This window comes from Cibotium barometz, chromosome 20, assembly GCF_041138505.1.
Source record: "Cibotium barometz isolate CiBa-2024 chromosome 20, ASM4113850v1, whole genome shotgun sequence".
Lineage (NCBI taxonomy): Eukaryota > Viridiplantae > Streptophyta > Polypodiopsida > Cyatheales > Cibotiaceae > Cibotium > Cibotium barometz.
Genome location: NC_141065.1, coordinates 54955751 through 55077746, shown reverse-complemented (window position 1 = coordinate 55077746; position 121996 = coordinate 54955751). Strand labels below are relative to the sequence as shown.

General features: G+C 41.7%; 1 protein-coding gene across 5 annotated transcripts; it reads left to right on the top strand.

Annotated features, from left to right (window-relative positions):
- Positions 1-49976: 49976 nt before the first annotated feature.
- LOC147628049 (ubinuclein-1-like) lies at positions 49977-111005 on the top strand. 5 transcript variants are annotated; one of them, XM_086815020.1, is made up of 15 exons: positions 49983-50425; positions 92527-92607; positions 92860-92955; positions 93040-93116; positions 107351-107984; positions 108137-108242; positions 108356-108456; positions 108562-108645; positions 108878-109003; positions 109102-109242; positions 109343-109390; positions 109502-109603; positions 109695-110043; positions 110388-110457; positions 110877-111005. In XM_086815020.1, the coding sequence occupies exons 1-15, from the start codon at positions 50192-50194 to the stop codon at positions 110911-110913; spliced, it is 2286 nt and encodes a 761-aa protein (XP_086671146.1). In that variant the 5' UTR covers positions 49983-50191; the 3' UTR covers positions 110914-111005. The 5 variants fall into 5 exon arrangements, with proteins under 5 accessions (XP_086671144.1, XP_086671145.1, XP_086671146.1 ...); XM_086815018.1 differs by lacking the exon at positions 110877-111005 and having other exon boundaries at positions 49977-50425; positions 108143-108242; positions 110388-110529; XM_086815016.1 differs by lacking the exon at positions 110877-111005 and having other exon boundaries at positions 110388-110529.
- Positions 111006-121996: the final 10991 nt, after the last annotated feature.

The window sequence follows — 121996 nt, the reverse complement described above, 5'->3', positions numbered from 1 at the left end:
CAGTGAGAGCATTGCAGCAGGCAGCTAACATCTTTAATTACATTTCCAGCTACAGTTGCAAACATCCATTGCAAGGTTCAGCTCAGCCTTGCCTTGAGGCATCCCAGCCGAAGTGTATGATGCTCCTATAAGTTCGTGTACTTTTTGTTCAGTTCGTTTAGCCATTATCTTCAGAAAATGTTTTGCAATGATACCAAACTCTTACCACATGGTTCTTATAATTGTCAAAGATAGTACTCAGAATTATTTTACACAACTACATGCATAATCTTTCAAATACCCACAACGTCGAGTACATGGCGCAGGCTTCACACTAGCATAAAGCCAGAGGAAGCAACTTCAAGCACATTCGCAGCACGCAGCTTCAAAGCACACATTAACAGGTAGCATCATCGGCCATGGCCATCAAGCTTCATCGCCCTCACTCTGAGGCTCAGTAGTTCACAATAGTTTTTTTTAAATGGCCGTCAAGCTCACGCTTTTCACTTAAAAAAAGAAGCAGAGAGTTTTGCTACAAAGCATGAGAGCTTTCATGATGAAAAAGCTCAAGGTGAAAAGAAGCCTGATATGAAGTGAATTATTGAGGAACTTTAGGGTTCTTATCATTTTCGCACCTTCTTTAATTAGTCCATCCACACTTTGTCTAATGATTTCACACTCCCTTGTCCCTTAGACCCTTACCCATTCTTTTAACCTTTGCCACACTTTCTTGGATTCCCCTCTTATAAATAATTCCCTTTCACATTACTTTGCTACCTTGTTTCATTTTTCATTTACACTCATGTTGCATACATACACTCCTTGAGAGATATGGGCATGTGTGGAGATTGATGGGGTTTTTTCTCACATGTGAGTTCACTTGCGGGGTTTGTTAGGGTTTGTTCACATGCTTTTGAGCATTATAAGCCTTGTTCACACATGATGACATTTGTGTGAGGTGTTCGCATGCATTAAACTTTCATTGTTTTCACCTTTGTGCACATGCTTTGAGCTTCGTGGAAGTGGTTCATGTGGTTGATTTAGTGTATTTTGGGCATTCACACGCACATCTTGGCCTTTGTTTAGTGTAGTTTGGGCTTTTTTTCACACCTCACCTCTAATCATTGGGCGTTCACGCGCACACTATTGGCCATTCAGTTCATTTTTTGGGCATTCGCAGTAACATTTTTGGTCATTTGCGCATATTGGTACTTTTTCCACACGCATTGTAGCATTCTTGAGCACATTTGGGGTGTTTCCACACTTTCGAGCATTGATGGATGACATAGGGATCCATTACTACCTCTACTACGATCGCCGTGCTACCCACCATCATCATTGTCTACATCACTACGACTCCATCCCAGACGCTGATCGTGCGGCATCCACTCATACCCTATCACTCTGGCGCTTTATGCCCATCATCTTGATTTACCATTTTAGGTGAGGAGATGCTTATCATTTGCCGAGTTCATACATACATTTGGCACATCACAGCGTCGACCTCTAGATCCTTCTTCACCAACATCATGCTATGATGACATCATATTCATGTCACTTTTTGTGGATATTTGAGCTTGAGATGTTGTTGCCTTGCCTAGCGAGTTTAGACACTTATTTGATGAGGGGGATATCCGAAAGGTCCAGACGTTCTACATATGGTGAATTTGTTGAGGATCTATGTGGTTATCTTTACAGGGATGGTTCAGCATTGCTTACTTGGGATGATGTATGTGGGGACTTGATTGAGTGCTTAATATTTGTGAGCAGAGATGACTATATACCTGAGGATAGGTATCATTATATGACATACATTTAGTGGGTGATGATGATGTTCATGCTATGACTACAGATGATTATATGGGTGATGATGATCGTAGTGATCATTCATGGGATACATTTTTGAGTTATGACAGGTTTGGATCCTTCTAGGACATGGACCGAGCTCACCACCACTTACGTCACTATCACAATGGTGTTCGCATGGGCCTTGAGAACTTCTACGACTCACCCACGACATCGACTAGCCATCATCTCATTGATTCTCATTTACTTAGACTGACTCATTCATTGTATTATGATGGGGATGATGAGGATGATGATGTATCGCCACACATACACATGATGATAGTGATACACGTGCACATGATGCCACTGACACATATGCACATGATGATGATGTATGTAATAGTGATAGCAAGGGTGACGTGTGTGAGCTAGATCATGTGGGTATGATCTTGAGGGAAGAGATGGCAATGAGCACATCGAGCATTACGAGCATCATAGAGCTACCTACTATCTCTATTCCTAGTGATCATAGGGATACATTAGATGACTATAGTGATGCATTCCATGATCTTGATGGGCATTTGACTAGTCATGATCATTCGGCTAGTCATACATCCCTAGTTACACATGGGGATGACACCTCACATGTTGTTGAGCACATCATAGACCATGAGGAGCATAGACCCAAGGTTCTAGAATTAGATATGTTGGGCTACTCCTCTAGAGTTGTCATGTGGAGAGATTTTGGATGTGATCACTAATTGTCTAATTCTAGTTTTCATAGCATTCCTGGCAGCATTCGTGTGGATCGAGTTGTTGTTGTGACTGAGCAGTAAGCGATAGTGCATGAGAGTAGTGATGAGTTCGTAGTGGTGAGACATCGTAGGAGTATGCATATCGATCATATTTTTAGCATATCCTATGACATTGACCTCGAGAGCTTTACATTTGATCTAGGTATTTTCTTAGAGCTAGTGTTATTGGAGATTGATTTATCATGGGATTTAGGTCATGTAGGGGCACCATTGATGGAGATTGTCTATACTTTTGGGGATGACCTTAGTGGCCTTGGAGATTCCATTGATAGTGAGTTGTTTAATACCAGTTATCTCTCTTAGTGTAGACACTTTGCCAGTGCTTAGTGATGATGATCTTTATGATGATCCAATTTTTATTTTAGAGGGACACACACATATAGATTGTCTTGCACATGGAGATATTGTGCATGGGTTGGATCATACTCATATATACATTGATATGGTGGATCATGTCTTCGACTTTTTAAGTGGTGCTACATGTGACGGTGGCATGAGTTCACATCTGACTCTACATGAGGCCGACCTTGAGATATGTTCTTTTGGCTCCTACGGATGTCGACACGAGCCTATGTTCTTTGGAGCCAGGACATTTTCCTTTGGATGCATTCTTTGCCATTTGAGGAGCATAGTTTTTTCCATTCAGATGCCTCTATGACATATTCTAGTCTTGGCCTACATGATGATTCTTTTGTGCTTACCACCATGACCATTTGACATTCTGACCAGGAGTTTCGAGCTTCTTTGGCGAATACCTTTCGTGCCAAATTCACACTGTGGTCATGAGGATGGGTTTACGAGTTTTCCTTTTGACCCTAGAGCTATTATCTTTTTGAAGTCGAGCTTTCCTTCTGACCCAAAAGCTACTATCATTTCATCTTCAATGGTTTGAGATGTATATCATACATATCCCTTTGATCCTGGAGGATACTCGACTAGCTTCGTCATTGACAGTGGTTCCTTATCCTCTCCACTTGCACCGGATTATTGGCTCGGATTTCCTTTTGATCCAGGTGGTTGCATAGATAGCCTCATCATCAAACGGGAGCCCTTTATCCTTTCCATTTGACCCAGGGGGTCATATGATTTATGTATGGGTCTTCCGCTACTTCAACATTCAGTCATCATAGATGTGATTTTTGGCTTTTGTACATAGCCACTTATATATGTCTTTTCTTTGGGCACCACCATCCTTCGATTTCGAGGACGAAATCATTGTAGGAGGGGATGGTCTGTGATGAAGTAGGTTTGGGTACACATGCACATGGGGAATAGGGCCTAGGCACTTGGGCTTAGGGACATTTACATGTGTACTTTTGGGGGCCTTGGGCTATATTAGGCATAGGTGTCATGGACATTGTACCCTTTTTTATCTTATTCACTCTATAGACATTCATGTCTTCTTGGTGCTCTTGCCCAAGCTTTCATGGCCTTTCTTGGCTATTGCCCTAGGATGGTGACCCACACCCATGTTGTCACTCCATGCTTTGAGTGGCCATCCCTAGTCTCTTGCAGTTTAATAAAGTGGTTTAAATACAAACCAACGCTAAACTTTCTTAATTTTCCATTGACAAAAAGTGAAAACTATGTGTGGAGACCGAACAAGTCGCAAGCCCAGTGTCATGGGACAGGACATGGGTGGTCTTATCTTAACGATCTCATAAACCACTATGGGTGTGTAGGGGGTGTGACCCAACTGTAACCATAAATGGTTCTCGTAGACCCTACTGAGTTGAGAACTTTATACCAACAAGTGCAAGATTTGTAGGCTAGGGTTACTCTTGGGTGAGTAATGATGGGCTACTCCTCAGCCAAGGCCACTTGGCTCTATGGCTATCATGGTTCTATGGTTGTCATTCACTTTGGAAGTGTTTTCTAGGGGAGAAGAAGGAGAGGCGCCCTGATTTTCTTAGAGTTAGTTTGAGTAAATGGGATTCACATTTTGCCATGGTGCATTATTTGAAAGAGCATCGAATTTTGGCAGTAGAAATGTTTTTTGAGAGTTCATGCCTTCTATTGGTGTGGCTAAAAAGTAAGCGTACTATGTTGAGAACTTGGGAAGCCTTAAGATATCCTATGATTTCTTGTGATGATAGTCGTGCTTTTCTTGCTTTGGAAACAGTTACAATGCTTCATAATGAAGAATGTGATGTTCTTTATTATATTCTTAAGAATGAAGAGTAATATTATGATAATATTTATGCTTCTTCTATTAAGAAAAAGTATGATTTGAGTAGTTTGATCTATGATAATTATTTTTCACAACCTGATGTTCACAATCCTAAGAGATTATTTATTGGGAACCAACAAGCTAGCTTGATTTCTCATGCCTTGGATTTGGTTAAAAGGTGTTAATCTTCGGAGTGTGGATACTCTTCATGAACAACTCTTTTGAGAGATCATGTCTAAGTAATCAGACGTGTTTCCAAAATAACTACCACTTTATTTACCTTTGAAGAGGAATTTAGACTATAAGATTGAGCTATTACTTGAGGCATAACTAGTGTTTAGGGAGCTTCTTGGGGGGATCTCTTATAAATATGTAAGCATAACACGTGAGTTCAACATAATGGATTTTTAAAATATTTATCTTCCACATTTTTTACATTACAGAAAGGTACCATTTAAAGGGGGTATTCACAGATTGAATAGAAAAAGGGTGTGTTTTATTCATGAAAAATTCATAGATAAGGGGTTTTTATAATACGCCTTGAACGCATATGATATAGAGGGTTTACATATAGTGGACCCCCTTAGGGGAGCCTTCAAGAGTAGATATTATCTTTATGTATTGCCTTGGTATGGTTGCACGTAGGATTTCAATTTTGTGGTTTGTAAATGCTTGTTTTGGTGCTTATCTTGGTTGAGCACATGGAGAGTGCTTCAATGGAAAGCACTCTCCATGTGCTCATCTTGGTTGAGTACTTGGAGGGTGCGTCAATGGGAAGCACTATTGTTACTGCACTTGCTAGAATATGCTCAAGATGGTTGAGCATAAAGTTGGGTGCTTTCATGTGGAAAAGAGCACATTTTGGTGCACAAAATGGGTGCATGTTGGAAGCTTGGATAGTAGCAAGCTTGTGAAAAGAGAGTGGACTCTCTCTAATAAGTTGTGGTGAAGGCCATACTGGCCTTAAGAGCCTTGATGCAAAGCTATTAGAGCTTGACTCTCAACAAAGGAGAAGATCAAGAAGATTGCAACAAGGAAGCCTCGAGAGCTCATGCAGCTCAGATGTAACCAAACACAATGCCTAATAAAAGTTAGTAGAGAGAGTAAGCTCAAACATTGAGCAATGAAGGCATGTATGTCTAGTTGTTGAAGGCAAGGAAGAATGCTCAAGTAGTGAGCAATGAAGATATGTATACTCATAGGAGTGAGCAATATATAGAGAGAGCAGACAAGAATGCCTTGCTCAGTTATGAAAATCCAAAGAACTTGGAAAGCTTGGCAAATGTTAAAAGAAGCTCACTTATGACAAAAGTAACAATGGTGGCGTAAGAAATGGCCCTCCAGAGAAGAGGTTGTAGGGAAAATTAGGAGAGCAGGCATTCTGGGAAAAAAAGGAAAGAAACGATGTGTTTCTAGTAGAATGAAGTAAATCATAAAGCTGCAAAGCGACTTCCATAGTGAGGAGGCACCGTAGCAAAGAGCGTAGGTGCACTTACACGTAATGAGTGCCAGTAGCATCTCATAGCCAGCAAGTGTAGCCCCGTCTCAGCATACAAGCGCATGCCAACACTGGCTAAGGCCAATGCAGTAGCCATAGTTGCCTTATTATTATGTTGTTGTAGCTCAGCATAGGTCACGTGAGCCTTGCTCACAACCGGCAAAGTTGTCTAGCATCGGCAACCTCCTCCTGCACCCAACATTGGTTGCGAGAAACAAAAGAGCAAGGCGCACGAGTCCGATCATGTGGTGGCAACAATCCATAAGCATGCGCTAATCTTAGAGATAAGATAACAAGCGACGAAAATTTGAGAGAGAGAATTTCCCCCCCCCCCCCCCCAAAGCAAAGGATAACCTTACAATAATAAAAGTCCTCCATAAGCGAGTGTTCACATGAGTTATGTAAAGGTGTTTAATTCATTTACATGGATATGTGGGTTGAAGCATACTTGGTGTTTGAAAAGTCCTCCATAAGGGAGTGTTCACATGACTTATGTAAAGTTGTTTAATTCATTTACATGGATGCATGGGATGAAGCATACTTGGTGTTTTTCGTGGTCATGAGAACCACGTTGCTTGGAAAGGCCTCTCAAAAGGCTGCATCGGCATTATCAACATTGGATTTCATAGGTCGAGTGGAGTCCAAGATTTGGTGCTCGTGACGTGGCAAGTAATGGATGAGAGAGCCATAGTTTGGTGTATGTGCCCTAGTTGGGTAACTGCTATATCGTATGAGGGTGTGCTGTATCGGCATTATCAACATTGGATTTGATAGGTCGAGTGGAGTCCAAGATTTGGTGCTTGTGATGTGGCGAGTAATGGATGAGAGAGCCATAGTTTGGTGTGTGTGTCCTAGTTGGGTAATTGCTATATCGTATGAGGGTGTGTTACCTAGGCCATGAAGAGTCTTAAAATGGATATTTACTCTTACCCAAATTTTAAGGGTGCCTTACTCGAGCATGTGGGTGCTCAAAACGGTTCGCAATATGGTGTGTGTTGAATTGTGCAAGCATGGATGATGCACTTTGTGGGTTGGTTCCTTTTCTCGAGCACATGGGTGTCCAAAAATCACTTGGGTGGCTCCGCCTGAGTAAAATGGTGCTCATATAACAAACTTGAGTGCCTAGACTGGTAGACACATGCACACGCACTGAGTAAAACACTCCAATTTATCATTGAGAAGGAGTGTTGAAAGATGACTTTGTCATAATGCAAATTATCATGGGTAAGTTTTTGGTTAATTAGATAGTGGTCAAGTGTAAGTGGAAAGAACATACCCTTCACTTCAGAGGGGGTGTTGAAATATATAAGCTCGGGTTATTTGGTTGTGACACAAGGATCCCCATCTAGGAATTTACAGAAACAATTTCTCAAGCAAAATATTTATTCAATTATTCAACTTAAGCTATTGTAACAAATTCAACACAAATTAAGATTTCAAATTTAACACATGAAAATACTTAGCTTTTATATGACACAAACATTGGGTGCAATCTTCCCTCCTCAAGTGTGTGGCCTATTCCTCACACATTAGTATTTTTAAGTATTTAATTGCCAAAATAGGCCATAGCCTCCAAAAATCCAAAACTTGTGCTTTTTCTTACATGATGCTCTCTCTTTACCCAAAATAGAGAGCTCTCTATATTAGATTACTTGGGGCTAGGATAAATCTTTTAAGCTTTACAAAATAAATATTTATAAGTTTAAGCTTGTAGAAATAAATAAATGGATGTGTATAAGCAAGCACATATATACAAAACTTGTCCAAAATAATGAATGCTTTCCAAAAATAATAATTTATGCACTTTCGTCTCAATCTTTTGAGTCCTCTTCACCTATGAAATATCCAACAATAAATTGGTAAACAATTATTCCATAGGCATACAAACAATCACCACACACATGTTCACTAGGCGTAAGTACTTTAGGAATCACCCTACTATACAAACCAACTACAACAAACATAGGAAGCCGCAAAAGCATACATCAATGTGACTAAATGTATTAATATTTGAAATGGCATCACCCACGATATAACATAATTTAGTATGATGCAAAGATAATCCAAGCATCCTTGAATTATCTAAGAGGATATAATAATATTTTTAAGAGGGCTTAAAATACATTCTCATAACATTCCCTCTTACTTGAGTTTGCAAGTACCCTCAAGTGTGGGTTTGTTGAAAAGAATAGAGGATCTTAGGGAAGGCATAGAAATATTTCTCAAGCACCCATGTCGCATCTTCACTAGGACGATTTTGAAAAGTCAACAAATTTTTGATTACTAATATGGGTCAATGTAATCTACTGTAAATGATAGTATCTGGAATTAATACTTCTTCATCAGTCTCAATAAGAGGTGGATCCTTATACACAGGATAAGTGGGAAGTTATCCTTTGAAAGGTTTAAGTAGACTAGGTTTAAGCAGACTAACATGAAATGAATTATGAATCTGTGAATGAAAAAGTAATTCTAATCTATAAGTAACATCAATAATTTTTTGAATCACATTAAAAGGTCCATAAAATCTTGGGGCAAGCTTGACAATTTTTCAACACTCTTAAGTTGATGTTTCTCAATTATCAAAAGTACATAATCTCCAATTTCAAAAGATATCACTTTACATTTGCAGTTTGCTTTCTTAACATGTTGCTCTTAAGCATGTGTAATAGAGTGTCTTACCTCACTCAAAATGTGACTAAAATCAATAATAAATTGATCAACAGCTTTGATTTGTGGGAAAGTCTTATAGCTAGTATAGGAAATTTTTTTCCATACACGATCTTGAAAGGTACTTGACTAATAGCCGAATGAGAAGTATTATTGTATGTAAACTATAGAAGATGAATGTACTTATCCAATGAGCTAGGTTGTTTGATAACATAGGCTCTAAGTAGATCCAAGATAGTGTTACTGGTAAACCTCAATCCGTGTATTTGTTTTTGGATGGAAAGTAATGGAGAAGTCTAACGTAGTGCCTAAGTTAGAGAAAATAGTGTAGTAGGCAAATCTGTAATGAAGTCCATTGACATCCATTCCCCAGTATCATTAGGGATTGGTAAAGGTGTGAGAAGTCCTTAAGTATTACCTCTATAACTTTTAATTTTCTAACAAATAGAGTATTCAACCACAAATTTTGTTACATGTTTAAGATAAGGCTAAAAGAATTCTCAAACACTAATTATGCAAAGTAGCAAAAATACCTTGATGACCCATGTATGATAGTTAATGCATTTCCTCTGATACAAATTGTCTAAAAGGTTGCATAACACACAATCTCTTTTGAAAGAAGAGGTAATCATCAGGACATGAGCAATCACACCAATAGGATTCTAATTATTATCTTTAAGCTTGATCCAAACTTATGTTCATAGGACTCTCTTATAGGACTCAAGGGTTCACTTTTAATCACGATAATTGATACACATTCGATAAGTCCTTATTTTGGATGCACCTTTTATTTATATCATTTACCAGGATTAATGTGTTTAATCAAGCTGTGTGCGCTGGTATGATATGGTCATGATCAATGTATTTAATCAGCTATGTGCATTGACAATTATTATTTTGGATGTAGGCAACGAAATGGATGTAGGCAACGAATGAGCGGCGGATTATATGTTAATCATGGGTGGAACGTGTGTTGGACCATTATGAGATATTTTGGAAGACATGTGAATACATTTATGGTTTCATATTTAAGCATCTATATTTTTGTAAGACTAAGGCCTTATACCTTTGTATGTAATAAATAGTATTTTATACTTTTGGTAGGCCCAAGACTTTATATTAATGCTTGCTACATTTTTGTTGAGCTTGCATGCTCATAAACTCAAAAGCACTTGTGCTTTGTTTTTGGAATTATCTTTTTGGAAAGCAAGTGATTTTTTCTAATGTATATAAATATGGGAGAGTGGTACAAGGGCCACACTCTACCTAGTGGAGATTCGACGATGACCTCTACTCTATCTCTTTCTTGTCTATTCAATTTGGTTTATTTAAGGTTTATGCTTTTAAATTGTACAAGTATATGTTATGCTCTAATTTTTGTATTGAGAAATTAAAGTTTCCTTCTCCAAGTATCTTAAGGTCTTGACAGTGCTATTAGAGCTTTAGGGACTACTCAAGGAGAAGGATTTTCGAAGAAAAGTCAAAAATCAAGGTTTACGTAATTTACTTGGTGCAAAGAAGGCCAAAGGTTTAATTTTTGGATCTTCTAAAGCTTCAAACAAGTCAAGGAGAAATATCATGGGAAAAAGAAAGGCTTACAAAAAGCTGCAGCAAGGGTACAAGTGCTTGGACAAAGAGAGAAGTTTATAAAAGATCCAAAGGATAAAGCGAAGAAGGCTATAAAAACCTTTAGTTAAAGGTTGGATGGTTTATGGGAATCTTTTAAGCCATTGGATCAAGATCAAGATCAAGGGCTAGAGTTTAATATAAACTTTTAGAGAATAAGGCTATAAAAACCTTCGGTTAAAGGTTGGATGGTTTATGGTAATCTTATAAGCCATTAGATCAAAATCAAGATCAAGGGCTAGAGTTTAATATAAACTTTTTCAAAACCACTACTCCAAAAGCTAAAACCACCCCACTCTTTGCAAAACCACCTTCCTCAATTCTCAATCCCCTATGAATCAAGCCTTATAGATGTGATCAACATGGCAAGAGCTTTAACCTTTTACTCTTGGATTTGCTAAGCTCATCCTACAATTAATGTCCATAATCAAGGGCAATCACTCTTTATTGGTTTTTCAAAAAAAGGAGAAAAATCACAAATTTACTCTCGTACATTGCGCTAGCTTCATTATTCAAAATTTTGCGCTAAAAAAAAACCATTTGCGTTGGTCGCGTGCACCACAGTTTGCCTACTATTCGCTTCTTAGTGCTGAATCTCCATCATCGACTACCAGTTATTCTTTTTACTTCCTCTTTGCACAGCTTGCCGCAGCATTACATTGTCTTACACTATCGCCAATTTCTTTAAGAAGCTATGTCCACTGTGTTTCCATTTAGCTTTAGTATAAAGCTTTAGTTACAAAAGCCTTAATTTTTGGTTGCAAAGATTCTACCTATATTTAACCCGGCTAACGCCCCCCTCCACGTGGTAAATTTTATTGGGGTGTGCCACCTTCTCCTCTGTCACCCATAGGTTGCAAGTCCACCCCTCTCCTCTCTGTCACCCATAGGTTGCAGGACCACCTCCTCCTTTAAGCCACTGTGTTGCAGGTCTAGACTCCACCCCTCCACCCCTCCACCTCTCTATCACGTGCTCTCTGTCACCCACAAGTTACAGGGCGAGCAGTGCATGCAGCCGTCATACCTTCAATGTGGCGCACTAGGAGTTTTCAAACTTCTACCTTTGTTTTGAGTGTTTCTGTGCTGTGTGCAGCTAGTGAGCCATGCTTCTCTCCCCCCTCTCTCTCTCTCTCTCTCTCTCTCTCTCTCTCTCTCTCTCTCTCTCTCTCTCTCTCTCTCTCTCTCTCTCTCTCTCTCTCTCCTTATTTTCTCTAATATGTTTGTTATGCAGGTGTCGTGCTCTCGTTTGGCCATCGCCTCCCCTCCTCGGTCTGCTCTAGTGCGCCTCCCCTCCTCGGTCTGCTCTAGCGTGCCTCCCCTCCTCGGTGTCATCGACGGTGCCTTCTACAGAGGTAAGCCCACTTTTCAGTATTGTTGATGGTGCCCAGCTCTTTGTCGTCGATGGTGTCCTTGCAACCTTGTGTGTGTGTGTGTGTGTGTGTGTGTGTGTGTGTGTGTGTGTGAGAGAGAGAGAGAGAGAGAGAGAGAGAGAGAGAGAGAGGTTGTGTGTATTTTGTGGGTGTGTCTGTGGGTTTTTAAATACGTTGAAAGTTGTTTTTAAAGGTTTATTAATTTTGATTTAGTTGTGAATAGTTGGTGAATAGTTTGTGTGTGTGTGTGTGTGTGTGTGTGTTGTTTGGGGGTTTTTAAGATAGCGTGCACGTGCGTGCGTGCGTGTGTGTGTGTGTGTGAGAGAGAGAGAGAGAGAGAGAGAGAGAGAGAGTGGTTGTGTGTGTGGGTTTTTAAATATGTTGAAAGTTTTTTAAAAAGTTTTATTAATTTTAATAGCAAGTGTGTGTGTGTGTGTGAATGATTTAGTTTTGTGAATGATTTAGTTGTGAATAGTTAGTGTGTGTGTGTGTGTGTGTGTGTATGTGTGTGTTGTTTGACGGTTTTTGAAATTGTGTGTGTGAGAGAGAGAGTGTGTGTGTGTGGTTTTGTGTGTGTGGGTGGGAGTGTGAGATTCTTTTTAAAATGTTGAGTTTTTTTAAAAATGTTTTATTAATACACACACACACTTTGAAATAGCACGCGTGCGTGTGTGTGTGTGTGTGTGTGTGTGTGTGTGTGTGTGAGAGAGAGAGAGAGAGAGAGAGAGAGAGAGAGAGAGAGAGAGAGAGAGCGCAACCCTTTAATATTATTTTTCTTTTGTTTAAGTGTGTGTGTGTGTGTGCGTATGTGTGTTGTGGTTGAGAGTTGGTTGAGAGATTTGAAACAGCATGTGTGTGTGTGTGAGAGAGAGAGAGTGTGTGTGTGGGTTTTTAAATATGTTGAAAGTTTTTTAGATGTTGAGTTTTTTTTTAATGTTGAGTTTTTTAAAAAATGTTTTATTGATGCACACACACATTCACTTTTTGTGTGTGTGTGTGTGTGTGTGTGTTGGTTGAGAGATCATCTACAACGCAATCTAATGTACACATCAGAATGTGGCTATTGCAAGCTGCATGCTTAGAGACATTTTAAAAGGTTGTACTATGTGTGTGTGTGTTTGAGAATAATAATGCCTTGGCATTCGTTTCACTGGGTACTCACTTGGATAGTCAGTTCACTAGGGGGGAAGGAGTATTCAATTTTTGAATCCATGGTACCACCTATCATCGTGTTGGTTCTGTAATACTTGATGAAACACAAGATGCGGCTCCTCGATTTTCTCAGTTTTATGTGTATGATACAGAGCATGAATTAAAGAATAAACTTTATGTGTATGATACAGAGCATGAATTAAAGAATAAACTTCATGAGATACCCTCTTTAAATCATAACATTCTGGCAAACAATGATGTATGGATATAATATGTACGCCCGTGCACTTCGTTCAATGAGAGAAATGTTGCTGTTAAGTCCACATGCAGATTTGAGAATAGTCATCACACTGAAGCGCGATCAACCTCAAGGCAATACTTGGTTCCTATAGGAAGTGAGGTATCAGCTATCATGTCGGGTTAATGAAATGATTTTCATGTGGGACATAGAGACATTCAAATAATGTCGCATGCACGTGCTATAAAAAAATATCTAACTTGCATCGCTCATAAATGCCTTTGTTATATGTTCTTCTATTTCCTTGAGGAGAGGATGGTTGGCATGTTGGAATTCCACTCAATGGTAGGAATAGAGAAGGTTCAAATGAGGAGACAAAGACCATAACTCAATGACCATATTATGCATATAGACTACAGATAATGGAAGATATAAATGCATACCTTCTACACGGTGGTCGTCTTTTGTAACAGTACATTGTTGATGCATATAGTAGCATGGAAGAATCCAAATTAGTATAGATATGCAATAACCAAAAAGCATTGCATGATGAAGTATACCAAGGTCTTGCAGATATGGTAAATTTAAGCTATGGGGTCAATAAAGTCTCCGCAGGCATTGCTAGATGCAGGGTCGTACTGCCATCTACATATACTGGGGGGCTTAGATATATGCATCAATTGCACCAAGATTCAATGGCTATTGTTAGAAAGATGGGTAAACTTGACCTATTTATCACCTTTACTTGCAATCCCAAATGGGATGAAATAACCAATGCTTTATTGTCGGGTTAGGTTGCTCAAGATTGACCCGACTTGACTGTACGGGTCTTTTATGAGAAGCATAAGGACATGATGCACTTATTGGTGAAAAAAAATATTTGGAAGGGTATCAGGATTTGTTTCTGTTATTGAATTTCAAACAGAGGCTTGTCACATGCACATATATTATTGATATTGGAAAGTGGATGTAAACTAATTGAGATCCCTCACTATGATATGTTGGTATGTGTTGAACTTCCGAACAAGGTGATGTTTCCTGAATTGCACAGCATAATTAGTCATTGTAATGTCCATGGACCATGTGCTGAACTAAATATGCGCTCTCCTTGCATGGTTAATGGGAGTTGCAAACATCGGTACCCTCGAAATTTTTGCGAGATTCATACTAGCATTGATGATAGTGGGTATCCAATGTAAGTTACATGCGGTGAGACGATGGTAGTTGTATCCAGGTAAAAGATCATAGGGTTGATAGTTGATGGGTTGTTCCATATAACCCTTTTCTCTCTTTGAGGTACAAAGCCCATATTAACATAGAAGTATGCTCTACCATTATAACTGTAAAGTATTTGTATAAGTATGTATACGAAGCACATGATAGAGCTACTATAGAGTTGCAAGACAGAAATGAGGTTATTGATGAGGTTAGTCAATATCTGGATGTATAGTACGTGTCTGCGTCAGAGGCATGTTGGCGCATATATCAATATGATTTGCACGATGAAAAGCTTGATATACAAAGGTTATATGTTCATCTCCCGATGCACAATAATGTGCTTTTCAATGACCAGGATGACTTGCGTGATGTGATTAGTTGTGACAGAAACCAAAGAACATCTCTCACCGAATGGTTCAAAACTAATCAATTGTATGCGGATGCAAATAGCTTACTGTATGTTGATTTCCCTTGCAATTGGGTGTGGAATTCGGCTCTTCACTCATGGACTAAAAAGAAAAGGGAAAATATGATCGGACGTATGTATAATGTTAGTCTGAGTACAGGTGAGCAATATTACTTACGCATGCTACTCAGAGTGTGCAAAGGATGTAAATCTTTTGAGGATTTGCGAACAGTGAATGGACATTTGTATCCATGTTTTAAGGTTGCATGTGAAGCCAGAGGGATGCCAGAGAGTGATGAGGAGTGGTATCTGTGTCTCCAAGAAGCTGCAATTCAGAATACAAGATTCCAAGAAGCTGCAATTCAGAATACAAGATTCCAACTGCATCAAATGTTTGTCATTATAATGGTTTTTTGGGAGCCTATATACCCTGGAAATCTTTGGGACAAATTCTCCACCGAACTTTCAGAAGATTTTTTCCATTCCTTACAGCAGAGGGTGTGTCAATGTTGGTGTTTGTCATTCTATAGCAAAGAATCAAGCTTTGTTGCACATGTAAGATCTCTTACAATAGTATGGAGAGCGGTTAGCTGATTTTGAAGGGTTGCCTATTCCAGATAGATCAAGTGTTGCCACTGTCAATAATGGTTTGTTGATGGAAGAGATGATGTTTGATTCTATTCACCAGGCTGATTTGTTTATTTCCATGGAAAGGAGTTTTAATAGTTTTTAATCAAGAGCATTTGATACTATCCTTAGAGCTGTTTCTTTGAACCAGGGTGGTATTTTTTTCCTTGATGGACCAAGTGCATCAAGCAAAACCTATCTTTACAATACCTTGCTATCTCGATTGCGTGGAGAGAAACAAGTTGCCTTGGCATGTGCATCATCTGGAATAGCTGCATTGTTACTCTCAAATGGTCGTACAGCTCACTCACGTTTCGAAATCCCATTGGTGCTCAATGCTTCTAGCACATGTGGAATCAAAGCTAATAGCCCATTGGTTGAGGTGTTGAAACTTGCAAGGTTAATCATTTGGGACGAGGCTCCAATGATGCATCGGTACGCATATGAAGCACTGGACAGGACATTGAAAGACATTATGCAAAGTGATACAGTGTTTGGTGGAAAAGTTATGCTCTTTGGTGGTGACTTCAGGAAAATCTTATCGGTTGTGCCAAAGGGATCGCGTGAGGATATTGTTGATGCAACATTATGCCGGTCACATATTTGGAGATATGTGAGTGTTTTAAAGCTCACCCAAAACATGCGGGTTAGACATAGTGCTTATAATTATATAAAACATGGATTTGTCAAATAGACATTACAAATTGGAGATGGCTCTATAGGCCAGCCAAAGAATGCAAACAGATTGGTAATTCCACCACAAATGTTGATCCATGGCATCTTTGTTTTGAGTTTGGTAGAATGGGTATAGAAAGATCTTCAAAGAGTGGAGGATTATGCATGCTTCTTCAAAGACTATGCTATTCTTGCACCATGAAATCTAAAGGTTGATGAGATCAATAAACTAGCCTTGAGTTCGTTGCATGATCTTGAAAGAGAATACCTCAGTGCAGATTCAGTTGTTCCTTGTGAGAATGATGCAATATTGTATCCAATTGAGTACTTGAACAGTTTGAACTTAGGTGATGGTTACCCTCCTCACTACTTAGTTCTAAAGATCAATGCTCTTATCATGCTGCTCCGTAATTTGGACCCTTGACGGGGACTTTGTAATGGTATGAGATTGATATGTAAGCAATTTAAACATCTCTAATTATCGAACTATTAGAGAGCATTGGTGTTTTACGGTATATATAGAAACTTCCTTTTTATGTAGCTTTTGGGTTTTATTTGATAAATTTATATTGATATTATTGATACATTCTTTTTGCAACAGGGAATATCTTTATTTTTTAGAACCCACATTATTGTTAGGTTTGTATAGTCAAGACACTTACAACGAGAGCTTTGGGCTCCTTGGAATTTACAGTCTAAGATTGCGGATCAGCTTCATGTACGTGTAATGTTTATGGACTATGAAAAGCTTGATAAATTAGATTTTTGGTGCATAGGCACTAGACAATACAGAATTTTTCGATTTGCTGTTTACAAACGCCGTTCACCTCAAATATTGATCCACCAAATGAGTTTTGTAAGGTTTTATCCTTATCCTTCTTTTTTTCCTCGAGAATTATATCTTCAATAGCTAATGTTTTTATCTTGAATATATTTTGCCAGATGGAGGTGAGGAGTCTAGGCTTCCAAGGAGAGATAATCCAGTTATCCGAAGATTGTTTTAAAGCCGTGTTTAGGTGTGTTAAGATTGTCATCATTTTATTAGGTTGGAATGCTAGATGTATATTTATGCTTTAGGAGCTTCTATATGGATATATATGGCAAGCATGATGTGTTTATTTATAAGGTTGGCAAGTTGAGGACCATGAAGTCAACTCATAAATATATGTATACATACATGTATGAGTGTGAATAATATCTATGGATATTATGGGTGCTCGCATACATAAATTGTGTATGTGTGTGTGCGTGTGCGCATACACACACATATTTACATGTGTGTATGTGATATGCACACATGCATTCATAGGTGCACACACACATACATATATCTTCCTATTGTAGCATGTATGGTTTCAACGGATTACACGTACACATACACATACGTACATGTACATACATACATACATCTATATGTGTGTTTGTATGTAATTTGATGTGCCTAGCTTCTATTTTTGCTAGGCCCTATTATGCCGAGTTCCTGTATGTCATAGATGAGTAAGCCCACTTTCTATTCAAAAGTGGGAAGGAAGGGTGACTTTACACATATTTCTTTTACCTGTAACTACATGCAAAGATGCTTCCTTGCAAAAGTTATTCTTTTTGATGGTGTGTCTTGCTCCTATCCGTCGGAGACGGGGGTTGCGACACTAGTTTATATTAAAGCTTGTAAAAAATCCCTATATTAAAAGCTTATTAGCTTTCATCAAAAAAGTTTATAAGCCTTCAACAAAAGCATCATTTCAGGTTTTTTTTAAAAGCAAAGTTCAAAGGCTTCCAAACATCAAAAGCTTGAAAAAAAAAATCAAACTTTTGGATTACTACAGAAGAGGGTTTCTCCAAAATTGATTTTTGGGATAAAGGCAATCATCTCAAAAAGCGAAAGCGAAATTGGGCTACTTCAACAATTTGATCTCAAAAGCTTCAAATACCACTTATAGGCTTTGTGACACTTGAAGTTGGGAATTCTTGCTCCAAAAAATTTGGACAACATATGACTTAAACAAATTCGAAGCAAGGCTCGTAAGTATTACTCTTCACATATTATTTATTTGCTTATCTTAATTATTATTAAGCTTTTTATAATTTTATTTTTTCCTCTCTCTATCCCTCATCATGTCAAACCCATAGCTGATGAGATTTGAGGTGGCATGTGAGCTAGAGAGAAGAGTGGAGATTTATCCCACATTGATGTACAAGCCCAAGAGTGTATCTCCTCATATAAAAGGGGACCATTTCAAGCAATGAAATATGAGGCAAGCTCTCAAGCCTCTTTATGAGTACAAGTCTCAATCTTGTAACCTAATTGTGCTTGAGTCTTAAGCTTAGTTTTAGCATAATCTTTTCATCATCATTATGTTGTTAATTAGGTTGCACCCACCATAAGATCAGTGTTCCTTAATCATAATAATTAGGATTAAGCTATCCATGCATAGTAAGGGTTCATCTTTTGTGACATGGTATCAGAGCCACCCCTCTCCATTAGCTTAGCCTTAGCTCAAATAATTACTAATCATATAATTATTCATTAATCCCAATCTTATCTTCATCTCCTTCTTTTTGGCTCACATTTGGAAGGCTTGGTTCTCCTCATTCTTGTAGCCATTGGTGGTTTGCTCTTAACCATATCTTCAATGCAATAGGACGACCACACACACTAGCCATTTTCATCGATTTCTTTGTCTATGGGTTGATTTTTGCACCGCCCCCTGCAATCTAGTTTTTTGGTCCATTCTCATCGCCTACTTTAAATTGAGCTTTTTGCTCTTAGCCATTTCTTGCCCATACTCTAAGCTATCCACCCGTTGAGTTTGGTGGCACTTCATCAGCCAGGTGAAGCATAGGAGCTCAAAGACCAGTCAGCAAAATCTGACAAAAATCCAGTATTTTGGAGTTTTTGAGCTGATTTTTCTACTCTAGACTTTGATTCTCATCAAGGGCAACAAGCTAGTATAAAAATCCCCTTCAATATCCACTTTCATAAGCTCAATTGGAAGCTCCAAGATTCAGCTCTCTTAATCACTATAATTAAGCACTAATCATTATCATTAGTTTTATGTTAGCAGAAATTGGGCTAATTAAAGTCCAAAATTAGAAAATTGGATGTGAGAAATCACCTCTTGTATCAAATTCATTGCACCCTCTTGCATTATTCAATTGAAGAGATTTTTTCATTGCCATTCTTGTACTGGGACTAGACATTGGTTGTGAATCATTATCATGTGCAAATACCTTCTCCACCTTCTGACTACAACTTTGTATGAGATTAGACACTACTAAACAAAGCAAAATAAAAGCTTGTTAGGCCTTCTCAATATGAAACATGTTGAAGTTGTTTCAAGATTTAATGGTGATGGTTTTTTCACATGACAAAGTAAGACTATGTACTTGCTTATGCATAAGGGGCTTTGGCACCTTATTAAGGATGAACAAGTGGAGATTGAACCACTTAAAAATAATAAAGCATTGGGCCTTATCTCTCAAAATCTTGCTAATGATGTGATTAGCTACATTGCTGGATGCCAAGTTGGCATGGCAGGAACTCAACAAGAGTTTCGGCACTGACTCAAAGAGCTCAAAGATCAACCTTCTCATATAGTTTTACAATCTCAACAAGAAGGACACCGAGACCATAGCACAACACATCAGAAAATTCAAAGGTATAGTGCATTAAAGAAAGTCATTGAGGAAGATGAATCTATTACCGTATTATTAAAAAGTGTTGACAAAGAACATTATGAATCGCTTGTTGCTACACTTGAAAACATGCCCAGCATTAAAATTCAAGATGTAGAATCATCTCTACTTAAACATGAATCAAAATTCAAAGATAAAGAACAATTCAAATCACATTCAAATGGGCAAGCACTATATACAAAGGGTGGGAGATTTCAAAGGACGAATCAATCAACATCTCAACTTCCAAGATATAATCACCGTGGCAAGCTTGGTCACATCTTTGCAAATTATCATTTCAAAAATAAACCAAAAAGAATTTGTAGTGCTTGTGGAAGGATTGGGCACTTGGAAGAACATTGCTACTTCAAACAGAATCAAGAAAACAACTATGTGGAAGATGGACACTTTGTGGCAGAAAATGATGCCTCTAGCTCCAAAAATCTTCTCTAAAAACATTATATGTCCTACCCTCTGGGACCGATGATGTAGCCAAGGTAGAAGATATAGCCAAAATTTGTAACCCTACTATTAGAAGAGACCTCTAGACCTCAAAGATAGGTCAAGTCTCTATCAAGGGGGGGACCTCACTCTTAGAGATGACCTCTAGGCCTCAAAAATAGGACAAGTCACCATCAAGGGGGTTTGTTGAGATTTGAGGTGACATGTAAGCTAGAGAGAAGAGTGGAGACTTATCCCACATTGATGTACAAGCCCAAGAGTGTACCTTCTTATTTAAAAGGGGACCATTTCAAGCAATGAAACATGAAGCAAGCTCTCAAGCCTCTTTATAAGTATAAGTCTTAATCTTATAACCTAATTGTGCTTGAGTCTTAAGTTTAGTTAGCATAACCTTTTCATCATCATTATGTTGTTAATTAGGTTGCACCCACCATAAGATCAGTGTTTCTTAACCACACTAATTAGGGTTAAGCTAGCCATGCATGGTGAGGGTTCATGTTTTGTGATAACAACCTCCTACTATTTTTGAGTAACTTCTATCTCTTCAAGCCCAATTAAATGAAGAACAAGCTAAGAGGATAGAATTAGAAGAACTACTTTCTAACACCATCGAAGGAAATTTTCATATACAAGAGTAACAAAAAGGAAAGAAAATTAGTCATAAAGCTTTCACGTTTCAAAATTTTGATGGTAAAAAGGATGCAAAAACGGTGTGCTCATGGATTAGTCACCTTGATGATTATTTTTTTGGGGAAGAATTTTCTAAGAAAGATAAAGTTGAGTATGCTCCAAATCATTTAGTTGAAATGGCATCAATATGGTGGAATGAAATCAAGCAAGAATGTGCAAGACCTAGGACTTAGAAATAATTTCAAAAGCTCATCAAAAAGAATTTCTTGCCACCTCAATATAAAGCAAGAGGATGCCAACAAATGGGATATGCTTCGTCAATTTGACAAAGAAACTCTACAACTTTATGTGGATAAATTTTGGCAAGTTCTTTTTCAACTCCCTAAGCCATTAAATGAGTGAGAAAAAAGGAGCAAAGATGAAAATTTATTGTTGGATTAAAGCCTACTCTTCGAGCGGAGATCAACATGTTCCAACCTCATTCTCTCTCCACGACGATCTCTCTGGCTTATAATTGTGAGCGAAAGAATGGAGTACCAAAGGACAACAAACCACCATAGGATTCTCATACTAACAAATTTAGAAAGTTAGTCCCTTTTCATAAGTTTGACAAGTACACTAATGATACCAAGGGTGTTACTCCAAACAATCATAAAAATCATGGTTCTAACAACAATAACAAGAAGAAGATGGATGATGGAAAGAAGAAATAAGATTTTGTACCTCGAGTGGTAACATGTTACAATTGTCGACAAAAAGGATACATTGCACCCAATTACCCAGAGAAGAAGAAGAAGAAGCCAACAAACTACATATGTCAACATGATTGATGGTGAGTGAAGAAGATGTAGAAGATGATGACTTCTCTCCTGAGCAATAGGGTAATTCCAAAAACAAAGATCTCTCATGTGATCCAAGTATGCCTAAACCTATGGGAAAGCAAGTTTCACCTCGTAAGATTTAAAAAACTAAAAAAAAATTTAAGGGCAAGAAATTAAATATATTACATGATGATGAAAGTATGCATGATTTTATTTTTGAAAATCTTATGCATGCTCTTAAAATGGATGCTACTCCTTTAAAGCATAAAATCAAAACTACTTTTCAAGGAACAAAGTATAATTGCACAAAGGAAATAAAAGATATTGTTTTATCTATTACACCATATTCTCAACCCCGTACTTTTTTAGTTGTACCTTTGCATTCGTATGATGTTATTCTTGGAATGCCATGGAGACATGAGCATGACCCTCACATTGATTATGATTCACATGTCATATCTTTTATATTCAACAGTGAGAATCTATGTCTAAAAGGATTAAGGAAATCTAATGAATGTGCACGCACTCCTTAGATATACCCAAGCTAAGCGAGCCATGAGGAAAAAGAAAAAGACTTATCTAGGCATGGTTAATAAGGTCTCTGCCTCTAAATCAATTTCCAAGGACATCTCGCACACACTGACCATTCATTTCACAATTTTTGGATTGTTTTATGAATTACCTCCTAGATTACCTAATACTAGAACATAAGACCATAGAGAATAGACATTATTCCTGTTAGTATTCCTCCTTGTAGGGCTCCTTATAGGGTAACTTTTCTAGAGCAAAAAGAAATCCAATCTCAAATTGAGAATCTACTTGATAGGAAACTTATTAGGCCTAGTAGTCCATCATATGGAGCGTTCTTCTCATCAAATAGAAGAATGGAACGACTACCGAGCTATAAATAAGAATATTGCTAAGAATAGATATCCTATTCTGCGTGTGGATGATCTCTTAGATAAGTTGAGAGGAGCCAAAGTATTTTCAAAGATTGACCTTAAATCAGGTTATCATCAAGTTAGAATGGCTAAAGAAGATGTTTATAAGACTACTTTTTATACACAATGAGTTTTTAGTAATGCCATTTAGACTTACTAATGCATCAACTACATTTAGTCACATGATCAACTGCATATTCCTAAAGCATCAAATTTTTGTAGTTGTTTTCTTTGATAACATCTTAGTTTTTAGCAAAGACAAAGATGAATAACACAAGAAACATCTAGAAATAGTAGTCAATCTTTTGAAAGAAAATCAACTTTATGCCAATTTAGACAAGAGTGAATTTTTTGAAAACGAATTTGAATACCTTGGACATATTGTGTCTATCGAAGGAATTTGTGTCAACCCCAAAAAGATAGAGACCATTAGATCATGGCCTAGACCAAAGGATATTCATGAGTTGAGATCTTTCCTTGGTTTATGTTCGTACTACTATAGGAGATTTGTGAAAAAAATGGCTTATAAAGCACATCATTTAACTGAATTATTTTATGGTAGTAGCTAATGCTAGTGGACGTGGTATTAGTGTGGTGCTTATGTAAGATAATCACCCAATTGCATTTGAAAGTAGAAAATTGAAACCATATGAACATAGATATAGTACCTATGTTAAAGAATTGATTGCTGTTGTTCATGCATTAAAGATTTGAAAACATCATCTTATGGGTTCTGAGTTTATCATTAAAACTGATCAACAAAGTATTAAACACTTGCTTTCACAAACTTTAATATCAGATGGACATATTAAGTGGGCATCTTTTATTCAAAGTTTCCAACCTACTATCCAATACACACCTAGATGTGAAAATGTTGTGAATAATGCTTTGAGTAGGAGACCTACCATTAATAATATATTTGCTATTGAAAGGTATCTCTTTGGATAACATGAAGGAAACATTTGATAATGATTCTAGTTTTTCTGATGCATACAACAAGTTGAAAGATAATGATTGGTTACCACATTCAAATTATTCTTTTGACGATGGTTTTCTTTTTTTACCTAAAGAGATTATGCATTACTAAACCATTTAGGCAAACTATTATTGAAGAATCTCATCAACCTTCTTGCATTGGTTATAAAGGAGTAGCATCTACTAATTTCCAAAGATTTCTTTTGGCCTACTATGTGCAAAGATGTTGCTAAGTTTGTGACTGTGTTGTTTGCCAAAAGATTAAGAGTCATAAAGGAAAGAAGTTTAGTTTACTTATGCCTTTGCCTATTCGTAAACAAACCATGAGAACAAATAAGTATGGATTTTATAATTGGATTTCCTTTGGCTTCTAACAAATGATATGATTTGGACTATAGTTTATAGATTTAGCAAGCAAGCTTACTTTATGCAAAAAAACATTGACTATATATCAAGCTACACATATGTTCATTAAACAAGTATTTGTACATCATGGTTTACCAAAGATTATTGTTTGAGAAAGAGATAGAAAGTTTTGTAGTGATTTTTGGACTACATTATTTGATAATCTTGGAACAAAACTTGATTTCTCTACTACTTTTCATCTTGAATTTAATGGACAAACTGAAGTAACAAATAGCACAATACTTGATTTGCTTAGATCTTATGTCTCATCTCAGCTTAAGCAGTGGGATAAATATTTGCATATGCTACAATTTACATATAATAATTGTCCTCATACTGCTACTAAGAAAGCACCAATTGAGATAGTTTATGGTAAGGCTATGCCTACACCTATGACTAGACTTTCGCATTCGATAGAGGATGTAGATTCCTTTGTTAGAGACTTTGACTAAATTCATGAAGTAGTAAAATCAAATATTCAAAAAGCTCAAGAGAAATACATGAAGTACGCTAATCATAAATGCAAACATATCATCTTCAATGAAGGCGATTACGTGCTTCTTTGTATTGAGAAAAAGAGACTAAAATCTATAGTTAAGTTAGCTCCTAAATTTTATGGAGCTTTCAAGATAATAATAAAGATCTATGATAATGCATATAAGTTAGAGTTACCTTCTACTTGGCATATTCATAAATCTTTTCATATTAGTGTTTTGAGACTTTTTAGAGGACCTCTACCATCTCATCCTACATTAGAACAACCTCTTGAAGTGGTAGATGAAGAATAACATCTTGTGCTCGAGTCTATTATTCACCCATGAGATCACCATTACACGCACATGTAACACTTATGTTAAGTATTTTATGACTTTTAACAACCATCCTATTGAAGATGCTAAATGGATGCCAAAAAAGTTTATCCGTTCTTACCAAAATCTCATCCACTCTTATTATCAATGCAATTGATGATAAGAGTGGATGATAAGTTTATCCGTTCTTACCAAAATCTCATCCACTCTTATCATCAATGCAGTTGAGGTCAATTGCAACCTGACCAAGAGGAAATGTTAGTCGTAACCTCTTTGGGGATGCCTAATATTTTATTTCGGGTACACCTTTTATTTATATCATTTACTGAGACTAATGTGTTTAATCAAGCTATGTGTGCTGGTATGATATGGTCATGATTAATGTATTTAGTTATCTGTGTGCACTGACAATTATTATTTTGGATGTATGCAAAGAATGAGTGGTGGATTATGTGTAAATCGCAAGTGGAACATATGTTGGACCACTATGAGATATTTTGGAATACAATTGAACACCTTTATGGTTTCGTATTTAGGCATCTATATTTTTGTAAGGCTAAGGCCTCATACCTTTATACATACTAAATAGTATTTTATACTTTTGGTAGGCCCAAGAATTTATATTAATGCTTGCTATATTTTTGTAGAGCTTGCACACTCATAAACTCAAAAGCAATTGTGCTTTGTTTTTGGAATTATATTTTTGGAAAGAAAATGCTTTTTTCGAATACATATAAATATGGGAAAGTGATACAAGGGCCACACTCTACCTAGGGGAGATTCAACCCACTCTTGTGCCGACGATGACCCTTGTTTATTTAATTTAGTTTATTGAAGGTTTATGTTTTCAAATTGTGCAAGTATATGTTATGCTCTTTGAGAAATTAGAGTTTCCTTATCCAAGTATCTTAAGGTCGACAAAAGTTCTTAACCTCTTGAGTGTAATTGTACTTAGTTCCTTGAAATGAAGCTTTCACTTTATAACTAATGTGAGATACATCTAGGTTAAGTGCTTTTAATGCCTTTTCAAAAATCAAAGAGAACTACCATCATCATATAAAATAGAAATTTATGTTCCTTTTGTTTTTTCTTAAATTATCAAAAAAGCATGAATAGGAACCTTATGTTCATCCACTCCTAAGATCGCTCAAAGTCATATTGAAGCTGAACAAAAACTTTTTGTCGAAGATTGAACTCGAGTCTTGCTTCACAGAATAATTCCATTGGAGTCTGTGTGTGGGTATATGAGGTTTGAACGTAGGTCAAAATATAGTTGAAATTATTCTTTGCACTTTTCCCATTTCTTAAAAACTTTGATTCTAGTCACAAAAGTTGAAAGAAATATTTCAAAAAAGGGGGGATTTATTTGGGATTTTCTGGCTATTTTCAAGCCTTTGTGCTCAAAATAGGCCAAAATTGAGTTTTAGGACCTTGAAAATTTACTAAAAAATTTCCAGATCTTCTTTAAAAAATGGTTTAACCTCTAAGTATCCACCATAAGATTTACAAGAACCCATTTGACTACCAACGACTAAAAATTTGAGGATTAGAGCCTTTTTTGGGCTTTTGAGATTATGAGAGCGTAATCCCAATTAATTAAAACCAAATTGAGAATTTGAGTCTTTTTAAGCCCCTTTTTGGGCTTTGAGATTATGGGGACTTAATCCCAATTAATCAAAATCACATAAGCTTATGAGTATTTTAAAGCATTCAATTGCCAAAATAGGCCATAGCCTCCAAAAGTTGTGCTTTTTCTTGCACTGCACTCTCTCTTTAGCTAAAATAGAGAGCTATTAAATATTAGATTACTTGGGGCTAGGAGAAAGCTTTTAAGATTTAAAAAATAAATATTTACAAGTCTAAGCTTGTAGAAATAAATAAATAGATATGAACAAGCTAGCACATATATACAAAGCTTGTCCAAAATATATACAAAGCACATATATATAAAGCTTGTCCAAAATAATGAAGGCCTTCCAAAAATAAGTACTTCAGGGATCACCCTACCATACTAACCAATTGCAACAAACATAGAAAGCTGCAAGCATACATCAATATGCACTAAATGTATTAATATTTAAAATAGCATTACCCATGATATTAACATAATTTGGGATGATGCAAAGACAATCTAGGCATCCTCAAATTATTTAAGAGGGTAGAATAATATTTTTAAGAGGGCTTAAATTACATTTTGATAATAGGTGAAGTGTGTGAACGTACATTAGAGGTACAAGATATTATCTTATATGTTGTGGAAAGATAAGAATGCCACATAAGATATTGTGTGAATTTTAAGCGCCACATGAAAGAATGTGGAAAAGGGATTGCCATGTGGTATGGGGAATGAAAAAGCATGCACTCACTTAAAATTGGGAAATGTACAGTCTGGATAGCAGAGGTCCAATCCCTAGAGACTTTACGTGGAACACCCAGGCTTACCACTATGGCTCGTTTTTTCGAAACCAAGAAGGAGGCCCAGGTAAAGAGAAAGTCCAAGCTAAACCAAAACTTTTAGCGAGACTATGATACATGTTAAGGAGATTGCTACCCATAGTAGAAGTCTCTCATTATATAGTTTACAACACATTACAATAGAGATTGAGTTAAGTGTGCCTATTCTCTTATATCGGTATGTTAATTGTCATTATGGATTTTCCTGATTATTTTTAGCATTCTTAAGTGCATGTTAATCATGTGATTAGACTAGGCTTAGCAAAATTTCTCACTTTCTTAACAAATTGTGTTAGATATTCTCAAAAATGAAGTCCTGTTTTCTAAAGAAAGTGATTTCTTTAAGCAAAGAGCTAAGGAACCTAGGACACATTATTACTGTTAACGATGTCCACATTGATTATGAAAAAATTAAAAAGGTGTGTGAGTGGCCAATTCTTAGGATCATCACCCAAGTCAAATACTTTGTGGGATTTGTGATTTTCTTTAGACCTTTAGTTGGAATTATGAAAAGATTACATTACCTCTTTTAAATCTTTCAAAAGGGGGTGCATATTTATAGTGTCTTGGACATGTTTCTCAGGCATACCGGTCTTGAGCGAACACACATGTATAATTGGACTCTTACTTAGGGTGTTTTAATAATGGTGTGCCAAAACTATGCACCTACGAGGTACAAGGTGTGCCATGTAGGTAAAACCAAAGGACTATCAATAGGTAACTTGATGATGAAGATCTCCTAGAAGGAGCATCCACCAAAGGAATATTATGGTGTGAGATTCCGCATGAAGGTATGTGTATGTAAGCTCCATTAACTACATCGTAGATAAGAAAAATACTATGGTGTAATATTCCACATGAAGGTATGTGTATGTAAAGCAACTACATCATAGAAAAGCAAAATTATATATGTAGGGAAAAATTGCATATCCAATGAACATACATGTCTAATTTATCTTGTAAGATCTATAATACTCAAGAATGCATACAAATAGAACATCCGGATCGAAGTGGAAGAGGGACAATGGTATCAAAGAGTCACCGACCAAGTAGATACTATCTATGTCATGACCATGGAGAGCAAGGGAGTCATCTATATGGAAGCATGATCATCAAAATTAAAGATGATGTCTGATTATGCAGAAAAATAAAAAATATATCCGAACATGGGTCTAGGATATTCAGATTATATAAAAGAGAATGAGTGATAATTCCTAAAACATTCAGAGTATCATCTCTTGGATCAAAATTAGCTGGATCGTGGGATGAACAATCCTCAATTGTGTCATAGATAGAAAATGATGCAAATTTGACTAGAAATATAATGTAGAACTTGAGAAAATAGCATCACAATACTCTTTAAGGTACACTCTTCAAAGTATCATAGGGCTTTAGCATCACATAGGTGTAAATGTTTGGCTCAATTTGGAGGTTCTAGGTCAACATAGGTGTAAATGTTTGGCTCAATTTGGAGGGTCTAGGTCAACATAATCTGGAACAAGATTATCTTCATGTGTAAAAATAGTATGCCATCATTTACCTTGTTCTTTGCCACCTTCACCTTAACAAGTCTCCTCTCCTCTGAAAGCTAAAAAAATCATTCACTTTTCCATGCATACCCTCTAAAAGACCTAATGGACATGTGTGTTCATACTTTGAATCATTATTTAACGACATGCATTAATATGCCTTTAAAGCACTCAATTATGTCATTCAGATCTTCATGATAATCCCCACATCATACACCAAAATCAACACTAATGAGGAAATATGGTATAACCAATGTCCAGCCTTCTTTGGACAATATTTAGAGCAATTGCCCAATTCCTTGAAGAATCATGCCCCCTTTTTCCATAGAATTTGCAGAGGTCTTTCCCATCCTAGGAGGATGTATTTCTCATCCCATTGGAAAGAAGCTGACAGTGCAAGAAGCTAGCATTGAAAAATGTTATGTTGCAATAGATCGATAAGAAGAAATGCATGATGAAAAAAATATGACTGTTGATGCTCGTACCCATTTTTGAATGATTAGAGATATTATAGAATATTACACAATAAACATCAAGATCTTTGGAATTGAATTTGATACCATTCATTTTAGCTTTTTGTCCAACCATAAACATAATTGAATTTGGTACCATTCATTTTAGCTCATTGTCCACCTACAATTATAATAAAGTGCATTACACCATCTTGTATGCTATCCAATTTGAACATTTCATACATTTACTTGCTTTGCATGGTAGAATGCTTGTAGAAATTGTTCATAGGGTCCAAGACTAGTAGTTAAAACCCTATAGGAGTTGGGGAGACAGTATTTAGAGTGCTAGGGTAGTGGATGGAAATTTCTTTTCCAAAATAGTATATAAAATTTGACTTACTTTTGATGTATTTTTATCATAAAAGTACCTAACTTTATCACTCTTGCTTGTTATACAAATAATATTAATAAATTATAACTAGATAAGATTTCTCAAATCTATATTCATATATTTATACATTAGATTTGAATATGGGATCAAAGGTAGGAAGGCTAGATGGGTTAAAATCCTACAAGAGTTTAAGCAAACTTTGATGTCGTGGGCAGATGCTCTAAGTCCAGCACCCATGATAAAATGAGTTAAGTTTTACTCAACTAGAAAATGAGATGTAACTTGCTTACTTAAAAGAAAAATGTGCTGATGACCCTAGCTATTAATAAGTAGTTTGGAATTACTTGATTAAAAAAGATCAATCTCTAATAGAGAGTAAATAAAATGTAGCTACTATAGTGATAAAAGGGTGTCACTTAAAAACGATAGTGGTTCAAAGGAATCACTTAAAGAAGGATCAATAAGTGAAAAAGATAGTTGGAAAAAATTTTCCATTGATAATGGGTACTTATTATATAAAGGTCACATTTATGTACCCAAAGAAGAAAATATTCATGAGAATATTTTACTAGAATGTCATGACAATCCAAGTGCGGCGTACCCAGGAATTTCTAAGACCTATGCATTTGTTAAAAAATAATTTTATTGAGTAGGTTTGAAAAAGGACATCTAGAATTACGCTATAAAATGCCCTAAGTGTTCCAAGTCAATAAAGTTGAGCACCTAGAGGTAGGTGGAATATTACAACCACTACAAATACCTGAGGGTAAGTGGGAAAGTATATCTATGGATTTCATAGTGGGACTTCCCCAAACAAGTAGAGGACATGATTCAATGTGGGTAGTAGCGGATAGATTAGCCAAGTTGGTACAATTTATGTTAAATTTGCAGCAATGTGATGAGCTATGGTGGATCAAATGCTAGAATCAACATCATTAACAAAGAGATTAGATGATAATTAAGATGGATGTGATTAGTGAGTAATTAACTGATAGCTTAATGTAGGCATGGATAATAAAAAACCAGCAAATTCTCATTAGGCCAAGTTGGTACAATTTATGTTAAATTTGCAGCAATGTGATGAGCTATTGTGGTGGATCAAATGCTAGAATCAACATTATTAACAAATAGATTAGACGATAATTAAGATATGATTAGTGAGCAATTAATTGATAGCTTAATTTAGGCATGGATAATTAAGATGTGATTAGTGGATAATTAAGATGTGATTAGTGAGCAATTAACTGATAGCTTAATTTAGGCATGGATAATCAAAAACCAGTAAATTCTCATTAGGCCAATGCCTCAATTTATAGGTTTACATCCAAGCATCCAATCCCACTTATTTCTCCTTGATTCACTCCACCTCTTTTGCTTGATTCTCTCCACCTCTCCCAGAATATCTCCACACCTCCTAAATCTCCTCATGCTACCCTGTATTCTCTCCCAGTAGATACTTCTCACCTTTTCACAGCTTCTCTCACATTTACAGATTCTCTTTTACAGCCTCTTGCCAAGGGCTTGTTCCTGCACACACCCTATTCACTTGTATATTTCAACGCCTCCCCTCAAGTGTACTCCTAGCACACCTAGACCCTATACCAAGTTTCCCTCTTACTTGATAGTCCGTGACCAGTGCCTCAAATCCCTAAACTCATAGTCCTTGACACTCTCTCTCTCTATGTGTCCAAGGCTACTACAAGTGCCCGTGACCCTTGACTAAAGTGCTCACACATACATCTACCACATGGCCTACATCATCGGTGGCTCAGAGGTGGTTTTACTATGTTGGGGCAGGTTACATTAGGTTGTGGGGTTTCACTCTCTCTCTCTCTCTCTCTCAGAAATTATGATCTGACTCTCCTTCCTTATTACGAGCCTCCATGAAGTTTGCTGATGTCGTTCCTTCTCCACTGGGTTTGCTGTAGTAGTCTTTTGCCATGTGTCCTAGCTTTCCACAGTTGTGGCAAGTGAAGGTCCTTCCTCCTACTCTGCCTCTTCCTCGTCCTTCTATCTCGTGTAGCTTCAATTTAGGTACATTCTTTAATGTTGCTACAATGTTTTCATATTCACCTTTGTCCACACTTTTCAGAAGCACTGCTAGTGCCTCATCATCTTCTACCTTTTTGCCAATAGCTGTTGTTGCTTAATGCTTTTATATCTGTTCAAGTGTGTGATTAAAGGTTCACTTTCCTTCACATCCAATTTATAGAATTGCATTAACAGATTTATCTTTGAATTCTTAGCTTGTGTGCCTTATAATTTATTGAGTTCATCCCATGCATCTATTGCCCATTGTATCCATGTGATGTGATGAATGATTTCATCATTTTAACTGAGTGCGATAAGTCCCAATGCTTTTTCATTCCTACTCTTCTACTCATTTTCCCCTCTCACCTCTGGGCATTCATCTTTTCCCTCAACTAGCCCCCATAGATTTTTCCTCATGAGCACATACATGGTTTTTGTCTGCCATGTGTAAAACTGCTCCCCATTAAACTTGGCTATCTCTTGTGTCGCCGTACTCATGATGATGTGAAGGGGGTCTTACCTCTTGATCCAATTTCAAGATTCAAGGGCAGTGTCTACCCTTCTACAACTCAATCTGGTGTTTAGGTGATGATTACAAACAGATTTATCAGCATAAAATCACCAGAAATTATATTAAACCAAGAGTAACAAATCTATACGGAATGGTTGGAGTATCAAACCATCTCCGAATTGCAATCTAGAGTTATAGGGATCTGTATCAGATACCTAATGGTTAATTTAAACCCTTAATTGCACCAAAATATAGTGATTAGTACTGATTAATCATTGATTAGCAAATTAATCCTTTGTTTTGTGTGCAAAAAATAGAGTATGCAGGGAGTCCATATTTGGGGCCTTAGAGTTCAAATGAGCTCAAATCCTTTCAAGGCCATCAATAGCAATTAGTCTAGTAGAGGATTAAGCCAAGAAACATAAGATTTGACCAAACATTGAATGCTTAATCTCTAATTTATCAAAGTCACCTGCAGATTTGATGAAGAATTTGGATCTCACTGTAGACTTGATCAAATCAAAATCTGACTTCACCAGCTTGTAGAGCACCCTTGAAAACCCCTAGGGCCAAGAGGAATTAGACCCATTGCATCTGTGGAAGACAAGATCTCCATTTTCTTCAGAAAAAGAGGCGCTGGAAAAAATGCAAAATTCTGCTGCTTGCGTTGGTGGTTCGCTTGTTTGTCTTGATGGGCTAAAGCACAAGGCTTGTGGCTATGTGTGGCTAAAGTGGTTTGGGCCAATTTTATGTATGAAGGGAGAGAGAGCTCCTCTACCAGCTAGGGGTACAGAGGAAAAAGAGGTAAAAATTTGAATTACCTACTAATCCTAATTAACCAAGTGATTAGCAAGAAAATGGGCTCACAAATTGATCGATTCTAGGCTAGGCTCTGATACCATGTTAAATTTGCAGCAATGTGATGAGCTATGGTGGATCAAATGCTAGAATTAGCAGATACATGGTTTTTGTCTGCCATGTGTAAAATTGCTCCCCATTAAATTTGGCTATTTCTTGTGCTGTACTCATGATGATGTGAAGGGGGTCTTACCTCTTGATCCAATTTCAAGATTCAAGGGCAGTGTCTACCCTTTTACAACTCAATCTGGTGTTTAAGAGATGATTACAACAGATTTATCAATAGATTTATCAGCATAAAATCACCAGAAATTATATTAAATCAAGGGTAACCAATTTGTACGGAATGGTTGGAGTATCAAACCATCTTCGAATTGCAATCTGAAGTTATAAGGATCTGTATCAGATACCTAATGGTTAATTTGAACCCTCAATTTCACCAAAATACAGTGACTAGTACTGATTAATCATTAATTAGCAAATTAATCCTCTGTTTTGTGTGTAGAAAACAGAGTATGCGGGGAGCCCAGATCTGAGGCCTTAGAGTTCAAATGAGCTCAAATCCTTTCAAGGCCATCAATAGCAATTAGTCTCGTAGAGGATTAAGCTAATAAACACAAGATTTGACCAAACATTGAATGCTTAATCTCTGTTTTACCAAAGTCACTTGGTTTGCAGATTTGATGAAGAGCTTGGATCTCACTGTAGACGATCAAATCAAATTCTGACTTCACCTGCTTGTAGAGCATGCTTGAAAACCCCCGGGGCTAAGACGAATTAGACCCATTTGATCTGGAGTAGCAGAGAAATCGAATTCACCTCAGAAAAACGGCGCCTCTTAATTCACGAATTTCTGCAGTTTGCGTTGGCGGTTTGCGCTTTTGATTAGCTTGGCTGGAGCATAGGTGAGTTAGCTATGTTGGACTAGAAGGGTTTGGGCTAATTTGATGTGTGTAAGGAGATAGAGCTCCTCCACTGGCTGGGGGTGCAGAGGTTAGTTGAAAAAGAGGGAAAAATATTAATTAGCTACTAATCCTAATTAGCAAAGTGAAGATAATGGGCTCACAAATTGATGGATTCTAGGCTAGGCTCTGATACCATGTTAAAATTATAGCAATGTGATGAGCTATGGTGGATCAAATGCTAGAATCAATATCATTAACAAAGTGATTAGACGATAATTAAGATGTGATTAGTGAGTAATTAGCTAATAACTTAATGTAGGCATGGATAATTAAAAACCAGCAAATTCTCATTAGGCCAATGCCTTAATTTATAGAGTTTACATCCAAGCATCTAATCCCACTGATTTCTCTTTGATTCACTCCACCTCTTTTGCTTGATTCACTCCACCTCTTTTGCTTGATTCTCTCCACCTCTCCCAGAATATCTCCACACTTCCTAAATCTTCTCATGCTACCCTTTATTCTCTCCTAGTAGATTCTTCTCACCTTTTCACAAGTTCTCTTACATTTATAGATTCTCTTTTACAGCCTCTAGCCAAGGGCTTGTTCCCGCACACACCCTATTCACTTGTATATTTCAAAGACATGAAAGACATGCTAGATGTTGCAAGAAGCAACATTAAAAAAGCATAGGATCGTTCTATTAGTTATGAGAAAAGTAAAAGAAGACCAATTAATTTTGAGAAAGGTGATTTAGTTTATGTAAAGGTTTCTGGAAAGTCAAAAACTTTAAAAAGTGGAAAAGTTCCAAAGTTAAGTCCAAGGTATTCTGGTCCTTATACAATACTTAAAAAAATTGGAAGTGTAGCTTACAAGGTAGCTTTACCTGAAGGATCCATAGTATATCATGTGTTTCATATTAGTAAACTGAAATGCAAGATGGGAAACAATGATAACATCATTGGAAAAGAAGTAATAGTTGATTTTATAGAACCACCTATTCTTCCACATGAGCTTGAAAAGATTCTCGAACATCAACAAAAGAAAACTAGACATTCTGTGTTTAAAGAATGTTTAGCAGAGTGGAAAGATAGACCAGAAGAAGGATCAACTTGGGAAAGAGTGGCTACACTAAAGAAAAGGTTTCCTGAGTTTGTTTTTGAGGATAAAAACTTTTCTTTCAAGGGGGAGGAAATGTTATGAGACTGTCAGGAAACACTAGGAAAGATTATTTATATGTAAAAGGTTGTATATAAATAAGGTTCAGAGGATTTCAAATAGGAAATAGCTAAGTAATGGTTAATAGGCATTAAAGTTAAAGTAAAAAGGGAAGTAGATGGTGCACAATGGAAGCCCAAGAGACACAAAAGTAGGCGCCCCTTCTAGGGATAATTAAATAGGAATTGGACAAGAAAAAGGCAATGTCTAGCCATTGAAAGGTCAAGGGGCTAAAGTTGGATGGTCATGCACCACTTAGGCCTATATATCCATGAGTTTAGGGACTATTTGGGATATGGTTAGGTGGAGAATCATTTGCCCACCCACAATGAAAGCTTGGAATCATGGTCAACTTTGTTAGCATATGTGATTGAGCTTTGTCTTTCTAGTTCTAGCTTCTTATGAGTTGGTGATGTTATGGCATGGCACACCCAGGTGTTGTGGAGTCATGGTGATCATTTTAAGCCATAGGTGCCATGGAAGTATGTGCATAGTTCTCTTTAGAGTTTGGGACCATGGGTGGCTCTTCTTTAATGGGAAAGGGGGTGGGTAGGGCCACTACATATAGGCAAGGTATTAGCTCTTACTACACGGAGTTCACAAACTCTTTCAACGTCTCTAAAGGTGGTGTCGGCACATGAGTCAAGGTGGAAGCCACTACTCCATTCCTTCTTAAGATTTAGGGTTGGCATTAGGAGGCATGGTTTTTGGTCTCCACTCCATCTTTGGTGGCATGGCTGTAGAGGCTTATGGTGTAGGTTTTCTTGACTTTGGAACACAAATATAGGGGCTCCTCCTCTTCAAGTTCAGGTTTAGTTGTGTGAGCCTTTAATTTTCCATTCATCTAGTCAGATAAGTTTAAACAAAGTTAAGAATTTTCTTATAAGAGAGAATTTATCAAGACTACTCATCCTCCTCCTCCTCAGGTTCAAGTTTAGTTGTGTGGGTCTTAAGTTCCCATTCATCTAGTCAGATAAATCTCTCCAAAGTTGAGAATTTTCTTATAACTGAGAAGTTATCAAGACTTGGACTTTCGAGAATAAGATGTTTGTGAGGCTTGCTATGTCCTTTGTAACGACATTCGCACTCACTCAGATGTGGGCTTAAACCTACCAATATGTAGGGGATGTGTGTTAATCCTTCCCTAGGAGGCAATGCCTCTAATGGGTCAAAATGAAATCATCACCTATCACATTGAAGATAATATTGTGGTAACTAATGACCTATGAAAGGCCAACTTTCACCTCGCACTGAGTCCTAATGTAGAATCTAGACAGATTGGTTCTAGAGGTAGAGGCTCCTAAATTGGCTCTTTTTGTAGCCTCTTAAGAAGGGTTATGGTTTTGATCAAAATTCTATGATTGGCTTTAGAATTGGGTCAGGCATCTACTCAAGCAGGGTCAACCGTTTGTGCTCAACCACTTGCTCAATTTATTGGCTCTAATTCAACCTTCCTTATAAGGTCTTAGGCTTGTTTCATTCACTCTTTATCCAACATGGGGCTGGGATGCTCTTTAAGTTTATTTGGAAGGTTTGTATAGTTAATGGGTTTCTTCTCTTTGGGAAGAGATAATTTGAATTGGAGATTATTCATTCTCTCAAAAACTAGGGAGATAGCTTTAGAGCTATCGTATGTTATGGCTTATTCTAAACCTCACAAGAACTCTATCATTCTAGAAATTTATAGAATAAGTAGTAACCATCATGGGAAACTAACCTTGCTTCCAACTGAAGATCCTTGACCTCCAAGCACTACTAGTGGTTTGCTAGTTCTAAGCTCCCAATTCTCTATATTATTTTATCACCACCACCAAGAAGTTACTTCACTTCCCTGTAAGGATTCACCTCTCTACCTCTCACTCAATCTCACATAATAAACAAGAGACACATACACTCTACTCCTCTCTCTCTCTCTCTCTCTCTCTCTCTCTCTCTCACACACACACACACACACACACACACAAATCTCACTAAGGTCAGGTCATTTATGGGTTATGTAAGATTCTATAGGAGATTCATCAAATATTTTGCTAAAATAGTAATTCCTCTATATAAGCTTACAAAGCATGATGTCAAATTTCATAGGGGATTAAGGTAGGATGAATCATTCCAGATCTTGAAGAATCTAGCCATTAATGTTCCTATCCTAGGGCAACCAAGATGGGATGTAGTCTTTTATGTCCATATAGATGCATCGGGTCTAGCCATTGGGGTCATACTTGTACAACCTAAGGGAAGTTTAGATTGCTCAATTTACTTTGTAAAAGCGGCAAGTTCTTGGACAGCAAGAAGCGTACACCACAAGTGAGCAAGAAGCTCTTGGAATGGTGTATAGTGTGCATAATTTATGGCACTACTTGCTAAGAACTTCGTTGTGTTTTACGTTGACCACCACTAAGCCTTATTACACATGATTGATAAGGCAGTAATTCAAAGTAGACTAATGAGGTCGATGTTTCTTTTACAAGAGTTTGATTTCAAAACCATCTAAAACTTGGAAAGATGACACATTTTGGTGTGACTATCTATCAAGGTCAGTGAATTATGAGGAAGATTCTTGATTCGACGGGTCTATATGCTAACATGAGTACTAAATACTATATGTTTACAATATTTGATTTCCCCATCATTATGACAAGATAGAGGCCTAGCTCAACAAGACTACCAAATCATACATACAGATAAAACAATGCTTTCATGGGGTGTATAGGAATCCTCTAGCCATATATTACTGTGTGCACCAAATAAAAAGGCCTTAGTGCAAAAACGAATATGTAAGCACTACACTTAAATGTATCATGCAACAAAAGAAGATACCATTGATTGAATGATTTACACTAGAAAAGACATATAAAATAATATACAATGTTTATTGTGAAAAATAAGATACCATTGCTATACAACAAAAAACAAATATGTAAGCATTACACTTAAGTGTATCATGCAAGAAAAGAAGATACCATTAATTATATGATTTACACAGGAAAACACATATAAAATAATATACAATGTTTATTGTGAAAAATTAATAGTGTATGAAATCGAGAGTCATTGGTTACGTTTTGTAGAACATAAACTATTATACAAAAAAAAAAACCATTAAGCGAAAGTCATTAAATGGATGTTTATGACTATAGCATGTTGGCATCAATATCTAAGCTCATGATGATATCAAGGAATACATTAGTGCTAAACAATAGCACATGCATCCATATAGTGTATGCAAAGGATCCATGTGGTCTATGGATCCTTTGCATACACTAGATGGCATACATTACTATATGCAAGGCATACATTAGTGTTGAACAATAGCACATGCATCCATACAATGTATGCAAAGGATCCATATAGTCTATGGATCCTTTGCATACACTATATGGTGTACATTAATGCTAAACGATAGCACATAGATTATATCAAGGCGTACATTAGTGCTGAATAATATATTGCACATGCATCCATATAGTGTATGTAAAGAATCCATGTAGTCTATGGATCCTTTGCATACACTATATAGCATACATTAGTGCTGAACAATAGCACATGCATCCATATAGTGTATGAAAAGAATAACAAAATTAAATATCATAGGCCATGTAGTATATTGAAGGGAAAAAAAACAGACAATCCACGGAGGTATATGGACAAATGTGCATCACTGTGAATAGCTTGTAGGTATATGGGCTCATGTGCATCACTGTGAATAGCTTGTAGGTATATGGGCTCATGTGCATCACTGTGAATAGCTTATATGTATCATAAAAACAACCAGAAAGTAACAAGAGTAAGCATGTAGGTTTATGTAATTGTGTGGTCATATAAAACATTTTAGGATTAGCCCATGACCAACACATACTACATCAGTGTGCATTATTATCAAAGAAAAAAGCAGACAGCTTAGTAGAATATTAACCCATCTTATATTGTTAATAATATGTAAATCACATAGATTAGTGTTATATTATCATTAGGAAAGCTAGTGTACATGGGAGTTCATGCTTCAGTGAAACACATGAACAAGGTTGAAAGCAAAATTATAGATGGGGCTCTGTAGCAAAGATATTAAAGTATTTATGTCTTTCTTAGTGTATTCTAAGCTAGTGAATGATGAGAGTAGGGACACCTTACTAACTTTCAAACCTCCTTGGTGCCCTTTAATAAAAGTAGTCTTAAACTACATAAAGATGTGTGGAGCTCTAACTTTGAAACCTCCTTGGTGCCCTTTTATAAAATTAGTCTTAAACTACATAAAGATGTGTGGGGCTTTAACTTTTTGAATGCATGTCTTATGAGCATCCAGTGATTTCAAGTGGAAAGTGGCATCATGCAGCACAAATTGACACATCCTAAAGATCATCATCATAGCCCAATGGTAGGGGATGCAAGAGAATTAAGGCACTTATATTCACATCGTACAACCATTATTTTGATAGAGTTGGATGTGATAGAGAATTAAGGCACTTATATTCACATCGTACAACCATTATTTTGATAGAGTTGGATGTGAAATCATAGTATGTCATATGAACAAATCCTTTTTTTAAGTATTTAACTTTGCACTATTACTCTCGATTTATCGCTTGCAAAAAATGTGTGTAGATATCCATTTAGACTATCTACATATTATGGCATGAGAGGTCACAAGTGGGCATTGACATGAACAATGCCAACTTACTTTTCCTCGACCTAGTTGTGCCTCCACACTAGGGTTTAGATATGGGTGATGGAAAATGAGACATTGGTGCCACCTATATTTCTCTAACCAAATCTCTAACTAGACATGGTGTGCTTTAAGGAGCACAAAGAGACTTGCCACTTGTAAATTGATATTTGTTGGTTTTGTGCTTCCTTTTTGGTACTTTGTGAGTGCTTATACATGCTATCATCTTTTATGTGTAGCGCACTATTTGGTCTATGCATAAGCCCTAGAAACATCATGTTGGATTCCTTTGGTGGAGTTGAATATACAGCGTGGACTTGTGCATAGTTCCAATGATAAAACACAAGCATTGATATTAATAAGGAATTTTATTAACTGAGCTTGTGACCTATACCCCTACCCTATGCACCATCCTAGGATGCATTGTAAGTCATAAAGGCCACTCTACACTCCCCTTGACATCCCCATGCATATAGCTAGGGTATAGCCCACACTATTGATCCAACCCTTGTCTAACCCTTGTCTAAAACCTTGCATTTTAGCTAGGGTATAACCAATATTGATGATCCAACATGTGCCCTAAACCATGTGTAGGCTGATTTTTTAATGTCATTACATAGATGTCTTTGCCCCCCCCCCCCCCAAAAAAAAAGAAGAAGAAGCTATGTTTGTCATTGTTAACCCTTGCAGAAGACCTTTATGGCGTCGATGTTGGTTACCATCATATCTTTTTCATCTCCTTTGGGCCATAAGTGCTAGAATGGCTATAATTCACTTGAAAGCCATGTATTGTATATTTTATGTGTGTGCTCGCTACTTATCTTATTAAAGGCGCACCACAGGATCTTAGGTAGAGAGTACCATTTGTGGAATAGGTATTTGCACAAGCTAGAGTGGCCGAATGAGCCCTAGGATCTAATTTTTGACTTTGGCAACCCAAGAGACCCTAGAAGCCACACATAAGAGGCAAAATGTAACTCTCACCACTGTTTCTTTTATGCATAAGCTAATAGAGTGGTCTTCTTCTCTATTCTCCTATACTATTACTTGCTTGCCTTTTGCTTGTTTGAGCTATTATGTGTGCTTGCTTGCATGTGTGTGTGAGAATGAGTGTGTAAGATTGAGCAAGCTTCTATTGGAGTGCGACAATGGAGTTGAGCTTTCGGGTGTGACTGTGTGGCAACATCGTCTCCTATGAGAATCCCAGGTAACCGGCTTTCACCAGGTAAGTGACATACCCCGACTGAGCATTTGTGTACTAGGCCATGATAAACTGGTTTTTCGATTGAGCTGTTTGTGTTTTTGAGGGTGGTTGGGCAAAGCCCCACAACATTGGGTTGTTCCCTACGTTCTTTCAATGGTGTCAGGGCTGCTCATCAATAAGTGGCACCGCTGTCAGGGAATAGCCCCACCGCATATAGCAAAAATGCATTTTGAGAGCTAGTGAATGGTTAAATTGATCAAATTTTTAGTTTTTATAAGAAAAGAGTAGATAGGAAATTTTAAAACAGCTTTGATTTTGTTGCATATTCTTTTTTTCATTGCATTCTTTTGTTATCTTAGAAATTATGTGTTCATTTTTTCATGTCGCCCTAAAACTGTGTGTCCTTTGATTTCTACAATTCAAGATTTTTTGTTCAATTTTTACATTTTTTATTTTATGTTATTTTCAATTTTGCATATAAAAATAATAAATTGGGCTTTAAATTTAAGGAATTAGGTGAAATAGACCTTAAAATTTGTTTTGGAACATAGGGTTTGAGTTAGAAACAACGATTTGGGGTAGGATTTACAAACCAGATTAATTTCTATGTTTGTAGGTTTTTTGTGTTTTTACATTAGTGCTAATTACACAAATTAACCTAGCTTAATCTACCTATAATTTGGGCCCCAAGTTGTAAGTCTTTTGGCTGGCTACCTTTAATACGCGTACGCTTTAGGCCCCAAGTCAAAAAGGGAATCTTGGAAAACTCTAAAAACCCCGACCACCCTTTTTCGAGTAGTTGTGGGGGGTGGTGAAATTGAAAACCATAAACCACAAACTGAAAACTGTAAACCACAAATCAAAAACCGTAAACCGCAAAAGTAAAAAGTAAAAAAATAAAAGGAGGAGGTAAAAAAACAAAAGAGAAAAAAAGAGAGAAAAGGTAGACCAATGGGCTTTTTTTTATAAAAGTGCACGTATAAACTAGGTTTTAGGTTGTTGCGGTCAATTTGGCGCACTCGGTACAAAACCAAAAAAAATTGTAATTTTTCATAAGAGATCCATTATAGGAAACCCTTTGGTTGGCTCAAAAAAAGTGCATGCACAATCCTTCCCAAAGTGTTTAGAACTATCTAAAACTCATTTTGGACAAGTTTCTCTAACATAATATATATATATATATATAATCTGAAATATCCTTGAGCCTTAAAACCACATACAGTGATATACAGTTGTGATATGGGTGCATTTTAGAGATGAATTTTGAGGAAACCTTGTCGACCTAGGTAGACTCTTATCAACCCACCTTTGTCCCTCTTCAAGAATGAGATTCAGTGTGGTACAAGGCCTGAGATTCTCAACAAGCAGCGACACTTCCGTCGATTTGGAATTGATAAAAGGGATACCACTCAACTAATGAAAGCTAGACCTGCCGCCGCCACTAGCTTGATAGGCCGCGTGACTAATTACTTCAGGGGTTCGGCTTTGACTACAACCTCTACACCTGACTAAGCAGCATATCAATTTGGGGATGAAGGAGTTAAGGTTAGCTCAAGGCCAGCTCAAGGCCACACCTAGTGTCGCTTTACACACACGAGCCCTATGCATGTGGAAATCTATGTCCACATGGGATAAATCTTGACCGGCAACTCCATGCCATAGACCAAAACCTTGTCTGAGGACTAAAGAGGAGGTGTAAGAAGTAGAAGTCCTAAGCCAAGCTGCTAAGGCAAAAGAGGAAGAGACGTTATGCCAAGCCTAACAATGATTAGCAGGGCCAAAATTGTACCAATTAGGCAAGCCACCCATTGCCTAGGTGACTGATAGCCTAAAGAGAGCAAGACCACATGAATTTATATCCAAGGTGGATCTAGGTGTAAGATTCTTAGACACATTACTGTAAATTGAGAGCTGGGAATTCGATGCCGCCCATGAAAGCTTAACAGACCTGGCTACAAGCCTTATTTATGTTGTTATCTAGGAGGAATTTAAGCAAGCCGTCTCTACTTCCACAGATGAGGAAGAGTGACTTTGGATGGTCATGGAATGTATTCAGGCTGTGTAGAGCAAGAGAGGCTTAGACAGGGAATTGCCATGCCCATTCAACCTCCTGTGACACATGTTGGGACAAGCAATGCATGAGGCCCTACCTTGAGTAAGATGGAGACAACATTAATAAGCCCTACTGATCCCACATATGTGGTGATGCCTAGCTACACGATGGACCAAGGTCCAAATATTGCTATCATTCCTCAAGATTATGTAGGATTCCAAGAATCTACTAGCACAAGCTTGACATTCCGAGACCAAAGAGAGGTACCCACTCAAGATGCTATTAGCACAATTCTAAACTTTGTGGTACTAGGTACTACACCACTCATGACAGCACCCCCTGTGACCAACCATGCAACTTTGGCCATTAGTTTCATGCCCTTGGCCACAAATATGGCAACCATGATTGTAGCAGTCCCTACAACCATGGCTCCAAGCCTAGTTAACATATCCATATCATCTGCAAGGGCTATAGACGGAGGAACCTTCACCCAACATCCTCGATTCCTTGCATCTTCCTTTACCCTTGTCAATGCGACCTAGAGTAAGGGGGACATCCTCACAAATGAATAGACCAGTGGAACCCTTAGGTCATATGTCATCAATACCTCTGGGGATTCTTGTACGACCCCCACCTATCGGACTTGTGCTACTCCTCTAAGATTCATGCCATTACGCTGCAGAGGCAGCACCCTTTGTACCACATGTTGCCCCTGCTGTACCAATACTTCTAGCAGAGCAACATGCCTCCCAATTGATCCAGTGGCCTTTGTGCAAGCATTGGGGAGAGCAATACTTGAAAGTATAGGACCTGTCTGCGGATAGAGTAGCTCTGGAAAGGCTACACAAATTATGAAGCTCACGCACAAGTTCAATGGAGAGGGCGATTCTAGAAGATATCTCGAGGTCTTTGATCAAGTTTGTGAGGCCTTAGGTGAGAGGAATGAACTTGCAAAGACCAACACCTTTAGCCTTACACTAGATGGCAAGGCTGGTGATTGGTATCAAACCTTGACAATTAAAGAACGTCTAAACTTTACCAGTCTTTAATAGTTATTCCTAAAGCAGTTTGTGTACGAGGGAGCTTTGTGGAGTATGGTTTCATAGTTACACAAAGCTGAGAGAGAAGAAGATGAATCAGTGAGATTTTATTAGTTGTCTCAAGCATTTTAACTCTCATTGTGCTCTACAGGATCACTTCTCCAACAATCAATTGCTTGATCGATTTATCAATGGGCTTAAACATGAAGATATCCATAATGGTTCAGTGGCCTCGATAGCAGTCTAAGAAGAAGAAGGGCCATAGGAGGAAAAAGTCGATCACAAGAATGAGAAAACAAAAGAGACCAAAGAGAAATCTGGGAATGCTTTAAGAGCTAGTCTTCATTAGGGACCTAGATAAGGAGTCAAACTCCTTGGACACAAGGACCAATTCTGAACTTGGCAGGGAGATACCACCCAAAACGAAGAGCATCGGAAAGGATACCCCATGGGAACTTGTAATTCCGGAAAGTAGATCACACATGACAAAACTTGGCTCTTATCTTGACCCTTATAAAGAGATTAAGTAAGTCCAAGAATTTAGTGATTTAGTTATGAAAACACAAGAGGAGCTAGAATCAAAGCCTAAGCAAGTGAGAGTGTCAGATACTATACACCCTGCTGGTACCTTAATGACTACTACTGGGATTCACAAACCCCTAGATGTGCCCAGTGTTATCATGGAAGAGACTGAGGCCTCCACCACTCGTAGTTTGATCCCTGATTGGTTCAAGGGATAATTACCGTATGGAAACCTTGAGCCCCTCTTAGAGATAGATTTTCCTGTCTCACTGACACCTTCTTATGGAAAGGAGGTCATGAGTTTGCCACCACTGAACATCCCCAAATTGTTGGATTTTATGGCCTCACAAACAAGTACAACTATAACCACTCGATTGAGTAGATATCCTGAATTGTTTGAAGCGGTGAGAGCTCTCCTTAATGGAGAACTCAAGTAAGATTACCACCATTTACTAACATGCATAAGGCACGCCCCAATATACAATGGAGACACCTCAAGTTGTGCCCGCCTCAATAGTCCCAGAGTGGAAGAAAAAAATGCCAAATATATGGTTAAAGTTCCACTTAATAAACTAGGAAAACACTTTGAAGATGAAAGGTATCCATGGTAGGAATACCAAGGTTCTTAGGCTTCTACAAAAAGAAACATATTGGGATAACAACAAGCACTTGGTGGGAGACTTCATAGTTATGCTTGCAAGAACATACCCTGAACAGCTAATACTTGGTCGCACATGGATGAAGGCTGTTGGATGTATGATTGATTGGTCCTCAACAGGGCGTGTCTTTGTGGGTAAAGCCACGGCTGGACATTCTACTCATAATACCCTACCACCTCTCACTCTTATCGAGAGTCGCAAAATGAGGAAGAAGCATCAACATCAACAAAATCTAATGAAGCCCCCTCCACTTCATCATCGTTGTTCAAGGAACTCTCGATTCTTTTACCTCCACATGGCAAACACCTCCATGTCAGAAGGATGAACAGATATGACGGGCTAAAAAGTGACAACCTAAATCTACCTTGAAATGGGTTCCCAAGTTTTTTCCATCTGTACTACCTCAATCGACCAAGCAAAGAAGGCCTCAACATAATAATCGATGCAAGAAATCCAAATTACAAGTTACCCCAAAATGGATACCTAAATGCTTATTGAGAGCTCAAGGGTACTATGAGGGCAACCATTGATGGACAAAGGCTTTAATGGCTCAAGTTCAAACAAAGGGAAGATTATTATAGGAGAACCTTCACCACCAACATGCAAACAAGTTTGGATCCCAAAGAGAAACCCTATCACAAAAATTAGGGTGATTGATGTGGAAGCTTTTACATCACAAAATGTTACAAAACCATTGTGTTGTCTATCCAAGCCCCAACCCCATTGATTTCCCTAGAGCGACCCACTATGCAAGTGCAAATTGCCTTGCCCCCGCAAGTTTCAACTCCGTTGCTCATCTATAAGGTAGAATCCACAAACTCCATTCGGTCTTATGAAAGTCCCTTACTACCCTTAAAATCAGAGATTGATATGCCATAGAAAGCAACAAAGGGCGCTCCTAGAGCCAACAAACACTAATGGAGCAAAGTTGGAAGGAACGCTTACAAAAAACCTATAATACCTTCCGCAAAGTTAAGGTATGATAGGAAGCAGGAAGAGAAGACTTACGATAATATCATTACTTTCACTCCCTGACAAAGTTTATGTCCATATCAAGAGGGAGCCTCTTGGAAAAAGCTAACCCATGACAATATAGCTTACACCAACATGTACAGTAATATAGCACCTATACACATACTAAAAATCCAACTAACAATAAAAAATTAAAAAGATGATGAGAAAGAGCACATACCAAAATAAGAGAATGAAAGTACGACTCTATTGTTACTACAGACCTTGAAAATAGACTTTTTTGGGCTGATACGAGTGAACCTATCCTGGACTCGTATTGTTTGGATTGGTACTATCAAAGGCAACTAGGTATTCCTCCTTTCTAAATGCACTCATGATATTTTTATCTACCATTAGGGGAGTAATGTTGTGGAGCCACCTTTGTGGACCTATTATACTTACAATTTCATCTCCTTGCACCATGTCTTAATTGTGAGCGTCGCATGTTGTCCGCAACAACATCCTACTTATGCTGGCACCATAGAACTTATTTCAGGTGCTATGGGATGAGACTCTTGCAGTCCATGGTAGGAGAGACACCACAATGACAATGATGAGGTGAGCGTACTTTACCCAGTGGGAGGATCCTATCAAGTAAGGAATGCACATGAAGAGCTTGTAGAGTAGGGAAGAAGGGCCAAAGTAGGGAAGAAGGGCCAGTAGCTTGTAGAGTAGGGAAGAAGGGCCAGAGCTTACACACTTATGCACTTGGATAAACATTAAGGATTTGGTCCTAGTTCAATCCTTACTTAGATCAATCGTAAAGTATGTTAATAAATATACCAAGTACTCCACCTTCCTTAGTGTGCCTTTTGTAGTTTTTAGAGTAGAGCCTTCTAGGTGAATTGTGAAGTGAAAGTAGTAAAAAAAACAAAAAAACAAAACATGAATAACAAATAACAAATAAATTAAAAAGTAAAGAAAAGAAAATAAAAAAAGGGGCCCAAGAAGATAACCATCACCATGGGAGATCTTGGTAAGACTTTTGGCTCTTAGTGATAGAGCCTTAGGACCATAGCCTTTATCTTCATGGGATGGGACCTTGTGGCTAAAAACGTACCAATAAAAACTAAAAAGAAACCATCACTGTCGAGGTACTTAGCGGTTGTTAGATACTCATGGGGTCTCTGGGCCTTTGCTTAGGTCTTTGTAGGGTGGTGTCCTACTCTTACATTTTTATCTTAGAATTAAAAGTTATAATTTCTTATTCAAAAGCGAAAGCTTGGAATAAATCACTTAGCAGTTTCATTTATGAGGCTAGATAATAGCTAAAGATGGTTTCACAAAAGTGATAGTGTGTAGAGACCAGGGTCATAACCCAAGGCATGTTCTTTGCTCCATCTTGGTTTAGATTGAATTTGGACCAAACTTAATATTACCCTTATCTTAACTAGAAAAGATTGACCAGTCATCATCACACAAAAAATTTCCCCAATGTATGATTAGGTGTTTACATTGTGCTTAAATTTTAATTATTTTCCACAAGAACACCTTACTGGTTATACCATATTGCCCTGCAGACCTTACAAGCCCTACGACATTTCCAATGATTAGGTGTTTACATTGTGCTTAAATTTTAATTATTTTCCACAAGAACACCTTACTGGTTATACCATGTTGCCCTACGACATTTCCAATGCCAACATTCATCCATCATACAACCTCGATGTGTCTTCATCGATGTATTTTGAGGACAAAATCTACATTAGGAAGGGGGTACGATAACCCTTGCTGGAGACCTCTATGGCATTGATGCTTGCCATCATATCATTTATACCTCCTTTGGGCCATAGGCGCCAGAATGGTCGAAATTCACTTGAAAGCCATGTATTGTATATTTTATGTGTGTGCTCACCACTTGTCTATTAAAGGCGTACCAGGGAATCGTAAGTAGAGAGTACTATTTGTGGAACAATGTATTTACACAAGCTAGAGTGACCGAATGAGTCCTAGGACTTAATTTTTGACTTTGGCCACCCAAGAGTGTAAACCCTGGTAGCCACACATAAGAGGCAAAATGTAACTCTCACCACTCATTCTTTTATGCATAAGCTAATAAAGTGCTTTTCTTCTCTACTCTCCTATACTATTATTTGCTTGCCTTTTGTTTGTTTAAGCTCTTATGTGTGCTCGTTTGCATGTGTGTGTGAGAAAGTGAGTGTGTAAGATTGAGCGGTGAGGAGAGTCGAGCTTCCATTGGAGTGGGACGGCGGCAATGGCAGTAGCGGAGTGGAGCTTTCGGGTGCGACTGCATGGCAAAATTGTCTCCTACGAGAATCCCAAGTAATCAACTTTCACGAGGTGAGTGACACACCTTGATTAAGCATTTGTATGCTAGGCTATGATAAACTGGTTTCTCAGTTGAGCTATTTGTGCTCCAGAGTGTGGTTGGGCAAAGCCCTATGACATTGGGTTGTTCGTTGTGTTCTTTCTATGGTGCCCTAGGGCTTCCCAGTCATGCCTTCTTGAAATGGGCCATTTGTGGACACGATGTCAAGGTTTGATGTGAGCTTGACTAGTGTTAGTCCTAAACGAGCATGTGGAGTACCTAGCTAGGTAGTATATGGCTATAACCACAATCATGGTCAAAGCCATATTTGTCGACAACTACTTGCTTTTGACCTTTTTTAGCATTTTGTAGTCTTTCTTCCAAACTTTTGTAAGAAATATAGTAGTTTTTAAAAGGTCCTTCAAGGCAAATGATGTATTATCTTTTTAACAAATAATTTGTACTTTGTGATGTAAGGTTTGATCTATATGACTGTATCCTAATTCTCATGTGCTCTTATATCTTGCTACTCATAGTTTTCAATCATTTTTTTATGAATGTCTTCTCTTCTTTGTTGTAAAAAATGTCGTTCATTTGTATCCCTAAAAAGCGATCTAGTTAATGGATATCTCTTGTATTGCAAAAACGATATTAGCCACTGTTAAGGGTCATATTGACATCTTCTTTTCCAGTAGGAACAATAGCATGCTTGTGATGAGGCTCATGTTGTCACTAGGAAAATACTGGCAACTTGGAAAGTGAGCACATGTTTGTAAGTGGCTCCTATGGTTTAGTTCGATGAGTATTGATGTTCAAGCCATGCAGTTTCTAAGATTGTAGATATCCATGAGTTTGGACGGATAGATTGTAGATATCCATGAGTTTGGACGGATAGGTTAAGTGGTGAAACTTCCTAGTTACCTTACTCGTGTAGACATAACTAACCTCCTTGGAAGTTTTATAAGGAAATTTTCCATGGGCGAGAGGTTTGGATGAGCAAATCTAGTTTTTGCAAGAGTGAAAGCTTGGATGAGCAAATCCACAAGCTCACAAACCAAAAAGAATGCATTGCCGGGGAGAGTGCTAGATTGACGCATACTGAGCATCAAAAGGCACATGCAAGTTCTAAACACCTTGGACCAGGTTAATGGTAGAAAAAAAGGCATTATAGTGTATTTGAAATTAAAGAAAACTGAGCCCTTATTTGGAATGCAATTTCATACGTTTAAGTTATAAAAACCGGCATTAGTAAAAATTCAATTGGTTGATTTAATGAGTTTCGTTATCTATTCCACGTCATCGCGCGGGCGTTTCTCTGTCGTCGCGATCTACCACATTTCGGGCCTTTCAGAATAATTCGATCGATCGATCGAGAGAGAGCGAGAGAGAGAGAGATTACAGCTCGAAATACTGATTAGAAACCAGAGAAGAAGAGGAGGAAGAAGAGACTACTGCCCTTTGATGTGAGGAAAGTATGCCCGAGGAGAGAGGAGCCATGGAAATGGTGGCAAGCGAGCAAGCTCTGCCGGCGTTCCAGCAAGCAGCAGCAGGCAAGCCCAGAGCACGTTTCTACGTGGAGATGAAGCCCGGCGAGACGACCTTCGTGTCGTGGAAGAAGCTCATCAAGGACTTCCACAGAACAGCCCCTCCTTCTTCAGACCCTCCTCTCGGTGCTCATCCTGCTCTTCAAGCGCGGATCGCTCCCGAGGTAAGCCCGTAGGTTTCACCATTTTACTTTCTTTGCGTTTTTCATCTTTTCTATATGTTGCTCGTTTGTGCCCCAACCAACCCCGCCCCACCCGGGCCCTTCTCTCTTCCCCTTCCAAAGTTCACAGAAATGCATTCTGTTTCGTCACACAGACAGCAATATATAAAGTCTAGGCAGCTGGAATCAAACATGCCTCAGCCTCAAATGCATGTGCCATGACCTCCAGGCCATACTACGAGTACAGTTTAGAAGAGATCATGTCATTTGTTGTGACAGGCTCTGACAAGGCTTCAGAGGCGTTGGCCTACTGAGCAGGCAATGATACAAGAGTATGAAATGTGTGTAAGGCAACCATTTTCAATCATGGCAAGGCTGATTAGGGGTCTATATGTGCTACCGAGGGTGGGTCATAATAGGAGACAAACTCCATGATTAAGAAGCTAAATTAATTAAGCAAGGATTAATAGAATGCCTAAGCAACATCACACTTAATCAAGATACAATCTCATTAATCAAGCTCTCAAAATGAGCCAAGGATAACATGTTTTAATAGGTCTCAAGGAGCCCTCATCCACAAGATATATACACCCTTGTGCCATCCATGTGTCAAAAAATGCTCACACTCCATGTGCCACCATGTGCTTTCCACGTGCTACCTTTTTGACCATTGACTTTGATAGAGTGTGCATAGAGTGGAAGCACAGGGAGCACTAGAATGTGCTGAACTAAGAAGACGAGAGAGAGAGAGAGAGAGAGAGAGAGAGAGAGAGAGAGAGAGAGAGAGATGAAGCCAAAAGGCTGAATATACTTTAGTGAATACAATCCTGAGCAAGAGACCTACTAGTCTCGTAAGTGAAGGATACAAAAGGGAGCCAGTGTGTCAACACATGAACCACACAACTCAACTAATGAACATATGGAATGGAAGAGGCCAGCCCACCTATATATAGGTAAGGGGTTGGCCGATTGGAGCTGGGCGACTGCACATGAAGAGCTGACTTGGGAAAAATGTTAGAAAATAGGGGAAAAAAGGGAAAAAAATAGGGTGGCCAGCCCACACCAAGGGCCTTAAAAAGGAAACAAATATGGGCTAAATATGGACAGCATATAGGTCTTCGTGCATAGCACGATGCCGGGCTCATGTGAAAGAGCCTCGTCCATAGTGGCATCAGAATAATAGAGGACATAAGAGCATAGTTAACAAAAACAGTGCTCTCATGAATTTGTCCCTGTAACGTTGGAAGATCACCTGTGAGTACGAGGCAGAGGAGTAGAAGGAATCTCTCTCAACTGAGAATCACGAACTGTCAGAAAATACCATCTAGGCACTAGGTTGCTCGAGCTCGCTGGAGGAGGAGCAGAGTCATCATCATCATCATCATCTGAATGAGAATCCACAGCTGGAGTTGTAATGGAAGCAGGGGAAGGAGAAGGAGGAGGCCGAGAAAGAAGAAGCTCAGCACCCCTCTTTGAAGATGTAGGAGTCTCATTGAACACCACATCGTGGCTCACAACGACTTTGCATCATAAAGATGATATGCCTTGGACACATAACTATATCCAAGAAAAGTCATACGCTGAGACTTCGAGTCCAACTTAGAGCGATACTCCTTGTGTCACGTGCACACCCATGCCGTGGCTAATCTCTGGCATGAACAACATAATCCCTGATTAGGATAAGCAGTTAGGACATCGTTTATGTTATGACCCTGTGTTTTTCTCTAGACAACAAGCAGGTGGACACGAGCACGGGATGGACAGTGTGAACGGCATCAATTTGGATATGAAAAGGAAACCCATATGTGGCCAGCCCAAGTGTGAAAGGGGACAAAAGGGATTTTAAAGTTTATAAGGTTTTAAAACCTTTGATGATAAAAATAATAATATTATTTGGAAGATGCGTTTTGGCTAATCGCTTTTGGCGTTTTGAAGAAAAAAACGATATGAATCGCATCTTTGTAAAAGCGAAGGGTGGAAGTGGGGTGGCGTGTGGCGCTTCTCTTGGTTTTTGGTCGCCGTTGTGTGGCCATGTGACGTGTAGTGGGTGGTGCCTCGACTAGAATGCTGTAATGCATGTTTTCGTACTGCCTTCATCTACGCGTTCTCTCCCTCTCCATCTTTCGCTTGGCACGCGGAGGACTGGACTGTATGTCGAGGGGGGGCACATGTTTATGAAGGGGCTGGTCGGGTGGTGACGTGTGGCGCATCACTTTGGGAGCGCAGGTCTGCAGGAGCTGCATGCGGGCACAACGTGCTATATGTGGGCTGGCTGTAGGAGTCGCATCCAGGCTGTTGTTGATACGTGGGCTGCGTGTGTGGAAGCAGCCAGGCGGGTAAACTTCTGCAGCGTCCATGGAGCAAGTCTCTTACTGGTGTGGCGGCTGCGTGCGTGGAAGCAGCCAGGTGGGCGACCTTCAGCAAAGAGCTATGGTGTAGGTTCTTACCGAGTTTCTGCAAGAGAGCTATGGTGCAGAGAGCTCAGTCGAAGGACCGGAGGGTGCTCTACCACGGAACCGGGGTCCATGATCAGAGCCTGGTTGATGGCATGTCTGGAGCTATGGCCGGGGGCATCTCTAGCATCGTCACCTCACAAGCTGTGGTGGTGGCCTTATTCTCCAAACTTTTTTGATGCAGGAGATTAGAGATAGGCTTTCTCTCTCTCTCTCTCTCTCTCTCTCTCTCTCTCTCTCTCATCATGGATTACAGGTTCTGTTGAAGAGATTGGGATACAGAGGATCAAGCTAAGATGCACAGGATGTTCTTGGAAGAGGTGTGTTGTTACTCTTCGTCATGGACTTATGTGTACTCAGGGATTGCTTGACACGTCCTCTATCTTTCTCTCTCTGGGTTTTGGCAACTGTGATTGGATGGTATATCTGTCATGGAAACAGGACATTGGTTTTCGAGAGGAAACAGGACTTTGGTATTGTAACACGCGGAAGCTTTGAGAGTCTTCTTTCAGCCCTAAACATTCTTGGCAACATGCTGATGCAAAACACAGATATAGAGAGAGAGTAGAGAGAGAGAGATGGTGGAAATTCAGGTATATTCATATAGTACAAAAAGGTACTCTTACACAACCCTAGGTTGCCGCCTTCTAAAAGGTAAACATCACCCAAAACTGTCCCCCTATGGGACTCCTAGAGACCCAATCCCTAGAGGATTGAATGAATTGAAAGAGGAGCACTCTTGCTATTTATAGTCCCTTTGGACTTCATGGAGAGCTGGCCGACTGATGTCGGCCCGTTGACTGGACAAATATTCACTGAATATCTTGCGCGAGTAGTCGCCTTGGTCTTCTTGATGCGCTTCAGCCCCCTTTGCTCTTTGGTACAGCCGACAGCTCCTAGAACCAGCCGACATTACCTCCTCCATACAACTGACAGCATCCTCTTTCATGACCTCCATGCGTTGCTCCAAGTCCACACCAGTTTCTCCACCTGAGGCTCCTAAATTCTGGTTCTACTGATCTTTTACTGGCTGTCCCCTTCTGGATTAGCCCTGAGAAGGTCCATGGCATTTATCATGCACATGACAGGTATCAAGGAAACAGGCCTATGGTTTATGGGATAGAGGTCTTTGGTTTATCGGATATAGGTCTTTGGTTTCATGTGGAAAGCATGTCTTTGGATTCATGTGAACAAGTTGTAGTTTTCTCGAGGTTACATGCAAGTTGTGACTATAGGGGAGGACATATGGTTTGGTACAGCCCTACTGTTGTTTGGGAAAGGGTTTGAGGGATCCATGGTAGAGATGGAGAAGACCTTTTCAAGCAGGGAGGTGTTGTACAGGTGTGCCTTCTCTATGGAATGCTTTGCTGTAATAACGAGAGTTCTCTTTTGGAAGTCCTGGGTGAAACTATAAGGGATCCTATTGGTAGAGGATTCTACAAGTTGTACTCTCAAGTGTGAAAGGGGACAAAAGGGATTTTAAAGTTCATAAGGTTTTAAAACCTTTGATGATAAAAATAATAATATTATTTGGAAGATGTGTTTTTGCTAATCGCTTTTGGCTTTTTGAAGAAAAAAACGATTTGAATCGCATCTTTATGAAAGCGAAGGGTGGCGGATTCCGAAGTGGGGTGGCATGTGGTGCTTCTCTTGGTTTTTGGTCGCCATTGTGTGGCCATGTGACGTGTAGTGGGTGGCGCCTCAACTGGACTCCCGTTATGCGTGCTTTCGTACTGCCTTCAGCCGCGCGTTCTCTTGCTCTCCATCTTTCGCTTGGCACGCGGAGGACTGGATTGTATGCTGAGGGGGGACACATGTTTATGAAGGGGCTGGTCAGGTGGTGACGTGTGGTGCATCACTTTGGGAGCGCAGGTCTGCAAGAGCCGCATCCGGGCGCAACGTGCTATATGTGGGCTGGCTGTAGGAGTCGCATCCAGGCTGTTGTAGATATGTGGGCTGCGTGTGTGGAAGCAACCAGGCGGGCAAACTTCTGCAGCGTGGAGCAAGCCTCATACTGGTGTGGTGGCTGCGTGTGTGGAAGCAGCCAGGCAAGCGACCTTCAGCAGAAAGCTATGGTGCAGGTTCTTACCGAGTTTCTGCAAGAGAGCCATGGTGTAGAGAGCTTAGTCGAAGGACCGGAGGGTGCTCTACCACGGAACTAGGGTCCATGTGGCATGATCAGAGCCTGGTTGATGGAGCTATGGCTGGAGCTATGGCCGATGGCATCTCTGGCACCGTCACCTCACAAGCTGTGGTGGTGGCCTTATTCTCCTAACTTTTTTGATGCAGGAGATTAGAGATAGGCTTTTTCTCTGTCTCTCTCTCCTGCATCAAAAAAGTTTTATTTTCCATTCCATGATGAGATATGCCATGGACATTATTGTACCACTTTGGTCTCATAGGCCCATTGGGTCTTTAAAAGACGCTTAATATCTTTCTTTCTTTCTCTCATCATGGATTACAGGCTTTGTTGAAGAGTCTGGGATACAGAGGATCAAGCTAAGATGCACAGGATGATGTTCTTGGAAGAGATGTGTTGTTACTCTTCGTCATGGACTTATGTGTACTCAGGGATTGCTTGACACGTCCTCTATCTTTCTCTCTCTGGGTTTTGGCAACCGTGATTGGATGGTATATCTGTCATGGAAATAGGACATTGGTTTTCGAGAGGAAACATGACTTTGGTATCAAGGAAACAGGCCTATGCTTTATGGGATACAGGTCTTTGGTTTATTGGATACAGGTCTTTGGTTTCATGTGGAAAGCATGTCTTTGAATTCATGTGAACAGGTTGTAGTTTTCTCGAGGTTACATGCAAGCTGTGACTATAGGGGAGGACATATGGTTTGGTACAGCCCTACTGCTGTTTGGGAAAGGGTTTGAGGGATCCATGGTAGAGATGGAGAAGACCTTTTCAAGCAGGGAGGTGTTGTACAGGTGTGCCTTCTCTATGGAATGCTTTGTTGTAATAACGAGAGTTCTCTTTTGGAAGTCATGGGTGAAACTATAAGGGATCCTATTGGTAGAGGATTCTACAAGTTGTACTGTACTCTCAAATGTGATCAAATAAAGAAATACCGCAAGGGGTGCCACTGCGTTTTGGGGCCAATTGGTGTCCGTGTATTGTTTGCAGGAGCACTCTAGCTCCCCCTGTTTGTTTCCTTTTCCAGGTTCCCATGGTTGATGAAGTGTTTTGTGTGCGAGTGTTTGTTTCACCGCCCGTCAAATTTCTGAAGGCCAGTTTCAATTTAGGTCTTTTCAGTGTTAGTAGTACCATCATCATCATCATCATCATCATCATAAGCATTGGAGGACTTGAGAGTCTTGTGGGAAACCATCAGAATACAATTGGTAGTCAGTAGGGATCCAAGAAGGCAGGCGGCCAGGTGACAGTATGCATGGCGTCAGGTGTGGGTAAGACCTTGGTTAAAGCATAGCATTTATGGGGTTATTTGTCCAAACAAGCTGGCCACCAGCATTCAGGACTGGCTGACTTGCTCCCTTCCACGTATATATAAGCAAAGACATCATTTGTAGTAGACACATCAAGTCATTTAGTCATTCATTAGTCCAAAAGCATCGAAGTCATGTAGAAGGGGCAAGGGGTCACTCCTTTGGGTTTGACCAAGGGCCTAATCAACCCTTCTTGCCACAATAATGACACTCAATGTCTTTGTTTTTAGAAGAGTTGCTGTTGTCTTTATCCTTGTCGTTATTCTTGGAGTTCTTGTTAGAACCCCCTTTCCCTTTCTTTTGTTGATTCTTCCCTTTATCTCGCGCTGCCAAAGCTCCATCAGGGCCACCAAAGGTGCCAGTCCGCTCCTCAAAGCAAGACTCAATCTGCATAACGGAGGGGAGAACTTCCTCCCAAGTAACTGGAACAGAACGAGGAGAAGAAACAAGAGACTGAAAATATGCATCAAACCTCTCTGGAAGCTGGGAGAGAAGCCGAATAGCCATGTCCTCTGTAGAGATGTCCTTGCCACAAACAGCAAGCTTGTCCCGGAGATCTTTCATCTTCGAGATGAAAGCAGATAAAGATGGAAAGGCAGAACCTGATAAGTTCATAAGTTGCTTTTCCAACGCCAAAATCCGACTTGAAGACTTAATCTTGTAGAGATCCGCAAAAGCCTTCCAAACTTCATGTGCAGCATTTGCTGAACGCACATGAGAGAGAACAGAATCCACAGTTCAACATCAGAAAAGGAGAAAACACGACGATCATTTGCGTGCCAAATATCAATCTGTGCGTGAGTCACACCACCGGAAGCAAGGGTGTGAGGAGTGGCATTGGCCGGCGTAACAAGCCAATCCCAAAGATCCACGCCAAGCAAGTCCGATTTCACCTTTTCACCTTCCACAAGGTGTAGTTGGAACCATCCAACTTTGTAGACTCAGAGAACATATGAAGAGAAGTCGGAGCAGCCATCACAAAAGCTTGGGCTCAATTTTAGAAATATGCACAATCTCAAAAGAAGAAGTGTCCTCCACAGGTATCAAGGGTGCCACCAAAGCCCGAACCACCACAATCCCCCTCTGCACAAGGGAATGTCCACCGGAGAGGAAAACGCAGCCAAAGAGGGGATGCTGTCCTGAAAAAACAGGCCGCCAAGATCCAAACTCCAAGTAGGAATGAAACGCTGATGAAAAAGTTACCTTCTGGCTGCAAGCGATGAAGCCAAACTGAAGGAGAACCAACCAGCAGAAGCTGTCCAGAAAACGCAGCAAGAAGAAGGCTGCAAATCTGTGAAAAACGCAGAGGATAAGGGGCTGTAAATAGGGCTAAATCTGGGGCAGCAGATGGAATTGCTGAACCGAGAGCGATGATACCATGAAAGAGTGCACAGAGCGGAAGCAATAGAGCACTAGAGTGTGTTGAATAGAGAGTGCAAGAGAGAGAGAGAGAGAGAGATATGGAGCAACTATGCTGAATATACTGAAGCAATACAGTCCCAAGCAAGAAACACAAGCAGTATCATAAGTGAGGGAGCAAAAGATATACAAGGCAAGATGAAAAGGTGAGAGGTCAGCCCACCTATTTATAGGTGGGTAGTGCTGGCCGACTAGAGCTAATGAATCTGGCCGATTGGAGGACAGAACTGGCCGATTAGGAAAAATCCATACGGGCTGGGAAAAATCCCAGAAAAATATGTAAAATAGGGGTGGCCAGCCCACAATCAAGGGCCATGCAAAAGGGACCAAAAGGACACGAGAAATGGGTAGAAACTGGGGATGAATGTGCTAATAGTAGGTACCTTTAATTTAGATTTTTATTTAAACAAAAATAATAATTTTGCAACCATTTTAGGGTAGGGTAGGTTCAACAACTTTTGGGGATCTGCCAAAATTCCCCTTTGCCAGAAAAATTGCAGGTGGTGCCATACATGCTTTTTGGGTTGTAATTTGGGGGTTTTTTCAAATTGAGGTCAAAATCAGCCAATTAAGCCTTCCCTGGTTGTAGAAATTTGGGGCTTTTGTCAAAATTGGGCAATTGACTGCACATTGAAGCAATTGGAGTGCATAAAAATTGCGGCTTTTTAGATTGGAGCATGTAATTGGGCATTACAGCTGTGATTTGTCGCATATGTATACACATTGTGTGTAATTGGACTATTTGGTGCAGATTTACACTTAGTTTTTTTGATTTGGATTAGAATTAGGTTGGGCTTATATCAGTCCAACGATATTTTTTTTTTCAGAGGGGATGTGGAGTCCTTTCATCTTGCGATGCCCACCTCAATGGTGTGTACTTATATACAGCCATAGTTTCCAGAAACGGCGTTTCTGGACCACCGAAATGTGGAAACGTTTCGGAAACGTTTCCAGAAACGGAAACGGCGTTTCCAAGTTTTATTTTTTCCAGGGTTTAGAAACCCGCGTGCTCTCTTTCGTCGGCATTTTGCGCCTTCTTTCCGCCGCTTGTTTGGAGCTGCTCTACCCATCTACCTTGCCCTCTACTCCTCTACCTCCACATCAGCCCTCTACCACGCCCTCTACCTCTCTACTTGGGGCCTCCACCTTTGCCATCTAAGCTCTACCAAGCAAGAAGGAGTCACACCTTGCTCGCAGCCTGCAAGACCAGAAAAACAGCCTCCACTTCTCGAATCTCTCCGAGTCTTCCGACCTCGAACCACACAAGTAAGTTAAGTAACATGGCTCGGACTCCGGATCCTTTTTGGCAGCATGTGGAGCACGTGGGGGCTTATGCAGGATCTGGTGGCTCCAGGAAATGGAGATGTAAATATTGTGGGTTGGTCAAAACGGGGAGTGTCACCCGTGTGAAGGACCATCTTGCTCATGTTCCAAACAAAGATGTAGGGCCATGCCCCTCTGTTCCTCTAGATGTTCGGAAAAGCCTTGAAATGTGGAGGCGAAAGCGTTTGGCCATTCCCGAAGAGGAAGTATCTACAGCAATGGGTGGTCAAGAGCATGAAGCTGGTTCAAGTCAAGCAGCAGCAAAGAGGGCCAGAGGCAGAGACACAGCATCAGATTTCTGAATTTTGTATTGACTCTTTTGAGGCTTGAGCCTTGAGCCTATAGTTGTCATTTCTGAATTTTGATCTATCATTCGAGTCTTTGACATTGAACTTGAGCAAAGATGTATTTTTCAAGCTTTTGTAATGTTTTTATTAATTATATATGTATGTATTAAACCCTAAAACCGAAACTCCGTTTCCCCGTTTCTTCCCGAAGGCCGAAACTCCGAAACTCCGTTTCCCGCCGTGCTCCGCACCCCCGTTTCCGAAACTCGTGGAAACTATGTATACAGCATTGGGCAACTCATGTTATGGAGTTTGAGCAGATGGACCCCATCTTTTCTACAGAGTCTTTACATCTTGCGATACCGACCTTTTCAGAGAATGCTTTTGTACAGCATTTGGCTACTCTTGGTACAGAGATGGAGTAGATTGACTCTATTTCTTTTGAGGATTCCACTGAGGAGCAATTTGCTTCTCCCAGGATTGATTATATACAGGATCTGATCTTGTTTGGTTATGAGGTTTTTCATACCTTCTCCAGGCTGGATACACGACATTCGACTTCAGGGATTGTTCTTACACTTGGGTTTGGAACCATTATTTGGAGCAGCACGTCGCAGCCTATATGGTTGTTTTCTTCCAGAGGAGCGGTGTACTTGGCAGCTTGTTCTGTTGCTTTTGTAGCTGAGTTGCTGAGGAGATTGCTTGTGGAGCTTTCTTGGTACCTGTTTCTGCAGTCTTTCATCTTTGATCGAGGACGGCATCTCAGGTTTCTTGGAGTTTGCTTAGTATCCGGTGCTGAGAGGGGGTGTTAGACATCATTCCCTACTTGCTGGCTTCCTATTTGGTGTCCTATTTTAGCCTCTAGGACTGACCATGTTAGTCTGAGGGGCTGGTCACCCCTCACATATATTTTACCCATATTTATTCCGGATTTTTGGTCCTGGGTATTTTTCCCAGTCGTGGAGGTACTTTTTCTCCAGCGGCTGCCTTCATGTAGGTGTATATATAGCCTGCATTCCTCCCTCATATATTCATTGCTTGCCTAGCTTGTCTAGCTGCAGTCCCTCACATACGAGGTTCTCCCCTCTTGCTCAGGACATGTGTCATGGCCCTGTGAAAATGGAGCAGGACAAGTGTGGGCATGGTGGTTGCAGGGTCAGAATATTTTATGATTCACATGGGGGGTGCCCGGACAGTGTTTAAAGATGTGTGGACAACCCTAGGTGTGAAGGGGGAACATTAAAACATTAACTTTTAATGTTTATTAAAGTTGCCCCTAGGCCTTAGTGGCCCTAGGGAACTTATTAAGTTGGGGCCCTAGGGATTAACTTGGAAAGGAGTTTTCTCTCTCTTCACTCTCTCTCCTCCCTTTTTGGGGAGTCGTGTAGCAAAAGGAGAGGCTTCCTTCATGCGCTTGTGTACAATCGTGGGAAAGCTGAAGAGGAGGAGAAGGCGGCTGTTTTGCTGCAGACTTGCTGTTTTTCTGAAGAAACCAGCCGTACAGCACTGTACGGCCAGTACTGGACTCTCTCTCTCTCTCTCTCTCTCTTTCTTCTCTGTTGCTGGCGGCGCACAGAGCAGCTGCTGGTGGCTGCGCAGAAGCCCTAAACAGGCTGTACAACCTGTTTTCCAGCCCAAACCCTACTGTACGACTGCCGTACAGTGTACGGGCAGTCAGGTACAGCAGGTACAGGTGCAGGCGGTGCTTCTCTGGGTGCTGGACAGACCTGTGCATGCTGATTCAGGCAGGTACAGAAGTGGACAGCAGGTTGTTTATGCAAGTACAACGCCTGGCACGCATCCCGAGGCGGTACAATCAAGTACAGTGCTGATTTTCAGATCTGTACTTTCAAGGACAGCATAGGAGTGAGCATCAGGAGGAAGATACAGGCAAGTGCAAGCACACGTGTGAAGCAGGATTGTGGATTCAAGTGCCTGCAGGCACAGATTAGTGCTGTTGTTTCCTCCAGAGTTGTTTCACGAGCTGAACTTGGTAAGCCTTGACTCTGTTCATCCATCTCTCTTTCTATTGCTTGAAGTCTGCTACAGGTATGTGTTATCTGGCTCCTTGTGAGAGGAGGAGTATGGCAGATTGACAAGAGATTAAGACAGGGATTGAACAGCATATGTATGTTGAGCTGAGAAGATGTATCATGCTTATGAGTTATGCCAGATGTATGCCCATGGCTGGCCTGCTTTGTGAACTTGGCTGATCAGAGGGAGGCACAGTGTGTTGCTTGAAGACACAGATCTGTGTGCATAGATCCTCTGTGCTGAGAAGGATTTGTGGGCAGTCAGATTGGACTACAGGTGTAAACTCTTGGCTGGTTTTTGTGTTGTACTCAGCCATACATATTATTTTAATGGAATAAAGAAATACCGCAAGGGGCGCCAAGCTTTGGGGCCAACAGGTGTCTTTGTGTTTTCAGATTTGGGCACTCTAGCTCCAATCTGTGTTTTATTTATCATCTAGACTACAAGTGGACGGGTGATTGCTCCTACCGCACTCTGGTTTTCTATCAGAGGCCGGTTTCAAGGTTCCGTCCCCGGGACCAATCATCAACTTTCTGAAGGGGGTGAGCTCGTGGTTGTTTTGGAGAAAGCCATCGCTGAAAATTCAGCAATCATGTCTGATACAGAGGATGAGTACTTCTATCAAGAAGAAGAAGAGCAAGAGACTTCTCCTGAAAGAGATGTATCTGAGGATATTTTTGCAGGAGAACAGGTTGCAGATGTTGAGCCTTATGAGGATGTAACACAGCCAGAAGATGTGCATGGTAAAGAGGATGATGATGCTCGGTTCAAAGATCGCTTGGCTAGTGTTATGGATACTTTTATGCAGCTCACTCAGAGTGAGAGATTTGCTGAATTTTTAAGATCTCGCTCAGAGCCCCGCACAGAGCCCCAGAAAAAGAAGAAGAAGGTTCGATCGAAGAATCTTTCTCAAGGTCATAGTGGTACCACTCCACAGGATCCATCTCCTGCACAGTTTCCGAACATGCAGCATGCTTTTGGTGCTAACCCACAGAGTTCCTTCTATGGACAGCCACCTATTCCTCAGCAGAACATGCATCCAGGGTACTTTGGTGGTGGCTCGGTGTTCCAATCCATGACTGGGGGTTATCCTCAGGGAGGCATGGGTATGTATGGGCCTTTTGGAGCCAATTTTCAGCCTGGCATGCACGGGAATATGTATGGTGGTATGCAGTCCGGTATGCAAGGAAATGTGTTTGGAAGCATGCAACCTGGGATGCAAGGCAATATGTTTGGTGGCATGCAGCCAGGTATGCAGCATGGAATGTATGGAAACATGGCTGGGATGTATGGTATGCCTGGTGTTGGAATGGGAAATGTTGACGCAATGATGGGTATGAATGTTGGGGGCAGCAATCTCACGAAACCACTTCCATATGATAATCTAACGCCTATGGGAAAGGCGAAGGATTACAAGGAAGGGGGAGCTGCAGTGAAGTTTGACACTTTCAGTGGGGCCAAGGATAAATTGAAGGCACTTACCTTTTTACAGCAGTTTGATGCTGCTTTTTCTGGTGGAAATTACACAGAGTCCTCAAAGGTGAGGAAAGCTGCTACTTTTCTCAAGGGCAATGCTTTGCAGTGGTGGTCTACTCTTCTTTTGCAGGGCATAGCACCCACCACATGGGTTCAATTCAAACAGGTTTTCTCTTCTGTATGGCTCACATCTACATTTGAGGTGGATGTTATGACAGCATGGCACAAGCTGGATGCTTCAAAGTGTGATAGTTTGGAGGAGTATAACAAGAAGTTTTGGGAAGCTCTACTCCCAGTGACTTCTTATCGTGCCGTGCCATTATCTGAGCAGGTAGAGAAGTATTGTTGTGGGCTGCCCAAGGAGGTACGAGATTATTGTATAAAGACAAGAGTAACGAACATGTCACAGATGATTGAAAATGCTATGACAGCTAATGCGTTACTCACAGGTGGTTCATTTGGGTTTAAAGGCAGTAAGAAGTTGGGCAAGAAAGCTGAAAAATTTGGGCATGCTTCTCGTGATGCTAAAGGGTCTTCAGAGACAAAGTATAAGAAGTTGCCAATGCCCAAAAGGACTTCTGAGGAAAGACAGGCTTTGAGAGATGCTCAAAAGTGTTTTTACTGTACTGAAGAGGGGCATATGTCATTCAATTGTCCCAAAAGAACGTCCAAGAAGGACCCTGACAATAAAGGAGAGCCCAAGCCAAAGAAACCAAAGCCTTCTGCAGGCTTAGTTCCTGATCTTGTGGGGCAGCAGCTAGGTGGTGAAGCTACAGAGTTGTGCAGGGCATGGGGCAAAGTGAGAGATCAGAATGCTTTGATCTTCTTTGACACAGGTGCTCGAGCCAACTTCATTTCACCAGATTTGGCTGGCCGATTGGGGATTCGCGCAGAGGAGATGGGGCCGTTACATGAGGCAAATATGGCTTGTCCAGGGTATGCAGAACCCGTTACTCCTATCATTGGGAAGCTTCGGCTTCATTTGCAGGGTTATGTGGACAGTGAGGAATTTTTCATCATGCCTTTGGATGGCTGTGATGTTTTGTTGGGGATGCCATGGTGCCACAGGGTACATGCGGTGGTGGATACTTACAATAGGAAAATTACTTTGACTCATAGAGGGAAAGAGCATGTATTGGATGTAAAACTCAAAGGGGAATCTGTTCCTATTGTATCCGCTTCGGCGATTTTATCAGTAATGAAAAAGCATCTTTCCGCGTACTTGATTTATGTAAAGGATGCACAGGATGATGAGTCTAAGTCTAATTTGTCAATGTTAGATAAGGACAGGGCTGATTTCTTAAGTGGGTTTCAAGATTGTTTTTCCGAGTCATTGCCAGGAGAATTACCTCCTGAGAGGCCAGAAGATCATGCTATAGATCTGATTCCTGGTAGTACTCCACCGAATAGACCGCCGTATCGTGTTAGTGCAGCCCAACAGGAAGAGATTATTAGTCAGGTGCAGGAGCTATTGAATAAGGGGTTGATACAGCCTAGCTCATCACCCTTTTGCTCACCTGTGCTCTTAGTGCAGAAGAAGGATGGTTCTTGGCGCATGTGTGTAGATTACAGGGCGCTGAATAAGAATACCATCAAGAATCGATTCCCCATACCAAGGATCGATGACATATTGGACCGCTTACAGGGCTCCACAGTTTTTAGTCGTATTGACTTGAAAAGCGGGTATCATCAGATACGCATTAGACCTGAGGATGTGCATAAGACAGCATTCCGAACCACATTTGGATTGTATGAGTTCTTGGTTATGCCCTTTGGTTTGACAAATGCGCCTGCCACATTTAACAGAATGATGGACAGGATTTTCAGACCTCATAGAGAGTTTGTGGGCACATTCTTTGATGATATGATTGTGCATTCACAAAATGAGGAAGAGCATAGAAGGCATTTGGCCATTGTGTTTGCAGAACTCAGAAACCATAGGTTGGTGGTTAATGGCAAGAAGAGTGAGTTTTTCTTGCAGGATATACATTTCTTGGGGCATATTGTGTCTGGTCATGGAGTCCGTATGGATCCAGCAAAGGTGGAAGCAATACTTAATTGGCCAGCTTTGAGGACCGTGCATGATGTACGCAGTTTTCTAGGATTGTGTTCCTATTACAGGCGTTACATACGGCACTTTGCTGAAATTGCTTCGCCTCTTCATGCTTTGACGAAGAAAGCAACTCCGTTTAGATGGGCTGATCGGGAAATTACAGCATTCAAAAAGCTCAAAGAAAAGCTTACTTCGGACCCAGTATTGGTGTTACCGGACCTCCGAAAGGCTTTTGTTGTCCAGTGTGATGCATGTGGAAGTAGCATTGGTGCAGTTATCATGCAAGAGGGACATGTGATAGCCTATGAGAGTAGAGTTTTGCAAGATGCCGAAAAGCATTTACAGGTGTATGAGAAAGAGATGTTGGCTGTAATTCACGCTCTTTCTACTTGGAAACACTACTTGCTTGGGGCTGATTTCACTGTGCAGACAGATCATCAGACTTTGCGATATTTCCTCACGCAGACAAAGCTTTCAGAGAAGCATATGCGTTGGGCAAACTTTTTGTCAATGTTTCACTTCCAGATTGTGCATGTGGAAGGCAAAAAGAATGTAGTGGCAGATGCTTTGTCACGCAAGCCACAGGTCTTTGCAGTTTCACTTGCTTATCATCATGAGCTTGATGAAATGAAAGAGCAGTATACCCATGATGAGGATTTTAACAGGTTGTATGATCAGATGTCTGAAGGTCAGCGGCATGAGCATTATACTCTCAGAGATGGGTTTTTATTGATGCATGGCAGACTGTGTGTTACCAGGCCATTGCGACTCAAGGTTATGATTGAAAGTCATGCTCCACCGTATGCAGGTCATAGAGGTATTGACGCCACGGTCAAAGCAGTGGAGACTTTCTTTTATTGGCCAACCTTGAGAAGAGATGTTGATGCCTTTGTGAGGCAATGCATCGTATGTCAGAAGGTAAAGTTTGACCGTCAGAAGACACCAGGGTTATTACAGCCTTTACCTATTCCGGATAGACCTTGGGAGAGCATTGCCATGGATTTTGTATTTGATCTTCCACGGACACAAACGGGAAATGATGGCATCTGGACTATCATATGCAGGTTCAGTAAGCAGGCTCATTTCATTCCCGTGAGGAAGACAATTACAGTGGATCATATGGTGAAGTTGTTCATGGCGAACATCTTCAAGTATCATGGCTTGCCTACGTCTATCATTAGTGACCGTGATCCACGGATGACGAGTTTGTTTTGGAGAGGGTTGTTTGACAACATGGGTACAACTCTCAAGTTTTCATCGTCATTTCATCCACAGACAGATGGTCAGTCAGAAGAGGCTAACTCTACAGTGTTGGATCTTCTCAAGTGTTATGTGTCAGAGCACAAGCAACAATGGGAAAAGTATCTTCCTTTGGTGGAGTTTGCATATAACAACACTGTACATAGCTCGACAGGCAAGGCGCCTTTTGAGATTGTAGAAGGAGGGAAGAAAGTACCACCCATTTTGCATACAAAGGATAAGATCTTTGAGGCTGATCAGTATGTGGAGAGCTTGGATGAAGCTTATCGGAGAGTTAAGTTGGCCCTCCAGAAAACTCAGCAGAAGCAAAAGAAAGCCGCAGACCGTCACAGACGTGATTTACAGTTTGCATTGGGTGATTGGGTTCTTTTGCGCTTTGAAAAGGCTAGACTCAAGAAGATGAAGGGTAAAGAGCGCTTATTCCCTAAGTTGAGTATGCGATATTATGGGCCTTTTCAGGTTTTGGAAAAGATTGGTGAGGTAACCTATCGTTTGAAGTTACCAGATCACTGGAGGATTCACAATGCTTTTCACGTGAGTCTTCTTAGACCTTTCCGTGGGGATGTGCCTGAGGATGTATCAGATGAGGCTCAGCCGGAAGTTGAGGAACTTGATGAGGTTCTGATTCCAGAGCAGATACTGGCACATAAAGAAAGGAAGGTACGAGGTAAAGTTTCCCGTCGCTATCTTGTGAAGTTCAAGAACTATTCACCGATGGATGCGAAGTGGATGGAGGAAGGTGACTTAACAGATTCACCTCAGGTTTTGCAGCTTTATCTCGATGCCTTTGAGTTAGAGCCGACTCTTATTGTGGCTCATTCAGGTTCAGCAGAGCATGGGTCTGGAGCATTACCTGATGCTCAAGAGGGGGGTAGCACCTCCACTCCCTTGATACAGACAGGCTCAGATGACATCTAGAGGTTGCTTGGTGCAGATTTTATCTCATCCGAAGGTACTGAGGCTGACAGTACATCTGTTTATGGGACTTCTATGATATATGTGTACTAGTCACATGGAGATTTTTGTGGATATGTATGGTTCACAGTGGTATACAACTTGGACTATTACTATGCCATTGGTTTGCAGTGAATGTTGATACATGTATATGGCTCAGAGAGATTGGGACGCTGATCTTGCCATATTGTATATTTCACTTTGGATATTTTGATGCATCACCAGAATGCAATCGAGGACGCTTGCCATCTTTCAAGAGGGGGGTATGTCATGGCCCTGTGAAAATGGAGCAGGACAAGTGTGGGCATGGTGGTTGCAGGGTCAGAATATTTTATGATTCACATGGGGGGTGCCCGGACAGTGTTTAAAGATGTGTGGACAACCCTAGGTGTGAAGGGGGAACATTAAAACATTAACTTTTAATGTTTATTAAAGTTGCCCCTAGGCCTTAGTGGCCCTAGGGAACTTATTAAGTTGGGGCCCTAGGGATTAACTTGGAAAGGAGTTTTCTCTCTCTTCACTCTCTCTCCTCCCTTTTTGGGGAGTCGTGTAGCAAAAGGAGAGGCTTCCTTCATGCGCTTGTGTACAATCGTGGGAAAGCTGAAGAGGAGGAGAAGGCGGCTGTTTTGCTGCAGACTGTTGCTGTTTTTCTGAAGAAACCAGCCGTACAGCACTGTACGGCCAGTACTGGACTCTCTCTCTCTCTCTCTCTCTTTCTTCTCTGTTGCTGGCGGCGCACAGAGCAGCTGCTGGTGGCTGCGCAGAAGCCCTAAACAGGCTGTACAACCTGTTTTCCAGCCCAAACCCTACTGTACGACTGCCGTACAGTGTACGGGCAGTCAGGTACAGCAGGTACAGGTGCAGGCGGTGCTTCTCTGGGTGCTGGACAGACCTGTGCATGCTGATTCAGGCAGGTACAGAAGTGGACAGCAGGTTGTTTATGCAAGTACAACGCCTGGCACGCATCCCGAGGCGGTACAATCAAGTACAGTGCTGATTTTCAGATCTGTACTTTCAAGGACAGCATAGGAGTGAGCATCAGGAGGAAGATACAGGCAAGTGCAAGCACACGTGTGAAGCAGGATTGTGGATTCAAGTGCCTGCAGGCACAGATTAGTGCTGTTGTTTCCTCCAGAGTTGTTTCACGAGCTGAACTTGGTAAGCCTTGACTCTGTTCATCCATCTCTCTTTCTATTGCTTGAAGTCTGCTACAGGTATGTGTTATCTGGCTCCTTGTGAGAGGAGGAGTATGGCAGATTGACAAGAGATTAAGACAGGGATTGAACAGCATATGTATGTTGAGCTGAGAAGATGTATCATGCTTATGAGTTATGCCAGATGTATGCCCATGGCTGGCCTGCTTTGTGAACTTGGCTGATCAGAGGGAGGCACAGTGTGTTGCTTGAAGACACAGATCTGTGTGCATAGATCCTCTGTGCTGAGAAGGATTTGTGGGCAGTCAGATTGGACTACAGGTGTAAACTCTTGGCTGGTTTTTGTGTTGTACTCAGCCATACATATTATTTTAATGGAATAAAGAAATACCGCAAGGGGCGCCAAGCTTTGGGGCCAACAGGTGTCGTTGTGTTTTCAGATTTGGGCACTCTAGCTCCAATCTGTGTTTTATTTATCATCTAGACTACAAGTGGACGGGTGATTGCTCCTACCGCACTCTGGTTTTCTATCAGAGGCCGGTTTCAACATGTATTCTTTTTGGTGATGATATAGAGAGCAGGTTCTCACTTGTGTTTCCTCTCCATCTCTCTCTCTCACTCTCTCTCTTGTGTTTCCACTTTCCCTTCCGCTCCACATTCTATTACCAAGGTTATGTGAATAGTCTAGTTGAAAGCACATTGTATGTGAAGAAAACCGGTGCCGATATTCTCATAGTCATCTTGTATGTAGATGACATGCTCAGTTCAGGTACTAGCAAAGCACAAATTTCAGATTTGAAAGCTGTAATATGTAGCGGAAGTCTTTGTATTGGAGGATCCTGTCACACAAATGCTCACACCATCTTCTGTATCCTGAGTTTCGTGAGTTTAGCAATCCACTTTAATACTTCAAACTTTAAAGAGATGAGAGAGAGATATATGAGAATTGTACACCAGATTGGGTTCCAAATTACCCACTGAAGGGCCCCCTATCCCGATAACGAGATAGTATTTGCTTTATTACTTTAGAGAGAATGACTGTGGACTGTAGATAAGCCAAATGCAAGATCTCGGAGGATCGGAAGCCTGGTTGAACTGTACACGGCCGTAGAAACACCTCAATGAAATGATCTCGAGCTTATGCACTCTTCCCAAGGGCATGAAGAAGGGCTGCACACTTGAGGTTGAGAAAGGACTGCGGTGGACTGTTCTAAGCTATGTAACTATGCTGTAAATGCTTATGAATGATATGTTACCTTCACCAGATGACTGTTGCATGTATGGATGATGCACAGAAGGCAGAATACTGTTGTAGAACTGATGCTGGACTGAAATGCAGACTGTAGACTGAAACGCAATGCTGGAAACTACTGTAGATCTGCAAACGCAGGGCTGACCTGGCCTGAACAGCTGCTGGCTGTGATATATGCTCAAAACGCAAAGGGTACCTTCTGTACTGGGCCTGGAAGGGTGCTGTATGTAGTCGCCTATGGGCTGTATGCTGCGTTAGGGTACCGATGGCTGTAGGAACTGTACTGCTGTGTAAGACTGTTGACTGAAGCAAACGCTGGTTCTCAAAGGCTAGAGAAGCAAACACAGAAGCTTCAAGAGGGATTCTAATAATGTACAAATGTTACACTGTTGACAATGAGCCATCGTCACCATGCACTGAGTGCAGAGTGCATGTGACATTCCCTCCTGCTTAGCTTGGCGGCAGGTTCATGGCTTCCAAGTAGTCGGCCAACAATTGGGGGTACTCCTGGAAGAACTCCTCGTCTAGCCATATGGCTTCGTGGGTACCTCGATCTCGGAATTTCGTATAGAACTGACGTATCCGTCGACCGGAACCATGCTTTCATCGATGAAGAAGGATCTGCTCGGGCTCAATAACTTCTGCTTCGTCTACCACGTTTGGCTGCTGTTCATCTCTGAAACATCAAACACTTTTGGACCAACTTATGGTTTTTGCCAAGAAACATGGAAAACATCTTGCATTGTCGAATTGGTAGGCAACTTTAATTTCATGGAGAGATTACTTAACTTCTTAACTATTGGAAAAGGGCCAAAACTACGGAATGAAAGCTTGGGACAACGTTCTCTTCTAGACTTATTTGCCTGTCTGCTATATGCTTCTTGAGCTTTGGTCAAGTGGTCCTTAAGTGACTCAATGATCTCGGAAAATGCTTCCGTGGTTTTATTAGCCTCTAAAGATGGAGACACCATTCTCGTTAAAAGAGAAGAAAAACGACGACGTTGCTTCATATGGAGTCCGTCCGACACTGGATGAATGAGTGTCGTTCAAGATAGCTTGGACCAATGGAAGATAATGTTCCCATTTGGACTGCTGGTCATGACAGTATGACTTGAGAACATCAAAGGCCAACTGGTTATAAATTTTTGTTTGGCCATCTGTCTGTGAATGGAATGCACTAGACAACTGAAACTTAGTTCCTAAGTTTTCAAATAATGCCCTCCAGAAATGCGAGGTAAACTTGGAATCTCTTTTTGATGTTATGGTGCTAGGCAAACCACAAACTGGATACCAATGCTTGAGAAACAAACGGGCTACGTCCTCGGCTGTGGCCGTATGCTTGCATGGGATGAGCATGCAGAATTTACTAAAGCGATCCACAATGGTAAAACACTGAGTGTTACGGGATCCGGTGGATGTTGGTAGAGGCCCTACAAAGTCCATAGATATGTCGATGAAAGGTCCATTGGGGATAGGCAAAGGTTAAAGTAAACCTGTCTTCTTTGTATGGGGAACCTTGACTTTTTGACAAATCTTACAGGCTTGTACATGTGCATAGACATCACGTCTCATCTTTGGCCAATAAAAGGACCGTTCTAATTTCTCGAGGGTACTTTTGATACCCCTATGTTCTCCAACTAAGGAGTCATGGGCATCGTGGAGAAGAGCGGAACGCTTTTCCTGAGTAACACAGAGACGGTTCTTGTAGAACAACCAACCGTTCTATACTGAATAGTGGCCAGGCTCAGAATTGAGGGCCAAACTGTACTGAGTACCAAACTCAGGGGAGTCGACATATTGGGCTTTTATACTATCTAAGTCCTTCCCCGTGATTTCGAGAATGGTAGATTCTTGGACTGCCTGGATGCTGGATTTTCGACTAAGAGCATCTGCTGTTGGGTTATGCCTACCAGGGATGTATTCAATCATACCTCCAAACTGTTGGAAGATTTGACTCCACCTGGCCTGTCGATCACTCCACTGGGCACCTGGCATAGTTTGAAGCCACTTAAGTGCTTGGTGGTCTGTTTTCACTGTGAAAGCCTGTCCATAAAGAAAAGGCTTCCAATGCTTGAGCGCTGTGATCACACCCAAAAGCTCTTTGTCATATACCGAATAATTCTTTTCGGTGACATCCAACTTTCTACTGTAATATGCCACGGGTCTATTGTCCTGCTGGACGACTGCACCTATGGCTACATTGCTGGCATCGGTGATGACCTCAAAAGGTTCGTCCCATGATGCTAACTTTAATACAGGTGCTTTTGAGGCAGCTTTCTGGAGTGCACGGAATGCATCAAGTGCCTTGCCTATAACTGAGACTTTTTGCTTGTTGCGAGTCTTCATCCCCTTGAGCAAGTCGGTAAGAGGTGCTGCAAGGTTGGAAAACTGATGGACATGGGTACTATAGGCCTGAAAAAGACATACGAATGAGCGGATTTCTTGGGCGGTCTTAGGAATGTCCCAATCTAAGATATCCTGAACCTTTGATGGATCTAGTCTAATCCCATCGGAACCGATGATGTAGCCCAAATACTAAACTTCCTTAACACCAAAGACAGACTTTTTGGCGTTTATGTAGAGCTGATTATCTCGCAAAAGTTGCAAGACTTTCTCCACATCTTTCTCATGCTGCTCCGTAGTGGCTGAGAAGACTAGTATGTCATCAAGGAATATGAAAACACACTTCCCAATGTGGACTGCGAAAATCCTAGACATCATCTTATTGAAGGTTGCGGGTGCATTTGTAAGCCCAAAAGGCATGACTACGAACTCGTAGTGACCACGCTCTGTCTGAAAAGCTGTTTTTTGAATGTCAGCTTCAAAAATGCGGACCTGATGGTAACCACTCTTGAGGTCGATCTTAGTGAAAAACTTAGCACCATCAAAACGCTCCAAAATGTACTCTATCCTTGGCATAGGAAACTTATTCTTGATAGTGAGTTTGTTTAATGCCCTGTAGTCTACACAAAGGCTTGTAGACTTGTCCTTCTTTTGGACAAATAGGATAGGTGCAGCAAATGGGGAGGAAGAAGGCCGAATGAATCTAGCTCGGAGAAGCTCAGATAACTGCTTTTCTAACTCGCCCTCTAAAGTCTTGGAAAGACGATAGGGAAACCTACTAGGAGGATCTGATCTAGGGACCAAATCAATGTGATGGTCCTCAGGGCGAGAGGGTGGGAGACTGAGTGGGAGATCGTCCCTAAGCATAACGTCCTGATGTCTGGATATAGGAGGTTTGCTAACTGAGGGACCGAAGATGTAACGGATGCGACTAATGAGGGAGGGGCTGTTTGAGCACGAACATAAAGGAGTGCTCCTTCTGCTCCCTTGCGGATAGCGCGTCTGGCCTGGAGATGCGAAATCAATGGGATGCCAAGAATGCTTCTATCCCCACGAATCATGACAGGCTCGGGAAAACCTTTACAAATAGTAAAATTGTCCTGCCCCAAACGGGAATAGGCTCATACTGACGGAACCACTGAATTCCTAAGATCATGTCACACCCCAACAGAGGTGAGACGATGAAATCTCGTTGAAATGAGGCCTTCTGAACTTCAAAGGCAAATTGCTCTGCCTTCTGGGAAATGTGGGTGCGAAGACCAGGTGTAAACCCGTCCACATCCAGATGATAGAGTACTAAAAGGCCTAGGGCAAAGTGCCCAATACACATAAGTGTGTTCACACGGGGAAAAAACCTGTGTCCAATCACAGGGAAAAAGTGCCCGTGAGTAAGCTGGGTTCACACCTGAACTAGCCGGGAGTGGACATGACTAACACCATCTTGTCACCATGCATTGAGTGCAGAGTGCATGCGACATTACCTCCTACTTAGCTTGGCGGCAGGCTCATGGCTTCCAAGTAGTCCGCCAACAACTGGGGGTACTCCTTGAAGAACTCCTCGTCTAGCCATACGGCTTCGTGGGTACCTCGATCTCGGAATTTTGTATAGAACTGACATATCTGTCGACCGGAACCATGCTTCCAACGATGAAGAAGGATCTGCTCGGGCTCAATAACTTCTGCTTCGTTTACCACGTCTGGCTACTGTTCATTTGAAACATCAAACACTTCTCGACCAACATATGGTTTTAGCCAAGAAACATGGAAAACATCATGCATTGTCCAACTGGTAGGCAACTTTAACTTCATGGAGACATTACTTAACTTCTTAACTATTGGAAAAGGGCCAAAACTACGGAATGAAAGCTTGGGACAATGTTTGTCCACTTGTTTCAATCTTTGTTTCATGATGCACTGATAGACCCAATCCCCTTCCTGGAAGTGGATATCTCGTGTAAACTTACTTGCCTGTCTGTGAACTGAATAATGGCCAGGCTCAAAATTGAGGGCCAAACTGGGTTGAGTACCAAACTCTGCGGAATCGACATACTGATCTTCTATGCTTTTTAAGTCTTTTCCAGAGATGTTGAGAATGGTAGACTCCTGACTGGTCTGGCTGCTGGTCTTTCTACTAAGAACATCTACTACTGGGTTATGCTGACTAGGGATGTACTTGATCATTCCTCCAACATGGTGAACGAGCTGACCCTGTCTAGTGTGTTGATCACTCCACTGGGTACTTGGCATCGTCGGGAGCCACTTAAGTGCTTGGTGGTTTGTGATGACTGTGAAAATGTGTCCATAAGGAACATGTTTCAAATGTTTGCGACTTAACTGCTGTTCTAGCCTGCCCTTGAAAGTCTTGGAAAGACAAGAGGGAAACTTGCTAAGAGGTTCTGCTAACTGTGGGATACTGGGTAGGAGATCATCCTTAAAAATGTCTGAATGAGAAAGGAGATCTGCCAACTGAGGGATTGAAGATGATGAGACAGCGGTTATTGATGAGATAGAAGTTGTCTGAGCATAAATCAATGCTCCTTCTGCTTCCTTGCACATAGCTCGTTGGGCCTGGAGATGAGAAATCATAGGAACACCAAGAATGCTCCTATCCCCCCGAATCATGACAGGCTCAGGAAAACCTTTAGAGATAAATACACTCTCTCTCTCTCTCTCTCACACACACACACACACACACACACACACACACACAATTTCCTAAACCCTCAAACAACACACACACACACACACACACACACACACACACACACACACACACACACACTATTCACTAACTTTAAAATTAATAAAACTATTAAAAATACACATTCTCTCTCTCTCTCTCTCTCACACACACACACACACACACACACACACCCCCCACACACTGTCAAAAAAACCCACACACACACCCACAAAATACTCTCTCTCTCTCTCTCTCACACACACACACACACACACACACACACACACACACACACACAATTTTAAAAACCCTCAAACACACACACACACTTGCCCCCAATTGGGAATAGGTTCATACTGACGAAACCACTGGATTCCTAAGATCATGTCACATCCCAAAAGAGGAGAGACAATGAAATCTCGTTGGAATGAGGCCTTTTGAACTTGAAAAGAAAACTGCTGTGCCTGTTGAGAGCGGAGACCAGGTGTAGACCCGTCTACCTCCAAATGATAGGGCACTAAGGTACAGCTCATGTTGGTAGCCAACTGGGGAGAGATGACGTCCTCAGAACTGCCCATGTCAAAAAGGATTATGAACTGTCGGCCCTTGGCCGGATCAGGCTTTTCTGTGTGGTTGTTGTCTCACCCTCCTACTTATTAGCATCAAGTACCACGGATGGCATGGAATGCATAGAAGGTAAGATCTGAACTGCGTTTGTGGTAGCAGGTGGGTCTGGAGGAGCGGGAGATACTGCGGCAACTGTGGCAGAAGGCTCTTTGGAGGCTTGCTCCGCTTGCCTTTGTGGACAATCCTTTTTACCATGCCCAATGGTATGATAGAAAAAATATCGGTTTTTTAACTGATACTGTCTTTGCTCCTCTGGAGGAAGATAACCTCCAGTAATGCCTGCTTGAGCCTTTTCCTCAAGGGTTTTCTTAGGCTTGGATTCCTTACCCCCTGAACTAGAGCTAGGATTGTGTTCTATCTTAGTGTCTTTTAGAAGACGAATTACCCTTCCCCTGTTGGGGTTTGGTACTGGACTGTGATGACTGCTTGGGCTTGCCTCTGTTCATCTTCATTTCTTCATTCTGAGCAAGAGTCAAAGCCCGATCATATGTACATGGTTCAAAGTTACGAACTGTGAACCGAATGAGTCCAATCCACGAATGAATTGCTCCAACTTGGCCTGTGCAGATAGCCCTATTTGCTGTGCTAAAGTAATAACCTTTTCGGAAAACTGAAGCACTAGGGATCCATTCTGTCTGAGTCCATAGAACTCATCTTTCAGACCGGTCATGTACTGGGGTGGGAGAAATCTGGTCTTCAGGTCATGGATAAAGATGTCCTTGTCAAAGGCTGTGACACCTATGGCCTGGTCTGTATGAATACTAGACCAATGCTGCCACCAAGTGACTGCCTCACCAATGAGATGGGGAGCCGCTAAGTGGACTTTATCTTGTGGGTCTGTGATCCTAGCTAATCGAAAATGAGCATTAAACTGATGAATAAATTGATTAACTGATGAATGATCACACTTACCATCATACTTACTGAAGTTTGGTTGACTGCGAATGACGGTGGTTGATGTTGCTGCGGACTGCGGGCTGATGACACCTATGAGTGGGGAGATTGAGAAGAGCTGTTGATACCTCAAGTGTATGGCCTCCTTTTCCGTTGGTGCTTGAGTAACATACGTTCTCGATTAAGCTCATGTTGGTGTTCCTGAGCGGCGAGTTCAGCCTGACGCCGGTCTTCGTCGATCCGGCGTTGGGCTTCCTCATAGTCCCATATTTTTGCTTTTTCTTCTTTCCTTCGGGCCTCATCCTCTCTCCTTTGTTGTTCCATCTGAAAGAAGAGGGAGATGTAGTCGGGTGCTGCTGGAGGCGGAGAAGGACGTGCTGTTGCTGCCTCCAAGAGTTGGAGACGCTCCATGAGCAGCTGGTTCTGAGCTCTAAGAAGAGCTATGGTGTCTGCTCTGCAGGCAGAAGAACATGGTCTCCTTCGGGGGAGACGTCTTCCGGCTGATGAGTACTCTCTTTTATAGAAATGATGCTGAAGTCGGTGGTCGTGCCGGAATGCAATCTAACCATCCAAGATGCCCCCACGCTAGGATACGGTGTGTGTGGACAATCTGAATCTGATACCAATGTGATATGCAGCAGAAGTCTTTGTATTGGAAGGATCCTGTCACACAAATGCTCACACCGTCTTCTGTATCCTGAGTTTCTTGAGTTTAGCAATCCACTTTAATACTTCAAACTTTAAAGAGATGAGAGAGATATATATGAGAACTGTACACCAGATTGGGTCCCAAATTACCCACTGAAGGGCCCCCTATCCTGATAACGAGATGGTATTTGCTTTATTACTTTAGAGAGAATGACTGTGGACTATAGATAAGCCAAATGCAAGATCTCGAAGGATCGGAAGCCTGGCTGAACTGTACACGGCCGTAGAAACACATCAATGAACTGATCTTGAGCTTATGTACTCTTCCCAAGGGCATGAGGAAGGGCTGCACACCTGAGGCTGAGAAAGGACTGCTGTGGACTATTCTAAGCTATGTAACTATGCTGTAAATGCTTATGAATGATATGTTATCTTCACCAGATGACTATTGCATGTATGGATGATGCACAGAAGGCAGAATACTGTTGTAGAACTGATGCTGGATTGAAACGCAGACTGTAGACTGAAACGCAATTCTGGAAATTGCTGTAGATTTGCAGACGTAGGGCTGACCTGGCCTGAACAGCTGCTGGCTGTGATATATGCTCAAAACGCAGAGGCGTACAACAAATATCATCCTACTGGGTTCTAATAATGTACAAATGTTGCACTGCTGATGATGAGCTAGTTTGTCACCATGCACTGAGTGCAGAGTGCATGTGACAAAAGCTGAATTTGATATGTCAGATTTGGGGCCTTTACACTACTATCTCGACATATAGTTTATGCATACAGATGATGGCATTGTTATGCAGCAAACTAAGTACATAAAAAGTTTGCTAAAAAGGTTTCACATGGATGAATGTAAGCCCATTTCTACTCCAGTAGAACCAGGTGTACGGCTTACTATGCATGATATTGGAGAGCCTTTTGAGGCCGGCATTTACATCCTGGCAGTGGGATGCCTCATTTACTTGTGTAACACGAGGCCAGACATATCTTTTGGGGTGTCTTTGTTGAGCAAGTTCATGCACAGCCCAGGCACAAAGCATTGGCAAGCAGTCAAACGCATTTTTCATTATCTGCAGGGTTCCCTGGATCTTGGTTTGTTCTATCCCAGGGGTGGTAGCTTGCAGCTTTATGCATACAGTGATTCAGATTGGGCTGGTGATTATGATACCAGGCAATTCACCAGCGGGAATTGTTTTTTTCTTGGCAGGTCATGCATATCTTGGTTGAGCAAAAAGCAACCCATTGTTGCCACATCTACTTGCAAGGTTGAGTACAGGGCAGTCTTCACAGCTACAGTAGATTGTGTATGGTTGAGGAGATTATTGGCTGATCTTCGTGAGTGTCAGCATACACCCACGACCATTCTCACTGATAGCCAAAGTGCTATGGCCGTGGCAAGAAATCTCGTATTTCATGCACGTACCAAGCACATTGAGATTCATTATCACTATGTCAGAGAGAGGTTACATGCAAGGGAGATCAGTTTATCTTACTCCCTTACACAGGATAATGTTGCAGATCTATTCACAAAGGCTTTATCTCGAGAAAAGTTTGAAGCTTTCCGCAAAGCTTTGGGCTTACTCTCATACAGAGAGTGATGTGCTACCTTGTATAGGTTCACACTTTCACTACAGGGGGGATTTGTAGGCATATACTCACTTATGGTAGTGCTATGTGTGAAGAGGGCTTAACCAAGGAGACTTTTTCCCATGTGGTTTTTCCCCTTGGATATCAAGTGTGAAAGGACACTCTATCCATATAATATTTTGTACTTCTATATTATATGGATGTGACACACATGCAAGGGTTGACTTGCATTTTGTGGCTACCACACTTTTGGCTCTCTCTCTCTCTCTCTCATTTCTGTGTGAGCTTCTTCTTCCTGCACCTAACCCTAATGTGCAGGTTTATGTGTGTGTGAGTCCAACACCAACAACACCAACTATCTCTCTTTCTTCTCTCTCCTCTGTCTTAATCATGTTTAATTAGCATCTTGTTCTTAATCAGGCTTAGGGCTGTGGATTGGTATAGCAAAGGCTTCCGCACATGCAACACCTTGGGTACATGTACATATGCCGAACAACCAAATACCCGTAAATGAACAACATAGGGCTTCTCACCATGGAAAGCCTCATATGGAGTTTTATTTGGAAGAGCAACTGTAGGAGACTTGTTCTGAATATAGGCAGGAGTAGAAGCCGCCTCTCTAGAAACATCAAGGTAAAGCACGGGCCATCTCCATGATAGTCTGATTCTCTCTCTGCAACTCCATTCTGTGATGGAGTGTATGCTATGGTTAGTTGTCTCTGAATGCCATGATCCTTGCAATATTGCTGAAACTCCTGGGATGTAAACTCAACCCCATTGTCAGTCCTGAGAACCTTGACCAAAGAACCGGTCTCTTTTTCCATCTTAGTCCTCCAATCACGAAGTGCTGAAAGACCTCATCCTTGGTCTTCAAAAAGAAAACCCAAGTAAATTTGGATCTCATCCACTATCACAAGCACCTTACTCAAAGACGCAATACTCATCGAACCACATAAGTCTGCATGAACAAGAGCAAGTGATGTCGAAGATTTGTGTGTGGCCTCTAGAAAGGTGACTTGGTGTTGCTTTCCTTGTAATCAAGAGGAACATATGGAAGCTGGAGCCTTGATGGTCTGTAAACCCTTGACCAACTCATCTTTAGAAGCTCGTTGAAGAAGTTTGATAGCTCAAATGGCCAAACCGAGCATGCCAAAGAGCTGAAGAAGAATCGTGAGAGCAAAGCGGTCAATTTGTATAAGCCACTATCTTGGACTCCTTGAGCCAAGATGTTACCAGTCTCCTTACCACGAATAGTAATCTCGTACGAGAGAAGATCACCTTCGCACCCTGAGCTGTAAGAGCACTCATTGACAAAAGGTTAAATGATAAATCTGGAATGTAAAGAATGTTAGAGAAGTACCTCTTGTCGTCAGAGGAGCGGAAGATGGGAATGGTGCCATGTCCAGGAACTAGCATAGAAGAAGAATCACCCAAGGTGACAAACTACAGGGCCTGTCCTGGTAGTAAGGTCCTCGAACCAATCCCAATGGGGTGTCATGTGAGCAGTAACACCGCTATCCACAATCCAAGACCTGGACTAAGAAGTCACAAGCACGAGTGTACGAGAAGTACCGGCTAATAGGAGAATACCATCATCCTTCTAGGTTTGGGACACAGTTGTAGACGTAGAGTCCTTTCCTTCTTCATCCCGGCTAATAGGAGAATACCATCATCCTTCTTGGTTTGGGACACAGCTGTAGACGTAGAGTCCTTTCCTTCTTCATCCCGCTTCTTCTTATAACATTGGTGTTGTTTATGACCCTGCTTGGCACACTCTACCTCCTTGTTTTTAGAAGATTTATCTTTGTCTCTATCTCTGTCTTTGTCATTGTCCTTGGAGCTCTTGTCAGAACCCCCTTTTCCTTTCTTCTATCGATTCTTTCCTTTATCTCGACCAACCAAAGCTCCATCAGAACCAGCGGGTGGTGGTCCACTCCTCAAAGTGAGACTCAGTTTGCATAATGGAGGGAAGCACTTCCTCCCAAGTAACTGGAACAGCTAAAGGAGAAGAAACAAGAGATTGAAAATAAGCATCAAATCTCTCTAGAAGCTTGGAGAGAAGCCGACTAGCCATATCCCAAGGAGAGATATTCTTGCCACATACAACAAGCTTGTCCCGGAGCTCTTTCAACTTCGTGATGAAAGAAGATAAAGAAGGAAAGGCAGAAACCGAAAGGTTCACAAGCTCCAAAATCCGTCTGAGAGACTTAATCTTGTAAAGATCTACAAGGGCCTTCCAAACTTCACGTACTACATCTGCTGTACGCACATGGGAGAGAACAGAATCCTAACAATTCAACATGAGAAAGGAGAAAACACGATGATCATTTGCCTCCCAAGCACCAACTTGTGCATGAGTCACACCAATTGTAGAGAGAGTGGAGGGGTGGCATTTGCAGCTATAACTAGCCAATCGGTAGAGATCCACTCCACGCAAGGCCGACTTCACCCTCACCTTCCACAATGTAAAGTTGGAGCCATCCAACTTGGTAGACTCAGAAAACATATGAAGCACAGTCGAGGCAGCCATCACTGGACTCGGGCTCGACTCGGGCTCAACTCTCAGAAAAGAAAACGCACAACTCAGAAGAAAGAAGTGTCCACCATAGGCACCAAGATGCCTCAGAGCAACCAGCCACACCAAATCCCCTCTGCAAGTGATATGTGTCCATTGGAGAAGAAAACGCAGCCAAGAAGGGGCTACAGTCCTGAAAAAAACAGGCCGACCAGCTTCACAGGGCTCAAAGTGCAAAACACTGATGATGTGACATGCATTGAGGTTAATTGTGGTAACGCACATTAGGGCCTTCTTTATACCTTTATGTGGTGAGATCTTTAGCATTCAATTCATAGAGTAGAGAGAGAGAAGAGAATAGAAGTGAAGTAGTCGACACAGTATTGGTCCCAATTACCCACTGAAGGGGCCCCCTCCGCAAGCAGGAGTATTTGCTTATATTAATTCTTTGGAGAATGCTGTACAATGCTTGAGAACAAGTGATATGACTGCCCAACGCAAGGATGAGGAAGACCGTACGTTGGCTGAGTATCCACCAATCTGAGGCACCGCAGAAGACTCTTCAGGCCACTTATGCAAGTCTAGATAGCTTTAGGTCTGCACATATGTTGGCTGAATGCTGAAGAGGTGCTTCAATGATTGCTTGGAGAGAGTAGGATGCTGAACTGATGCTTGAACTGCTGAATACTTTGCTGAAGACTGAATGATCAATGAGGGACTCAAGCACTTGCTTATATATGTCCTACTGGAGCAGATTGGCCAGTAGATGCTGTCGGCCAATTCCATGTTGGACAAAAAATGCTGAAAACTAGCATTTAATGCTATTAAATGCTGTGCATAGTTCAACTGCTGCCCAGCCTACTGGCTGACTGCACACAGCCCAAGACAGGCTGCCGATTAGGTCCATGGCTGCCCCTGCTGCTGGCCGACAGGGATATGCTGTCCCTGCTTGTTGTCGGCTGCCTCACATAGAGGGTCAGGGCTGGGAACAGCCCTTGACCAAGCTGCTGACAAGCCCACCAGCCATGGGCTGGCCTTTGGCTAGCCTATGGGCATGCCATCTTGACCTAAATGCTTCTACATGCTTGTAATGCAAAACCTGCTGCTAAGGCTGACTTCTACATGCACTATTTGATGAATCCTCCAAGTGGGTTAAGAGGACTAACTCTAGACTGACCTCTATAGCTTGGAGATTGACCTACATAGCTCATGCTTGATTGTCCCTGGACCGAGTGCTCACAATGGGGTCACGTCGTATGACAAATATTCCTAGAAAATGCCAATGTGTCACTATGTACCCTAGTGCAGGGTGCACGTGACATTCCCTCTTGCTTAACTTGGCGGTGGGTTTAGGGCTTCCAAGTAGTCCGCCAATAACTGGGGGTACTCCTGAAAGAACTCTTCATTCAGCCATACTGCTTCATGGATTCGTCGGTCCTTAAACTTTGTATGAAGCTGTCATATTCTTCGACGGGAATCATGCTTCCATCTGTGGAGGAGAATTTGTTCTGGCTCTATGACTTCTGCCTCGTTGGTTGCTGCTCTTCTGATATATCTTGCAATTTTGGACCTACATGTCATGTGCAGGCTATTCTCAAAGCTATTTCCTGAAGGGCAACAAGATAAAGAACCTGAATAGGACCAGATTTAGGAGTTGTTGCTGTTAGTTTGGGCAGAATGACGTTATGGAAGAGTCAAGGGCTGTCGGCCAGATTTATGAGGAAAAAACTACATGTCAGCTGCAGTAGACTAAAGGGACTTTGTCCAAGACTTGGTTGACAGCAGGTTGGCCAGTCCATAAAGGGTTTTATGCCCTATAAAAGGGCACAATAGCTCATTGATTTGTTGATTCGGTCCAGCCATGGACTTGGTCACTAGAATAGGTATTAGATTAGGTTTCTACCTTTTCATGAAGGTAGCCAAGGGCCGCAAGATTGTACATCCTTTTTGTACCATATGAATATACTGAAGTGTTTGCCAACTACGGAGAGATGAATAACTTCCCGTGTCAAAGAGGACAATGAACTGCTGTTCCCTTGTAGTGCCATAGGCACAGATGAGAGCCTTCGTCTGTCCCTCAGCCTCACCCTCCTGCTTATCATCAAATACCAGTGGTGGCACCGAATTCAAAGTGGGCAATTTCTAGATGGCATTAGAGGCTGATGTCGGAGATGTGGATGGGGATGCTACGGTCGCTATTGTGGAAGTGGATGCCTTGGCAGATTTTTCAGCCTGCAACTTAGTGCTCTTTTTTCCCTTGTCCCACAATGTGGTAGAAGAAACGACGGTTATCTGTCTTGTGCCGTGTCTGTTCATCCAGCTGGAGGTAACCTCCAGTGATGCCCTCCTTAGCTTTTTTCTCAAAAGTCTCCTTGGATGTAGAATCTTTCTTATTGCCCAATTGACCCTGAGAATTTTTCTTTTGGTTCTTTTGGTCTTTGTTGTTTTGGGCCCCCTTACCTTGGGTAGATGACTACTGGGTAGATGATCGTTGCTGGGGCTTAGGAGTAGAATGTACCTTTCTTTTTTCTCATATAATATATTCTTTATTTATTTCAAAATTCAGTGATCTCGTTGAGGCTACTCCTTGACGCGATGCTATCTCGGCACTTTGTGGAGAAGAGATGGAAGTGGATGAAGAGGTCTATCCATCGCCTTGCTGCTTTGTTGCATCCTGCCTACAAAGCACTCTCACTTTTCACAGATTAGGAGTTGCTTTCAACTAGGGATACTTTCCTACCGAAAGCATTATTCGATGATGAGAATGGACAATTTCAATTCTTATAGGAGCTCATCAACTATAACGATCAGAGGGGCCCCGCATTCGCTAATGTGGTAATCAATTACGAACTTGTAGATAAACATCGACGGATTCAAGTTGATGATGGGAACTCTTAGAAGTGTCCACAAGGAGCGTAATGCAGAGGAGGAGGCTATATATGCGGAGCTCTACAAAGAGCTAGAGGAGATTGATAGACAAGTCTCTCGTACTCGTTGTGGCTGCCGAGCTAGAGGGGGAGTACAGGTTCGGCCCATTCTTACTATTGGCTCCCGAGGCTCTGATTACCCAGTTGCTACCTATGTCAGACATGGCTTCACAAGTCGGCGCTCTACCCTTGCAGCGGTTAGAGTTGAGGATGCTTCCATTGCGGAGTCTTCTTCGGCAGTTCATGATGATATCAGGGAGCTTAAATATGATGATGAGGACAATATTCTTAGCGATGGGGATTTTGGTGGGAGCTTTGAGGTGTCCTCCTCTAGTGAGAATATTGAAGAGCCTAGCGACAGCTCTGACATAGATGGTGACATAGGCTTTTAGCCTCTATAGTCTAGACTCTACTATTAACTATCTAGCCATGCAACAGCATGCCCTTCTCGCCTCGAGTGCCTAGTAGCCAGGCTTTTAGCCTTTTTGCTATTTTCAGGTCGTGTGAGGGACTAGGATGCAATCAGCCAGCTCATATAGAAGTATATATATGTGCTGCTTCCTGACATTCAATTCATTCCTTGATCATTCTTGTTGATTACTTTGGTGAGCACCTTCAGCCCTCTGTCTACGGAGTCTACTCCTCGCCTACGGGCTGGTTGTATCCACTCTTTTGTTGAGGATTAGTGCATCAGCGTTTTGCTGTTTTCTCTCATCTCTCTCTTGGAGCTTCAAGGTTTTTGTCATTCGTCTACATCTTTCCATTGCCCTCTGACATATCTCTCCATCTCTCCTTCTACTCACACCCTCTGAGTGGCTGAAACCATGTTCACTTAAGAGATTCCACTATCCCACCTCCACCCATAGGACCGGATCATACTTACCTTGCTTTCACCATGTCGTGACTGCCTTTACCACCCACCTTGGACTCCCCTCCCCATTTCTACCTCCATCCGCATTCGTTTCCACCATGATTTTGACTCCACCTATGAGGAACACTTATCTCGCCACACTTAGGACGCGACCTTAAGTTGCCCATATCCTCACCTACATCACAACTCTCCATTATCCATAATTCCGCCCGTGCTACCTTTTCTTATACCTCCTGTTTCACCCCCAAATCCCCGTAGGATACACAACCACAAAATGGTGGTACAATAATGAATGTTGGAAAACACAACTTCAGATTGTTCGGAAAAGAGAGCGTGGGCTGAAGGAGCTAAAGAAGCTCAGCTGAAACAGTTAGGGTTTCATGTGGGAGACACACACAGAGAAGAAGGGAGAGAGAGAGAGAGAGACATGTAGGGATAAGTACTGTACTAAGTGTACTATGTACTATAAAACTTATGGGCTTGTACACACTATAAGGGTGGGCATAATGCCTTTACCCCAACAACCTCCCACTTAAAGGCAATGTGCCCTTAAGTGAAGGAAAAGAAAAAATCAGCATGTACATGATAATATACAAGGCTGAAACTGGCCTCATCCAATGCCCATCAATTGTCTGCAATGAGCAAACCGCTCTGGAGGCAAACTCTTTGTCAACAGATCAGCCGGGTTGTCATCCGTATGAATCTTGACAAGCTGAATCAGCTTGTCCTCTATCACCTCTCTGATGAAGTGATACTTCACATCCACATGCTTCGTCTTTGCATGAAAGACAGGGTTCTTTGCCAACTGGATGGCACTCTGACTGTCACAATGCAACAATGGAATATCCCCTGTAAAACCCAAATCAACCACTAACCGAGATAGCCATAATGCCTCCTTGCAAGCCTTTGTGGCTGCAATATACTTGGCCTCTGTAGTAGATAAGGCAATGCACTTCTGCATCCTGGATATCCATGACACAGCACCTCTTGTGAATGTAAACACATAACCGGTAGTAGACTTCCGGTTATATGGATGACCGGCATAATCCGAATCGGTGTAACCATGCACTAATGTATCCTGTTTGCCAAAGCAGATGCACATATCCTGTGTGCCCTTCAGGTATCTCATGACACCTTTCACTGCTTCCCAATGCATCTTGCCAGGGTTGGCCATGTATCTAATAACGACTCCCACTGCAAATGCAATGTCCGGCCTGGTAGCAACCATGGCATACATGAGACTGCCACAAGCTGAAGCATATGGAATCTTGACCATATCAGCCCTGTCACTATCCGACTGTGGGCTGTCCATAGCACTGAGTTTCACATATGGAGGCAAAGGAGTACTAGTCTTCTTCCCCCCCTCCATATTGAATCTCTGCAAAACTTTGCCAATGTATTCCTTCTGAGACAAATACAACACATGCTGATTTCTGTCCCGAAGTATCCGCATATCCAAAATGTGATTTGCATCACCCAAATCCTTCATATCAAAGGTTTGATGCAGCCTCTTCTTCAAGGCATCCATCTCTTTACGAGATTTCCCGGCAATCAACATATCATCAACATGAGGATCAATAGACTGCCATCCAAAGCTTTCTTGGTGTATAAGCAGTGATCTATGTCACTCCTCCTGAAATCTTGGGATTTCATGAATGTATCAAATTTATGATACCATTCCCTTGGTGCCTGTTTGAGCCCATAAAGACTCTTTTTCAGCTTGCATACAAGCTTCTCCTTTCCATTCACTGCATAACCCTCTGGCTGTTGCATATATATCTCCTCATGGAGATCACCGTGAAGAAAAGCAGTCTTCACATCCATCTGAATCAAATCCAGATCATCATGAGCAACCAAAGCTAATACAGCTCTAAGTGTGGTCATTTTGACCACTGGAGAGAAGATCTCATCAAAGTCCACACCATATTCCTGCTTGAAGCCCTTAGCCACTAACCTGGCTTTGTATCTTGGTGCAACTTTGAGCCTGTAAACCCACTTGCATGGCAAAACCTTCTTGCCTGTAGGCAAATGCACCAACTCCCATATTCCATTTTTGTACAGAGAATCCATCTCTGACTTCATAGCATGCTCCCAAAGAGCCTTGTCTGCCCTCTGTAAAGCCTCCTTATAACAAGAGGGCTCCCCACAGTCAGTGAGCATCAAGTAGTCAACCCCTGGAACAAACCTGGCAGGGGGTTTGGAGGGTCTTGTGGACCTCCTTACCCAATGATCATCATTTGCAGGTTGCTGTCCAGCCTGCATATCACCTATTGGTGGCTCCTGTTCCAATGCCATAAGGTTGAAAGATCATGCCTGGTATCTCCTCTAACTGTGGGATATCCATAGGGATATCTTCTGCCATCTCTGGCTGTCCATTTGGACCATTTTCAACACCATTTAAGGGCTGGTTTTGTTGCTGTAATGGCTGATTTACAGCCCTTGGTTGTTGTCCATGATGTCCATCATCATCAAAGATGACTCTACCAGGCTCCTGTTGCTATGCAGGCTCCTTATACATGCATGTTTCATCAAAAACGACATCATTGCTGCGTATAATCTTTCTATTCACTGGATCCCAAAGTCTATACCCCATTTCACCTCTGTGACCATATCCTAGGAATATGCATATGTGAGACTTAGGATCAAGTTTGGTGCGTATTTCCCTGCGTATGTGCACGTATGCAACGCAACCAAACACTCTCAAGTGCTTGTAGGACGGAGGCTTCCCTGTCCATACTTCCTCTGGCACTTTCCCACCAAGCCTCGTGTTAGGTGACCTGTTTCTAAGATGAACGGTTGTCATAACAGCTTCAACCCAAAAACCATGAGGTAACGCAGCATGTGACAACATAGAACGGACCTCCTGAATGGTCCTGCTCATCCTCTCTACTGTCCCGTTTTGTGGAGGATCATAAGGAGCAGAGAGCTCCCTCTTGATGCCTTTGGCATCACAAAAGTCCTGAAACTGTTTGGACATATACTCTCCACCATTGTCGGAACGCAAAGCCTTCAGTGTTTTGCCAGTTTGATTCTCAACATGAGCAACAAACTTCTCAAACACTGAGAATGTATCACTCTTCAAACGAAGAGGATAAACCCACACCTTGCGTGTGGTATCATCAATAAAAGAGACAAAATATTTTGCCCCTCCCAAAGAAAGTTGAGGCATCTCACATACATCTGTATGCACAAGCTCTAACTGAGCATCTTTCTGTCCAAGAGCTTTCTTGCGGGGGCACTGGAGTTGCCTGCCATATATACAATGCTCACAAAACTGAAAACTTGAGAACTTTAGAGAAGGCAAGTAACCAAAATGAGACAATTGCTCCATTCCTTTGACACTCATGTGTCCCAACCGGCTATGCCACATAGAGATTTCTCGGTTGCATTTACATTAGCATGGTGACAGACACCAGCATGCATGAAGTAAAGAGTCTCCACCTTAGAGCCTCTGGCAACAACCAGTGAGCCCTTACTAATCTTCCACTTTCCACTACCAAATGTGGTAACATAACCAGCATCATCAAGCTGTCCAGTAGAAAGCAGGTTCTTCTTGATCTCAGGCACATGCCTGACATCATGGAGCATAAGCTGTGAGCCATCTGAAAACACAAGCCTCACATCACCTCTGCCAAGAATCTGGCATGCATGGTTGTCACCCAAATAAACTACTCCTTCATTGCCAGCAGTATACCTGACAAACAAGTCTCTGCAACCTGTGACATGAAAGGAGGCACCTGAATCAATGATCCATGAGTGCATACCATGACCATCTCCTGCATGGAGTGAATGGGCATCAAGTGAAGACATGAATACGACTTCATCCTCACTGTCACCTGCATGTGACACATTGACTTCTTCAATCTTGACTCCACTTTTGCCCTTTGGCTTTGCATCTTTGGCTTCATCTTTGTCTTTGTCTTTGCCTTTGCCCTTTTCCTTTTGATCATTCTTCCATTTGTAGCATTGTTTTTTGAAATGTCCCTTCTTGCCACAATAATGGCATTCCAAGTCCTTTTTGGAGCGGGACTTGCTCCTTCCCCGTTCTTGGCTTTTACCCCTTTGCTGGGATCTCCCATGTGCATTCATTGCATTGGACTTTCCAACAGAGTTGTTCTTCCTGTTCATCTCCTCTTGAAGGAGAGCACCCTCCACATCTGCATATGACAGCATAGCATTTGAATTGCTAGTGGCTGTCCTGAATGTGTCCCAACTCTCTGGCAAAGTGCATAAGAGAAAGGTGGCCTTGAACTCATCGTCCATTGCCAACTTTTGATGGATGACCTGGCTGACAACACCATTAAACTCATTTAGATGGGCTGTCATAGACGCCCCTTCCTTCATTTGAAGACCTATGAGTTTCTTCAACCAATACACTTTGCTTGAGGCACTTTGCTGGGCATACAAGTCCTGTAATCTTTGCCACATTCCCCAAGCTGTCTTCTTTTCACGTATGCTGAAAAGTAAAGAGTCTGACACAGACAACATGATGGTGGATCTTGCCAGCTCATCCATATCTTCCCATTCTTCAGCAGCAGTAAGAGAAGCAAGCATTACACCCCTTTCTTTGATGGGCTTGTGCTGCTTCTTCTGGAGCAACACATTATAGCACTGGGTTTGCCAAATGTCATAATTATGTGAGCCTTCAAGCTTCTTGATGTGAAGCAATGAAGAGCTCTCACCTGTGGTTGCCATAGCAATATGCAACCTTTGACACAGTCAATGCCTGACTCCCTGCAAGATGTGCAAACACTGCACCAAAGCACACAAAGTGCTCACAGTTGTTCTCCCAAAGTTTATCTCCCATTGCGGAAGCACGAATGCAACTCTCCTCCACTGAATGTGATAAAATCACCAAAATCTGGTTGCTGCAGATTTATGATAGCACCTTAGATGTGCTCTCTTCCCCTTCCAAAATACTGTACAACAGTACTAAGTGCTCACCAATGATGTACCAAATCTGTACCGGCAAGTACAGCAGCTGAAAATGAGCCTTTTCCTCACTCAAATCAATGTACAGCCATGCCAAAACTTGTACAAAGTTGTACCAAATCTGTACCAGCAAGTAGAGTAGCAATAAATGCTCTCCTGGCTGTCCAAATGAGACCTTGACAGTCCCCACCACTGCAGACAACAGTCCCGGACAGAAATTGGGCAAAAGCCCCTTGACTGCAAGTGGATTACTGAGGGTTAAAGGCATGAAAGTCTTCCCTGCTGCTTTGCCAAGCTCAACAAGCACAAAATCTTGAAAAGCCCCTTGATTCAAGATCAATTTCTGATCATGAATGGTACATTAATGCACATGAAGGCATCCAGAGTCTTCACAATGCTTCCCCCTGGCCACATATACATCCAACACATAAAAGCCCCTTGATTTACTGGCACATTGAGTGCTTGATAGGCATCAACACATTGCCCAAAGCATCAAATGTCAGTGCTTGCATGCAAATCAACCCAATTGGCACAAAAGCTCTTTGATTTGCACTCCAATTTCCTGTAATTTAGCCCCGAATGTGAGATTGCTCATATCATACAGCATGTATGAATGCCCAATGGCACAATTACATCAAAAGCCCCAAATGTTCAACACCCAATTTCCTGCCAATTGACCCGGAATGTGACCAATGTCACCCAATGTTGCCAATTGTGCTCAAATCTGAGCCATTAGGACCTGTACCTTCTCAATTGATGATAATGGACATGCAAATCCCAAAATTGAAGCAAATACCTCTGAAATTTCTGATTTCTTGCGATTTGCAGACTGAATTTCTTGATTGCGTCGTATTTGTTGACTCGTGTGCTGCTGCTGCTGCTGTGCAGGTACGGATGCTGCTGTGTGCTGTACGGCTGTTGAAGGGAGCTGCTGCTGGACTTGGTGCTGCGAGCTGAGAGCTGCTGCTGTGCAGGTTGGGAGCTGGCTGCGCTATGATGCTGCTGTTGCGCTGTGGTGCGCCGGCTGAGCAGCAGCTGTTGGCTGCTTGGTTGGGCAGCGTGGCTGTAGCTGAGCAGCCCACGCTGTGGTTGGGCACGCCTGGCTCAGCTGCGTGGTCTGTTGGCTGCGTACGCTGGGCAGCCAGGGCAGTACGACCAGCAATAGACAGGGCTCTTCAACCAGCTAAGTAAGACCAGCAGGCGCACAATAGACAGTGTGACCAACAGCAGGGTGATCACGTGCAGATGGTACGGCCAGTAGGAAGCGACCAGTAGAGTAATCAACAGGGGACTGTGAGAAGAGGGAGGTGATCAAGCTCTGATACCAATTGAAGGAGCTAAAGAAGGTCAGCTGAAACAGTTAGGGTTTCATGTGGGAGACACACACAGAGAAGAAGGGAGAGAGAGAGAGAGGGAGAGAGACATGTGGGGATAAGTCAACTCACAAAGTATAAGTGTGTGACTCCCCTATCACACATGTATATTTGCTCTAGTGCACATAGTGCACTTAGTACTTTTAATGTACTAAGTGTACTTTGTACTATAAAACTTATGGGCTTGTACACACTATAAGGGTGGGCATAATGCCTTTACCCCAACATGGGCTGATCTCGGCACGTGAGATGCAAATAACCTTTCGTCATTTGATTGGCAGGAAGAAGTGTTTATTCCTAGCCATACGCGAACGGGAGTTGTATTAGCTCTTTTTGAGTGAGGATAACTTAAATGCCTAGCACATTTCTGAGGAAAAGAAAACCCCATCACCCATCCCAGACCCTTTCCTTTGGGAAGCCTATGCACGACAGCTCTATGATATTCCAGATCACCTCACACCTCACATATGTTACATATCCAATGCCCCACATGATCCATCCTTTTCAACAGTATCAATGCCACTAGGGCTCTATATTAAAGCTATATAATGTTACAGTGAAGGATCATGAAGATCTATACGTGGAACATTTTGCACATGGGCACCATATATTAGCCCCCATTTTTGCAGAACTCTTTAATATAGCCCTTTGTGAAGGCTTCCCCCCCTCCTAGAGCACAAACACCATTGTTCCCTTCCATAAAGCAGGATACTCGATTGCCCTAAGTAATTTGAGGACTATTATGAATGGCCATATACAAGCCAAGATTTATGGGGCCATACTAGAATTTCAGATCAGCTTCATGGCAAAGAGACTCAAACATAAGAGCATGAGGACAGGCTGGGTTCAAGAGGAACCACTCGACTTTTGATCACATCTTCACTGTAATGGTACAAAAACAACATATATATTGTTGCTTTGTGTATTTCCGCAAGCTAGGACGATTACAAGAGCTCGAGTTCCCACCAAGCATGATATGAGTTGTGATGGCTTTATATGAGGTAGTGATTGGTAGAGTACGGGCACCAAGGGGGCTCTTTGGGCATATTTGCAGCACTATTGGGGTCAAACATGGTTGCCTGCTCTCTCCCATACTATTTGGTTGGTACATTGATGAGATCTCGCCCTTTGTGGACAAATTTGGAGGTGCAAGCTTACGATTTGCTCAAGCACTGTTGCCCATTCTATTATATGTGGATGACATTGTTCTGATCTCAGCTTCGGCATTTGGATGCACTGCAGAGGTTTGTGATGAGAGAGACCTCATGGTCAATCTAGGTAAAACCAAGGTCATGGTCTTCAACACATCATATCGGGTTGCCTCTAGCCTATTTCTCATACAGTGGAGCCGAGGTGGAGATTGTGTCATCTTATGTGTATTTTGGAGTGACCCTTATGGGCCTGATCTTTTCCATGAGCTCCCTTTTCAGTGGATCAAGTACACACACTGAACTAGCATGTTAACTCAGTACACATGCATTGGTATAGGAGCTGCTTGCATTGAAGAGTTAATAAGAGTTGTGCTTTCAAAATGTTGCAAACATAACAAAGCTTTTGGTTTATTGACGTTTTAGGTAGTATTGCAGAAAGATCCGCTTCCTGCTCCTCCCAACCGCTTCAACTCTGTCATCGAAAAGATTGAGAGGATTTACAAGGTCAATTTCACCTCAACCAAGAGAATTTGATGAGCTTTAGGCTGGTCTTTTTTACACATGTTTCTAGCAGTCGACTGTTGCATGGGAGTGATGGTACTATTGAAAATGGTGTGATAGCCACTTGGGCAAGGGCCTGCAGACAACCCCTTTTATGTGTATATGATGCAACACTGAGATTTTGTAGGGCAGTGATACTAACAATGATGTAAATATTTTTTTTCTGCTCTAAGTAACATCACTTGATTTTCGCAGGGAGACGATAGTACAGATGAAAATGACACTTTGAATGATTTCCCTGATGATGATCAATACGATACAGAAGATTCTTTTATTGATGATAGGGAGCTGGTATGTCAATATTTTGCATCCATCCCCAGGGAAGTTTTTTAATCTCAGTTCTTTATGCGGTAAGCAATTCCTGGTGTTTTGCAGAACGAGTATTTTTCAGTTGACAAGGCGAAATTAAAGCATGAGGGGTTTTTCGTGAACCGAGGCAAGCTGGAATGGGAGTAAGTCAATTCTGAGCTAGTTGTCAAATTTGTTGGCTTAAAGATTTTTACTGTACTGCTTGGTTCACAGAAGGATATAATGGGTTTATAATGTGTTGAATCTGACTGCCAGCATATGGCATGTGTAATGTTTGTACAATGTTATCATAGATAGGATGAAGACTACTGCCTCTGCTAGAGCAGATCTGCCCTTAGGGCATCTTTGAAGTGTGCATGCTTGTTGTAGAGCCAAAGAAAGTGGGTGAAAGTGGCATCCTTCTTGTACCCATAGTTGTCAAAACATCCTAACTGAATGAAGACGGTCGCTTCTAAGATGGTTTGAACTTTGAAAACAAGGGAAAAAAAACAGAAAATAAATACCAACATCATAGGACTGGTTATGTCTCAACATTTCACCTAGCTGATAAGCAGGATCAGGAAAAAGATTGTTGAAAGCGCATGGCTGCAGCATGAAACGTTGTGCTGAAGGTGCAATAGCATAGCCATGGCTTGCCAAGAATAACACTCTCGAGAGAAAGAAAAGAAACTGTTATTAAGGTCTAACGAGGGTCTATATGTATGTCCATCATTTTACATGGAAAAAAAGTACATATCATAGAGCACCCAATTAAAAGGGCAGGCAACCCCTGTGAATCCAATTTGTAGAGGAAGCATGATTACATACACACAAAGCACCACTACGCCTTAAGTGTGCGCATGAGTATAAGTGAGGAGCATCTCCTCTAGCTATAGCCATGTAGTCTCTTGATCATGGGGCTCAGCGCAAGTACCTCTTAAGCAGATATAAAAGTGCACTGTCTCCCTGATGTAATCATGTATCCTCTTGTGAGCATCAGGAGTCATCAAGTAGCATGTTGACTCCGAATTTGGGCTATGCATTTGCATGGTAGTTGGTGTTTGGTTTTGGGCCCTGGTTCACGGTGACTATTGCTTGAGGAGCATCCTCTATCCTTTTTTCCTTCCATTAGTAGAAAAAGAGCATCTGCTCTGAGGCAGATTACAACCTTCTGAAGAGGTATAAATACTAGGATTTTTTTTTTTTGGGGGGGGGGGGGGGGGGGGGGGGTTGCTCCCTCCATTGCTAGCCGCTCTCAGAAGGAGACTACACCTATGGGCGAGGGGGGAAAGCCACATTGGGAGACTAATATAGTAGAATATACTGGCGTGGCCCCAGGTGAGAAAGGTATCCGAACTCCAAGCACATAGGAAGGCTGTGCAGTGCCGTTGCATAGTCTGTCACTCTACGAGGTTCCCAACGTCCCTGGCGGAGGGTGTGGATGATGTCTGTTTTGATAAAACAAATGATCTTCAACCGAGGGGTGACCATGCCCTCTCTTGTCTAGCTGCATCGTGCTTGCCAAATGTGTTACTATGTGCGCTGCCCTATGTACCTCTCCATGAGGTGCCTGCTGTCCACATAACCCACAGCCATCTCTCATCAATCTATGCGAGGCAACTGTAAATGTAATGCTCCTTTGTCTCCACCTCTAGTGAGCACAACCGACAGATCCTTTCATCTATCAATCCCAACAGCTCTCCCAATGTCCACGCACAAGCGGCAACCTTCCTACTGAAAACCTTGCAATCCTCTGATTCCACTCCAAAGTCTGGTGTGGGTTGATGCATCTGTTCCACTCATGGTTGTCACGATACGAAAATACGATACCGTACGGGAATTTTTGGTACAATATGAAATTTTCAGATACCGTACGATAAAATACGGTTCTTATTTTTTACACTTACAACCTATGGAGCTTCAAGCTTGAATGTGAGGGAAGGTTGGGAGGGGAGGAGTCTACAGTGCTTGAGTCTCTCCCGGTTGGATCTTCCGATTGTCTCCAAAAAAGAACTTGGATGGGTAATGCAATACCAAAGGTCTCCCAGTGTAACGTTTGACTAAGGGACCGTCCTTGCACAAATACAAGGAGTGCACCTAGGGTGATAAGTTTAGGGACTCCTCTCTAGATCAAAATGGCCATGTCCAAATCTTCTCCCTCGTACATAACTTGAGAATCTAATTGTCTAGCCTACCTATACCAGGGATCCCCAAGTGATGTAGCAAGATTCTCTCATCCTACCAATCAAGTGTACACTACCAGTCTACCTCGCCATATTTTTTAGGTCTCTCAACAACCCCATATGGAATACTGAGTGGACACGAAAGTTGCGAAGTATTGCGAGCATTTGGGATCTTCGTAAAGTAGGGTTTTTATATTTTTTTTAAAGCATTTGGAATTTTTTTTTTCAAGGAAAAAAATTTGGGGAGGGAGGGGGGGGGGGGAAAAACTTGTACCGTACCGTACGAACCGCACGGAACAAACCCATTCGTACCGGTACGAGAAACAACTATGGTTCCACTTTGTCCTTTGTCTTTCATGCCATGTCCCTGAACACTTCTTTGGTCTTCTTATCTTGAGTATTGAGTCTGGCATCTTCACTCCACTCCTTGGATGATCATCATCCCTTGGAACTGTTTTCTTGAAAGCTTTTTGTGGATGCCCCAAAAGCATATGGGCTCACAGGCTTCCATTCCCCTTGGGTCTTGCTGAACACCACCAACTAACCTCCTGGGATCTTCTTCCATGTCTGTGTCACCCTCCTTGAACTGTGCATCTTCATTTGGGACACCATCAGTGCTTAGCGTTACTGAGCTTGATGCCTAATACCAATGTTAAATGTGCGGAAGCTCTGCGTCTTCTTTCAGCCCTAAGCACCTTTCATAGGAACACAGATGCAACCATGTAGAAGCAATGGATAGAAAAGAGAAAAATGCAGAGTTTTCACCTAATCTACTATATCTTTATATTATCAACAGTGTGTGTATGACTATACAAACCCGGTGGCCTAAAGCAGACCTAAAAAGGAATCTTGACTATGCTAGTCTATGACCAAATCCCACGAGGGGATCTTGGTGATCAACACAATGTCATGTTAAGCCTTTTATAGGCTCATTTGATGCCCTGGAACAAGCCAACATAGCCAGTTGAGAAGACAATAAATCCTTTAAATGCTGCTGACCCTTCTTGTGCCATCATGAGCCTCCAAAAGCCTTAATCAATCTGATTAATCAGCTGCCAAAGTCTTGGCTTAGTCGTGCCCATGTGGCATGCACATGATAACTGTTGAGGAGCCACCCGGGTACCTCCAATCTCATGAGATCAGTGCGAATGAGGTGGTTAATATCTTGATGGGTGAGTGGGAGTGTCACATGCACTTTGCACTGTAGTGCATGGTGACAAGATGGCTCATCATCATTAGTGCAACATTGTATAATATTAGTATCCTCTAGGATGATATTTGTTGTACGTCGTGATCCCATTTTATCCTTAGTCCATGATAAGCACGAGCTACGTAGGTCATTCCTTAGCCATAGTGAGTGAGTGAATCAGTCAAGTCCCTTAAAACCCACTTGGAGAGAATCATTCATGCATGTAGAGTCAGTAGAAACCTTAGGGTTTGCATTAGAAAGCACTCTGCATATTGCATATCATTCATCCATTTCACATAGACTATTGCAGAAGCATTGAAATAGCATATGGTATTTTTAGGATATTTATTAGCATTTATTTGGCATTTTTCCATATTTTTCAGCATTTAATACCATTATCTATCATGAACAAGTCGTGTAGCACTTTATGCTATAGTCGGCCAGCATTAAATGCCAACCGACCAGCCCATAGTTAGTATAAATAGCCTTGCTTTTGCACTATTCCATCCATCATCACATAATTCAGCAATCAAAGCATCAAACGTTTTAGTCCTCAGCCTTGGAGCATCATCGCTTAATAGTCTCAGCCACGCATCAGCAAAACACAGCATCCCTTGCAGCTGGCCAGCCTCAGAGCTCCATCAGCCTTGCATTTTCAGCATACACAGCAGCCGGTCAGCATACATGCTTCATCTTCCTTGCGTTTTCAGCAACTAGCAGCATTCAGCCTGCATACGACTCATCGTTTTGCTCCAGCCACTATGGTGAAGGTAAAACTCAGCATTCTCATTTCATGGTGCATAACACAGCCTAGAAACAGTCCCAAATAGTCCATACCTCAGCCTCAGATTTGCAGCCTTCCCTCATTCCATTGGGAAGAGTGCATAGGCTCGAGATCGGTCATTATTGGTGCTTCTACAGCCGTGTACAGTTCAGTCCGACTCTTGGTCCTCCGAGATCTTGCGTTTGGCTTATCGTCAGTCCAAAGTCATTTTCTTCAAAGTAATAAAGCAAATACTATTCTCCAGCCACTATGGTGAAGGTAAAACTCAGCATTCTCATTTCATGGTGCATAACACAGCCTAGAAACAGTCCCAAATAGTCCATACCTCAGCCTCAGATTTGCAGCCTTCCCTCATTCCATTGGGAAGAGTGCATAGGCTCGAGATCGGTTATTATTGGTGCTTCTACAGTCGTGTACAGTTCAGTCTGACTCTTGGTCCTCCGAGATCTTGCGTTTGGCTTATCGTCAGTCCAAAGTCATTTTCTTCAAAGTAATAAAGCAAATACTATTCTTGTAATGGGATAGGGGGCCCTTCAGTGGGTAATTCGGAATTTCTATCTCGCTCTCTTTAAATCTATTAAAGTTTGAAGTCAATAAAAGTGGATTGCTAAACTTGCGAAACTCAGGATACAGAAGGCGGTGTGAGACTTGTGTGACAAGATCCTTAATTACGAATACTTCCGTTGCATGTTACAGGGAGGAATGGAGAGTGAAGACTGTAATTGAAGGGGGGGAGACAGTCAAGCTGAAATCCATGTGCCAGAAACCACGTCGTGACCCTAGCATACCAAGATTTTCCATTCCCTGTTGGGGTAAAGGCGTTATGCCCACCCTTATAGTGTGTACAAGCCCATAAGTTATAGTACATAGTACACTTAGTACTTTTAATGTACTAAGTGCACTATGTGTACTAGTGCACTTTTCCATTCCCTGTTGGGGTAAAGGCGTTATGCCCACCCTTATAGTGTGTACAAGCCCATAAGTTATAGTACATAGTACACTTAGTACTTTTAATGTACTAAGTGCACTATGTGTACTAGTGCAATATACATGTGTGATAGGGGAGTCACACACTCATGCCACTCATGAGTTGACTTATCCCCACAACTCTCTCTCTCTCCCTTGCTTCTCTGTGTATGTCTCCCATTAATGAACTCTAAACCCTAATAACTGTTTCTCCCCATCAACTGGTATCAGAGCGGGTGTGCGGGTGTGCGGGTCATCTTCATCGCGAAGAAGAAGAAGCTCGGCTATGGAGCCTTGAGCTTGGCACGAGCAGAAGAGATTGCTTGGAGCTTTCGGTGCTCAGCAAGGAGCACATGCGCTGCAAGACAGTGAGAACTGTCGTACAGCTGTGGGTGAAGCGAAGGACGACTTGACACAAGCCGGCAGAGACAGTGCGGTGAGCGTGTAGCGTTGGTGGCCACAAGGCGTGTCAGGCGCCTACTACACAAAGGCGAAGCGTGAGCGAGCGCTGGGCGTAGATGCGCTAGGCGAAAGCAACACAATCGTGTAGGCGTCGAGCGTGGAGCACAGGCGGGCGTTAAGCGAAGGCGAAGCTGGATACGAGCTTGTAAGCGGGTGTGTAAAAGCATCATTGGTATACGCGGGTGTGTATACGCAGGCGGAGAAGGCTGCATATCACAACCGGCGACACACACAACAACCGCAGGGGGCCCTTTCGCTCGCTTGGGAATTGGTGGCTGAAGCAATCGACGCCTTCGAACAGCCCACGTAGCCCAACAAGGGCTACCCAACCAGGCTGCCCAGGATAATCCACGCAGCCAGCCCACGTGGCTGCCCACAGCCAGCACACGGGGCTGCCCACAGCCAGCACACGGGGCTGCCCAGCTGCTCCAGAAGCTGCCCAGCGCCGAAGTCGCCGCCACCACCGCCTCCATCTCAGCCTGCAAATCAAGAAACTCAGAAAAATCAGAAATTTCAGAGGTATTTGCCTTCAATATTTTGGGAATTTCTTATCAATTCAAGCAATTGAGCAGGTACAGGTGCCCAAATTGCTCAATTTTGAGCAAAATTGGCAAAATTGGGTGACATTGGTCACAATCAGGATCAATTTGCAGGAAATTGGTCAAATCAGGATCAATTTGCAGGAAATTGGATGTCGAAATTTGGGGTTTTTGATGTAATTGTGCAATTAAGCACTCATACATGCTGTATGATGTGAAAAATCGCACATTTGGGCAAAATTGCAGTAAATTGCAGCAAATTGCAGTGCAAATCAAGGGGCTTTTGTGCCGATTTGGTTGATTTGCATGCAGGCAATCGCATTTGATGCTGTGGATAATGTGCTGATGCCTTACAAGCACTCAATGTGCCTGTAAATCAAGGGGCTTTCATGTATTTGATGTATATGTGGCCAGGGGGAAGCATCGTGAACACTCTGGATGCCTTCATGTGCGTCAATGTACCATGCATGATCAGAAATTGATCTCAAATCAAGGGGCTTTTCAAGTTTGTATGCTTGTTGAGCTTGGCAAAGCAGCAGGCAAGACATTTATGCCTTGAATCCTCAAAAATCAGCTTGCAGTCAAGGGGCTTTTGCCCAATTTCTGTTCGGGACTGTTGTATGCAGTGTACGGGACTGTAAAAGTCTGATTTTCACTCATTTGGACAGCCAGGAGAGCATTTATTGCTATTGTACCTGCTGGTACAGATTTGGCACAGCTTTGTGCAAGTTTTGGCATGGCTGTACATTGTTTTGAGTGACCAAAAGGTTCAATTTCAGCTGCTGAACTTGCCGGTACAGGTTTGGTACATCATTGGTGAGCACTTGGTACTGCTGTACAGTACTTTAAAAGGGCAGAAGAGCACATTTAAGGTGCTGTCCAAAATCTGCAGCAACCAGATTTTGGTGTTTTCATGAAAAAAGTGGGAGAAAAGTTGCATTCTTGCTTCCGCAGTGGGAGATAAAGCTTGGGAGAACATTTGTGAGCACTTTGTTGGGCATACAAGTCCTGCAATCTCTGCCACATTCCCCAAGCTGTCTTCTCTTCACGAATGCTGAAAAGTAATGAGTCTGACACAGACAACATGATAGTAGATCTTGCCAGCTCATCTTAGGGTGCAGTGTTTGCACATCTTGGGTGCAGTGTTTGCACATTTGCAGGGAGTCAGGCATTGACAGGTTGCATTTTGCTATGGCAACCACAGGTGAGAGCTCTTCATTGCTTCATATCAAGAAGCTTGAAGGCTCGCAGAATTATGACATTTGGCAAACCCAGTGCTACAATGTGTTGCTCCAGAAAAAGCAGCACAAGCCTATCAAAGAAAGGGGTGTGATGCCCGCTTCTCTTACTGCTGAAGAGTGGGAAGATATGGATGAGCTGGCAAGATCTACTATCATGTTGTCTGTGTCAGACTCATTACTTTTCAGCATTCGTGAAGAGAAGACAGCTTGGGGAATGTGGCAGAAAGAAAGAAAGAAAGATATATTAACGTCCTGTCGAGGCCAAAGCTGACCTATAGGACAGATCAGAATACATCTTTGGTTACAATCCACTTCGGGGTATCGGTTAAAGAAAAGTGCATGTGGGATCAAAAAGAAACTAACTTCAAAGCTCTCATGACTCATGAGAGTTACATGTTACAATGGTAAAATCACCATGTGCTTAATGTGATTAGATATGTATAAGTATCAAGTTCATGTCCTTCAAAAGGAGGGTGGACCTTTAAAATCTTTGATGATAGCTTTTCCTCCTCTATAGACCGCCCACTTCCCTTGTTTCCTTGCTTCTCTGACTTTGGCCAGTTCCCCCGCTCTATTCTTTAGTTGTAGTGGGGTCAACTCATCAGAAATCCACACCGAGGTACCTTGCAATGATTTAGTCTGCTTCATTACCTTGATCTTATCAATCATATCATAGTATCGAACCCTAGCCTGTTTCCCTTTAATTTGAATGTCAGTTGGGTCACCAAGGTCTATAAAAGGTACCACTTTAGTGAGTCGTTCCTTTATGATATCTACATCCAAGATGTATCCCTCTAGCTGTTCATCTGTGTTGGTACCTACTGACCAATCTTCTGGCAAGCCCCCAATTCGAACAAAAGTTTCCAGGCTTTTGACCCTTTCATTTTCTTTCAGGACTGACAGTACTTCACTGACAAAGTTCTCTGATTTTACCTGAGGTTTTGTGCTTTCTTGTTGTGTTTCCTGTATTTTTTGGGTTGCTTCTTGGGCTGCTTCCTGAATCTCCTGCTTGTTCTTGATGTCCTGCAATTGAGCTTCGAGGCCAGCAATCCTTGTTTCTTGACTGGCAATCTTTGTTTCCTTGTGTGTCAGCTCAGTTTTGAGGGTGGAGACCTCCTGCTGCAATTTCTTCAGTTCTCCCATGGGGATTGAGGTTTGATAAGGGGTGGAAGGGGGGGTGGGTTCGAGGCCATGGTTGCAAATGACTTCAGTTTAGGGGCCATGTTGTATCACGGGGGTGCTGAAAATAGCCCACAGGGAGCCCCCCCCCTCCCCCTCAGGGGGGTACTGAATTTAAACCCTACTCAAGAGAGGGTAAGGGCGAGCAGAGGAGCAGAGGAGGGGGCTGCTACTACAGCGGCGACGAGAGGGGCAGGCCCTGCTGCAGCGGCGACGGGAGAGAGAGAGAGAGAGAGGAAGTGACGGGGAGAGAGAGAGAGAGAGAGAGAGCGGAGAGGGAAGGGGCTGGGTCTGTGGCGGGAAGAGAGAGAGAGGAAGTGACGGGGAGAGAGAGAGGGAGAGAGAGAGCGGGGGGGGCAGGAGGGCAGGGGCAGCAGCAGGTGACGGGGAGAGAGAGAGAGAGAGAGAGCAGGGGGCGCAGGCCGAGAGCAGGGGGCGCAGGCGGAACAGCGAAGAGCAGGTGACGGGGAGAGAGAGAGAGAGAGAGCAGGGGGCGCAGGCCGAGAGCAGGGGGCGCAGGCGGAACAGCGAAGAGCAGGTGACGGGGAGAGAGATTGCAGGACTTGTATGCCCAACAAAGTGCCTCAAGCAAAGTGTATTGGTTGAAGAAACTCATAGGTCTTCAGATGAAGAAAGGGGCTTCTATGACAGCCCATCTAAATGAGTTTAATGGTATTGTCAGCCAGGTCATCAATCAAAAGTTGGCAATGGACGATGAGTTCAAAGCCACTTTTTTGTTATGCACTTTGCCAGAGAGTTGGGACACATTCAGGACAGCCACTAGCAATTCGAATGCTATGCTGTCATATGCAGATGTTGAGGGTGCTCTTCTTCAAGAAGAGATGAACAGGAAAAACAACTTTGTTGGAAAGTCCAATGCAATGAATGCACGTGGGAGATCCCAGCAAAGGGGGAAAAGCCAAGAAAGGGGAAGGAGCAAGTCTCGCTCCAAAAAGGATTTGGAATGCCATTATTGTGGCAAGAAGGGACACATCAAAAAGCAATGCTACAAATGGAAAAATAATCAAAAGGAAAAGGGAAAAGGCAAAGACAAAGAGAAGGATGAAGCCAAAGATGTAAAGCCAAAGGGCAAAAGTGGAGTCAAGATTGAAGAAATCAATGTGTCACATGCAGGTGGCAGTGATGATGAGGTTCTATTTACTTCTTCACTTGATGCCCATTCACTTCTTACCGGTGGTCATGGTATGCACTCATGGATCATTGATTCAGGTGCCTCCTTTCATGTCACAGGTTGCAGAGACTTGTTTGTCAGGTATACTGCTGGCAATGAAGGAGTGGTTTATTTGGGTGATAACCATGCATGCAAAATTCTTGGCAGAGGTGATGTGAGGCTTGTATTTTCAGATGGCTCACAGCTTATGCTCCATGATGTCAGGCATGTGCCTGAGATCAAGAAGAATCTGCTTTCTACTGGACAGCTTGATGATGCTGATTATGTTACCACATTTGGTAGTGGAAAGTGGAAGATTAGTAAGGGCTCACTGGTTGTTGCCAGAGGCTCTAAGGTGGACACTCTTTATTTCATGCATGCAGGTGTTTGTCACCATGCTAATGTAAATGCAACCGAGCTGCCGGAAATCTCTATGTGGCATAGCCGGTTGGGACACATGAGTGTCAAGGGAATGGAGCAATTGTCTCGTTTGGGTTACTTGCCTTCTCTAAAGTTTTCAAGTTTTCAGTTTTGTGAGCATTGTATATATGGTAGGCAACTACAGTGCCCCCACAAGAAAGCTCTTGGACAGAAAGATGCTCAGTTAGAGCTTGTGCATACAGATGTATGTGAGATGCCTCAGCTTTCTTTGGGAGGGGCAAAATATTTTGTGTCTTTTATAGATGATGCCACACGCAAGGTGTGGGTCTATCCTCTTCGTTTGAAGAGTGATACATTCTCAGTGTTTCAGAAGTTTGTTGCTCTTGTTGAGAATCAAACTGGCAAAACACTGAAGGCTTTGCGTTCCGACAATGATGGAGAGTATATGTCCAAACAGTTGCAGGACTTTTGTGATGCTAAAGGCATCAAGAGGGAGCTCTCTACTCCTTATGATCCTCCACAAAACGGGACAGCAGAGAGGATGAACAGGACCATTCAGGAGAAGGTCCGTTCTATGTTGTCACATGCTGCATTACCTCATGGTTTTTGGGCTGAAGCTGTTATGACAGCCGTTCACCTTATAAACAGGTCACCTAACACGAGGCTTGGTGGGAAAGTGCCAGAAGAAGTATGGACAGGGAAGCCTCCGTCATACAAGCACTTGAGAGTTTTTGGTTGCGTTGCGTACGTGCACATACGCAGGGAAATGCGCACCAAACTTGATCCTAAGTCTCACAAATGCATATTCCTAGGATATGGTGACAGAGGTGAAATGGGGTATAGACTTTGGGATCCCATGAATAGAAAGATCATACGCAGCAATGATGTCATTTTTGATGAAACATGCATGTATAAGGAGCCTGCAAGGCAACAGGAGCCTGGCAGAGTCATCTTTGATGATGATGGACATCATGGACAACAACAAAGGGCTGTAAATCAGCCATTACAGCAAGAAAACCAGCCCTTAAATGGTGCTGAAAATGGTCCAAATGGACAGCCAGATATGGCAGAAGATATCCCTATGGATATACCACAGTTAGAGGAGATACCGGGCATGATTTTTCAGCCTTATGGCATGGAACAGGAGCCACCAATGGGTGATATGCAGGCTGGACAGCAACCTGCAAATGATGGTCATTGGGTACGGAGGTCCACTAGACCCTCCAGAGCCCCTGACAGGTTTGTTCCAGGGGTTGACTACTTGATGCTCACTGACTGTGGGGAGCCCTCATGTTATAAGGAGGCTTTACAGAGGGCAGACAAGGCTCTTTGGGAGCGTGCCATGAAGTCAGAGATGGATTCTCTGCATAAAAATGAAACATGGAAGTTGGTGCATTTGCCTGCAGGCAAGAAGGTTTTGCCATGCAAGTGGGTATACAGGCTCAAAGTTGCACCAGATGCAAAGCCAAGATACAAAGCCAGGTTAGTGGCAAAGGGCTTTAAGCAGGAATATGGTGTGGACTTTGATGAGATCTTCTCTCCAGTGGTCAAAATGACCACACTTAGAGCTGTATTAGCTTTGGTTGCACATGATGATCTGGACTTGATTCAGATGGATGTGAAGACTGCTTTTCTTCACGGTGATCTCCATGAGGAGATATATATGCAGCAGCCAGAGGGTTATGCAGTGAGTGGAAAGGAGAAGCTTGTATGCAAGCTGAAAAAGAGTCTTTATGGGCTCAAACAGGCACCAAGAGAATGGTATCATAAATTTGATACATTCATGAAATCTCAGAAATTCAGGAGAAGTGACATAGATCACTGCTTGTACACCAAGAAAGCTTTGGATGGCAGTCTATTGATTCTCATTTTGTATGTTGATGATATGTTGATTGCCGGGAAATCTCGTAAAGAGATGGATGCTTTGAAGCAGAGGCTGCATCAAACCTTTGATATGAAGGATTTGGGTGATGCTAATCACATCTTGGGTATGCGGATACTTCGGGACAGAAATCAGCATGTGTTGTATTTGTCTCAGAAGGAATACATTGGCAAAGTCTTGCAGAGGTTCAATATGGACGGGGGGAAGAAAGCTAGTACTCCTTTGTCTCCATATGTGAAACTCAGTGCTATGGACAGCCCACAGTCAGATAGAGACAGGGCTGATATGGCCAAGATTCCGTATGCTTCAGCTTGTGGCAGTCTCATGTATGCCATGGTTGCTACTAGGCCGGACATTGCATTTGCAGTGGGAGTGGTTTCTAGATACATGGCCAACCCTGGCAAGAAGCATTGGGAAGCAGTGAAAGGTGTCATGAGATACCTGAAGGGCACACAGGATATGTGCATATGTTTTGGCAAACAGGATGCATTAGTGCATGGTTACACGGATTCGGATTATGCCGGTCATCCAGATAACCGGAAGTCTACTACCGGTTATGTGTTTACATTCACAGGAGGTGCTGTGTCATGGATATCCAGGATGCAGAAGTGCATTGCCTTATCTACTACAGAGGCCGAGTATATTGCAGCCACAGAGGCTTGCAAGGAGGCATTATGGCTATCTCGGTTAGTGGTTGATTTGGGTTATACAGGGGATATTCCATTGTTGCATTGTGACAGTCAGAGTGCCATCCAGTTGGCAAAGAACCCTGTCTTTCATGCAAAGACGAAGCATGTGGATGTGAAGTATCACTTCATCAGAGAGGTGATAGAGAATAAGCAAATTCAGCTTGTTAAGATTCATACGGATGACAACCCGGCTGATCTGTTGACGAAGAGTTTGCCTCCGGAGCGGTTTGCTCATTGCAGACACTTGATGGGCATTGGATGAGGCCAGTTTCAGTCTTGATATGGCCTTGTATATTATCATGTACATGCTGATTTTTCTTTTCCTTTACTTAAGGGCACTTTGCCTTTAAGTGGGAGGTTGTTGGGGTAAAGGCGTTATGCCCACCCTTATAGTGTGTACAAGCCCATAAGTTATAGTACATAGTACACTTAGTACTTTTAATGTACTAAGTGCACTATGTGTACTAGTGCAATATACATGTGTGATAGGGGAGTCACACACTCATGCCACTCATGAGTTGACTTATCCCCACAACTCTCTCTCTCTCCCTTGCTTCTCTGTGTATGTCTCCCATTAATGAACTCTAAACCCTAATAACTGTTTCTCCCCATCATTCCCGGTCTCCACTAACTGTCAGGAGGACTCAAGTGCTAGCGTTGGGAGCTTGTCTCTGCTCACTGTGTACACTCGCTGAATGTAGGTAACTGTCTGAAAAAGTGCATCCACCACTAGGGGTGTAGCTGCAAACTCTGCCAGGACAATGGAATGGGGAACTGATTGTTTGCACCTATCATTCGTGAGTGCATCACCTGAAGCCTCTCTACTCTCCTCAAGTCATCCCCTCCTAGATCCGGTCCCCAAAAGGCTGCAACATACATCTCTGCTGGAGTCACCCAAGTGTCAAAGAGCCAGCTCTTTGTGCTGAGTTCCTGGAAATGAGCCTGGAAACACACTCTCTCCAACCTAGCCAGTGCTGCATACCCTCTGGTTAGTTGGGCATCTACAGCTGGCCTGATCCTGTAAAATGGCTCTGTGAAGGTGATCCCAAGATACACAAGAACTCACAATCCCCACCTCGGCCCCAGCATATAGGAAACTCATGCCTCTGATCCCTACAGGTGAAGTGTTAAACAGTATGACCTTGGTTTTCTTAAGGTTAATTGTCAAATATAAAAGGCCTGTAGTGCATCTAGGTGTCTCTGGAGGCATTCACTAGATTCTGAAATCAACACAATGGCATCAGCATAGTGTCTCTGGAGGCCTTCCCTAGATTCTGAAATCAACACAATGGCATTGGCATATAACAATATGGGCACCAAAGTATCAAGAAGCACAACAGCTGCCCCTCCAAATCTATCAATGAAGTCCAAGATCTCATCTACGTAGAGGTCAAAGAATGTAGGTGAGAGCAGGCATCCCTGTTTCACCCCAATATCACTGGTGGTCAGATCAGATAATCCACCTAGAGCACTGACCCTCCCTGTCACCGACTCATACAATGCCATCACTCCCCAAATGTTCTCAGTGAGACCCAACTCCTGCAGCCGGTGGAAGAGGCGAGTATGTGGGACTGTCTCAAACTCTTGTGGAAATCCACAAAGCAACAAAAGATTTGTTGCCTCTCGAACGTCCCTTCTCGATGATGGCCCTCAACGTGAAGATGTGATCCAATGTCGAGAGAGAGAGAGAGAGAGAGAGAGAGAGAGTTGATGCCTCTCGGTTTTGTATCAGAACTGAAGCAGCTGCTCAACCTGTATCTGCCCCTAAGAAAAGAAGAAGAAGAGATATCAAGAAGTTGAGCCTTGAGGCTGATGAGGACGTCTCAAAGAAGCTGGTAAATACAGCAGTAAGGTTGAAAGCTGCAGCCAGAAATAGTCCTTTGTCAACAGTTGGGCCATCAGATTCTTCTGACAAAGAGGTTATTGCACTATCTGCTCCGAACAAGCAAGCTACACAAAAGGGGAGGAAAGACACTCGGGATTCTGTGGCAAGACATGAGGCTGGAAAAGCGACAGAAAGAAGCATCTATGAACATGACAATGTTGATACTGGGGTATATGGTCCGGTTATATCACAAAGCGCTAAGGATGCAGCCAAAGAGAGAACAGACCATAGACAAGTCTGGAAAGGTGATGTGGCAGAGAGGTCCAAGGACCAATCATCAACTATGACCATGGCAGAGCTCCAAGCGGTGAAGAATTTTGATTCAAATAGTTCCTTGAAAAGAGATGACTTTAAAGAGTTGGAGCAGAAAGAGGCAGCAGTACCAAACCCAGTTAAAGTGAAGTCTGTTCCGAAGAGTGCCCAAGACGAGGATTCCAGGGAAGCGATGGGTGTGGCAGGCAAACTTCAGCTTGGTATTTCTGTAAGTTTTCATCTATAACCTGGAAATGATGCGAGTTAAAACTCGATACTAGATTTAGTCTTCTGCCACATGATGTTTTTACGGGGATTTGCGAAATATGATTGCTTCATTCTCATCAATCATGACCGAGTCCTCCCGTTCTTGCTGCCTAGTTGCAGAGATTATCTCCCCCGGTTGGTAAAGAAGTTAGTCCAGTGCGTTCTAAAGGCACAGCGTTAGAGAGAGCATTTCAAGACTTGGAAAGAGGAGTGGCTCAATGTAGGCTCCTTTTCGGCTCTTAATTTTGTACCGGTTGTTAGTTCTTTATATGTAGCTTTGCTGGTTAATTCGTTTTGAGAGCATAATATTTAAAGGACGATTGGATGATGCAGTATGCCCTCCTTCGTTGGTTGTACGGGAACCTGAACAAGGAAAGAGGAATCGATTACCTCAAGATATCAAACTGAAGCTCGCAAAGGTTGCAAGATTGGCGGTATGAACCATTTGTGATATTTTGCCTACTCCTATGTTGTTTTTCATGAGAATGGGAAGGAGGTCATTGACTGCTCTTTATTTTGCTCATGTTTGGGTGTGGCAGGCCAAACAGGGAAGACTTACAGATGAGCTTATTGATCGGCTCATGGGGATCTTGGGGCATGTAATGCGTGTGAAGACATTAAAGGTACTTGCATTTAAATTCTCTTGTCAAAGTGTTGGTTAGTTTTCTGTGGGGGGTTATGGCATGGTTGCATTTATGAAATTGTGAAAGCTTGCTGGCATTACGTTTTCCAACCCTGAGCTGTGTAAACACTGCCCAAATTCCTAGGCTGTCACATGTCCATTACCTGGACCCAATCGACATAGATGTTAGTCTTTGCTAAGGGATTTACGCTGGTCTTTTTGGCTATTTCCAGAGAAATTTGAAGGAAATGATAGAGATGGGATTGTCTGCTATGCAAGAGAAGGAGGGCCGTTTGCAAGACATCAAACGTGAGGTGACTGAAATGGTCAAGTCAAGGGTTCATTCACTTCAAGCACAGGTATCGTTTACCGAGCTGTTCTTCTCAAATAAATAGAAGCTCATCTATATTCAAACTATATGAGGGTCACCAATTACAAGCACTGTTCGTGTTTACAGGACGTGGAGCAGCGGGAGTTCTCGTCTGATGATTTCCAACCGCTAGGGGGGTCTGTAGAAAAACCGAGCAGTGAAGGGAGATACCAGTGGGATCATGCAACGGAGGATAAAATCTGCGATTTGTATGAGCAGTACATAGAGGTTATGATCCTTAAAATCGTGTATTTTTCAGGATAGTGTGGTTTGATTTGTTACAGGAAGGTTGCTTCTCTGTGATTAACATCTGTTCCTTCTTATCCAGGGCATGGATGAACATAAAGGCCCACAGATAAGGAAGCTTTATGGAGAGGTCTGTGGGTGGCACCTTATGCAAGTTTGAGTTTCTTTCACATGCAGGGTAAAGAAAATTTGAATTGGGTTATCTTCTAACATCTGATGCTGCCTGCTGTCCATCGCTCAGCTTGCAGAGCTCTGGCCAGATGGATGGATGGACAATAATGGCATCAAGCATGCTGTTCAGCGTGCTAAGGAACGCAAGAAGAAACAAATCAAAGCTAGCAATGTATGTTTTGACCCTTTTTTAAATTGTGCTACCATCAAATGCTGCATGAAGTTTTTGCAGACTCCAGCTTGTTTGGCTACTTGAACTCCAGGTCAGAGCAGAGTTGAGAAAGAGGCAGAGGTCCAGTGTGAAGCAAGAGGAGTTGGACGTGGAAAGGTTTCCTTTGCTGGACTTGAACCTACCAGGAACAGACCAGTCCTTGTATGAGAAAGCGAGAAGTAGCATTGTTCTTCAACCTGAGTTAGGTCTGAATTTTGGGAGTCAGGTGCCTTCCTCCAGTGGAGTCAAAAACCATCACTTACTGAAGAAATCTCTTGGAAAGGGTTTTGCTAGCGTTGAGAAGAAAAGAAGCAAGATGGAGGGAAATCCTTTGCTAAAGAAAAAGGTGAAGCGGAAACTAGAGAAAGGTGCCATGGACACGACGGTTCTGTCATCACATGGTAAGCTAATGACCTTTGAAAACCCTTTTTGGAAGATGGGTATTCAACCACTAGTCGCCTTACCGGCACGGCCCCTGCAGCAGCGGCATTTCCTGCAACAGAGTGAAGCATCAGCTGCAGAGCATATCAACTAGATTTTATCTTTCTCTGTGTTTTCAGTGTTTGCTGCAAAGATAACATGCGCACTTCAGGCATCCAGTGCAAACCACTATATTTAAAGCTCAAATTGAGCTCCCATCCGTGTGAATGTTCGTCTAATGCTTATGCAGTTTAGTCATCACCTAGAATATATTCATTTCATACCATGAACATGAATATCAACACGTCAACATTCCTGCTGTCAGAGTGTGCAACAATGGGAAATGCAGCTCACGGACAGCAGGCCGTCCACAACCCACCTTCCTTGCAATGCAGGGATGTATGTTTAAAGGTCCCTAGACTACAGCACTATCAGAACTTAACACTAACAAGTACACCATTATAATACACATTAGCGTACAAGACAATCTCAATGCTTTTGTTTGAGGAAATCATGGGCTTCCAGTAAACAGATCATGCATAGGTCTTTCTAAAATACAATTTAAAGAGTACTTGTTTGATATCTTGTAAAATGACACATGAATGAATGATTGACAGTCTGTATTGTGCAAATAACATCATCCAAGAGATTTAAGCAATCTCTTGAATCACTTCATGCATATGAAATATAAAAAAATCAACATTTTGGTTTCGACAGTGAAAGTTTGCTTGTTTCTTTTTGGTGGTGTGAGTATGTGCGTGCGCGGGCGCGGGCGCGGGGGGGCTTGCCTTGCAATGAATTAACCCATATCAAGAAGTGCCAAAAGCTTGCAAAATTGGTATAATTGTTAATGTTATCATGGCAAATAAATGGGCAAAAAAGAAGTGCATGATCTGTTACATACGACCATGCATGCGATGGCTTGCAAACTCCCAGGGTAAGCGCCCCTGTGGTCGATACTCCCAATAAGTATAAACGCACTCTGGCCTACAATTGAGAAGTAGAATGTAAAGTATGAGAGGTGTAAAGAATTGAGAGTATGTTTTAAATGTTCTTTGAGACATGATATAGCTATATGTAGGATGAAATCGTGAGTTTGGTGTTTAATTAGTACACATGTAGAGTTCACACAAGCTGTCAGCCATTTCATAGGTTAACTTTGTTTCACCCACCTGACCTATCGTAAGGCATTTTACCATCTTATTGATTCGGATGTGCACTTATCTTTTGTAAGATAGGGTTGGAACATATAAAGTGGCTTTACCTTGTGCTTAATGTCAAATAGATGGTCTCCATGTACATAGTTGTTTAAGAATAGTAATAGAGGTTGGATTATTTCTAAGTTTGGTCAGTCTAGTGTGGAAACTAGTCATTTGCATATAAGCTATTTTTGACAATAAGCAAGGCACAATTAATTCCTTGCAATGTAGGATGTATGTGTAAAGGTCCTTGGACTACAACACTATCAAAACTTGACACTAACAAGTACGATTATAATATACATTAACATACAAGACAATTTCAAAATTGTTGGTGCTTTTGTATGAGAAAATCACGGGCTTTATGAAACACATCATGCATAGGTCTTTCTAAAATACAATTTAAATAATACTTGATACATGAATGATTGAACATTCGGTGTTGTGTAAATAACATCATCCAATAGATGCTGGTAATCTATCGAATCACTTCACGTATATGAAGTATGAAAAGTTTAAAATATTGATTTCAACAATGAGTTTGTTGTTTTTTTGAGGTGTTTGTGTGTGTGTGGGGGGGGGGAGGAGGGGGGGTGCTTTGCAATGATTCAACCCATATCAAGAAGTGCCAAAAGGTTGCAAACTTGGTAGCATTGCTAGTGTTATCATGATAAATAAAAGGGTAAAAAAACAAAAGTGGACGATCTGTTTCGTATGACCATGGATGTGATGGCTTGCAAACTTCTAGGGTAAGCGCCCTTGTAGTTGATGCTCCCAATAAGTATAAATGCATTTTTGTCTACAATTGAGAAGTAAAGTGTAAAATATGAGAGGTGCAAAGATTGACAGTATGTCTTAAGTGTTTTTTGAGATATGATATAGCTATATGTTGGATGAAATCGTTTGTTAAAGAAAGAGTTTGGTGTTTAATCATTACATCTTTGGAATTCACACAAGCTTTTAATCACTTTGTAGGTTGACATGGTTTCACTTGCCCGACTTATCGTAATGTGTTTTGTCATGTTACTTGCTCGAACGTGCACTTAGATGCTATAACATAGCGTTGGAACATATAAAGTGGCTTTACACTATGCATAATGTCAAATAGGGAATGTCTACAAACTTCGTATATATAGTTGTTTAAGACTAGTGTGAAGCCTTGTCGAAGACCTCTATGGTGTGGACGTGGGGTCACTGTATTGTTTTCACCTCTTTTGGGCCACAAGTGTCAAAATGGCGAGAATTCACACGAAAAACATATATTGTACATTTTACGTGTGCTCATCGCTTGTCTATTAAAGGCGCATCACGAGATCCTACATTGAGAATAGGTGTTTACATTAGCTAGAGTGGCCAAATGAGCCCGATGACTTGATTGTTAACTTTGGCTGCCCAAGAGTGTGAACCCTAGAGGTCACCTACAAAACCTAAAATGTAACTCTCATGGTTCTTTTTGTTGCCATATATATAGGTAGTGATGTGTGTGAAAACACTTAGGACCGCCGAGGCACTTTTTCCCTCTTTAGGAGGTTTTTTTCCCCGGCTTGTATATACGCCCATCATTCTAGGGCTAACTTATCTTTTGTACATTGACACAATCTAATACATTGTGTGTTGTGTGCATTCTTGCTTCTTCTTCTCGAAGCTTTGTGTGCTTTCCTGCAACCCTAATTCCAACAATTGGTATCAGAGCAGACATCGGCTCCCAGGGCTACACCACTAACACCCTCCGACTCACGTTCTCCGATTGAGGTGAGCTTTCACGAGCGCTTACAGGTCCCTATACTCTGCAGATTAGCCCGTGGGACTTTGTGTTCTCAGAAATTGCATCTGAGGTCGTTTTGGGCTCCGTTTTTGCATTACAAGTTTTGTACAGGTGTTTTCGTCACTTTGTGCAACAGAAATTTCGACAGTGCAGTTTTCTGCAAAACAGCAATAGTATTCTATTGTGGACCGTGCTACATAGCACGAGTTGTTTTCTGTTCAGTCTTTGCTTCATTACAGGTAGCTTTTGCATCAGTTTCAGTCAGTGGCCACCATGGCTGATAACAGCAATGATGTATTTCGCATGTTGTCTGCTGATGATGACAAACTGGATGGAGATTGCAACTACCCACTTTGGGCATACATGATGTAGCATGTTTTGGTTGCAAAAGGAGTGTGGAACATTGTGCAAGGTATGGATTTACGTCCAGGTTCTGTGGATGTAGGATCTGTTGAGGATGTTGCAGGTTCTAGCAGCTCTACTGTTGTTGCTGTTTTACCCACTGCTGAACAAGCTCGTTTTGGGATGGTAAAGATGCGCAGGCTCATGCCTTGATTGCACTTTTTGTCAAACGTAACATCACCCCACATATTCGTTCAGCTAAAACAGCAAAACAGGCTTGGGATATTCTAGCTAGTTTGTATGCAGGTCGTAAACGAGGCAAAAATCTCTTACCTGCGTAAAGAGCTAGAATCGAAGATTATGCAGGAAGATGATGACATGAATGTTTTTCTTGCTGAGATTAAAGATCTCAAGGAACAGTTGATTTCTGCAGGTGAGATTATTCCTGATCATTCTCTTGTGTAGACTGTTCTTGATGCTTTACCTGAGTCATATCAGACTTTTGCTTCCGCGTGGAGACTTGTTACTGAGGACAGACCTGATGTTGTCAAGTATGATACTTTAGTCAACAAGCTCTTGCAAGAAGCGCAGTCCAGGCAAAACAGGACTAGGCAGCGTGCAGTTGATCAGGCATTTGTTGCTGCCCAACAGAGAAGAAGTGGTATGGCAGTCCTTCCACTGTTTCTTCTCCTATTAGTAGGTCTGCAACTTCTTCTCCTTCCACAGGTAGCAACAATAGGTCTGAGAAGGCTCTTGATAAAGGCAAGAAAAAGATCAGGTGCAACTATTGTAAGGCAAAACTGATCATGTCATTAAGAATTGCCCTAAGCTACATGCTAAAGAGGCAAAGAAGAAAGAGTCAAATGCAGCCACAATAGCGGATGCTTCTACAAATATAGATTCTGCAAATGTTGTGCAGGATATAGAATGGGCGTTTAGTGTGTTGCAAGTATGGCCCATCTATACATGATGCATGTTTGGCAGTTTCTGTTGACTCTAATGTATGGTATTTTGACAGTGGTGCTACAAAGCACATTACCTCGCATCATGATATGTTCACTTGTCTCTTGAGGTTGTCCCTAATGGGAATACTGTCACGTGCCAATAATGCTTCTTACCCAGTGAAGGACATTGGTAAAATTATGCTTACTGCTACAAATGGCAGCGCTTTCACACTTTCAGATGCTTTGTATGTGACAAGGATAAAGAAGAATCTACTGTCTGTCTCTACACTTGCTAGACTTGGACTTGTAGTCAAATTTGTGGATGACAGATGTACTCATGATTTGACTTCTGGTGATACGATTATTATATCTGGCACCTTGTTTCCTAGGCTCTATAGGCTCAATTCTTATGACAAGTGTGTGGAAGATTCAGCAAATGCAGTTTCTGATGAAAAGGCAGTTTCAGATGATGCAAAACTATGGCATACTCGTTTTGGTCATCTGAACTTTACTAGTTTGCTGCGTTTGTAGAAATTTGATATGGTTGCTTCATTGCCCCTCTTGAGGCACCATTGAAACATGTTTGTGAAGGCTGTATTTTGGGCAAAATGCAACGTTTTGCGTTTCCAAAGGATGGTTCTGTGTGGGCCACTCGCAAATTGCAACTTGTACATAGTGATGTATGTGGGCCTATGCAAACTCCGTCATTTGGTAAACACTTGTACTTCGTGACTTTCATTGATGATTACTCAAGGCATGCATGGGTATATCCACTGAAGGCAAAGTCTGAAGTGTTTTTGTGCTTCAAATAGTTTTTGCTTATGGTTGAAAATGTATCCAATTGTACTGTGGACACCCTCCGTTCTGATCGAGGAGGGGAGTACATGTCTAGAGAGTTTGATGCATTTCTGGCTAGTCGTGGGATAAAACACCAATGTACAGTGCCGTATACCCCTCAGCAAAATGGTGTTGCTGAGAGGAAAAACAGGTCACTTATGGAGATGGCACGATGTATGGTCAAGAGCCAAGCTTTGCCACATGCGTTTTGGCTTGAGGTTGTCATGTGTGCTGCATATGTACTCAACAGGTGTCCCACTAAGGCCTTGCATCTGTTACTCCATACGAAGCTTGGCATGGCAGGAAGCCTTCTATTGGTCACTTGCGTGTCTTTGGTTGCTTGGCCTATGCTTTAGTGCCTGTGCAACAACGTAGAAAATTGGATGATAAGGCTGTCAAATGCATTTTTGTTGGTTACAGTGCTGAGAGCAAGGGTTACAGATTGTATCATCCGCAGTCAAAGCGTATCTTGATTAGTCGAGATGTTTTTGTGGAAGGTGCTGTGTAGCCTTTGTTATCATGTACACCAGAGACAGGTGTGAGATCACGGGATGTATTTGATACGTTGTCGCCTCTGTTTACAGGTGGGAATTTAAATGTAAGTCCTAATGAGGCAAATATTCAGCCTATGCAGATTCCAAACGACATCATAAATCAGTCTATTTCTGATGCAGATTTACAGGATGTAATTTATGAGGATAGGGCTGAAAATGAACAGGCTAAAGGTATGCCTAAATGGCTGGTGCAAACCTTGCGTGATAGAATAAAGGTAAAAGGAAAAATGTAGTAGGCTAGCGGGTTTTTTTTTAAGAAGTGCATGCACAAGCTTGCCTATGGTAGGTTTTAGGCTGTTATCAACGGTCATTTTGGTGCACTTTATACAAGACCCAAAAAAATTACAATTTTTCATAATCCACAACTATAGGAAACCATCTATGGTCGGCCAAAAAAAAAGTGCATGCATAACTCTTCCCAAAGTGTTTAGAACTATTTGAAACCCATTTTGTACAAGTTTTTCTAACACCCAAAAAAAATTATTAAAAAAAACTGTGGAACATCCCCCTAGCCCTAAAAACATCTTGTAATGATATGTAGTGATCTGGGTGTGTTTTAGAGACGAATTGAGAGGAAACTGTGTTTTAGAGACGAATTGAGAGGAAACTGTGTCGACCCAATTAGCAATTGGGCGTTATAGTTGTACTAGTTTGGGAGGCTATAAAGTCTAGCAATTTGGGGATATTTTGTGGTGCATTCATGACCTCCTCCTTTCTATAAAAAGTGTCGGTGTGAGACTAGAAAATCCATCTTTGAGATGGGCTCAGGGTTTCCATATGACAGTTGTCCCTTGAACCAATAAGGGATCAAACTATGAGAGGTGGAGGCCTCAGTCTCTTCCATGATGACACTCGGCACATCTAGAGGTTTGCGAATCTGAGTAATAGATGTTAAGGTACCAGGGTGTATAGTGTTTGAGACTCTCACTCGCTTGGATTTTGGATCAAGCTCGTCTTGTGTTTTCGTAACTAAATTACTAAATTCTTGGAGTTGGTCAATCTCCTTTTGAGGGTCAGGATAAGAGCCAAGTTTTGTCATGGGTGATCTAGTTTTAGGAATTGTATTTCCCTGTGCTCTTGGTTTTGGAGAGTATTTCCCTTACCTGTTCAGAATCGGCCCTTGTGTCCAAGGAGTCCGAGTCTTCATCTAGGTCCCTAATGAAGACTGGCTCTTGAGGTGTCCCAAGATTTGTCTTTTTAGTTTCCTTCATTGCTCGACTCCCCCTCTCCCATCCACTACATAATAGTCGGGATGAAGCTCTATGGGGTCCTCAAAGAGGTGGGGAGTGGGTTTGACATCGACCTCATATTCTTGGTAATCAATAGGCTCCTTAAAGCTTACTTGATTAAGAGGTGTCACCCTTGGTGGAGGTGGTTACGGTCCCAAGGCTGGTGGAGGTAATGGCACATTAGATGCATGGTGTATACCCTTTGATAGGAGTTGTTGTGTGGGATCTTCAACCATTGCTTGACTCTGTTATACCATATTTTGATACATTGTAGATATCTTATAATTGATTAATGTGGTGGATTTAAAGTTTTGGTATCCTTCTTGGCATGAGCTTGTGATGAAGCACTTGTGTTTGTGGGTTTGGGTAGCATTGATGAGGCTTGGGTCTACAATAGAGGGGCTGCCCAATGTCAAGGTTATGTTAATGGATTTACCTTTATCAGTAAGTGACGGTGATATTGTTGATGCTTTAGGGATGTTTTCAAGAGAGACTAGTGATGACAAAGTTTTAGTGATAGAAACCTTTTCCTTTTTCCTCCTTTGGTGAGGTTAGTCATCAAAGAGAGATTCTCACAATAGGTCTTGATTAGCAGTGGGGTAGTTATAGAGACTATACCCTTGGATAGAGGATCTATCGATATTGGGGGTTGCATGGGGTTACCCTTACTAGAGTAACGTTTTATCTTTGTTGTTTGTGAGTGTGCTGACAAGATTGGTGGGACATGTTTAGGGATGGTTGTAGGTTACGAGGCTATTGATTTGGAGATAGAAGTATGTTTCCTTAATGGTAATGGTCTGAGCTAAAGAAAGAGTGAATTTTTTAGCAAGGGTTGTTGTTGATGGAGATGGCATGTCTTCAAGTAGAGAAGCATTCTAAGAGGAAGCTAGTAGCCTTTTACATTGATAATCGTAGAGGTCATTCAATGTTGGATCTTTATTATCACAAAATGGTACCACCAACATTCTATTGTTGACCTTTAGGGTGAATATATTACTGGTGAAGTATACTTGAGCTTGGGTGGCAACAATCTATTCACATCCCAAAATTAAATATGCTTCCAGCACGTACTCAAGCACAAAGAACTTGCATTTCATGGGGTTAGAGCACATGCATTTATTTATCATGTTACAATCTAGACATTATCATAACCCTTCTTTTTGTTGTAAGTGACTTTGCTTGTAAACCAAGTCAAAGTTTTGCTTTGCGAGCGAAAGATTGACATGCTCGCTGAAATTGACTTGATTTAGTCTTTCTTCATACCTTGCCAACCTTTCTATCTACTCTAATGCAAGAAAAACAATACAAATCAAGAAAAAAGTAGATCTAAGCTCTAAGCTTCTCCAAAAAATTCTATATAAATACAAAAATCTCTTAGATTTGCAACTATGCATTCTAAATGCATGCATCCATTTCTTAGTATGCTTTGAAAACAAAAATGACTACTTAGCTAGATTCACAATAGGAAAACATAAAAAAATATTTTATTTTATTTTTGTTCTTTTTCTCCTTCACATACCTTTCAACCATATGCGAGAAGTTACTTTTCATCTTTTGATATGCTACTTGCATGATTAACTCATCTTTGTGCCATTCATGTAATTCTCACATGGAACCTACAAACCATGACCTGCCTAACAGTATCGGGTGAGTTCTGACCTTCTCCATCTCAATGACTTAACATCTTCTAGCATTCCTTTCAATTCTACTAATATCTGTTTAGCCATTTTGAATTTTAAGGAATCTTTCTTCAACCCGTTTAACTTAAATCTTTTTCTAGTTTCTTCAATCATAATGTTAACTCTTGCTCCACCATCTAGTATCACCCCATCCACTGCATTGCTACTAAAGTTATGGAACTACATTTATTACTGGGGATTTGGTGACTTCAAAGAGGCACACTTTGCGGTTTTAATGTCCTCCATTCATCTACCCCTTTCTAATGTTGGATTGTGACTTCATCCCTTTATCCATTGCTTTCTAGTCAAACTACTCTATCCACTAGCTGCTCTAATGTTTTGGTTGTCTTTAGGCATTTGTATTCTCAAATCTATGTATTCTTCAATCTATTTGTTTGCTCTGTTGGAAAAGTTATTAAGTTAGACGTTAACCACTCCATTGGTTTAACATGGTTTCGTAAGCCCGACCTACCGTAAGGTGCTTTGCCATCTTACTCATGCGAACGGGCACTTAACTTTTGTAAGACGATGTTGGAACATATAAAGCATCCTTATTATACGCTTAATGTCAAATAGGAAAAGTCTATGGACTTAGTGTGCATAGTTGCTTAAGACTAGTAATGGAGGCTAGACCATCTTTAAGTTCAATCAGCCTAGTGTAAAACCAATCATTTGTATAGAAGTCATTTTTTACAATAAGTAATACACAATCGTTCTCTTACAATAGTTTTCTTGTGAGCTCTCCTTCTTTCCTCTTCTTGCTTATTTGTATGCTTTTTAATTCATGCTTGCTTGAAGAGGTTTGATTGTAGGTTTTCCTCTTTCATTAGTTTCTTCTTGCCCTACTTTTTACAAGAGAGAATCATCACACGAATAACCATCTCTTCTTGCCTCTATCTAGGCATTGAGCTCTCTCCCTTCACCCCTTTGGCAAGGAGCATTCTGATGTGATAACGGAGTGAGAATGGGATGGACGAGCTAGCACAACCGCAATGGAAAGTTGCACTTGTTGTGGCTCAAAGGAAAGACCCAACAACACATGCTTTGGCAAGGCTAACATAAGCTCTTGACTTGAACATGTTTGGCATCGTTATCATAGGAAAAAAAAAAGAAAAAATCAACTTTTAAAAAAGGTGGTTGAAGTTATTTTTAGACCTGCACTAGAAACACCTAGGGACCTTTGATGCAAACTTGATCTAGACTAATTGTGTTAGAAAAAATAATATTGTTAATTGCAGCGCATCAAACTACTTCCTCAAACCCATGAGCCTTTGATTCCAATAATGACCATAGCACTCAACAGAGTGTGCTCCCCACTAGTTAAGAAGTCTAAGGCTCCTTCGGAGATCCACCTCTAGCAAGGAGCATTAGGAGGAAATGAGCCAACAAAACATAGATGCATGAGTGGAGAAAAAACAAAAACCCTAGAAACATGAACCGCCATGGGCGCTTTGGAGCTATGGATTCACCAACTGGCTCTGTTTAACAGCACCTTAAATTTTAAGAAGAAGCATTAAACCATGCTAAATTTTAGACGAAGGAGTGGGAGAAGAACCAAGAACCTCAAGATTCACTCCCATAGAAAGTAATCAAACCATGTCAGATGTTACAATGTTTCAAACATTTGGTGTTGATCCTGAGTTGGGTTTATCCCCAGCTAGCCATGACTTGTAAACTGCCCCACAACAATCGCAATCAAGGCTATCTCTTTTCCTATACCACCAGGGATGAGTGTTTCATAGTACACGCAATAGTAAATGCACATAGTGCAAGTAGGAATTCTGCTCTCTCCTTAGGATTCCATTATAGAAGTGCCATGGAAACAAGTTCCAGTTCTTATTCGTTTGGATGAGGAACAGGGTACTCGGGGAAGCATAAAAATCCAATGTTTGGGACTATCTCAACATAAAGGGAGGAATTTACAAGGGCACACATAGAACATGTCCTCAATTGGAGAAAGGTAAAGATCCAATAATTGGGACTACCTCAACATGAAGGGAGGGATTTACAAAGACATTCACAGAACATGTCCTTAGCTAAGCATGTAGCCTGAAGCATTAGGAAATTTTTGGACCCAAAGAGAGCCTCTTGGATTAACTTTTGATTAGGAATGGACCAATAGGAAGAGGGCTGGGTGCACATTTTTTACTTCTTTGACCCTAGGGGGCCTAGGGTTTGGTTTGCTAATGGGGCCTAATTACTACTCTTGTCCCCCTACCTCTTGGGCCCAAACTTAGAGGTCCGCCCACCTAGAATCGCGCAGATTAAAAACCCTAAAAATTAAAAAATTTTAAAATTTTCCCAAAAGTGTGTTTTCCCTCTCAAACTTCCCCCCAACATACTCTAGGTTTGGAAAGCTCATTTTGAACCTCTTTCTTCCTCTTCTAAGCTCTCCATTGCTTGCAGAAACTCCATCCCTCTCAAGCTCTCCCTCCTTCTCAAGCTCCCTCCCTCTCAATCTCCCTCTCTCTCTCTCTCTCTCTCTCAAGCTCCCTCCCTCTCATTGCTGCAGAAGCTCTATCCCTCTTTAGTCTACTCTAGGTTCAGGAAGCCTATTCTCAAACTCTAACCCTCTTTTAAGCTTTCCATTGCTGCACTGAATTCCTGAACTCTCTCCTCTCCACTCTTCTATTTTAAAACAAGCTTTTCTTTTCCCTTCTTCTCTTTTCTTACCACCATGGCCTCTTCCAGTAATGTGAGAAGACCTAGGGAGAAGGTGGAAGAGCTTGTGCTGCTACCTACAGCATAACACAAGAGATGAGAATGGAGTTTGGGCTCCAACAAGATTCAGGGTTGGGGCTTGGGTCTACATGAAGCCGAGCTCTAAGGGACCACATCGAGTGCGTCAATTGGGGAATAGGCTACATCATTGGAAGGGGCGGCTACAAGGCTTCAAGCATACTAAGAAGGAAGGACTGGTTGCCATAGTGCAACATGTGTATACCCTTGGAGACCTATACATTCAAGGCCAACGACCAAGGTTTCCTTCAAATTGTCAATGTAAGATAAACACATCTTTAACAACATGCTAATATTAGATTTTTTGTTTCAAATTTTCTTATGATTCTCCATTTTCTTATGTCTCTCTGCAGATATTTTCCCCTCTAATTATGTTGAGGAACAACCACTCCAAAGCCTCACTAGAGTTTTCTATGCTATGCATGCATCCATTGGAGAGGCAATGTTTGTATCTCAAAGTCCAAGTGATCTTGTACAGAACAATATCTTTTTCTTTTCTCACTCATATTTTGTAGATAAAAAACCAGGTTTATTTGGCAAGCTAGAAGAGATCCCCAACCCCCCTCTTAACAATCCCGAATGGCCCAAACCTATTGCTTGGACCATCTTATGCTTAAAGTTTAAGATGGTGAGTGATATCAAGACA

Bases quoted from the DNA above. Each gene is read 5' to 3' on its own strand.
- LOC147628049 (XM_086815016.1), top strand. From the start codon at position 50,192: ATGCCCGAGGAGAGAGGAGCCATGGAAATGGTGGCAAGCGAGCAAGCT. The intron at 50,426-92,526 runs GTAAGCCCGTAG...TTGACGTTTTAG, and splicing joins AAGCGCGGATCGCTCCCGAG to GTAGTATTGCAGAAAGATCC. The intron at 108,646-108,877 runs GTACTTGCATTT...GGCTATTTCCAG, and splicing joins TGCGTGTGAAGACATTAAAG to AGAAATTTGAAGGAAATGAT.